The sequence below is a fragment of the Tachyglossus aculeatus genome, chromosome 26 (genome assembly GCF_015852505.1).
Source record: "Tachyglossus aculeatus isolate mTacAcu1 chromosome 26, mTacAcu1.pri, whole genome shotgun sequence".
Taxonomy (NCBI): domain Eukaryota; kingdom Metazoa; phylum Chordata; class Mammalia; order Monotremata; family Tachyglossidae; genus Tachyglossus; species Tachyglossus aculeatus.
This window is the reverse complement of record NC_052091.1, coordinates 11,035,155-11,179,333: the sequence shown is the minus strand read 5'-3', so window position 1 is coordinate 11,179,333 and position 144,179 is coordinate 11,035,155. Positions and strand designations below refer to the sequence as shown.

Here is a 144,179-nt window from a genome sequence, read left to right as displayed (position 1 = left end):
CTGGCTTCTTCCTTGATCATGTTGCTTTTTTTTTCTTTTAGTTACTTGTTAAGCCCTTACTTTGTGCCAAGCACTGTTCTAAGCACTGGGGCAAATATAAGATAATCAAGTTGGACTGGGGCTGATAGCCTCAGTAGGAGGGAGCAGGATTTAATCCCCATTTTACAGACAAAGAAACTGAGGCTCAGAGAAGTGAAGTGACTTGTCCAAGGTCATACAGCAGGCAAGTGGTAGAGCCAGGATTAGAACCTAGGTCCTTCGACTCCCCAGCCTGGGCTCTTTCCATTAGGCCATGCTGTTTCCCTGATTTGCAGCACTTGAAGCAGACTTGAGGAGTATCATTGATTTGTGAATTCCCCGCTTTCAGCAGCTAGCTGTCCATCTGGTCTCCGTAGGCAGGGAGACCAAGAAGCGGCTCTCTCAGCAAGAGGTCCTGAAGTCCCCATCTGTCCTCTGTTTCTGGATGAAGCCGGAGAGGTAGGATGCTCTTTGTCCCGGTGATGCCACTGACCTTTCCCAGACAACATGGCTAAGTTCTGGATGCCAGGGCTTGCTCGCTCTCCTTTAAGACAAGAATTAGAAACATTCATCATCCCAACCAGTCGTTTATCATGGTCCAGGGACATTAATTTGACAGTATGTCATTTTCTATTTGGTTTGTGTGATGTGGAGATTGTGCTTGAAGCACCTTCAATTAAATATAACTAATAACATGGAACTATTTGGGGCGATGGATGAGATTCAGCATATCACAGACGTGCATTCCCAATGCCACCAGGTGATGGGATTGTTTTGAAGCCATCTGCATCCTTGGCCTAGGACACGCTTTCTACCTGAGGGAGGATGACTGGGGGTGTTGGGTGTGGGTGGCATGGGGTGAGGTCTCTGTCCCTCATCTGGGGGGAATGTCCTGCAGCCACTGGGCTGTTTCGCTTTTGATTCTCCACTCTAATAACTGTGGTATTGGTTAAGTACTTACTATGTGCCAGACACTATACTAAGTGCTGGGGTGGATACAAGCTAATCAAATTGAACACAGTCCATGTCCCATATGGGGCTCACGGTATTAATCCCCATTTTACAGATGAGGGAACTGAGGCACAGAGAAGTGAAGTGACTTATTCAAGGTCACATAGCTGACAAGTGGCAGAGCAGGGATTAGAATCCAGGTCCTTCTGATTCCCAGGCCTGGGCTCTAGCCACTAAGCCACGGTGCTTCCCATCACTAGTACGTGGGAGTGCCACAAACTCTGTCTTGTCCCTAAATAGGAAATTAAATGCAGAAAAGAACATGAGACGCATAAAAAAAAATAAACACTGCCTGATATTTAGATAGTGACAGCCTCTGAAGGGAGAATAGTAATAGTAAATATGGTATTCGTTAAGCGCTTACTATGTTCCAAGCACTGTTCTAAGTGCTGGGAGAGATACCAGGTAAACAGGTTGTCCCATGTGGGGCTCACACTCTTAACCCCCATTTGCAGCAGAGAATGACTTTACAATGTCAACACAATTTTGTCTTTTCAATTTGCCGTATAACGGACGTACATCGGAGTCACGGAAATGAGGTTGCCTCTCCCCTGCTCCCCTCCCCCCTCTCAATTATCTGTTTAATATAGTTAGACTAGTATAAACAGATCAGATCTATCCCCTCTGCCCTGTGAATAACCCCTTAGAAGATAGGACCTATTCCCAGAGAAGCAGTGTGGCCTAGTGGAAAGAGCATGGGCCTGGAAGTCAGAGGACCTGGGCTCTGCTGCTTTTCTGCTGTGTGACCTTGGGCAAGTCACTTTGCAAAATGGAGATGCAGTACCCGCAATCCCCCCTGCTTAGGCTGTAAGCCCCATGTGAGACCTGATGATCTTATATCTACCCCAGTGCTTACTACAGTGCTTGGAACACAGTAAGCGCTTAACAAATACCACTATTATTAAGGTTAGGGTCCATTCTCTGTAGTCACTTCAGCCGCTTTCTGCACCTCCAACTTGGAGCCTGGCTATCTCAGAGGGGATTGTCCACTTTTCTGAAAGTTTAGGGTAGAGTTACCCTGCAGTTCATAGTTGGCCTTGCTAATGGTGAAGTTGGGTCCTGGAGGGCAAGTGTCTCTGAGAGATGTTGTCCAGCATGTTTAATCTCCTCCACTCAGTTGGAAGCTCCTTGAGGGCAGGGATCACATCTGCTAAGAAGCAGCATGACCTAGTGGATAGAGCACGGACATGGGAGTCAGAAGGACCTAGGCTGTAATCTCTGCTTCACCTACTTGTCTGTTGTGTGACCTTGGGTAAGCGATTCCACTTCTCTGGACCTAGGTTCTCTCATCTGTAAAATGGTGATAAAGACTGTGAGCCCCATGTGGGACAGGGATTGGGTCCAACTTGAGTGACTTGTATCTGCCCCAGCACTTAGTGCAGTGCCCGCCCCCCTGGACTGTAAACTCATTCAGGCATGGGACCTTTCTGCTAATTCTCTTTTATTGTTCTCTCTCCAGCCCTCAGAACAATGATCTGCACAGAGTAAGGGCTCAATAAATGCCATTGATTGATAGTAAGTACTTAAAAAATCATTAAAAAAAAAAAAAAACCCTTTATTATATTGTCCTCTCCCAGGAGCTTTTTACCATGCTCTGCACAAAGTAAATGTTCAAAAGATACTACTGATTTATGGGCAGACTCAAACACTGTGGAAATTCAGAAGTGCCAACTTTGAATTGGCAGTATCGGGGCAAAGGGAGGCGAGGCTTGTGGAGGGGGAAATCAGGATTGGGAGAGACAAGGGCTCAAAGCGTGGTCTAGAGGATAAAGCACAAGCTGGGAGTCTGATCCCAGCTCCGCTTAATTGTCTGCCATGTGAACCGGGGTAAAGTGTCTTCACTTCTCTGTTCCTCAGTTACCTCATCTGTAAAATGGGGATTAAGACTGAGCGCCCCATGAAGGACAGGGACTGTGTCCAACCTGATTAACTTGTATCTACCCCAGCGCTTAGTATAGTATGTGGCACATAGTAAGTACTTAACAAATATGAATTTTTTAAAAAAACTCTAAGAGGCTAAAAAGCCACCATCTGGGGTATTTTCAGCCCTGGGTGGAGATGGGCAGGTGTTGTCAGAGGCCTGGGATGGGCAAGTCTGGGAATTCAGCTCGGGACCCTTGTCATTCTGCTGTATTATCTTCTCCGAGTGCCCAATAAGTAAGCCCACGGTAAGCACTCAATAAATACCACTGATGGATTGAGGGATTCAGAGTGAAGATCACTCAGTCACTAATGGATAAGGGAAAAGCGTGTCCACAGGTCAGCGGATCATGTGTTTGAGTTTATTTTTGCAGTCATGATGATCATTTAAACTGTACCATACACACTCTCTGGCCCAGTCCCTCCATCCATCAGCACGATTCTGAGCTTGCTGAAAGCTCACCTCCTCCAGGAGGCCTTTCCGGACTAAGCCCCCCTTTTCTCTGCTCTTTCTCCCCTCCCCATCACCCCAAATCCCTCCCTCTGCTCCACCCCCTCCCCACCCCACAACACTTGTGTATATATGTACATATTCACTATTCTATTTATTTTTTAATGATGTGTATAAATCTATAATTCTATTAATTTATATTGATGCTATCGATGCCTCTTTACTTGCTTTGTTTTGGTTTGTTGTCCGTCTCCCCACTTCTAGACTGTGAGCCCGTTGTTGGGTAGGGATTGTCTTAGTTCATTCAATCATATTTATTGAGCGCTTATTGTGTGCAGAGCACTGTTTATACTTTCCAAGAGCTTAGTACAGTGCTTTGCGCACAGTAAGCGCTCAATAAATATGATTGAATGAATGAATGATAGGTTCCACGGGTGCAGTTTGGGGTCACAGAACAGAATATTTCTGACTATGGAGAGAATCCTGTCTACGTTAGCTTTTTTTTTCCCAATTGTCTTAATGGATTTATGAGCAAGGGTGTAAGAGAGTAGAATGCCCAACAACCAGTAACAGACAGTAGAGACTAGGCAAGTTCCAGGCTCACAGGGTAACTGGCAGAGCTGGATTCCTTCTTCTTCCACAATGCCACTTTCACACCATTCCACCTCCCCGCCCTCTCTGTCCCTTCCTTTGAAGCCCAGATCATCCACCTTAGAGAAGCAGTGTGGCTCCTTGGAAAGAGCCCGAGCTTGGGATTCAGAGGTCGTGGGTTCTAATTCCAACTCCACCCCATGTCTGCTGTGTGACCTTGGGCAAGTCACTTCTCTGGGCCTCAGTGACCTCATCTGTAAAATGGGGATGAAGACTGTGAGCCCCAAGTGGGACAACCTGATCATCTTGTACCCCCCCAGCGCTTAGAACAGTGCTTTACCCATAGTAAGCACTTAACAAAAACCATCATTATTATTATTATTACCACCACCCCCAGATTCTAGTAACAGTCATCTACCGCCCCCCAGGTGCCACTTCAAACTTCTTTAACCATTTTGATCCCTTTCTCACATTTCTTCTCTCTTTCTCCATCCCTTCATTGATTCTTGGGGGATTCAATATCCACACAGCTGTCCCTGATGATACTTCCGCTACCCGCCTTCTATCTCTCTTTAACTCCTCTGATCTCTTGCTCCATATCAGCTCTCTGACTCAGCAACTTGGACACGCACTCGATCTCATTATCTCTAGTCACTGTATGATCTCTATGCTCACTAACTCTGAAATTGCTCTATCTGACCACAATCTCTTCACCTGCCTTCTCTCCCACACGCCTCTGCCTTGCAAATCTATCCCGTTCTCCCACAGAGACCTCCGATCTTTTGACCCCATCTAATTTTCTCAACTCATCATGCCCCATTTAGCCTCCATACCCAAACTACCGTCCCTTGATGATCAAATTGACACTCTCAATGCTACCCTCTTTCCTGAATTCAAATCTCTCCCTCCCCTATCCCTTCATCAATCTTGTACCACTAACCCACAAGATCACCTCCACAGTCCTCTTCCTTCACTCCTGTGCATGAGCCACAGAGCGCTACTGGCAGAAATCTAGATGTCAGGCCGACGCCATCCACCTCAAGTTCATCCTGGGTGCTTTAACTCTGTCCTTTCCTCTATCTGGAAGATTTATTTCTCCATCTTTATTGACATCTATGCCCATTGTCCTCACCAGTTGTTTCAGACCTTTAACTCCCTTCTCAAACTTCCTGCCCTGGCATCTCCCTCATTTCTTGCCTCTAATGATCTGGCCACCTACTTTAATGAGAAATTCAAATGATCAGGTGTGATCTCCCTAAAATCTCTCCTGCCCCTCCTCAGTCCCTCCCCAACCTAGCCCCTTCTTCAACTATACCATCCTTCCTAGCAGTATCTCAATATCTATGCCCTCTCTCAAAATGCCCCCTCCCAATTCCAGCTACAGCGTCTCCACTAAGTAGCTTGTACTGGGGTGGAGTGGGATATATGGATTCCCTAGTCAGTGTCACATCTATGGAAGAAAAACAATCCATTATCAATCAATCGGACAGTGGTATTTATTGACTGTGCCAACCTGCTTGGCTTGTATCCACCCTGGTACTTAGTACAGTGCCTGGCACATAGTAACTGCTTAACAAATACTATTATTATTATTATTATTATTATGCACACTGAAGTACTGCTCCACTTCCTTTTAGCCTTCAGCCAGCCTGGGACAAAGCTGGGTCCCAGCTTCATTCTTTGGGCCAATCTAGCTGGTCAGATTCCAGTATAAGGGTCCTATCATGACACAGATCTTCTCTTGTTAGAACCCAGCTCTTCCCGAAGGAAATCCCTCCACTTTCACCGGGCTTCTCAAAAGACTACAGATTCCCTGGGCCCAGCACCTATTACCAGGTTTTCTAAGGAGCCCAATAGCCCTTCTGGTTTCTGGATCAGAATCCTCTCTAAACTGAAGGAAGGCCTCATGACAATCATAAACGCCAGCAGTCATATTTCACTGGGCATCCAGTGGCTGACTTATTCCCTGCAATGTATTATATTGATTCTTAAAATGTTGCAGTTAGCTTGTAAAGCTTTGGGCACAGAGTAATGGGCCCGGATATCTCCCGACCGTTATTCTCTACCCAGGCTCCTTCCTTTGTTCTTGGCCTCTGGACTCCTCTGAAGGCTATGCCCATTTGTCATTCACAGACCCAGGGCAAAGCTGAGAAGTCAAAGATCTGTTACCAAAAATCACACCATGGTTGTACTCCATTCTCTCACCAGTGAGTGTCAAATGGAAAACTTGATTCATTTTTTTGAAAACAAGGCAGGTAAAGTCCCCATCTCGGACTGAGATGTATTTATTCGTCCATTCAATCGTATTTATTGAGCACTTACTGTGTGCAGAGCACTTGGGAAAGTACAATACAACAATAAATAGACACAGTCCCTGCCCACAATGAGCTTACAGTCCAGAGGTGAGGAGACAGACATTAATATAAACACGTTATTTATATGTACATAATTGCTGAGGGTCTGGGAGGGGGGAAGAACAGAGGGAGCAAGTCAGGGCAATGCACAAGAGAATGGGAGAAGAGGAAAGCGGGGAGCTTAGTCAGGGAAGACCTCCTGGAGGAGATGTGCCTTCAATAAATCTTTGAAAGGGGGGAAGGGTAACTGTCTGTCAGATTTGAGTAGGGAGGGCATCACAGGCCAGAGGCAGGATGTGGGCGAGTGGTCAGCGGCAAGATAGGCAAGATTAAGAGCTCAATCACAGGTTCCTCCTCTACCTCCCACCTCCTAACTGTGGAGGTCCCTCAGGGTTCACTTCTGGATCCCCTTATAATCTCCATCTACACCCACTCCCTTGAAGAACTCATTTGCTCCCAAGGCTTCGATAACCACCTCTATGTGGATGATACCCTAATCTACGTCACCAGCTCTGATCTCTCTCCGTCTCTTGCAGTCTTACATTTCTTCTTGTCTTCAAGACATCTCCACTTGGATGTCTTGGATGGGAGGACATCCTCCATCACCTCAAACTTAACATGTCTAAAACAGAACTCCATATCTTCCCTCCCAAACCCTGCCCTCCCCCCGATTTTCCCATCACTATAGATGGCACCACCATCCTTCCTGTCTCACAAGCCTGTAACGTTGGCATTATACTTGACTCCTTTCTCTCATTCAACCCACACATTCAATCCATCACTGAATCCTGTCGGTTCTACCTTCACAACATCGCTAAAATTTGCCTTTTTCTCTCAACCAAACTGTTATTATGTTAATCCATTCACTTATCCTATCCCACCTTGATTACTGTATCAGGCTCCTTGCTGACCTCCCTGTTTCCTGTCTCTCCCCACTCCAGTCCACATTAGTTTGCTATCCAGATCATTTTTCTACAGAAATGTTCAGGTCCTGTTTCCCCACTCCTCAAGAATCTCCAGTGGTTGCCCAACCAACTCCACATCAAACAGAAACTCCTCACCATTGGCTTTAAAACACTCAATCGCCTTACCTTCTTGTACCTTACCTCGCTACTCTCCTACTACAACCCAGCCCAGGAACTTCACTCCTCTAAATGCTAACCTTCTCACTGTACCTCGATCTCTTCTATCTCACTGCCAGCTTCTTGTACACGTCCTGCCTCAGGCCTGAAATGCCCTCCTTCCTCATAATTAACAGAAAATTACTCTCCCCACCATCAAAGCCTTCATTAAATGGCACGTCTCCTCCAAGAGGCCTTTCCTGACTAAGCCCTCTTTTATTTTTCAACTCCCTTCTGTGTCATCCTGACTTACTTCCTTTATTCATCCCCCCTCCCAGCCCCACAGCACTTATGTACATAGCTGTAATTTATTTATATAAATGTCTGTCTCCCCCACTAGACTGTAAACCCACTGTGGGCAGGGAATGTGTCTGTTATAGTGCTATATTGTACTATCCCAAGTGCTTAGTTTAGTGCATTTCACACAGTAAGCTCTCAATAAATGCAACTGAAAGACTCCTCCTCCTCTTCCATTAGGCTCTCATAGCACTGTGTAGAACACCAAAGAAGGCAAATTAAACTGTCCCAAATTCTTCCCTCTAAGAGATTGTAATCAAATCCATTTTAGCATCTGCTTCCCCCACTAGATTATAAAATCCCTGAGGGCAGAGATCATGTATATATCTACTCTACTGTCCTCTCCCAAGGCCATAGGACACTGCTTGGGACAGAATGGGCACCCAATAAATTCTACTGAGTGATTCATTGACTGATAAATCAGAATCAAGGCTCAGGGAGTAGAACTTCTCTGTCAATTCCTGAAGTTTGTCAGTGTGAAGACAAACTATTGCATCTCTTTAGGATTGTCTAATGGAGTTAAAACAATGATGATGTATGACCTAAGACCCTTAGACTCTTAGCTGGTCAAAAACCATAGCCTCAAATTAAAGAAGACTGTCAAAAGGAAAGCTACCCAATGATTCATTTTATTTCCCTCCTCTTTCTAGTGAGAATATTGCATAATAATAACTGCGGTATTTGTTTAGTGCTGACAGTGTAAGTGCTGGGGTAGATGCAAGATCATCAGATCAAATACAGTCCCCATCCTTCATGGCTCTCACTGTCTCACAGAAGGGAGACAGGGCATTAAATCCCTATTTTACAGATAAGAAAACTGAAGCTCAGAGAAGTGAAGTGACTTGCTTAAAATCACTCAGCATACAAGTGGCAGAGCTGGGATTAGGACCCAGTTCAGGGCCCGGCACACAGTAAGCACTTAACGAATACCAGAATTAATATTACTATTCTGACTCCCAGGTCTGGGTTCTTTCTGATAGACTACACTGCCCTAACTCCACTGATTCTTACCTGGACATAGGCCAAGACCATAAAGACTCCTGCCGGTCCCCAATATCACCTTACCTTGCTTCCATATCTATCATGGTTTGTTTACAGCAAACAAACACTGGAAATTGAGGGTAGAGATGTGTGTGTTTGTGTGTTTTATAAAAAATCCTTTAGAAGAATGAAGTGTTTGTATCAGCCAAAGTTTGACCGTTTGAGAAGCAGTGTGGTTTAGTGGATTGGGCACAGATCTGGGAGCCAGGAGACCTGGGTTCTAATCCTGGCTCTGCCACTTACCTGCTGGGTGACTTTGGACAGGTCACTTCACTCCTCTGTTTCCTCAGTTTCGTCATCTGTAAAATGGGGATTCAATCCCTGTCCTCCTTCCCCCTTAGACTGTGAGCTCTATGCAGACAGGGACTGTTTCTGATTATCTAATATCTACCACAGTGCTTGGCACATAGAAAGTGTTTAACAAATGCCACAAACATTATTACAATTGTCAAGCAATTATGAACAGCTTGCCCTTCCTGGATTTCCAGGTGTAGGGATGTGCCAAAGAGAAAGTACAACTATGGGAAACATTTCACGATCCCCTGGCGGCTGGATCGAACAGCTTGAGTTGGGATTACGCCTGAGATAAGTGATGGCTTTGGGGGTCAGATTCTATGTCCCAACACTCTTTAAGCACCGAAGGGTATATTTTTCCAGTCTTTCCTGTTAGGGTTGGAAATAGTCACTGTGGTAGGTGTAGAACTCCCAGGCTTGTGCTTGCCAGAAAAAAAAAGATGCATTTGGCCGTCGACAAAAGGTTATTGAGGGAAAAGGGCCAGCAGCAAAACAGATTCCCCGCCAAGTCACTTAAGAAAGATGCTAAGTAACAGCTAAGACAGCAAGAGGGAATTCTACAGTTGCCCCTTTTCAGCTGCTGGGACTGAATTTTTGGTTATTTACTTACAAGCTAAGAGTTAGCCAGTAGGTAAACAAAACGAATATAGAAACAAGCTTCATTTCAACAGCAAAATGAGATCTAGCACCTCCTCCTCCGTTGGACTGCAAGCTGGACGTTAAGGCTGGAAGCTCCTTGAAGGCAGGGATCGGGTCTACCAACTGTATTGGACTCTCCCAAGCACTGAGTAGAGTGTGCGGCACAAAGTTAGCCTTCAATACATAGCACTGACTGATTGACTGATTGATTGGTCTCTTTCAGGAACACAGTTTCCCATGTTAAGGGGCAACCATAGGCTTCTTTTCCTTTTTTGAGCTGTTTGATAAGCTGTCCAATGTTCAACAATAGAACAAGACAATGGATACAGTTTCTCACCCCTCCTTCACTCCTCATCTACATAGATAAAGGATTTTTTTTTAGACTTGGTCGTGAAAAATAAGGGGCAAATAGTGAACAGAACACAGGCCTGGCAGTTAGGATCTAATCCCAGCTCCACCACTTGTCTGTTGTGTGACCTTGGGCATGTCACTCACCTTCTCTGTGCCTCAGTTACCTCATCTGTAAAATGGGAATTAAGATGGTAAGCCCCTATGTGGGACTTGGACTTTTTCAACCTGCTTATCTTGTATCTATCCCAGTGCTTAATACAGTGCCTGACACATAGTAAGAGCTTAACAAATACCATTAAAAAATAAAATCTCCAATGCAAAGAAAATAGGTTGGTTTTTCTAAAGGGAGTCTTTGCATAAAAATATTTCCAAATGCAGTCCAAGGCTCCCTAGGGTTGGAAATATCCCAAGACCCAGAGCTCTGTGAAATAATGAATTTCAGGAGGCGACATGGAAAGAGTATGAGGTTGAAGTCTGGAGACCCAGGTTCTAATCCCTATTTTGCCACTGGCCTGCTGTGTGACCTTGGTCTAGTCACTTTACCTCTCTAAGCCTCATTTTTCTCATTTGTAAAATGGGGATGAAATAACTGTCAGTCAGTCAGTCGATAGTATTTGTTGAGCACTTACTGTGTGCAGAACACTGAACTAAATGCTTGGGAGAGTACAATATAAAAATAAACAGACACATTCCCTGCCCACAATGAGCCTGCAGTCTAGAGAGGGAGACAGATATTAATAAAAGTAAACACATTACAGATATGTACATAAGTGCTGTGGGGCTGGAGAGGGGGATGAATAAAGGGAGCAAGTCAGGGTGATGCAAAAATAAGTGGGAGAAGAGGAAAGGAGGGCTAGATCAGGGAAGGCCTCTTGAAGGAGGTGTGTCTTCAATAAGCCTTTGAAGTGGGGAGAATAATTGTCGGTCAGATATGAGGAGGGAGGGCATGCCAGGCCAGAGGCAGGATGTGAGCGAGAGGTCGGTGGCTAGATAGATGAAATCGAGGTACAGTGAGAAGGTTAGCATTAGAGGAGCAAAGTATGTGGGCTGGGTTGTAGAGGAGAGGTTGTTTTCTCTCTCTCTTAGATTGTGAGCCCACGTGGAATAGGGACCATATCCACTCTGCTAAAGGCAATGGTATTTATTGAGCATCTTCTGGGTGCAGTGTTGCACTGCACTAAGCCCTGGGGAAATGACAAGAGAAACACGTGACCTGTTCCCTACCCAGAAGGACCTTAACACTTTAACAGGAAAGGCAGACCCAAGAATGCTAACTAGATCATCTTGGATCTACCCCAGAGCTTAGCACATAGTAATAATAATAATAATGGCATTTATTAAGTGCTTACTATGTGCAAAGCACTGTTCTAAGCACTGGGGAGGTTACAAGGTGATCAGATTGTCCCATGTGGGGCTCACAGTCTTCATCCCCATTTTACAGCTGAGGTAACTGAGGCACAGGGAAGTTAAGTGACTTGCCCAAAGTCACACAGCTGACAATTGGCAGAGTCAGGATTTGAACCCATGACCTCTGACTCTAAAGCCCATGTTCTTTTCCACTGAGCCATGCTGCTTCTCTAGTACCACAACCGGAACCAACTTTGGGAAGCAGTGTGGCTTAGTGGGAAGAGAACAGGCCTAGGAGTTAGAAAACGTGGGTTCTAATCCCAGCTCTGCCACTTTTCTGCTGTGTCACCTTAGGCAAGTCACTTTACTCCTCTGGGCCTCAGTCCCCTCATCTGCAAAATGGGGGTTCAATATTTGCTGCCTCTCCTTTGACTATGAGTCTCATGTGGCCCCTTATTATCTTGTATCTACCCCAGAACCTGGTTCAGTGCTTAGCACATAGTAAGCACTTAACAAATACCATTATTACTATTATTATTATTATCATTATTATTATTGTTGTTACCTCAGAAACCCGCCACGAGCAAAGGAATCCAGAGGAGCTATTCATTCCTTCTGACTCAGGAATGCAACCACAGCCCAGCTGTTCCTCAATACATACCATTTTGCAAATGCAACCAATACTGCAATTATTCTTGAAATAATTCCTCAGTTATCCAACCCAAACAGACGGGAACAGTTCTGGTAGAGCCACAGTAAATGTCTTCCTCATTCAAAGCACTCCAAATCACAGGGGTAGGTTGTTTTGACATTTGATTAGCCACAGAGAACTTGCAAGCGCTTGAATAAGCGAGTGAACAAACTTAGAGAGAATCACTGGGGCTGAGCACTTTAGTCTGTTAAAGATATGGCTGTATCAGGGAAAGTAATTGTGGGCAGAGCTCCAGGGAGGAAGGTAAGTAGGCTGTTGGGAGAAATGAATATGAAGAAAGGAAGTGGTGAGTGAAGTCAACTGAAAACAGTTTCTTATGAGATCCATGACTCATAAATTTCATTAATACTCCACGCCGGATGTGTGTGTTTTCGACTGGAGTTAGTAGGACTCGATTTGCTCGTGTCAACTCATAACATGGGTTCAAGAGAAAAATCCCCCCCCCCCCCCCCCCGGCTAATTTCTATTCTGATACATTAGAAAAGGCTGACCAGCTGTGGTTCCTGCAGAATTAAGTTGGGGGAAGGGAGGTGCCATCGAGGGGCTGAGGAGAAATATTCACCTCCCTTGAGAGGTGGTCTGGTCTGGGAGGTCAGCGCATTGAAGAAATCCTTCGGAGGGAGACTGGTGCATTGTGACCTGCCTGGTCAGAGAAGAGGGCCTGAGCAGGAGAGGAAGTCCCAGAAGCTTCTGGATTGTGTCGGTGACTTATCTCGGGACTCGTGGGAATTTCACCCCTGTGGCCATGTTACCGCTGCCTGGAAACTCGTGGAGCCCCTCCTGTGTGCAAAGGACTCTATTGAGCACCTGGGAGAGAATGACAGAATTAGATGTCATCACTGTACTTCAGGATTTTGCAGTCCAGAAATGAATAGTTTCCATTCTCCAGCATCAATAGAGGGGGCTCATGTTTTACTAAGGAGACTCCAGTTCTACCCTGGGCCTTTCCTCAAACCGAAACTCCTGTCATTTGGCTTCTAAGCTCTTTTCCAGCTCTCCCTATTTGACATTTCAGCTCTCTTCATCTAAATCTCTCCAGGCTCACCTTCTAATTGTACCTTTCTGGTGAATTTCCCATGTCCCTTGCCTCATCTTGTCTCCAGGTCTGGAACTGCTTTTCAAGCAAGTCCAACACATCTCTCTCTTGTCTTTAAAACCCTCCTAAATTCCCAATTCCTCCAGGAAGCCTTCTCGGATTAATTCACTAAACCCTGGTGCGTTAACTCAGCCATCCTTACTGAACACTTAGGGATTTTATTCCTAGCCTCAAAGCTTACATCTGATTGTTAGTTGATTCATATATATTCAATTTTCTATTCAGTCATCTCATCCAGACATTTACTAGCCTTTAAACCCTTGTTCTCCCTTTGACTTTAGCTGTTTATAAATAATTTTTGTCTTGCAGTTCCCTCCATTAGACTGTAATCTCCTTGTGGACAGAGATCATGTCTACATACTCTATTGTCCTCTCCTGAGTACTTAGCACAGCACCCTACACAGAGTTGGCGCTCAACGAATCCCATTGATTGACTGACCGATTGAAGGAACATGCATCTCACATTAATTTCTTTCTCCCATTCGCTTAATACAGTGCTTTGAATTTAGAAGGTGTTCAATAAATGTCATTGATTGATGCCCTCATTCTCCCTCGGGTCTGAACTCTACCCCTTCACATCTGACAGACCACCACTCTCCCCACCATCAAAACCCTCCTAAAATCACATCACCTCCAAGAGGTCTTCCCAGACTAAGCCCTTTATTTCTATTATCTACCCTCTCCTCTGCATGGACTATGCACTTGGCTGTGTACACCCTAAGCACTTTGATTCTCACCCCAGATCCACAGCAGCGTGGAAGCAGCATGGTTTAGTGGCAAGAGCCTGGGCTTGGGAGTCAGAGGTCATGAGTTCTAATCCCGCCTCCGCCACTTGTCAGCTGAGTGACTTTGGACAAATCACTTAACTTCTCTGAGCCTCAGTTACCTCATATTTAAAATGGGGATTAAGACTGTGAGCCCCACGTGGGACAACCTGATCACCTTGTAGCTACCCCAGCACTTAGAACATAAGCGCTTAATAAATGCCATCATCATCATCATCACAGCATTTACGTCCACATGCTCATATTCTACTATTTCCCTTTTCTGAAATGTATTTTAATGTCTGTCTCCCCCTGTAGACTTCATGCTCCCTGCAGGCAGGGGTTGTCTCTACCAACTCTATCATACTGTATGTTCCCAGGTGCTTAGTACAGAGCTCTGCCTATAGTAACCATTCAAAAAATACCACCGACTGATATTAGGCTGGGGACTGATGCTTTCTCCCAAGAGGATCGATGAAAGTTATAGAGCAAAAATATGGAGCCAACCCAGGCCTGTGTCAGGTAAGATGTGGACTTCCTCTACCTGTGTAAAATGGTCATCATCTGTAATAATAATGATGGTATTTGTTAAGCGCTTGCTATGTGCCAAGCACTGTTCTAAGCACTGAGATAGATACAAGCTAGTCAGGTTGGACACAGTCCATGTCCCTCATGGGGTTCACAGGTTTAATCCCCGTTTTACAAAGGAGGGAACTGAAGCACAGAAGAGTGAAGTGACTTGTCCAAAGTCACACAGCAGACAAGTGGCAGAGCTAGGATTTGAACCCAGGTGCTTCTGACTCCCAGGCCCGTGTTCTATCTACTCGGCCATGCTGCTTCTCAGAGATGCCTTTATCTTAGTTATGTTAGGTCCTTGCCAACCCTGTTAAATTGTTGGCTTCTGGAGGTCTGGGTTGACTTCTGGTATGCACTGAGACCTCCTGTTGATTATTATTATGACTATTATTTCCAATAATAGTCATAATAATAATAATAATAATAATAATAATGAATAAGTGTTAAGCATTTACTATGTGCCAAACACAGCACTATGCACTGGGGTAGATACAAGATTATCAGGTTCCACATGAGGCTTAAACTCTAAGTAGAAAGGAGAATAGTAATTAAATCCCCATTTTAGAGATGAGGAAACTGAGGCCCAGAGAAGTGAAGTGACTTGCTCAAGATCACACAGCAGACAAGTGGCAGAGCTTGGATTAGAACCCATGATCTGCTGACTCCCAGGCCCGGGGCTCTATCCACTAGACCACACTGCCCCTCATCTATTGAAGACATCTTGTCAGGTTGCAAGGTCAACCTCAACTGCTTGTGGCATCCCAGAAAGTGGAAAATGACTCCAGGGGGTTCCAGCCTCACTAAACTGCTTGTGTAATAAAAACTTTCCATCCATTTCTCTATCTCTTCTCCTTAGACCATGATCTATGGGTGGGATAGAGACTCTCTCTGGTCTGATTGAACTGTATCCACCCCTCTAGAGTCTAAGCTCACTGTGGGAAGGGAATGTGTCTGTTATTATATTGTACTCTCCCAAGTGCTTAGTACAGCGCTTAGCACGCAGTAAGCACTGAATAAATACGATTGACTGACTGACAAGCTAGGTATTTACTAGGCACCCCCCTCTTCCTTGTAAATATACTCTAATATGTGCATTGGGCCACTTGAATAGCTGCTGCCAGTGGAATTCTAGGTTTGGAAGTCCTTTCTTCTTGCTTGTATTAGGAATTCTCTGCATCTCTATTTCATCTGACAGCTTTGCCTTTTTTTGTGTGTGGTATTTGTTAAGCAGTTTGTGCCAGGCACTGTACAAAGCACTGGGGTAGATAGAAGCTAATCAGGTTGGACCCAGTCCCTGTCCCACATGGGGCTCCCAGGCTTATTCCCCCTTTTACAGATGAGATTAACTGAGGCACAGAGAAGTTAAGTGCCTTGCTCCTGGTTCTACAGCTGAAAATTGGTGGAGCCAGGATTAAAACCCAGGTCCTCTGCCTCCCAGGCCCATGCTCTTTCCACTAAGCCATGCTACTTCTCTAAAGGGTCCAGGATTTTAGCAGTGGGCAGGTGACTCCATCATCATCATCATCATCAATCGTATTTATTGAGAGCTTACTGTGTGCAGAGCACTGTACTAAGCGCTTGGGAAGTACAAATTGGCAACATATAGAGACAGTCCCTACCCAACTGTGGGCTCACAGTCTACAGTCACAGTTGGCTCACTGCTCCATCATGAGAAGCAGTGTGACTCAGTGGAAAGAGCACAGGCTTGGGAGTCAGAGGTCATGGGTTCAAATTCTGGCTCCGCCAATTGTCAGCTGTGTGACCTTGGGCAAGTCACTTAACTTCTCTGTGCCTCAGTTACCTCATCTGTAAAATGGGGATGAAGACTGTGAGCCCCATGTGGGACAACCTGATCACCTTGTATCCTCCCCAGTGCTTAGAACTGTGCTTTGCACATAGTAAATGCTTAACAAATGCCATTATTATTATTATTATTATTATCCTGGGATTTTTACCTTTGCATTACCATGATCTTTATGGATTTTCCAATTTAATTCTTCCGTAGCCCCCACAAAGGCGAATTATGAGAGGAGCCCATGGTTACAAAATGATAACTCTTCCTGTGTTTATTAGGTTAGGTGGTTCCTGGACCAAAACCAAAGGGATAGAAGGAAAGTGTCATTTGCGTTATATTAAGGGATGAGTAAGGTCTTCAGAAGACTCAAAAATAGAAATATTAAGAGACCAGCCGAAGGCTACACCATCTATCAAGGCCTAGACTTTGCCTTATCAGATCAAGTACATCACGTTTCTATGAAGCCCAGCTGAATTCATCTTCTCTCACATCAATCCTGACATGAATCCTGACGTGGCATAGATAACACAGCTTCACACATCTTGCATATCACACCGCTTCCAATGGGTATATTAAAAGTGATTCATTTAGCAAATGAAAAAAGATAAAGGCTATGTCTCATCTGTTTTTATTAGAATATTTTACTGGGAGGGAGGAAAAAAGATCTATTGAGATGTAGATCTCGTTTCTTCAAGTGATATATGTCTTGGATACACACAGACTGAAAGCCCCAAATTTCAACATTCATGTGAGTGAGTCATTTAAAAAAAAAAAAGAACTTGAATAAGGGACACCTTTGCTTGAAGGCTTTAAAGACTGCATAGCAAGTTTAACAGCGTAGACTTGGGCCTGATTTCCAATGGAAAGAGGCACAAAAGGAGCATATCGAACTAGTGGGAAAAAAAATTCTTACCAATGGAAGTCCTTCACTGAATAAAGTGTGCAAAACCCTAGTTGGGGATGCAGTGAGATCATGCAAATAACCATTTGCTCATGCAAAGGTGATTCTTTGAGTGTGTGGCCTTGGTGTTTCAAACCCACGAGTCTTTCCCTTTGCCTTCAGAGTTTGGTGCCCTCAGTCAAACTCCACTAATTATTATGTTGGGTTTAGAAGACCTGAACTGTTACCACAAAACCTCTTTAGGGCTGAAAGTAAAACCAGTAGAGGAGTGCAACACACTTGTACTCTGCTCTTCATTTGCCTAACAGGGAGAGAGCCCAGTGGAAAGCATGATGTTACCCACTTCAGCAAATTAACGGTTAATAGTTGAGAAGCAGCATGGCCTAGTGGTTAGAGCACTGGCTTGGGAGTCAGAGGACCTGGGTTCTAATCCCAGCTCCACCACTTGTCAGCTGCGTGACTTTGGGCAAGTCACTTAACTTCTCTGGGCCTCAGTTACCCATCTGTAAAATGGGGATTAAGACTGTGAGCCCCACATTGGACAACCTGATCACCTTGTATCTACCCCAGCATTTAGAACAGTGCTTTGCACATAGTAAGCGCTTAACAAATACCATTATTATTATTATTATTATAATCCCGGCTCTGCCACTTGACTGCTGTGTGACCTTCGTCTAATGGTTAGAGCATTGACCAGGGAATCAGAAGAACCTGGGTTCTAAGCCCAGCTCCTCCACTTTGCTGTGTGACCTTGGGCAAGTCACTTCACTTCTCTAGGCCTCAGTTCCCTCATCTGTAAAATGAGGATTAAGGTTGTTAGCCTCATGGGGGACAGAGACTGTGTCCAACCTGATTACTTTGTATCTACCCAGTGCTTAGTACAGTGCCTTATTCAGAGTAAGTGCTTAACAAATACCATAAAACCCCCCCAAAAAAACAATGTTCTCAGCTGTTTGAATGCCAACTTCCCTCACTTTGTTTTTTTCCAGGGGCAGGATCCATTAGCATGCAGGCTCCTTGAGGTCAGGGAAAGAATGACTTTTCTTCTCCTATACTCTCCCAAGTGCTTAGTACAGTGTTTTATCCTTAGTAGGAGCTCAATAAATACCACTGATTAAAGCATAGATGGCCATTGCCATGTAAGCTCCTCAAGGGCAGGGAGCCTGTGTTTTTTTTTTACTTCTGCTGTGATTTCTCAAGCACTAAATACAGTGCTATGCACTCAGTAAATGCTCAGTAATTGTTACTGTTTGACTGATTAATTGACTGATCTCCATCTGGTGAGAGAAAAAGGGACTGATAGAATTCTGTCCATTGCAAAGTCTCATGCTGGGATAGTCTTCCTTTTTTCAGGTGGAAGTCAAACCCTAAATTTTTTTTCTGGTTTTAGAAGATGAAACTCAAGCTCTTCAACTGGTCCTGAGTCTGAATCACTGCTGTAATTAATTGTTTATTATTAAATTGCTTTATTGGGTCTCACTAGTGATATATCACTCTATTTTTTGCAAATTCCTCGTTTAAGAAAATAATTTCCCAATTCCAACTTTTTTTCTTAAATTGGGTAATTCCTTCTGAGATCTTCAGAGACATTAAGACTTGGCTCTAGTGCTACATGCAATTCTGTAATATGTAAATAAAATAATTCAGTGATTACCAATAAAACACTGACTGGTGACAATTTTTTACTCTGTGCCAGTTGTTTTTTAAATGCCATCATTTGTTTTTTTAAGGATCTTTTAGCCCTGCTTAGTTTGCCTTCTGTCCTTGCTGTTTTATGCCCATTGATAAAGGGAATTGGGATGGAAAGACCTCAGTTGGGAGAATAGAGGCTGTTCCTGCTAGTCATTGGACATCTGCTTATTGCCCCACTGGAGGACCAACCCTGCTGGTGGTTACTGGGGAGGGCTTGGAGAAGCAGTGTGGCCTGGTGGAATGAGCAGTCTGAGAGGCTGAGGACTTTCATTCATTCATTCAATCATATTTACTGAGGGCTTACTGCATGCAGAGCTCTGTACTAAGTGCTCGGGAGAGTATAATATAGCAATAAACAGACACATTCCCTGCCCATAACAAGCTTACAGTCGAGAGGGTTCTAATCCTGGGCCTACCGCTTACCTGCTGTGTGACCTTGGGCAAGTCACTTTGCTTCTCTGTGCCTCAGTTTCCATGGGGAATCTAATACCTGTTCTCCCTCCTACTTGGACTATGAACCCCATGAGGTACCCGATGTTGTGACTTTTTTTATGGCATTTGTTAAACACTTACTATGTGACAGGCAATGTACTAAGCTCTGGAGTAGAGACAAGATAATCAGTTTGGACACTGTCCCTGTCCCACATGGGAAACACAAGTTTTAACCCTATTTTACAAATGAGGTCACTGAGGCCCAGAGAAGTTAAGTGACTTTCCCAAGATTATGCAGCAGACAAGTGGCAGAGCTGGGGTTAGAACCCAGATCCTTCTGACTCCCAGGCCCATGCTTTATCACTAGGCCATACTGCTTCTCTTCTGCAATTTGTTTAACTTGCATCTACTACAGCGCTTGATGCATAATAGTAAGGATGGCATTTGTTAAGTGCTTACTATATGCAAAGCACTGTTCTAAGTGCTGGGGTGGATACAAGGTGATCAGGTTGTCCCATATGGGGCTCACAGTCTTAATCCCCATTATACAGATGAGGGAACTGAGGATCAGAGAAGTTAAGTGACTTGCCCAAGGTCACAGTAGTGCTTAATAATAGCTATTGTTGTTCTGCATTGGTTTATTCGTTTTCAATGTGCTGGATTTGGATAGGGTGAGGATAGGGAAGTAGGAAGCTTTCCTCTGACAATGTGGGCCTCGAGGATCTGGTGAAGTTGGATACTCCCATAATGCTGCATCAATTTACAGGAAATTCTTCCAGCAAAGGCCCCGAGAGTGAGAATCAATGGTATTTACTGAGGGCTTACTATGTGCCAAGCTCTGTACTAAGCGCTTGGGAGAATACAAGTATGACAGAGTTGGTCAACATGTTCCCTCCCCTCAAGGAATTTACAGTCTAGAGGAGGAGACAGACATTAATAGAAATCAATAAATTGCAGATATAACCATAAGGGCTGTAGGTCTGAAGGTGGGGTGAAAAAGGCTACAAATTCAAGTTCAAGGGTAACTGTAGAAAGACTGTGGTGGCTTTAGGGAAGGTAAGTAACTCCAACTGCCCTCTTTTCCCACCCCAGACCCCCGGCCTCTGATTCCCCAGACCCGACTCGAGGATCTGTGGAAAGAGAAAGGAGGATCGGAAACCAGTTGGCTCTGCTTGGGACAAGTCCCTTGTCCTCTCTGGGGCTTGGTTTGCTGATGGATTTGGATTCCACACAGCTTAGGTAATAAGAATTATTATTATGATTACCGTAATAATGATGCCTGTTAGGTGTTTACTATATGCCAAGCACTGTTCTAAGCCCAGGGGTCACTATAAGTTAATCAGGTTGAACACAGTCCTCGTCCCGCATTGGGCTCCTCACAGTCTTAGTAGGAGAGAGTAGGATTTAATCCCCATGTTACAGATGAGGTAACTGAGGCACAGAGAAGTGAAGTGACTTGCCCAAGGTCACCCAGCAGTCAAGTGGCAGAGCTGGGATTAGAACCCAGGTCTCAGCTCTATCCATTAGGCCAAACTGCTTCTCAATCACACTTCTGGGTGGGATTGCTGACCCAACTGGGGCAAGGAAATCCACCTTTCAACCTTCAGACTTCGCATCCAGGAAGTCTACCAACTGCTTAGGACAATGCTTGGTGCAGAGTAAGTGCTCAGTTGATTAATTGAAAGTCAATTCAAATGTCAGGAGAAAATCTTTAAGTAATCTGGGCTCTTCCCCCTACCCTTCTCTCACTCCTCTGGGAAAAAGCATGGCCTAAAGGGACAGTAGAGGCCTGGGAGTCCGAGGACCTGTGTTCTAATTCCCACTCTTCTGCTTGCCTGCTATGCAATCTTGGGCAAGTCACAACTTCTTTGCATCACAATTTCCTCATCTTTAAAATGGGGGTGCAATGGGAATTAAATCCTACTCCCTCCTACTTAGACTGTGAGCTCCATGTGAGATCTGATCATCTTGAATCTACCCCAGCGCTTGGTATAGTGCTTGACACATATTATGCACTTTACAAATACCACAGTTATTTTATTATTACCTGTTTTTCCTCCTACTTAAACTATGAGACCCATATGGGACAGGAACTGTGACTGACCTAGTTATCCTGTACCTTCCACAGTGCTTGGCACAAAGTAAGCACTTAAATATTATTATTATTATCATTATTATTACAATTGTGAGGAAGAGGGAAGGAAAAAAGGAAACTATCCTTTGAAATCTTAGCCCGGGAGTTTGCTGTTAGACTCAACTCTGGAATGATTTACTCTTTTGCCAAAGCTCCATTTTGTGCAGGCAAACAACACTCTGTGCCCAAATTTGTTTCTCTGATAAGGCTTCCTTTTATTTGCTTTGGTTGCAGCTCCAAGCTCCACTGATGCTTTGGATCACATCCAGCTCCCTCCTCTCACACTAGCTGAATTGTTCTGTGGCAATGCATCCCTTTTGAACTCTGAACCTTCTTGGAGATGCAGTTTTAATAAGCCTAACACCGCACTCCTTAGCTCCTCTGCAATTTGGTCATTGGAAAATGGAAGCCCAGGATACATAATCCTCTTTTAGAGAAGTTAATGCAATCAGTGATTAAGTTCCCATTTAATACCCAACAGAAACAGCCTGGCACCTGGTTTATTAAATGCCCTTTTTGGTTCAGTAGGGTAACTTGGGTTCTGTCCCACAATACCTTCCGGCCTCTAATTCAATTCCCTTTCAGCCAAAGATCTCGCCCACATCCTGCATCTGGCCTGGAACGCCCTCTCTCCTCCTATCTGTCAGACAATTACACTCCCCCACTTCAAAGCCTTATTGAAGGCACATCTCCTTCAAGAGGCCATCCCTGACTAAGCCTCCCCCTTTCCTCTTCTCCCACACCCTTCCACCTTGCCCTGACTTGCTGCTTTTATTTATCCCCATCCCAGTTCCACAGAACTTATGTCCATATCTGTCATTTATTTGTTTACATTAATGTCTGTTTCCCTCTAGACTGTAAGCTCATTGTGGGCAGGGAATGTATCTGCTTAATGTTATAGTGTACTCTCCGAAGTGCTTAGTACAGTGCTCTGCACACAGTAATCACTCAAAAAATATGACCGATTGACTGACCAACCGTGGTAGGGGTAGGGAGGCTGAGTTCATTCATTCAATCATATTTATTGAGTGCTTACTATGTGCAGAGCACTGTAGTACATTAACCTGTATATATGTATATTACTCTATTTATTTATTTATTTTACTTGTACATATCTATTCTATTTATTTTATTTTGTTAGTATGTTTGGTTTTGTTCTCTGTCTCCCCCTTTTAGACTGTGAGCCCACTGTTGGGTAGGGACTGTCTCTATATGTTGCCAATTTGTACTTCCCAAGCGCTTAGTACAGTGCTCTGCACATAGTAAGCGCTCAATAAATTCAATTGATGATGATGATGATATGTATATATGTTTGTATTTATTACTCTATTTATTTATTTATACATATTTATTCTATTTATTTTATTTTGTTAATATGTTTTGTTTTGTTCTCTGTCTCCCCCTTCTAGACTGTGAGCCCACTGTTGGGTAGGGACCATCTCTATATGTTGCCAACTTGTACTTCCCAAGAGCTTAGTACAGTGCTCTGCACACAGTAAGTGCTCAATAAATACGATTGAATGAATGAATTAATAAGGATCAAAACAAGGAACTTACCATGGTGAAGAATTAGAACAAATAATGGAATACACTCCTTGTGGGAGTCTTTATTCTGTCCTTTCAAAGTGTGCACTCGATAAATGCTATTTTCATTCATTCAGTCAGTTGTATTTATTAAGCGCTTACTGTGTGCAGAGCACTGTACTAACAGCTTGGGAGAGTACGATGTAACAAACGATGTAACAATACGACAGCATGGCTCAGTGGAAAGAGCACGGGCTGGGGAGCCAGAGGTCGTGGGTTCCAATCCCAGCTCCACCACTTGTCAGCTGTGTGACCTTGGGCAAGTCACTTAACTTCTCTGGACCTCAGTTCCCTCATCTGTAAAATGGGGATGAAGACTGTGAGCCCCAAGTGGGATTACCTTGTATCTACCCCAGCACTTAGAACAGTGCTTGGCACATAGTAAGCGCCTAACAAATACCAACATTATCATTATTATTATTATTATTATTCCTTCCCCACAATGAGCTTATGCTACTCCAACAACAGGGTCATCATCAACAATTGTTTATCAAGAATCTCCAGCCCTGTGCAATCAGTCTATCAGTGGTATTTATTGAACACCCCCAGGGTCAGAGCACTGTACTGAGTGTTTGGGAGAGCATATCCGTAAACAGTGGTTTTCTCAACAGGAGACTTCAAGATAACAGATTTCACAGAGGGGTTTGAGAAGCAGAGTTTTGCTTCCAGCCCAGAGTCAGTTCACCTCTGAGAGGCTTGGGGGAGCAGTGGGGTGATTCTGACCAGATGGTGGTCATTCATTCATTCATTCATTCATTCAATCAATCAATCAATCGTATTTATTGAGTACTTACTGTGTGCAGAGCTTGTAAGAGTACAATACAACAACAGACATGTTCCCAGCCCACAAGGAGCTTACAATCTAATAATAATAATAATGATTGTATTTGTTAAGTGCTTACTATGTGCCAGGCACTGTACTAAGCACTGGGGTGGATACAAGCAACATGGCTCAGTGGAAAGAGCACAGGCTTGGGAGTCAGAGGTCATGGGTTCAAATCCTGGCTCCGCCAATTGTCAGCTGTGTGACTCTGAGCAAGTCACTTAACTTCTCTGTGCCTCAGTTACCTCATCTGTAAAATGGGGATTAAGACTGTGAGCCCCACATGGGACAACCTGATCACCTTATATCCTCCCCAGTGCTTAGAACAGAGCTTTGCACATAGTAAGCGCTTAACAAATGCCATCATTATAATTATTATTATTATACAAGCAAATCAGTTTTGGACACAGTCCTTGTCCCACATGGGACTCACGGTTTCAATTCCCATTTTACAGATGAGGTAACTGAGGCCCAGAGAAGTGAAGGGGCTTACCCAAGGTCACAGAGCAGGCAAGTGGTGGCATTGGGATTAGAACCATGGACCTTTTGACTCCCAGCCTGTGCTTGATCCATGACACCATACTGCTTCTCTTCTCTGCAGTCTAGTGGAGAGAAGACAAACATTAATAAAAATAAATAAATTACAGATATGTACATAAGTGGTGTGGAGCAAGTCAAGGTGATGCAGAGGGAGTAGGAGAAGAGGAAAGGGACACTTAGGAAAGGCCTTTTGGAGGAGATGTGTCTTCTTTGGACAAGCCACTGGGCAGGGGTTTAGTCTTGGCTGGGCTCTTCATGGTAATTAATGCCCTGGGGCACATCTTCCTCATCTGGAAAGTGATTGCCACCACTCTTGCCATGGATTTCTATCTATCAGACAGGGGATCCCCACTAAACCCTCTTTAAAATGGCTCCAGGACCTTGGGGAAGGAGAAGAGTTTCCACTTTCTGCCCAGGAAGTAGTTTTGTTTAACTCCACTGAAAGATCTGGGTAAGATCTGGAGAGCTTGCAGGGCAAAGGTTATCCAAACACTGTAATTGCAGCTCTTTGGGGCCTTTCAAAAAGGGCCAAAAGGAGTGGAAGACTTTAGCTCCTTCTGAACTCTGAAAGTGCCCATCTGTTGGCCTTACAGGCCTACCTGAGTCCCTACATTTTGCACAGGGGATTAATTTTTTTGTCTATTATTTGAATACAAGGGTTTTTTTTGTTGTTGTCGTGTTTCTCCAGTCACACTGTGACTTCTTTGAGAGTGTGCAGGGAGGGGAATTCACTATCAAGGCTTCGAAATGCTTCTCTAGGTATAGGAGCTGTTAAAAGAAGCAGAAGAGCAGGGTTGACAGAGCATTATGGGAATAATCTTTCCCTAGCCTTGCTTTTTGTTTTCTCAAGCTCCTCATTGTCAGTGCTGAAGACAGCCTTTCACTGCCTCCCCTGTTCTCAAGTCCTTGTTTAGATAAACTCCAAATCTAAAGGAAATGTAGCAAGCAGGGTCTTGCCCTCTAAGAAGGGCAGATAGTGACACCTTTAGTGTAAACACGCAATATTGACCAGGGCTGAGAGTGACTTGTCAGCAGATAAAAACCTCCTTTGCTTATTCAACATGGGACTAATTCTAGACTCGGAGAGGGGAGGTAGTATTGGGGGCACAAGGGGGAGGGGAGGTGAGTAGGTGTTGTGTGTGTGTGTGTGTGTGTGTGTGTGTGTGTGTGTGTGTGTGTATGAGAGAGAGAGAGAGAGATAATTCCCCTGCCTCCCAATGTTTTTTTTTTTCTGAATTGTTAACTCACTCAAGATTGTAAAGTCGCTTAGACCAGAGAACATGGCCTAGCAGATAGAGCTCAGACCTAGAAGTCAGAAGGGGCTGGGTTCTAAACCTGACTCTGCCACTTGTCTGCTGTGTGACCTTGGGCAAGCCACTTCACGTCTCTGGGCCTCAGTTCCCTCATCTGTAAAGTGGGGATTGAGACTGTGAGCCCCATGTGGGACAGGGACTGTCCAACCCTATTTGTTTGTATCCACCCCAGCACTTAGTACAGTACCTGACACAGTGTAAGTGCTTAACAAATATCACAATTATCATTACCAACTCTGTTATATTGTACTTTCCCCAGCACCTAGTACAGTGCTCTGCAAACACTAAGTGCTCAAAAAAACCCAATTAATTGATTTTTCTATTTGGCTGCTCCCTCTAGACTGTAAGCTTGCTATGGGCAGGGAACAGGTCTACCAATTCCATTGTAGTGTACTCACCCAAGTGCTTAGTACAGTGCCCTGCACACAGTAAAAGTTCAATAAATCCAATTGATGTATTGATTGCCCGTCTTTCCTGCAGAGGAAGAGAGTTTGACCTGAAGCTGCCGTATTACTCTAGTAGTTGTATAAGAATGGAGAGAACATGGGCTTTTAGACTGTGAGCCCACTCTTTTAGACTGTGAGCTCACTGTTGGGTAGGGACTGTCTCTATGTGTTGCCAATTTGTACTTCCCAAGCGCTTAGTACAGTGCTCTGCACATAGTAAGCGCTCAATAAATACGATTGATTGATTGATTGATTGGAAGTCAGAAGACCTGGGTTCTAATATCAGCTCTGCCAATTGCTTTCTGTGTGGTCTTGGGCAAGCCACTTAACTTCTTCATGCTTCAGTTTCCTCAACTGTAAAATGGGGATTCAGTGCCTGTTCTCCCTCCTACTCAGACTATTAGCCCCAGGCGGATCAGGGACTGTGTCCAACCTAATTCACTTGTAACCACCCCAGCACTTAGAATGGTGTTTGACACATGGTAAGTGCTTAACACATACCATTTTTTTAAAATGGTAGTCTGATGCAGGGGGGGAATGGTCTGCTCAGGTCCTAATTTTGGTTTTTCAATTACTTTGCCACCAACTGGAGAAGAACAGGATAAAATAGGATAAAAGGAATGCTCCCAAAGACAGGAAAACTGCACTCTCTGTTGGCTGGAAACTCATAGGCTCCAGGAAGAGGTTGGGTTTTTATGGAATCATGATCACTCTGTTTTCCTCTCTTTGTTCACTGCCTTCTGTCTCCTCCTTAACTAGCCTAGGGTAAAAAGCTTTGTCAGAGGCCATATTTGTTCTTTCAAAGGAGAGAAACTCTTGAGGTTCTCCACGTGTTTCCAAACAGCTCTGGTCTGCTCAGGAGATGGGGTGAAATTGCCGGTCTCAGCTGCCAGTTTAGCTCTGCCGCTTTAGGAAAGTCACTTCAACCACAAAGCCTGGGTTTCTCCGTCCATAAAACAGAAATAATAATGCTCCCCTACATCACAGGGGTGTTAGAGGATTAATTAATGTTTGCAAAGTGCTTTGAAGATGAAAAGCAGTGTTCAAGTGGTAGGTTATTATCTCTAGACTTCAGAGTAAAAACAAAATAGCAGATTCCAAATGAAGAATGAAAAACACTTATCAACCTGATAAAGAGCAGACTCGATCACTTCAACTTTTCCTTTTTCGCTTTGGCCACAAGAGGCCTTCAGCATCAATGGGCCTAGATTTCCAGAGCAATGGTAGTAGCCCCCAGGAGCCACCTGAAGCCCACTGATTGGTGGATGAGGGGGCCAGAGAGTCTTTTCAAACACAGCCCCAACCTTTTCTAGGTCACCAGCTGAAAGAGACCCTCACTGGCATTTGCATTTCTGGACAACTTGTTTGGAAAATCTGGAAAAGGTAAAGTTTATCCCAGGAGAACGGTGAGAGTTCAATGGTTGGGTATTTTATTCCTATCGTTATATGTAGTTTCTGCAATATATATTTTTCTGTTATTTGCTTTTTTAAGAAAAATTGGCAAAGTGCTTACTGTGTACCAGGCACTATACTAAGTCCCAGACTGAGCCCCTTCCTTCCTCTCCCCCTCGTCCCCCTCTCCATCCCCCCCATCTTACCTCCTTCCCTTCCCCACAGCACCTGTATATATGTATATATGTTTGTACATATTTATTACTCTATTTATTTATTTATTTTACTTGTACATATCTATTCTATTTATTTTATTTTGTTAGTATGTTTGGTTTTGTTCTCTGTCTCCCCCTTTTAGACTGTGAGCCCACTGTTGGGTAGGGACTGTCTCTATATGTTGCCAATTTGTACTTCCCAAGCGCTTAGTACAGTGCTCTGCACATAGTAAGCGCTCAATAAGTACGATTGATGATGATGATGATGATGATGCTGGCATAGATTTAAGCTAATAATAATGACTATGATATTTGTTAAGCACTTACTATGTGCCAAGCACTGTTCTAAGCACTGATAATCAGGTTGAACACAGTCCCTGTTCCACATGGGGTTCACCATTTTAATCTCCATTTTACAGATGATATAACTGAGGCACAAAGAGGTGAAGTGACTTGCCCACAGTCACATGGCAGACAAGAAGACCATTAGATTGTAAGCTTCTTGAGGGCAGAGAACTTCTGTCTTGCTTCTGTTGAGAAGCAATGTAACTTAGTCGAAAGATCAAGGACCTGGAAGTCAGAGGACCTGTTTTTTTTTAATCTCGATTCCATTATTTTCCTGCTGGGTGACCTTGGACAACCCACTTCCCTTCTCTGTGACTTGGTTTCCTGACCTGTAGAATGGAGATTCCATTCCAATATAGACCCTGAACCCCACATAGGACAGGGACCCTACCAGACTCAACAATCTAGTTTCTACCCCAGCACTTAGCAAAGAACTCAGAACAGGGTACACAGTAAGCATGTAACAAAGACCATAAATAAATAAATGATAAAAAATAACAGAGTAACAAAGTGTATAGCAAATATCACGATTATTATTAAAGTTGCATTCTCCCAAGTATCAAAGAGTGGTTGTTTAAGGGGTACAAGAAGTCAAATATTCACCATGTTTTGGTTTTTTTTTCCTTTTAGGAAAAGGAGGGGTTCCCTGGCAGGTACTTTCCCTCCCCTCAAGGAGCTTACAGTCTAGAGTGGGAGACAGACATTACTAGAAATAAATCAGATAAAAGCAATGCTCTCAAAGACAGAAAAACTGCACTCTCCATTGGCTGGAAACGCACAGGCTCCAGGAGGTTGGATTTTTATGGAATCGTGATCACTTGATTTTCCTCTCTTTGTTCACTGCCTTCTGTCTCCTCCTTAACTAGCCTAAGGTAATAAGCATTGTCAGAGGTCATGTTTGTTCTTTCAAAGGAGAGAAACTTTCGAGGCTCTCCAGGTGTTTCCAAACAGCTCTGGTCTGCTTAGTGTTTAGAACAGTGCTTGACATATAGTAAGTGCATAACAAATATTATTATTATTATTGTTACCATCATTAATTAAGAAAGTCAGAGCCTACTGGGACAAGTTGGGAAGAGCCACTCCTGAGCAATGCTACTGAATAAGCGCAAGACCATGATGCCCATTTCAGAGGAATCAATTAGTCAATCAATTAGTGGTATTTACTGAGCACTTTCTGTGTGCAGAGTGCTGTACTAAGCACTTGGGAGAGTATGATATAACAGAATTGGTAGATATGTTGCCTGCCCACAAGGAGCTTACACAGTACAAGAAAGCTAACAAGCATAGAAAGATGAGATGATTTGAGGAGAGTTTATTCATGAAAGAAGAACAGGAGAATTACAACCCTCTAGCCTGTAAACTCATTCTGAAGAGGGAATGTGTCTGCCAACTCTGGTGTACTGAACTCTCCAAGTGCTATGTACAGTGTTCTGCACTCATTAAATACCATTGATTGGTTGATTGACTTACTCCAGGGGCCCACGTAAAGTTATTTTGAACCCTGTCTCTGATGATGCTGATGATGTTAATAATAGCTGTGGTATTCGTATTTACTATGTATCAGCCAAGAATTGAACTAAGCTCTGGGACAGATAGGAGGTAATCAGGTTAGACACAGTCCCTGTCCCTAGTGATATACACAGTCTAAGTAGGAAGGAGAGCTGGTGAGAAGCAGCAAGGCCTAATGGGTAGAGTACAGGCCCAGAAGTCAGAAGGACCTGGGTTCCAATTCCAGCTTTGCCACTTGTCAGTTGTGTGTCGTTGGGCAAGTCACTTAATTTCTCTGTGTCTCAGTTACCTCATCTGTAAAATGGGGATTGAGAATGGGAGATCTCTGGGGGACAGGGACTGTGTCCAACACGGTTATCTTCTATCTACCCCTGTGCTTAATATAGTGCCTGGCATATAGTAGGTGCTTAACAAATACCACAATTATTATTATTGAATCCCCATTTTACAGATGAGGAAACCGAGGCAGAGATCAGATCATACCGCGGGCAAGTGGCAGAACTGGGATTAGATCTCAGGTCCCCTTGAAGCCGAGGACCATCCTCTATCCACTAGGCTGCACTGCTTCTCTGCTGCTACTGCAGTCAGGATTGGTTCAGCTTTATTGCTTTTCTGTGTCTAGGACTTCTGTCAGGGTGGGGCAGTGGGGCAGGGGCAGGGTGGGATGAGGACAGGTCGGGATGGGATGGGGGTAAGCAGCTCCTCGGCTCCCCCCAGCTGGCCGGGCCCAGCAGAGATGGGCCCCGATCTCGCCGACCACAATAATCTTCTTGTTGCCGTTCTCCTTTGTTCTGGCAATGGCATGGACATTCACATTCACAGATGGAAACTATTGTGTATTTTAAATTCATTTCTTGCCAGCTGGTTGTCAAACTTCAAAGTTTGCAGTTAATTGTCTTGGCCTATTTTTGACTGCATCCCATCCAGCTCCATTCCAGCTCCATTCATTCATCTAAGCTTTTCCTGCATGGCTGGAAATTCCTTCCGGTTCATAAGCCACAACCCTAGCAGAGGATTTTTGCTTCTCCAACATCTGTCAATCCTATTTATTAATAATTGTTGCATTTGTTAAGCACTTACACTATCCCAGGCACCATACTAAGTGCTGGCCAAGATAATTGGGTTGGACACATAGGGCTGTTCCACATAGGGCTTATAGTCTCTAACCCCATTTTACAGGAAACTGAGGCATAGAAAGGAAAGTGACTTGCCAATGGTCACACAGCAGACAAATGGCAGAGGCAGCATTAGAACCCAGGTCCTTCTGGCTCCCAGGCCCGTGCTTTATCCACCAGGCCATGCTGCTTCTCTGACCAGGACCTTCCTATCCAGATTTAAACTGCCCATTTCCTATCAGTGAACTCTCCCTCACCTAGCTTTGCCTGAGCATCTGGGTGGTGAGGGAGGAGAGAGAGAGAGAGAGAGAGAGAGAGAGAGAGAGAGAGAGAGAGAGTGTGTGTGTGTGTGTGTGTGTGTGTGTTTTGTCGGGGTTGGTAAGACAAAGTAGGAAAGAGTAAATAATAATAATAATATAATAATAATGGCATTTGTTAAGTGCTTACTATGTGCCAAGCACTATTCTAAGCGCTGGAAGAGTGGTCCCTGGAAGGTTATGGGAATTATGAAAGGTAAAGCGACATAGTGTAGTGGATAAAACATGGGCCTGGGAGTCAGAAGGTCATGGGTTCTAATCCAGGCTCCACCACTTGTCTACTGTATGACCTTGGGCAAATCACTTCACTTCCCTCATCTGTCAAATGGGGATTAAGACTGTGAGCCCTATGTGGGATTGGGACTGTGTCCAAACCGATTTACTTGTATCCACCCCAGCGCTTAGTACAGTTCTTGGCACATACTAAGTGCTTAACAAATACTATAATTATTATTATTATTACTACAGGAGAAATCACAATCTACCCTCAATCACAGTCCAAATTAGGCTAAATTAAAGCTGTCCAAGCTTTACTGACTCAATTTACCCCAAATTAAACTTGGGTGGGAGTGTCCCTCTGGCCCTGCTTCTCTGGGACCAGCTCTCTGGGGTCCAATAAGGGTCTTGTCCCTCCAGCTATGAATAATAAGAATAATTATGGTACTTGTTAAGCGCTTACTATATGCCAAGCATTGTTCTAAGTGCCAGGGTAGATACAAGTTAATCAGGTTGGTCACGGTCCCTGTCCCACATGGGGCTCACACTCTTAATCCCCATTTTACAGACAAGGGAACCAAGGCCCAAAGAAGTCAAGTGATTTGCCCAAGTTCACAAGCAAAATTGTGGCAGAGTCGGAATTAGAACTCAGGTCCTTCTGACTCCCAGGCCAGAGCTCCGAATGAATGGACCCATCCTAGCTGGAATACTTCAGTCACAGTCACCATCCCTATCTTTGGCAGGCCTGATTGGCCGGTGGAGAAGAGAGTCCCTAGATGCGTCCCCTTATACTCTGCCATTTCCCCTAGCTATAATGCAGTTCATCCATTCATTCACTCAGTTGTATTTTTTGAGTGCTTACTGTGGTGCAGAGCACTGAACTAAGCTCTTGGGAGAGTACAACGCCACAATAAACAGCCATATTTCCTACCCACAAGAAGCTTACTGTCTAGACGGTGGGAGACAGACATGAATATAAATAAATAAATGACAGATATGGACGTAAGTGCTGTGGGATTAGACTGTGAGCCCACTGTTGGGTAGGGACTGTCTCTATATGTTGCCAACTTGTACTTCCCAAGCGCTTAGTACAGTGCTCTGCATACAGTAAGCGCTCAATAAATACGATTGATTGATTGATTGATTGCTCCATAATAATAACAATAATGATGGCATTTGTTAAACACTTACTATGTGCAAAGCACTGTTCTAAGTGCCGGGGGGATACAAGGTGATCAGGTTGTCCCGCGTGGGGCTCACAGTCTTAATCCTCATTTTACAGATGAGGTAACTGAGGCTCAGAGAAGTTAAGTGACTTGCCCAAGGTCACACAGCAGACATGTGGCGGAGCCGGGATTCAAACCCATGCTCTCTGACTCCAAAGCCCGTGCTCTTTCCACTGAGCCACGCTGCTTCTCTTACTGTAAGCACTCAATAAATATGATTGAATGCATTGAATGAATGAGGTAGGGGGAGGACAAAGGGAGCTAGTCAGGGCGATGCAAAAGGGAGGGGGAGAAGAGGAAAGGGGGGTTTAGTCGGGGAAGGGCTCTTGAAGGAGAAGTGCCCTCCATAAGGCTTTGAAGAGGCCGAGAGTGATTGTCTGTCGGATCTGAGGAGGGAGGGCGTTCCAGGTCAGAAGCAGGATGTGGGAGAGGGGTTGGCGACCAAATAGACGAGATAGAGCAGGTTTACATAATGCATTATAATGTCTGTCTCCCCCTCTAGATTGTAAGCTCCCCGTGGGCAGGGATCGTGTCTGTCAACTCTACAGCAATGTACTCTCTTACGGGCTCAGTACAGTGCTCTGCACAGAGTAAGTGCTCAAGAAATACCATTGATTGACTAACACCCACTCCAGGCCTGTATTTTAGAAGAGTACCACCGTGCCATCCCACTGTCGATTCCTGGCCCACATCCTACCTCTGGCCTGGAACGCCCTCTCTCCTCAAATCCACCAATCAATCAATCATATTTATTGAGCGCTTACTGTGTGCAGAGCACTGTACTAAGCGCTTACTTACCACATTGCCCCCTTTCAAAGCCCTACTGAAGGCTAACCTCCTCCAGGAGGCCTTCCCAGACGAAGCCTCCCCCTCCCCACCCACCTCGCCCCGACTTGCTCCCTTTGCTCTACCCCCCCGCCTCACAGCACTTGTGTATTTATGTACGTATCTATAATTCTATTTATTTACATTAATGCCTGCTTGTTTTGATGTGTACATATCTATAATTCTATTTATTTATTTTAATGCCTGTTTTACTTGTTCTGATCTGTGCATATATATGTATACATCTTTAATACTATTTATTTTTATTGATGCCATTGATGCCTGTTTAGTAGTTTTGATGTCTGTCTCCCCCACTCTAGATAATAAATATATAAATAAATTAAAGCTATATACTTAATAATAATAATTGTGGTATTAAGTGCTTACTTGGTGCCAGGCACTGTACTAAGAACTGGGGTGGATATAGGCAAATACATAAGTTCCATGGGGTCCCTGCCCTCAAGAGGCTTATGGTCTAACTGTGGAGATGGGCCCCCAAATTATTTATAGTTCATGGAGGCAGGAGGAAAAATGAAGATGAAGCTGGAAGAGGGCTCAGGATATCAGGCTAGTCTTGACATCTACATCTACTGCATCCTTCCCTTTGACTCCAGTTATCCCACCAAACTATGTGCCTCCAGACTTCCCCATCTAGTTTTCTGGGCACCCAACCCCCCTTCCTGCCGCCTCCCGGCAGGATGACCAAATGCCCCCGTCTTAGGGGAAGTGGTGGATTTCGGGTCTCTGGTCTCTCCCTTACGGGATCAGTGCAAACCTCAGAAGGGGAAGATGCTGAAAGGCTAGCCTGTGATCCGCTTACACTGCACATTACTGTCTAAGGCATAATCACATTCATTTCCTATTACACTCATCAGAAACTGACCTCACCATAACCCTGCAGTTTTCAGGCGAAAGGGGAAGAGACGGTAATGATTCACGTGGAATAGGGTAGGCGGCAGTCTTTTCAGGAGAAGATCAAGATGACTGACTAAAATCTTCCTCGGCCCCAGTCTGTTCCGCCCCTCCCCAAGTTGGGAGAGCGGGGAAATCACAGGAGGAAGCTTCTCTCTCTCTCTCTCTCTCTCTCTCTCTCTCTCTCTCTCTCTCTCTCTCTCTGTCTCTCTCTATCTATATCTCTCTCTCACCTTCGAGCTGCAGAGGCTGATTTACCTGATGTCCTTTTGAGGGGTTTTAGTGTAGAATTGGAAAATCCACTTCTCTTTTGAAATGAAAAACAAAAGTACTCATTTGTCTAAAAAAACACATGTTCTCTCAGGACCTGGCATTTTTCCCTTTCCAGATTTGAAGTTTTGAAAAAATGGACTTGACACAAAGCAAAGAAGAACACTTTTAACAGGAAAGCCAGCCATCCTAGAGGTCGGAATCTCCTTTTAGCCCAAATGTTTCAACTTGGTCTAGTGGAAAGGATACAGAACCGAGACGCAGGAGACCTGGGTTTGGGTCCTAGCTCTGCCACTGGCCTGCTGTGTGAATTCATCGATTGTATTTACTGAGTGCTTATTGTATGTGCTGTAGTAACAATAATAATAATCCACTGTACTAAGCCCTTGGGAGAGTACAATATAACAGAGTTGGTAGTTACGTTCCCTGCCTACAATGAGCTTGCAGTTTAGAGGGAGAGCCAGGCATTAATATATCACTTAACTGCCCTGGGACTAAGTTTCCTCACCTATAAAATGGGATAAAATGTACTGTGAGCCCCAGGAGGAACTGGGTCTGATCTGATCACCTCATATTTAACCCAGCACTTAGCACAGAGAAATCGCTTATTGTAGGCATGGAATGTGTCTACCAACTCTGTTATAGGGTATGCCTAAGTGCTTAGTATAGTGCTCTGCACACAGTAAGTGCTCAATAAATACCACTGATTGATTGATTAAAGGCTACGGTAATTACTATTCTTTCCATCCTCGTTTTCTGTGCCTTGAGAAGAGGGTGAAGAAGAAGAGTTTATTTAAAATGAGAATAGAAGTCTTAGCCAAGAACATCAAATGTCTTCCAGGATGACATTCCCCGGTAGTTAGGTGAATCATAACAAAAGCAAAATAGAAAGGGGTTGAAAAAGTAAGGACAGGGATGACTTTGGTAAGAATAATAAAGTTGGTGCGATGATCACCTTAATAATAATTTACTTTTATAGAGCACCTTTCATCTAAGGATATGAACTCTATTTCCAAACATCAATTAACTAAGCTCCATAACACCTCTGAGAGGAGAAATCATGTTATTATATAGGCGGAAGAGGGATGAAGTGACTTGGCACATGGAATCTACAACAAGTAGAGGCTTCAACTGAACATAGCATCACTGTTGTCCTGAAACAAAGAATCAGCAGTTGGCAGGGTATTTATGGGCTCCTGCCATGGGTATGCGCTGTAATAATTATGGAATTGGTTAAGCGCTTACTATGTGCCAAGCCCTGTTCTAAGCACTGTACTAAACGCTGGAGACCATACAACAGGACAGAACAGAAAGTACAGCTAAAGTACAACAAGAACATAAGACATGGTCCCTGTCCACAAGAGGCTTACACTCTTGTTTTACCTACCCAGTTAGAATTGGCTTTTCCCTCATCTTCTAGTTCTTTGCTCTTCCTCTTTTAATCCTCCGTCTTCCCATCCCAGCAAGACTAAGAGAAACAAAAGAAACCTGCCAACACCTTGTAAGCCAGGCTCCCCCTTCTGACCCAATTATTTGTAAAAATTAATCCCAAAAGGGATAGAAAGGAGAAAGAGTATTTTGTAGCTTTTCTATCCATTGCCTAATTTTCATCAGGCCCATCCCAATTTGTTTTCTGGGCTCGGACGTGCAATCTAGTTGCTACTTTGATGGTTCTCTATATATGTAATCATCATCATAATAATAATTTTGGTATTTGTTAAGCACTTACTAAGTGCCAAGCACTGTACTAAGCACTGGGATGGATACAAGCAAATCGGGTTGGATACAGTCCCTGTCCCGCATGGGACTTACAGTCTCAATCCCCATTTTACAGATGAGGGAACTGAGGCACAGAGAACTGAAGTGACTTGCCCAGTCACACAGCAGACAAGTGGCAGAGCTGAGATGAGAGAGAGAGAGAGAGAGAGAGAGAGAGAGAGAGAGAGAGAGAGAGAGAGAGAGAGAGAGAGAGAGAGAGAGAGAGAAAGAGACTATAAACTATGTGTGGGTCAGGGCCTGTGTCTGACTTTTTTTCTTTTTTTAATGGTATTTGTTAAGTGCTTACTGTGTGTCAGGCACTGTACTAAGAGCTGAGGTAGTAAGAACTAATCAGGTTGGACACATTCCATGTCCCACATGGCGCTCATAGTTTTAATCCCCATTTTACAGATGAGGTAACTGAGGCACAGAAAAGCAAATTGATTTGCCCAAGGTCACACAGCAGACAAGTAGCACAGCCAGATGAGAGCCCAGGTCCTTCTGACTCCCAGGCCTGTGCTCTAACCATTAGGCAAAGCTGCTTCTCAACTTATTTTTATTTATTAATCTTATTTACTGAGCACTGTGTGCAAAGTACTTAGTATATAACATCAACTTGAATTAACTCAGCTGATTAACTTGTATCTACCCCAGCACTTAGAAAAGGGCTTGACACATACTAAGTGCTTAACAAATACCAAAGTACAACAACAACGATGATAATAACAGTAATAATAATACCATTGAATGGTAATAAATTTATTTCCCTCTAGGAAAATGCATCTGAGCTTTCTATTTATACCATTAAATTTAAGGTTATTGGTTTAAGATATTAAACTAAGAACTAGTTTCAACATAAAAATCAAAAGCAACCACACAATTCCTCCCCAAACAATTTCTGAGTGAGCCCCAGTCTCCCTGAGCGTAATAACAGAAGGAATTCAGGGAAAAACAGGATGAGTTTCTTGTGGAAAATATTAATAACTCTACTGGTTTAATAGTTATGCAGCAATTTCTATTTTGACTGCTCAAGCTCATCACTAAAACATTTTCTAATCTCATAAACCTCAGATTTTAATCCTAAAACAAAACCTCATAAATCTCTTTATTAAGAAGCAAAATTGCTTCAATATATTTTTTTTTATCCCATTTAAACATTAGGATTTGAATGGCTCTGGTCGACTAGTCGGTAGAGGTCAGTGAAACATCCTTCCTGAAGTTGCTGAAGATATTAAAGCGTCCTTTGTCAGAGTCAATTAGCTCTGGTGCTTTTTTTTCTTTAGTGACGAATTAACAAATACATTGGATGCCCCTCCCTCTCTCTAAGGCAGGGTTCAGTTGTCATAACCCCATTACTGGAGGTGTGCTGGGGATGGGGGTGGATGGATAGAAGGAGGTTAGAGGCCCATAAATCAATATCTCTTCTTCAGCTGTTCACATTTTCAGCTCCCCTGGCCTTTCTAGCTTTCTAACAGTTTCATTGTCTCTTCCTCTGAAGTTCTCTAGGGGTGGGAGAAAACCTGCAGGCTCAAATACAGGTTCATAAGGAGATTGGAGTTATGTTTCATTGGCATGGAAGGAGGAGAAGTTGCAACTTGGAAAAGGTAATATTGGAGCCCCATCTTTTTAATGGCACGCGTTAAGCACTTTGTGTATAACCGGTCCGTCAGGTAGTCAATATTTATTGAGCGCTTCCTGCGTGCAGGGCACAGTACTCAGTACTTGGGACAGTATTCCCAGACTGAGCCCCCTTTTTCCTCTCCTCCTCCCCATCCCCCCTGCCCCCCCCCGCTACCTCCTTCCCCTTCCCACAGCACCTGTATATATATTTGTACAGATTTATTACTCTATTTATTTTACTTGTACATATTTACTATTTATTTTGTTAATGATGTGCATATAGATTTAATTCTATTTGTTCTGACGATTTTGACACCTGTCTACATGTTTTGTTTGGTTGTCTGTCTCCCCCTTCTAGACTGTGAGCCCGTTGTTAGGAAGGGACCATCTCTACATGTTGCCTACTTGTACTTCCCAAGCACTTAGTACAGTGCTCTGCACACAGTAAGCGCTCAAGAAATACAATTGAATGAATGAATGAATGAATGAATAATCAGACACATTCCCTGCCCACAACAAGCTTACAATCTAGAGGGGTAGACAGAAATATAAATATACACCAATAAATTATGGATATAAGTGCTGATACAAGTTAATCAGGTGGAATATAGTCCCTGTCCCACCACAGGGCTTACAGTCTACGTAGGAGGATATTGAATTCACATTTTGCAGTTGAGGTAAGGGAGGCCCAGAGGAGAGAAGTGACTTGCCCCAGGTCACACAGCAGACAAGTGGCGGAGCTGGTGTTAGAACCAGGTCCTCTGGCTCCCAGGCCTGTGCTTTATCCACTTGGCCATACGGTTTCCTTTCTGCCAGTTCAGTGTAATAATCTCGTAACAGGCAGAGAGAAAATGACCCCAACCAATGATTCTGCTTTATGGCACATCATCTTTAGGCTCAAGTAACATGTTTGAGTACTTAGGTCTCTGCTTCTTAATGATAATAATAATAATAACAATAGTAATAATAATAATTGTGGTATTTGTTAAGTGCTTCGTAGGTGCCAGGCACTGTACTAAGCGCTGGGATGGATACAGGCAAATCGGGTTGGATGCAGTCCCTGTCCCACATGGGGCTCACAGTCTTGATCCCCATTTTACAGATGGGGTAATTGCGACCCAGAGAAGTGAAGTGACTTGTCCATAGTCACACAGCAGATAAGTGGCGGAGCTGAGATTAGAACCCAGGTCCTCTGACTATCAAGCCCATGCTCTTTCTACAAAGCCACTAGGGTGGAGTGAATATCAAGTGCTCAAAGGGGACAGTCTCACAATGTAAACTTGGGGGGCAAGAGGTAGGATTGCTGAAGGAAATCTATGTTTGATTGATTCCACAACTGTCTTCTATTATCATTTCCATAGCTATCAACTTATTTCTTCCTCTGTGCTATTGTGGCTCAGTGGAAAGAGCCCGGCTTGGGAGTAAGAGGTCATGGGTTCAAATCCTGACTCCACCATTTATCAGCTGCGTGACTTTGGGCAAGTCACTTAACTTCTCTTTGCCTCAGTTCCCTCATCTGGAAAATGGGGATGAAGACCGTGAGCCCCACGTGGGACAACCTGATCACCTTGTAACCTCCTCAGTGCTTAGAACAGTGTTCTACACATAGTAAGCACTTAACAAATGCCATTATTATTATTATTATGAGAGAAAGGGGAGAGAAAAATTGGGGGAGTAGGGGAGCAGAGAAAACAGAGAAGAGGAGGGAAGGAGAACAGAGAATAGGAAAACAAAAAGAGGTTAGAAGGGAGGGGAGAAGAGTAGAGAGAGGAATAAATCCATCAATGGTATTTGAGTGCTTACTGTATGCAGAGCACTGTACTAAGCACTGGGGAGAGTACAATATAACAATAAACAGACCTACTCCCTGCCCACAACGAGCTTACCATCTAGAGGGGGAAACCGGCATTAAAAGGAGAGAAAAGAGAGAAGGAAGGGAAGGAGAAGAGAGGCCAATCACTGGCTGTCAACAATGTGAACCCTAACAGATATTTTTGAAGAAGCAATCTGTTCTCCGTAACATTTTTGTGTTGGTCTGAAAGAACCTAAGTGACACTCATTTACCACCCTTCAACTCATCCATCATGACTGACCAGTATCAGGAGGGGATGGTCGCTGGCGGTTCTAAATAACAAGGGCAAATGAGTATATAAAGGCCAACCCCCAAAGGGGGAAAAAAAGGAATCAAAAGTATTCTCCCACCCTAGCCAGTTCTCCCCCTCTAGACTGTGAGCCTACTGTGGGCAGGGAATATGTCTGATGTTATATTGTACTCTTCCAAGCGCTTAGTGCAGTGTCTTGCACAGAGTAAGTGCTCGATAAATACGATTATTATTATTATTATTATTATTTTAAACAAAGGTCAGAGGAACTGCTGATCCCTAGACTGAGCTCGTTGTTGAACTGCACCCTCCCAAGCACAGAGCCCAGTGTTCTGCACAGGGTCAGCGCTCGATAAATACGGATTGATTGAACGACCACTCCTTCCCTCCAAGCCCTGAGAATTCCACGAAGCTGGCAACAGCAGCTCCCGTAGAGAGGAAGCCTTAAAAAGAAGTCGCTGATCCATCTTAGCCAGTCTGGAAATCCAGGCCTGGATTTCTTTCCTGTCTTGGTGACTACAGGGTTTGTGTGTATATGTGTGTGTGTGTGTGTGTGTGTGTTTTTGTTGTTGTTGTTGAGCCAGGAACTCAGTTCCCACGTGGGGCCGACTCCAAGGTACTCAATTAAGCGGCCAATGAAAAGTCAGCTCTCCAGTAGCAAATGACCCTGACACTTCTTGTAACATAAACAGTTTGAAACGCTTCCAATTAGAACTGGAGACAGAGACGTTTGAACTTTTTTTGGGGGGGGAAGTAATTGTCAGGCGCTCTGGGTGTGTGTGTGTGTGTGTGTGTGTGTGTGTGTGAGTGTGTGTTTTCTTTTCCCATTTTCAAATACCAAGGTTAAAAATGTATTTCGCCCTACTGCTCCTGGGGTGAAACCCGGGGGGCGGATTGGCTCCCCATCGGAGGGTCGATTGGAAAACTCAACCGGGAAGCCGAGACCCTTAGGCTCCCCTGGAAGCATTTTCATTCAATCATATTTCACACGGAGGGTATTTAAGTGCTTACTAGGTGCCAAACACTGTTCTAAGCGCTGGGGGAGATACAAGGTAATCAGGTTGTCCCACGTGGGGCTCACAGTCTTAATCCCCATTTTACAGATGAGGGAACTGAGGCGCAGAGAAGTGAAGTGACTTGCCCAAGGTCACACAGCAGACAAGTGGTGGAATCGGAATTAGAACCCACGTCCTCTGACTCCCAAGCCCGTGCTCTTTCCACTAAGCCACGCTGCTTCTCAAATTTAATTTAATAATTAAGTTATTTATTAATAATAATAATTGTATATGTTAAATACCTCCTATGTGCCAAGCACTGTTCTAAGCCCTGAGGTAGATGGAAGGTAATAACAATAATGATGGCATTTGTTAAGTGCTTACTGTGTGCCAAGCACTGTTCTCAGGTTGTCCCATGTGGGGCTCACAGTCTTAATCTCCATTTTACAGATGAGGTAACTGAGGTACAGAAAAGTTAAGTGACTTGCCCAAAATATTTATTGAGTGTTTACTGTGTGCGGAGCACTGGACTAAGCGCTTGGAAAGTACAGTGCAGCAAACAGAGACAATCCCTGCCCACAAAGGGCTGACAGTCATTTTGAGTGGGGAGAGGGAAGGAAGGGTGAGGGTCTGGTTGTAATACCGAGGATAATAATAATAATACTGGTATTTGTTGAGCGCTTACTAGGTGCCAAACACTGTTCTAAGCGCTGGGGTAGATACAAGGTAATCAGGTTGTCCCACATGGGGCTCACAGTCTTAATCCCCATTTTGCAGTTGCGGTAACTGAGGCCCAGAGAAATGAAGTGACTTGTCCAAGGTCACCCAGCAGACAAATGACGGAGCCGGGATCAGAACCCACATCCCCTGACTCCCAAATCCGTGTTCTTGCCACCAGGCCGGGCCGCTTCTGGTGCTGTCTGGATGGTTAGGGGTGACCCCGGAAAAATCATGAAAGCAATAAAAATAGCACCCCACAAATTCTATTTATTCTGACGATTTTGACACCCGTCTACATGCTTTGTTTTGTTGTCTGTCTCCCCCTTCTAGACTGTGAGTCTCACCCTTCTAGACTGTGAGCCCGTTGTTGGGTAGGGACCGTCTCTATATGTTGCCGACTTGTACTTCCCAAGCGCTTAGTACAGTGCCCTGCACACAGTAATAGCTCAGTAAATACGATTGAATGAATGAATGGATGAAATTGTGAGCTCGTTGTGGGCGGGGAATGCCGCTGTTTATCGTTGTCGTGCTATTCCAAGCGCTTAGTACAGTGCTCTGCACACAGTAAGCGCCCAATAAATACGATTGAAAGAATGTGGGTTATTACAACAGGATAATCCGGAACAAAGAGGGTGGTTGAGGAGGGTTTTTTTGGGGGGGAGGCCTTGCATAATCCGGATTCGGTTCTACACAGTTTGTACAGTGCAGTTTCGGGCCTCCGGTGCCGAATCCCTTCTGCCGTACTAAGGGCGGGCCAAAGCCTCCCTAATCCGCCTTCATCTTGGAGGCATTATTTTTAATAAATCCAAGTGGGACTCGGACTCAGTCTCTGACCGCCCCCGCCCGGCTCCCCAAACTGGGACCTGATGTGGAATCCCTGTTTATAGGCCCTTAAAAACCTCCACTTTGATTAACATCTTCAAAGAGCGTCCTTTAAAGTTGCCTTCCCGCAAAATTCCCCTCCCCACCTTCCCTTCCCTCTCCGTCCCCCCTCCCCCATCTCTAGGGAGCCGCCCCATCTCCAGGACTCAGGATAAAAATCAGAAATAACAAAATATATATATTTTTTTCATCTCCAGGTTCCCATCCCGTGGGCCCCGCAAAAATGACCTGTTTCGCGTGTACGAGACGGAGAGGAGGTTGTGTGTGAGTGAGTGTGTGTGTGTGTTTTTACCTTTTATTATTTAAATTGATACGTTTCATTACTAGGGAGAAAAATAAAATATTCCTTTGATACACAAAATCAAATTGATATTTAGCCTCTGCTTACTTTTTTATGCATGGCTCCTTTTTACCACATGGTAGTGACAGATTGTTTGAGCTGGAAGGAAAAGCCATTCAGAGCTAATTAAGCAGCCATTCCAAGCACTATTTGCAAGCGGGAGGCTCAGAAGCTGAGGCATTTGTCAGCGCTCTCCGCCCCGCGTGGGTTTGATTGACAAGCTCGGTCGGGGACTGACAGCCGCGGCCGGTTCCGCCAATCGGCTGCGGGAATCCACCGAGCTCCTCTCGGATTGGCCGGCTGGGGGAGGGTCTCGGCCCGGGCGGGGCCGCAGAGCCCCACGTGGGGAAGAGAGGCGAGGAAGGGGCGGGGCCCGGGTGAGCCCACCCGTGACGTCAGAGGGAGGGGGGGCAAAAAAAAAGAAGAACAAGGAGCCATTTTGTGTCTAATAGATGCTGGAACCAGATGTTTGCGTCTGTGCAACCAGGTTTTGGGGTTTTTTTCTTCTTCTTCTTCCCCTCCCCTTTCCAATTATATATACATTATAACCGAGGATGTAATCTGGGTCCGGCATTTCCAAAGACCTTGTTTGTTTCGGGAAAGGGGAAGGAAAAGTGTTAACTCTTTCAAAAACCGAGGTCTCTCACGGGTGACTCCGCCTCCCCCCCCCCCCCCCCCGCTTCCCCTGAGCCTCTTCCTGCGAAGATCGCATCCTTCTCATTAAGATGCACAAGCGATTCTCTGCTCTTAATGAGAGGAAAATATAGATCCAGGACGAGGAAATAAACGACGAGAAGGAGGAAAAGAGGGAGAGGGAGGAGAGTCCTGGGCTTCGGTTCTCCTTCCGAAGACGTTTTAACTCCAGGCAAACAGGCTGGGGAGATGTTCGCTCTCCTTTTTGATCTTCCTCCCTCCCTGGGAGCTAACACGGCTTATTGATGATTTACAGAACCGATAACACGGTGGGGTGTTGGGGAAGGCCTGAGATGCTCAACTGTGAGCCGGGTAAACCTGGCCTCCTGGTCGTTTCTCACCCTGATTTTATTATTATTATTATTATTTTTATCTGAGCATCCAAGTTTCGCTTCCTTAGAGCCCAGAGGGGAGGGAGCAAGCCCTGGAGGAAGACAGGTTAGAGGGGTAGGACCGCACAAGTAACAGCAACGGCACCAGCACCACCAACAAAAGCCAGTCCTTGCTTGCTCGCCGGTCCCAGCCTGGGAGGAGCAGGGGGAAAATACGATAAAGGCTCAAAGAGAGTCACCGAAGTCACCTTTCTTCTTCAGACTCCAAACCGTCACGCTCTCGGAATCCCAGGAAACTGTTGGGAATTGTTATATTGGGATAGGCTGTCCTCTCCCCCCTCCTGTTTAGCAGGAAGGTTAGGGACAGAATGACCACTTTGGTGCTGGTATATTGTTGGGGAGGTGTGAGTAGAGGGGGTTGGGTGTGCGTATGTGTCCCCTTTAAACCTAATAGGCTTAAGAAGATATAGAAGCTGCGAGGCAGATCTAAAAATGCCGTGTAAACGAAGTGGAAAATAAGACCTCTGCTATGAGAGTTATTTAGTGTCAGCCTGGATTCGTTTTCCTCCCTCCCTTTCTTCCCTTCCCCCCCCCCCCCCCGGCCCCGTAGGCGCTACGATAAACAACACTTTGTGTGGAGTGAGAATCCAGTGATATTCAAATCATTTCTGGCTAGTGTGTAACTCTAATGAAATGACTCAAGTTTTTCATTAGGGCTGCTCAGACTTGAAAGGCTTCGTGGATACGAGAAGGAAACAGGTAGTCAGCGTGGATCAGGGCTGTTTCCATTTTATGTTCGCAGCCGAGCAAGAGTTTCTCAGCCTCCACACTACGGGGCACACACATCAAAGAGGATGTTTATTTTGCTCGGTGAAAAGGAGGGGGAATGAAAGAGAAACAAAGCATGAAAAGGAGGGAGAGAGAAAGAAAAGGCCGCTTAGCTATTCCGAGCCAACCTTTAAAAAGGGGTTGGGGGGCGGGGGGTGGGGGGGGAAGGAGCAGCTTTGGGAGCGTCCATTTTATCGCTACTAAATCTTGGGAAGTGAAAACATTAAAGTGACAAAGCGATCCTGTTTGTTTTATTGTATCTAATTGGGGCCGCTTTCGCAGACCAAATGAGAATAGAGGGAGAATCGGTTCTCCGCCGTTTTAGAAACGCTAATACATCATTACCATCCACAGGTTTTTTTTTTTGGTTTTTTTAAGATTGCAGAGCGGTACTCCTCTCCCTCCTCAAATAATTTGCCAGTGGATCGTGGGAAAAGAAAGGGAGAGAGGGGGGGAAAGCAGCAGCCCAAGACTATAATATATATATCTATTTATTATACGTCTCTCGGTTAATTCCTGATCTGAGGAGCGCTGTTTTTCACTCCCATGCGAAAGTCACCAGCGGGCAGGGGCTGATTGCTACTTTTCATGCATAGTTTTAGACACAAGAGGGCATTGTGACGTCACGACCGGCGGCTGCCAATGGCGGTCCGCGCTGCGCCGCCCCACGTGGGGATCCCACCTTCCCATTGGCCGGGCCCGGGCGAAGCCGCCACATTATTTTGTTACTTTTCAGTCCCTATTTGGAGCGGCTCTCGCGGCAGTTGAGACCTCGTGCTCGTCCCCTAAGCTTCAGTCTGTGTGTGGTAGCCGCACAGGCCGGGGACTCTTTCGGGGGATTTGGCGTGGGGAGAAGAGCGCGGAGCAAAAGCCACCTCGGCCCGCGTCTCGGTGCTTTTGTGTTGTTGTTGGATTGTGTTTGTGTGTGTGTGTTCTCCCCCACCCCCCTTCCCGTTTCGGAGCGGCAGCGCCAGGGCTCCGGGATCGGACGCTCCCCGGCTGCCGGAGAAGGGATTTCTCCGGGCGCCCCGCTCGGGAGAGGGCGGGGCAAGTTGGGAATCGCCGGAGGCCGAACTGCATCTTGCTCGGAGGATTCGGGAATTGCACGCGGCGGCAGCCGGAGCGTTTGCCAGCGGATGGCGCGGGCCTCCTTCCCCGTCCCTGGGCCCTAGGCCCGCCGGCCCCGCCTTTGGCCTCGAGGATCTTGCCGTTCTCCGGACAGAGGGTCGGAGGGTCTCCGAGAGGCGGATGGTGGAGTCGTCCGGCCGCCCGCTCAGCCCTCCGGCCATGCCCGGCCCGGCCTGGGGGGCTTCGTGAAGCCGCCGAGAGGTGGAAGATGTCGGCGACCCCCTCGGCTTCGACCCCCGGGAAGTCCCCTCGACGGCTGGTGGCGGAGCCTTAGCCACACAAAGACCAGACCCCCCCAACCCCCCTTCCCGCCCCCTCCTCTCCCGCAGAAGACTCCCCCCCCCCCCCCCTTGGCTCTTTGTCTCCTGTTGGGGCTGTTTCTCCAGCCCGGGATATTGTTTCGAGAGTTGGGGGCAGGCCCCTCGTTTTCTCCTGCCTCTCAGTTCTCCGTCTCCCCCCCAAGACTCCCTCCCTCACGATCTACCGCCCGCCCCGGCTCCGGATCCCCGCGTTTCTGCCCTCCCAGAATCGGGATCGCTCCCTGCGATGTATCCGCAGGGCAGGCATCCGGTGAGTAATCGTAACTTCATTTATTTAATCGTCTATCATTGGAGGGTAAATGAAGCTGTTTATCTTGCACCTCCATTTTGCTTGTTATCTTTATGGGGTGTGTGTGTGTGTGTGTGTGTACTCTGACACAAAGGGGAGGAGGAGGGAGAAAGGGAGGAGGAGGTGGGAGGTTAAATCCGTCCGGAGGTCTGTGATGCTGCTTGTTTCCTCGAGATTCAAGTGCCCCCATCCCCCTCCCCAGACACACATTTCTCACACTTTTCTCCCCTCCCCCTTGGGTCACTTTCATGTCAGGGAGCGCCCCCCCCGCCTCTGAGATACGGGGTTGGGGGCAATCCCTCTCATAATAATACTAATAATAATGATGATGATGGTATCCGTTAAGCGCTATGTGCCAGGCACTGTGCTAAGCCCCGGGGTGGCTACAGACAAATCGGGTTGGACCCAGTTTCCTTGTCCCCCCATGGGCTTCTAGTCTCAATCCCCATTTTACGGATGAGGGTGAGGGAACTGAGGCCTAGAGAAGTGAAGGTCACACAGCAGACAAGTTGGAGGGCGTGGGGTGAGAGAAATGGGGTAGCTTCCTGGGGGAGGGGGATTGGGGTACCCCCTCTGTCGGTGGACCCCCCCCCTTTCTCTCCCTGACCCCCTTGCCGGTGTTGCTCGGTTCGCAGGCTCCGCACCAACCCGGACAGCCGGGCTTTAAATTTACGGTGGCCGAGTCCTGCGACAGGATCAAAGACGAGTTCCAGTTCCTCCAGGCTCAATACCACAGGTAAGTCCCCCCCAAATCCCGGAGGGCGCCCCGGTGGAGGTGACGCACCGCCCCCTTCCCCGTGGGGGTTAACGCTGGGCCTCCAGGGACTCCTCCCTCCTTCCGGACACCCCCTCTCTTCCGCCTCCCCCCACCCCCCAGCTTCCCGGAGAGGTTTGGGGCCTGGGTGATGGGGTTTGTGGTTTCCCTTTTATCGTGCTTTCCCCTTGCGAGGTGGGAGAAGGACCCGGCTCCTCTCCCCGCTGACCAGTTGGGACCCCCTCCCCTCCCTCCTACTCTCTGCCCCTTTGCAGAGAAAGTTTAGGGCTTGGCACTTGGCAGCGGCCACCCGGGGGAGACTTGTTCCTGGAGGGTAGGGGGGTGGGGAGGGGGAGCACGGGGTAGGGAAGGGGCTCAGTAGTAGCCGGGCGCCCCCACCCATCCTCCGGACTGAGCGGTGTCCCCCCGGCTTTGGTCCCCACAGCCTGAAAGTGGAGTACGACAAGCTAGCCAACGAGAAGACCGAGATGCAGCGCCATTATGTTATGGTAAGAGCCTCCCAGCCGCCCTGCAGATGGCATCGAGGGGGTCGGCCGGGCTTCCTCACCAAGGGGCACAACTTCCTAGGAAGCCCCCCCTGACCAACACTTCCTTTCCATCCGCCGGGGAGAGGGGAGGGGTCTTCCCCTTCCTCTCTCTGCGCCCCCCCCCGCACCCCTTTTTTCTCTACCCTGTTTTCCTCACTCCCTCTCTCTGCTCCCTTTTTTTCCCATCCCCTCTCTCTGTTCCCCCTTCCATCCCCCCTTTCCTCTTCCCCTCCTCCCCCCCAGGCAGTGTATCAAGGACTGTGAGGGGAAAAATTTAAAATACAGGCGGTGTGTGGGGGGTTGTGGGGAGGGCTCATTGGTCGACCCACAGATCACAGATCTCAGATGACAAGGCTGGCCTGGGGCATTAGAAAGGCCCAGCTTTAGTGCCGGATCCTGCAGGGTCTGATCAGACTTTCTGATCCCCGAGGTGGGGATGGGTGGGGGTTGGTGTTAGAAGCCGGGTTCAAACCATACCTCATTTGGTCTGAGGTCACCGCAGCCCCACTTGTAAGGGGAAGCAGTGTGGCCTGGGTTCTAATCATGATTCCACCACTTGCCTTCTGGGTGCCCTTGGGCGAGTCACTTCACTTCGCTGTGCTTCAGTTCCTGCAACTGCAAATTGGAAAGTCAATTCATTTTCCCTCCTACTTAGATGAGCCCCGTGTGGGACCCGATTAGCTTATATCTACCCCAGCACTTAGAACAGTGCTTGACACACAGTAAGCCCTTAACAAATATCATTAAGACAAAAAAGAAAAAGGTGCCCCCCTCCCTCCCTCCCCATGTCCCTCAGTCTGTCCCCACCCGCTCCTCCCCAGATGCTTTGAGGAACCAGTGTGGAGAAGCTTTTGTTGAGAGAGCCTTTCACCAGATCTGTGGCTCAGGGCCAGTAGGTGGAATTCCTCCTCTTTGTATGTCTCTGACTATTCCAGTGGGTTTGGTCTTCAGCTTTCTGAGTGTGCATAGAGGACACTTAAACACTTCTCCCCACACTGTTTTCCACATAAGAGGCCTTTGACACACAGCGCTAAATAACTCTTAAAGGGAAAGAGGTAACGAGGTCCCAGTCTACAGAGTATTCCCTGTTGAACCCAAACTTGTACAAACAGGATATGTGGCCCATGCATTGCTCAAACAGAGGACGATGTGATTCTTGTTCCTATATGTGCCGTTTTGTAGCAGAAACATTTGTTCATTATTTACCAGTCTGGCCCTCTGTAGGGCTGGTTATTGGTTTTGATTTAAAACTTCCTTGGCAAACATGTCCTAAGAGCAGTGTGGCAAGAAACCTTCCACTAACAAGCGCAATATTGCAGCGTGAATAGATTTCTGTGTAGTTTGTTTTTGCCTCCAATGTCCACACACCATTAACAGAAAAACCTCTTTCTGGCTTGTTTCAGTACTATGAAATGTCGTATGGTTTGAACATTGAGATGCACAAACAGGTAGGTCACTTTTCCTTTTTTTTTCTTTTTTAAATCAGCTCAAGAAACAAAATAGAACTTGGGAGAGGATCGTTTAGCTGAGAAAGTGTTATTTTCACCCCGGAGTTGGGAACTATTCCTTGAAATGGGGGCTCTGGATCAATCAGTGGTATTTATTGAGCGCCGACTGGGTGCAGAGCTGGTGCCCGTAAGGCGCTAGAGGGGAAGACAGACGCCTGGATGCAGTCCTCATTTTGATTTTAATAAAACCATCACCATTAAAGTCATCGAATGAGTCACCCTCATAGGCGGCTAAAGCAGACTAACGTGGCAGTTTGATTTAATGGGATTCTGAAGTTCTCCACCTCCCAACTGTGGTACCGAGCCCCGTGGTTGGTGTAACACCCAGATCTGTTTTACATCTTGAAAGCTGAAGAGCTGGCTTGCAACTTTGTCTGCTTTTATGTAAAAAAATTCCCTGAAGGAAACAGGGGAGGGATTGTTGCAAAATGTGGTGCTGATAAGATTAAAGCTAAAGAGCCTAAAGGGGAGGGCAAAACTCAAGGAATAAAGTTATTATTGAGATTAGACCTGATTATTTGTGCTGTTGCTATTTACTGCTTTCAGAAGTAGTTCTAATTAAGAATTAAATGAGATGACTGAAAGTTGAGTTCAACCTTGGAATTTGCGAGTCAAACCAGTTTTGCTGGTAGGGGTGTTGTTTTTAATGGAGGTGAAAAACTACAGCATATAGTCACCAGCCTTATAATAAAGTACCTCAAACAGAACAAATACAAATGTCCTTTATCTAAATGCATATCAGAAGCCAGGCCCTATCCTTGGGAGGGGTAAAGGGAGGGGTGTATTTGTGTATGCATGTTTGATTGAGGCGCTGTGTATAATTTGGCATTCTCTGTTTATTTACATTGACTCAGAACACATATATAGAAAGCTGGCTGTTCTCTTACCAACTGTTGAGAAGTCTTCAAAGCACCCAGTATACTGAAATTATCTGTGGAGTAGTCTCAGAAATGCTTGTGCCTGGTGGATTTAAAGGGGCCTGCATATCAATATTTATTTTTAAAAATAACCACTCTTATGGAGTACTTTGGTTGTTCAAGGCCCCCTACCCCGGGTGGGCTAATGGAGAAGAGATGAAAAATCCCCAAACCAGAGGCAGGTTGGCAATAAGAAGTCTCTATCTCCCCAGCAAATGTGTGACCCTTAGTGGAATACTTTGGCGACTTCCTTTTGGCTGAGATGCCGCCTTCATTATTCCCAGCGAGAGCCATGAGATTAGGTGAGGTTGGACAGTGAGCTTTTTAACAAACGTCCTTAAGCGGCCTTGCCTCTCCGTGGAAGGCCTTTGGTCTTGGGGGAAAATGGTAGAGGTCTCCGGGAAAAATCTCCCTGACAGAGCTCTGTCGCGCTAATTCGCTTAATATCCAGGCCGATTTTCCTCTCACCCGAATGTACCCGTGCAAGACTCGCCACTAGGGTGGCCTGTCTGCCTTGGAAAAGGTGATTCTTTCTCCTGGGGTCTGACCACGGTACCTAGCAGATGCCAGCAAGGAAGATTGTTCATCTCCACGATTTCTGGGCCAATGGGGCATCGTTAACCCAGGCCCCACAAAATAGCCATGATGGTGAAACTTAGATGTGTTATGTAATGCTACTTCTTCCACTTTTTTTTTTTTTTAAAGAGCTGAGTATCTTGGGTGTATTTTAAAGAGGGTAATTGCACCAAAGTTTAAAATTTATAGCAGCAGTTATCCTAAGAGCCTTGTAATTAAGGTGTAGTGTGGTACTGCCTCATGTCAAGTTCTGCAGCTCAGGGCTCTGGGTATTTGTTGTCTTTCTTGAGCACTTGAGCCTCGTGCTGTGGAGCAGGCGAAGCTTCATCAGGGCAGAGGTATTGAGAAGAGCGTGGCCTAACAGATAGAGCCTGGGCTCTAATCCCGGCCGGGCAACTTGCCTGCTGTGTGACTGGGCAAGTTGGCTCACTTCTCCATGCCTCAGTTAGCTCATCTGTATAATAGGATTGATTGAGATGATGAGCCCCATAGGGGTTGTGAACTGTGTCCAAGGTGACTTGTTTGGTTCTTCCTCAGCGCTCAGTACAGTGCCTGGGATGTAGTAAGCACTTAATACCATTTAAAAAAAAAACAGCCTGGTGCACAGAGGGCTGGGGGTGTGTACCGTCTTTGTTGCCGGGAGTGTTGGTCTGAACATCTCAACACATTTGGCATTTGCTCTCTTGGGAAACGGGCCCCTCTTTCTGCAGTGAGATATTCTTCAGATGTGTAGGCCCCGGGTGTGAGGAGGTTCGGTGGAGGTGAGCCTGTTTCTGAGAACTTCTTGCAGCTTTTTCTTGCAAATCTTCCACCCAGCCGCCCCAGAGGGAGAAACAAAGGGGTTGAGGTGAGGGTAAATGCAACCCTAAGCTAATGGGGTTTGTCACTCCTCTGGCTTGCAGGAGCTGTGCAAAATAAATCCTGCCACTAATTGCAGTGTGGGTCCAGGGTGCATTGGGCTGACTGTGGTTAGAGGCCTGAGCAAACAAGTTTATCAGCTGACCTGTTTAGTGGTTGACTGGTGTTTTATCTGCACACACAATCAAGTAGACTGGAGTGCTTGAATTATTCATGCCGTGTCCTGCCCTCCAGACTTGACTGTTTGTGATTACATCTGCCTGGAACAAACAGCCAGGGTACTTCATCTTTAAAAGCAAAGGGGGGGATTGTCTGTGTGTTGGTTTATATAAGAGATTATCTACATAGCACCTTGAAAACCCTGGAAGTCCCTTTTCCTCTCTTCTGACTCCCCCCCACCCCCCCACCTCCACCCTGCAACCTCTCCCACATTAAGAACAAAACAAAAACCCCCAAACCAGGGGGCACATAAAAATGGATTTTCTTTTTTTAAGTCATTATGGGAAAGGCCAATTAGCTGGGTACCACAGATTTGGCCGCATGGTCAGCAGTATTGATATAAAGTAATGTGGTAATGTGGTCCTCCACCATTTTGGTTTTTCACACAAGCTTAGATGTCACTTTGTGGCTCTCTATCTCTCACACACTCTCTCTCTGTTTTGGGGGCTCAGTGTCTCAGTGGTGCGGGATTGGTCAGAGGTCATAATAATAATAATAGTAACGGAACTTGTTACATGCTTATTATATGCCAAACACTGTTCTAAGTGCTGGGGCGGATACAAGTTAATCATGTTGGACACAGTCCCTGTCCCACATGGGGCTCACGCTCTTAATCCCCACTTTGCAGGTGAGGTAACTGAGGCCCAGAGAAGTGAAATGACTTGCCCAAGGTCACACAGCAGACAAGTGGTGGAGCCAAGATTAGAACTCAGGTCCTTCTGACTCCCAGGCCAGGGCTCTATCCACTAAATCACACTGTCTCCACCCCCTCGCCTAATTAAGGCAAAGGCTGAATCAGTCCTTTAGAGTTTAGCTCCACCCTCCTGCTCCAGGCAGGTCAGCTCATCCAACCCCCTGCCTCCGGGCAGAATTAGAAAGCATTCACAAAGCTAAAGATCTTGCCAATGAAGGGGATCATCTGCTAGGACTGACTTCCTTGCCCCCGTGGCTTTCTCACCCAGAAAAAAACTGAAGCCCAGTTTTAAAAAGTGTAAACAAGCTGATAATAATAAAAATGATGATGGTATTTCTTAAGCTCTTACTATGTACAAAGCACTGTTCTAAGCGCTGGGGAGATTCCAAGGTGATCAGGTTGTCCCACAGTGGGCTCACAGTTTTTAATCCCCATTTTACAGATGAGGGAACAGGCCCAGAGAAGTGAAGTGACTTGCCCAAAGTCACACAGCTGACAATTGGCGGAGCCGGGATTTGAACCCTTGACCTCTGACTCCAAAGCCCGGGCTCTTTCCACTGAGCCACGCTGCTTCTCTGATGAAGAACCCTTTTCATCTTGCAGTTTATATTAATAGATGGGTTTGTAGGCCTTAACTCTTGAAGAATGTTGGGTTCAGCCTGTCATTACACCATTCATTTGTAAGCATGATTATGTTTTTTATGGTTGTACTGTAGGCATGTTGGATTTGGAACAGATTTTCACCTCTGAGAAAATGCTTTCATCGAAATATGATTGAATGAATGAGAGAGCTCGGGCCTGGGAGTCAGTGGCTCTCTCACTTGCCTGTTGCGATCTCATCTGTAAATTGGGGATGCAGTACCTGTTTTCCTTCCTACTTACACTGCGAGCCCCATGTGGGTCGGGGACTGTGTCCGAAACTGATTATCTTGAATATTGTCTAGTGTGTCAAGCACTGAATATACAGTGCTTGGCACATAGTAAGTGCTTAACAAGTATCATAATTATAATCAGGTGTTCTGAAAATAGAGTGAACTTAGAACTACAGAGCTCTTTTGCAAGACAAGAGGAATGATGAGAGCGAGGCACATTTGAGGACAGGTAGTGAAGCCAAGCATTTTACCGTGTTAAATCATTTTTACATTTATTTCTGGGAACGGAGAGATGGCAAACTTGATATACACAGGCCCCAAAGTACCTAATATCGGGTCGTATAACCGCCATCTTGCCCTCATTGCACATGTCATGTTTTAGATTACCGGTTAGAGCGGAATACATACACAACTAACGATGCAGAGTGGGTATTAATCCACACGCATCTAACTGGTAATCCAAAATGTCAGACTGAGGGCAGCGAAAGCAAGCTGATATCACCTTCCAACTTTTTAGTTAAGTGGGGTGGATTGGTGCAGCCTGTGGAGGAAAAGCCAAAGCTGAAGGCCGTGTGCATCTAAACCTACAAGTTGAAGGCAGGAAAGAATTGCTGAGGGCAGGCAGGGATGTTTACAAACCCCTGGGGCTCCTGTGCCTTGTGATGGGGCGTGTACCCTCACTCGAACAAGGAGCGGGCCTTGAAACCTTGCAACCTTGCTCTTGAGACCTCAGGGTGGTGAATCTGCGAGGGAGGACGTGACTGGCAGGTTCTTAAATCCCCCCCCCCCCCAGCACTCACTACCCACCTCTTGTCAGCCATCTCTCAAGATTCCCGTGGATCCGTCTGCCTCACGGGGCCAAGTCTAGTCAATCGGTCCAGTCAATCGTATTTATTGAGCACTTACTGTGTGCAGACCACTGTACTGAGTGCTTGAGAGAGGACAGTACAATAATAAACAGGCACAGTGCCTGCCCATAATGAGCTTCCAATCTCCAGCATTGTGCCCTACCCATTGGTTCAACATTCATTGTCAGAGAATTGCTGACCACTGACTCTCAGGGAGTGAGGTTTTGGGTTCAGGGTGCCTCAAACCTCTTCTTCTGTTTGGAATCAGGTTGAACTTTGGGGAACCCAGATATTCTTTAGCCATAATCCCCCCTCAAAGGCCTTTCCTCCCTGCCCTCTCAATCTGGGTTCCATCCTCCACCAACTGGACATGTTTCCCCGCAGAGTAGAACCCACTTGTGGGCAGGGAAAGTGTCACTTTGTTATTCTCTTCTTCCCCAAGCGCCCAGTACAGCCGCACCACGTGGGTGCTTAATAAATGCCACGGCGACTCCTAGGGAAGAGTTGGAAGTTACCGTGTTAGTTGCCCCATTTTTTTGGCCCAGTTTTTTGTTCCATTGTAACACAGGTGGGGTGATTATGTAAGTAAATCCAGCAGCTTTCTACCCTTCCCTTTCACCCAAGAGCCCATTAGTCACTCAGACAATTGTATCTATTGAGCACTTACTGTGTGCAGAGCACTGAACTAAGCGCTTGGGAGAGTACAATATAACAATAAAAACAGATACTTTCCCTGCTCACAACGAAGGGGCATTGATATGAATAATATTAGTAGCATTTTCTGACCCCAGGAACCGCCTCTGAATTCTCAAAGGCTCTTTGGGAAACTGAGTTTGGTTCCAGTTTATCCCATCAGGCATGTATCCTGCATAGCAGTCATCCTTTCAGCTGCTGGGATCGGTTCCTGTCCCTCTCTCTCTCTTCTCTTTGGTGCCCAAAATCTGGGGCAATTTTTGACGTTTAGAGCCAAGCCATCAGCTGACTGGGTTGGCAGTGTCTTCTCTCCCCCAACCTCCTTCACATACGTGGATCATCTTCCTTCAGCCTGACTTCAAATGTAATTTATTTGGATTTTGAGAAATGTACTACACAGCACAAATCCACCTCCGCCCCAGATTAAAATAAATCATTGGTGTTTATTGACCACTTTTTCCTACAGATTCAAATCAGTCAGTGGTATTTGTTGAGCACTCGTGGTGTGCAGGGCACTGTACTAAGTGCTTGGGAGAGTCCATTACAGTTGGTAGACACGATCTCTGCTCTCAAAGAGCATCTAATGTACAGAGAACAGGAAGCAGTAAGGGAAGGAGTTAAATCGACCCCCTATTTGAAACTTTAATTTTAAGACTGTGTCTATATACAGACAAAGAAATTCATGTGGGAAACAATTATCCAGATAATTTAAACCAAACATTCTCCCCCTTGTTGTCCTCAAGGAATGGGACTGGGGAGAGTGGGAGAGTTCACTGAGAAACAGCATGGCCTAGTGGCAAGAACATGGGTTTAGATTTTAGAGGATGTGAACTCTAATCCTGGATCTGGCGCTTGTCTGCTGTGTGACCTTGGGTAAGTCACTTAACATCTCTGTGCCTGTTACTCCATATGTAAAATGGGGATTAAGACTGTGAGCCCCACGTGGGACAACCTAATTACCTTGTATCTACCCCAGTGCTTAGAACAATGCTTGGCACATAGTAAGTGCTTAATACATACCGTAATTATTATTACTTGTGGTATTAAGCACTTAACACACACCAAACTCTGTGCTAGAAGCTAAGGTGACTCAATCAGTGGTATCTATTGAGCACTAACTTTGTGCAGAGCACTGTATTAAACTGTTGGGGAGAATACAATGAAATGCATTTCTTGCCCAACAGTGAGCTTCCAGTCTAGAGATGAATACGAGGAAAACTCTTCAGATGCAGGATTCACATCTAGGTGGGGAGAGGACAGGCATGTTGAAAAGGCAGACCACCGGAAGATTTATGAATCCAAGAATAAGAAAATAAAGGGTGCAGAAGTACCCATGTCTCTCACTTTGCTTGCACAAAGCTTTCTAACAGGGCTTTGTGTATCCAGGACTGGAGCCCGTGATCTCCATGCTGGGAGTCATGTTCCATGTTCCCAGCTCTGCTCCCGGTCTGCAGGATGACCTAACTTCTCTGGGCCTCAGTCTTCCTGTCTGTGCCACGTGGATGATTGGACCCGCTCCCATCTCCCACCCCGGGGATTTCGGCGAGGCTAGAATGAGGCTGGCTGGAGGTGAAGCCCCCTCGGAGAGAGCAGAGGGCCTTATCGAACTCGAGGTTTTATTCTGGTCATTAAAGTCCTTGCCTCGGGGTGGGCGGATTCGGTTGCCCTTGGCTTCCCTTCGTCCGGCTGGGCTGGACGGCCAGGGAGATCCCAGCCCCGTGGCCTCCAACTCGATCTGCTTGTTTGAAATTCATTCCCCAAAGCGACTGCTTTGCCTTCCCCATATTGGTAATTCCGTAATGACTGGTTGTGGGCCATCCCCCCCTCCCCCGCCCCTCCCTTCCCCCAAATTTAATTCTCATCTGTGCAGCTTTCCACTTTGCTATTAATGATAGCAGCCGCAAATAGCTTTCAACATGCCATTGACAGGCTGCTTGAAGAGAGCACTTCAAACAGTGCTAGACAGCTGAAAGTGCCCCTAATTGTGTATCCCAGTCAGAGCTGCTCTGCTCAAGGGCCTTGTTTTCATATGCTTAAAGAGACAACATCTTGTTTTCAACAAATGTTTCTAGTGACTTACATCCAGGATTCTTCCTACCCTCCCCTTCTTGGCTTCCCCCTTTTGTATCTGGGGAAGTTTGGGGAAAGAGCACAGGGCAGGTTTTTCCCATTAGGCGTAACTCATCTCGGTTTCCGAAAGAACATCTTCGGTGTGAGGGTTTATAATGGAGGCAGAGCTAAATGACGGGTGGCTCAAAGACAGTCCCCCTGGGAACTGAGCTTGGCTTGAGCAATATATTTTTCAAGAGCGGCATGGCTTAGTGGATAGAGCACGGGCTTGGGAGTCAGAAGGACCTGGGTTCTAATCCTCGCTCTGCCATACGTCTGCGGTGTGACCTTGAGTAAGTCACTTCTCTGAGCCTCAGTTACCTCATCTATAAAGTGGCAATTAAGAGTGTGAGCCCCATGTGGGATACGGACTGTGTCAACCCGATTAACTTGTGTCTACCCCAGTGCTTAGAACAGTGCTTGGCACATAATAAGCACTTAAAAGTACCATAATAATAATTTTTATTATTATTAATAAAGGCCTCAGGATGGTGAAGGTCTTGAGTCACTGGAGATGATGATGATGGCATTTATTAAGCACTTACTATGTGCAAAGCAAAGCAGGTCTTCCCCCCCCCCCCCCCCAAAAAAATTTTTACAGGTGAGAAGACTGAGGCCCAGAGAGGTTAAGCAGCTTGCTCGAGGTCACACAGCAGGCACGGGGTGGAACTGGGACTCACACCTGGGTCTGCCACTTCCCCATCCCTGGCTCTTCCTGTTCTGCCATCTGATGTCAGAGTGTGTGTTGGAGGAGCTAACTTTGGCAAACAAGAGTTTCTGAAGTGAAATACATGTTTGCTTTGGTGGTATCTGGGGAAGGGCCACGGCTGGCTTTTCAAGGTAGACTCTATCCTGCTGATTCACAGGGCCAACAGGCCGGAAGTGCTCTCCATCAGACTTGTGGATCATCATGTTTTCTCTCCCAGATTTTAAGGATGCTGCAAGTTCCGGTTTCCCGTGAACTGCTCTCCCTGGCCCATTGTCCTCTGGGCCGCACACGGAAGTGTTTTTATGCAACTTTAATTCTGTCTTTTTGGGGTCCTGGCACTTAAACCAGCTAAGGCAAGCAACGTGGACTGAGCACGGGCCTGGGAGTCAGAAGGACATGGCTTCACTTCTCAGGGCTTCAGTTTCCTCATCTGCAAAATGGGTATTTGATACCTGTTCTCCCTCCTACTTAGACTGTGAGTCCCATGTGGGACCTGATTATTTTGTATCTGGCTTAGTACAGTGCAAATACCACAGTTAACAAATACCACAATTATCATTGTTATTCAGTGGTGAGACAGTTCAACGTGGGTGACTAACAGTTGAGAAGGAGTCAGACTTCATGGGTAGAGTCCATGCCTGGAAGTCAGAAAGACCTGGCTTCTAATCCCGGCTCCGCCACATTCATTCATTCATTCATTCAATCGTATTTATTGAGCGCTTACTGTGTGCAGAGCACTGTATTAAGCGCTTGGGAAGTACAAGTTGGCAACATGTTTGTTGTGTCACCTTGCGCAAGTCATGTCACTTCTCTGGGCCTCAGTTGCCTCATCTGTAAAATGGGTATTGAGTGTGAACCCCATGTGGGACAGGGACTGTGTCCAACCTGATTAACTTGTATCTACCCCGGCGCTTTGAACAATGCTTGACATAGTAAAAGCTTAACGAGTACCATTATTATTATCATATTATTATTATTATTTGTATTGTGGTAATCCACACACACAGTGGGGGTCTTGGGGTGTGAGCTTAATTGGCCCTTTCACCTTGCCCGCAGCCTACTAGAGAGATTTTCTCCACCCCTCCCCTTCAGGCTGTGGGCACTGGGTAAGGGCAACAGAGACATTTATTAAGCACTTACTATTGTGTGAAGCACTATTCTAAGCACTTGCTGCACTTCTGCTTCTGCTGCCTGGGGAGGCCAATGGGATCTGAGGCAATCCCGACTCTGCCACTCATCTGCTATGTGACCTTAGGCCAGTCATTTTTCTGGGCCTCAGCTCCCTCGTCAGTAAAATGGGGATGAAGACTGCGAGGCCCTTGTGGAACCTGGACTCTGTCCAACCTGGTAAACTTGGAGCTATCCCAGCACTTAGTACAGAGCCTGGACATAATCAGCACTTAACAAGTACCATAAAAAAAAAGATACAAAATGGTCTAGCAAGCTATTACGGTCCCGAGAGAGCTGTTGTATAAACAGAGATGGGTAGTCACATTCAAGGAGGCCGCGAGGGGGAAGGTTTTCTGGGTGGGGCGGAGTGCAGCAAAGACAATATGAACCTATGGACACCTGGCACCTCTCCACTGCTCTGCAGCATGGAAAAAAATAATAATTGTGGTACTTGCTAATAATAATCATTCTGGTATTTGTTAAGCTCTTACTGTAGAACCCAGGTCCTCTGACTCCCAGGCTCGGCCTCTTCCCACTAGGCCATGCTGCTTCCCGCTGGATCGTTTGGCTTCCTGAGTAAGCGCTCGATAAATCCCTTTGTTTGGATTCATCAATGGCTCTTTCACCCAGGCCCCTGCTCCCACCAAATGGGGTTTTCCCACAGCGTCTTCCCCAGTTGAGAAAGCTGGCAGGGGTGAACTCTAAGACCTTAGTACAGAGCTTCGTACGCAGTAAGTGCTCAAAAAATAGCATCGATGAGGAACTCTCTACTAGTTAGTGTGGCTTAGAGGCAAAAACATGGGCTTGGGAGTCAGGACGTGGGTTCTACTCCCGGCTCCGCCACATGTCTACTGTGTGACCTTGGACAAGTCACTTCTCTGTGCCTCAGTTCCCTCATTTGTAAAATGGGGATTAAGACTGTGAGCCCCACGTGGGACAACATGCTTAGAACAGTGCTTGGCACATAGTAAGCACTTAACAAATACTATTATTATTATGCACATGCTCCAAAGAGCAGGCGCCCCCTAGTGGCGTCCCAGAAGCCAGTGGACTGTCATTCAGTAATTCATTGAGCGCTCACTGTATGCTAGGCACTGTCGAGCTCCTCCTAAGGGAGGATCGTTCAGGAGAGTCCGGTAGGAGTTGGTGGGCATGAGCCCTACCCTCGGGAAGCTTCCAGTTTAGCCGGAGGAGGACTGACTTAAAGAGTGGACAGAGAAGAGGAAGGAGAGTGGATACATTGCTGAGCGGAGCGTGGGCTCCAGAGATAGGGCCATGAACACACGAGTGTCAAGTCGGCTCAGTGCCGGGTGGGACTGATCAAGCAGGGAAGGCCTCCCGGAGATGGAAGGCCCTTTCAAAAGGTGGCATTTAGAACTTAAGCAGGGCTCCAATCTATCAATTAATCAGTGGTATTTATTGAGTGCTTACTAAAGCATTGTTCTAAGCACTGGGGAAGTACAATCCAAGAAAATAAACAGTCAGGGTCCCGGCCCATAATGATTTTACAGTCTAGAGGGGCAGACAGTATACTGAATAAATAATTTATAATTTAAAGATATGTACATAGGTGCTGCGGGGTTGGGTGGGATGAATATCAGACATCCAAAGGTCACAAATCCAAGTGTACACCCCTCTTCTTTGGCAGTTGTGCTCCACCCAAATTTAGGGAAGAGCCCCAGCTTTTGAGGAGCAGGCTGACTTCAGTCAATCAGTAGTATTATCTTCTAGACTGTAAGCTCACTGTGGGCAGGGAATGCATCTGCCAACTCTGTTGTACTCTCCCAAGTGCTTAGTACAGTGCTTTTCACAGGTGCTCAATAAGTATCCCTGAAGGAATGGTTTGTATTCATCATCCATTACTGATGGTATTGAGTTCCTACTGTGAGTGGAGCACTGTTCTTAGCACTTGGGAGCGTACAGTACAACAGAATTGGAAGGCACGTTCCCATTTATTGAGCTCTTAGCAAGGTCAGAGCACTGTACCGAGCACTTGGAAGAGCGCAGTTCAACAGAGGGGGTAGACATTCCCATTTGAGTGTTTACCATGGGCAGACCACTGTACTAAGCGCTTGGGAAAGTATAGTCCAACAGAGATGGTAGATGCGATCCCTGCCCACTAGGAACTTAGAGTTTTCAGAGGGAGATAGGCATTACAGTGGATGCAGAACGTGTCTCGAAGACCCCCACCAGAGGCCAGGCCTCTTCCCTTCCAACGACTCCAGCACATTAGAGCCTTGCGTAGTGGATAGAGCAGGGGCTTGGGAGTCAGGAGGTCATGAATTCTATTCCTGGTTCCACCACTTGTCTGCTGCGTGGTCTTGGGCAAGTCGCTTCACTTCTCTTTGCCACAGTTACCTCATATGTAAAATGGGGATTAAGATTGTGAGCCCCATGCGGGACAGGGACTGTGTCCAGCCCGATTAGCTTGTATCCACCCCAGTGCTTAGTGCAGTGCCTGGTGCATAGTAAGGACTAAACAAATACCATCATTGTGGCTTAGTGGAATGAGCACGGGCTTGGGAGTCAGAGGCTGTGGGTTCCAATCCTGGCTCTGCCACTTTTCAGCTATGTGACTTCGGGCGAGTCACTTAATTTATCTGTGCTTTAGTTACCTCATTTGTAGAAGGGGATTAATACTGTGAACCCCACATGGGACAACCCGATTAGCTTGTATCTATCCCAATGCTTAGAACAGTACTTGGTACATAGTAAGTACTTAACAAATACCAATTATTATTATTATTTTCTCCACTCCAACCTGCCCACTGGCACCTGGGGCTTTTGAGTCACGGAGGCCGTGGAAGAAGGGACCGGTTTGCATTTTCTGAGAGGAGGCTGTGTGGGGAGGAAGGAAACTGTTGAAACGCTCCTGAGCTGGGCTCTGGAAGCTGGAGCTGATTTGGAGCTCTTGGGTTTGATGTTGTCAAGGACCTGAAGCCCTTTGAGCGCTCACCACCCCAGGCCCTGGTCTTCTGCAAAAAGCCTCCCCAGGCGGCTTTCAGCGGGTTCCCTCCATCCTGAGGGATGCCAGAAGCTCAAATTAAGGCCCTTCACGAGCGATGTGGAGGGGCTTGGCTTATTAGCAGTGCTTTGTGTCTCTGTGTCTAGCTGCGTGTCACTCTTTGTGTGTGGCTGTACATGTGTGGCTGTGTGTGTGTCTATGTGTGCCTTGGTGGGAGAGGGAAGAGCAGCCCCACTGGGTAAAGCTGTCCAGAACTTTCTCGGGGAGACCAGCGATGAGAGAGGCAGCATCCGGACACCCCCCCCCACTGCCCCCCCCCCCCCCGCCCCACCTGGCAGTCAGTGGCTCTGAAGGAAGCAGCGATGCTGAGCAGTTGGGATGTGCTGCCTTGCCTTCACCTCCCTCCCTCTTCCCTCCCCCCATCCTCCTGCTCCCTCCGAGCTTCTGTCAGAGTGGGCCTCAGTAGCCCTCATGGCTCCCTCTGCCCAGGGTCCGTCACGCTCCCCTCCTCCCTGGCCCCAAGAGCGAGAGTGCCCCTGTCCCCCTACCCCATGTTAATTTGTGGAGCCCATCTGATTGGCAGACCCCAAATTCAATTTAATGACCTGCCTCCGTACGGGTAATATGATTTTACAGCCTGTTGCGGTCAAGCCACGGCACGAATTTGCATACCGTTTGGAGGGGATTAGGGGGCCGGGTTGTCATGGCAACCCCACAGCAATGAATTGAGATTTTTCTTGGCAGGAATTGCCCAGTGGAGCTTGGGGAGGGGGTGGGGAGGACTTGAGCGCTTTGGAGGGAGCGGGATGAATGGGCAGTGTTAGTTGGGAAGGTGTGATATGTGAAAGCCTTCCTTCATCTCCCCCCCCACCCCGCCTTCCCCCATTTCTACAGGCAAGACCTGTAAACCGTAGCCGGGGCCACAGTGCGTTTAAGATGCTTGGGAATGGAGGAATGAAAGTGAACCAATATTTAGAGACGACCAAGTCTTGAGTGAACAGGAAACCCATTAGTCATAAATACTGTTTTGGATATGACACTTCTCCCCTGACCAAAAGACATTTCTCTCGACTAAAAAAAAAAACAAAAAACAGTTTTTTCCTCCAGATCCTAGTCGAGATGGAGAATGGGAAATGGGAGTTCAGAGCACTCCTAAAAGTAGCCAAGTGCCCCCAAAGTCACTGTCTAAGTCCCTCCTCACTACAGCTCCGTGGGATGAAGCATTTTGTTGGCCTTGGGATATCGGGTTCCAACCCGTACCCCCAGAGTCCCAAGTAAAAAGCCCCCATCTCTTCAATTTTATAAGGAGCTTTCTCCCACCTAGGAATCGCAAATGTCCTGTGTTTTCCCTTCGGATCACCTAGTGTCCAATAGGAAAGAGGAGTAGGGAGATCTTGACGAGTTTTGGGTCTTTCCAACCTCCTCCCTCCACCCTTCCACTCTCCGGGAGCGATCCCGTGCTGACCTGACAATCATGCGACAGAGTCACTGACCACAGGGATCGTTCCTTGGTTACAGTGCACAATGGTTGCCATGACCCCTGGAGGATGCGATGTCATTGGATCCCTCAGGGAGATTGAAAATTCCCACTGGAAATTAATCACCCGGAGGGAAAGGCGAACCATTTAGCCCCGGTTTCATCAAGAATTCAGTACGGTTCCTTCGGAGGCATAAATATTTAATAGTCGTAGTTATATATAATTTGATCAATATGTCAATGCTAAAAGGGTCCTTAAAGCGGCTCACCTATCGTTTAACAATCTGTGAAGTAAGACTTGAACCGTGACAAGTAGTAAGCAGGGATCATCTCCAGCACTGAAGACTGGCTTTGGAAGCATAATTGTCTTTTTCAAACTTCCCTATGGTTGCTCACGGAACAAAATGGGAAGGAGGGAATTCAAATGGATGCACTGAGCTCCAGGTGACGTGGGGCATAAAGTCGATTAATTAATCAGTGATATTGATTGAGCACTTACTATGTGTGGAGCACAGTACTAAGTGCTTGGGAGAGTACAGTGCCATAGCAGACGCGTTCCCTGTCCGCCCATAATGAGCTTGATTTCCCATCGCCCTCTTCCACTGTGCCTAAAGTCCCACGTCCCCGATTTTAATGCAACATAACTTTCGTCCAGGGAGAATCCACCTGACGGCGGTGATCTTTTTATGGTATTTATTTTCTTTTATGGTATTAACCTCTTACCATGTGTCCAACACTATTCTAGTTGCTGGGGTAGATATGGTTTAAATCGTAAATCTGGTTTCATCCATTCATTCAATCGTATTTATTGAGTGCTTACTGTGTACAGAGAACTGTACTAAGCGCTTGGGAAGTACAAGTCAGCAACATATAGAGACGGTCCCTACCCAACAATGGGCTCACAGTCTAGAAGGGGGAGACAGACAACAAAACAAAACGTATATTATATATATATAAATAAGCTCTTATGTCTTGCCCAATAACTGAAAGCAAATCCCTAGCTCAGCAGGAAATTTAAGCCAAGATGGCACAGCGTGCCTTGTACCTGCATCGGCAAATATTTGACTCCTGGCTCCACCGGTGTGCTGTGTGACCTCGGACAAGTGACCTCACTTCTCTGTGCCTCAGTTCCCTCATCTGTAAAATGGAGATTGATATCGTGAGCCCCACATGGGACAGGGTCTGTTTTCAACCTGATTTGCTTGTTCACTCCAGCACTTAGTAGGGTGCCTGGCACATAGAAAGTGCTTAACAAATACCATTATTATTATTTTAATTATTATTAATTGGCTGTGGGGAAGGGGGAGGGAGGCCAAGGCTGGTAATGTCCGGAGCTCAAGGTACTGTGGTTTGTCCCTCACCTCCCATGGTATTAAATTCAGATGTTGGGGCAGGGAGAGGCGGAAGTGTCAGTTTGCACAGAACCTTGCTGAGAATGAATAAGAATTTGGTGGAGCCTGATTGACCCTTCAAAGGGGAAATTGTTTTATTCAATCGTATTTATTGAGCGCTTACTATATGCAAAGCATTGTACTAAGCACTTAGGAGAGTGCAATATAACAACAAACAGACACATTCCCTGCCCACAAAGAGCTAACAGTTTAGAGGGGGAGGCAGACATTAATATAAACAAATAAATAATTTTAGAAATGGAACTGGGCAGAATAAAGCCACTCTGCCCGGCTTGGCTCCAGGAGTGAGCACAAGTGTTGCAGAGTTGCGCCGTGGCCTAGTGGAAAGAGCACAGGCCTGGAAGTCCGAAGACCTGGGTTCTAATTCCAGTTCTGCCATATACTTGTGGTGTGACCTCAGGCAAGTCTCTAAACTTCTCTGGGTCTCAATGTCATCATCTGCCAAATGGGGATTCATACCTCTTCTTTCTTCCCCACTAAACTGAGAGCCCCAAGTGGGACAGGGACTGAGTCTGGCCTGATTATCTTGTACTTACTTTAGTATTAATCCAGTGCTTGGCACATGGTAAACGCATGATGTGTTTCACAGTTATTCTAAAGATGATCCTCTAGGCTGTAAGCTTGTTAGGGGCAGGAAATGCGTCTGTTACATTGTTGTGTTGTACTCTCCCAAGTGCTTAGTACAGGACTCTGAACACAATAAACTCAATAAATGTGAATGATTGATTGGGAACAGTTGAATGTACAAGAAAAGCATTTGCTGATTGGGCATGTGGGTTTGTTGGCTTGCTCCAGATTACAGAGTTAAGACACCGGCAGATCTGAGTTGAGAATCCAGCAGGACTGAGGCTTGGAATCCCGCCAAATCCCCTTCCAGGATGGAGTTCACATCCTGGCAAAATCCCATGTTGAGAAAAACACTATGTACCAAGCACTCTCCTAAGCACTGCAGTAGATACAAGTTCCTGTCCCACATGGGGCTCACACTCTTAATCATCATTTTATTCATTCATTCATTTAATCATTTTTATTGAGCGCTTACTGTGTGCAGAGCACTGTACTAAGCGCTTGGGACGTACAAGTTGGCAACACATAGAGACGGTACCTACCCAACAGTGTGCTCACAGTCTAGAAGGGGGAGACAGAGAACAAAACAAAACACATTAACAAAATAAAATAAATGGAATAAATATGTACAAATAAGAGTAATAAATACATACAAACATATATACAGGTGCTGTGGGGAGGGGGAGGAAGGGGAGAGGAAGGAGGGGGCTCAGTCTGGGAAGGCCTCCTGGAGGAGGTGAGCTCTCAGTAAGGCTTTGAAGGGAGGAAGAGAGCTAGCTTGGTGGATATGCAGAGGGAGGGCATTCCAGGCCAGGGGGATGATGGTGGGACAAGCAAGAACGAGGCACGGTGAGGAGATTAGCGGCAGAAGAGGGGAGGGTGCGGGCTGGGCTGTAGAAGGAGAGAAGGGAGCTGAGGTAGGAGGGGGCGAGGTGATGGAGAGCCTTGAAGCTGAAGGTGAGGAGTTTTTGCCTGATTTTACAGATGAGGTAACTGAGGCCCAGAGAAGTGAAATGACTTGCCAAGGTCACACAGCAGACATGTGACAGACTCGGAGTGAGAACCCAGGTCCTCTGACTCCCAGACCTGTGTTCTTTTCAGTAGGCCACACTGCTTCTGTCTTCTATTTAGATGGAGAGCCTCATGTGGGACAGGGACTGTATCTGACCTGATTATCGGATCTCTACCCCAGTGCTTAAGACACTGCGCCTAACTAATGCCAGTCAATCCATCCATCCAAAACCAGGGTGGGCCAAACCTCAACGGGTCCCTGTGGCTGGAAGAAAGTTTCGTAATTCCCCATCAATGTGTGGCAAAAAAGGGTGGGGGGGCATTTTTTTTTTTTCCTCAGTAGCTCAGCTAACTATTTAGAAACACGTTTTTAAAAGCTGAGGCAGAGTCTCCAGATCCCAGGGCTTGCAGTTCCAGATTTTCTCCCCACTCATTGCCGGGTTCATTAGGTTGAGCGGCCGGAACTGGCAGTCCCAGGATGGTGGAGAGTTCAGGTCGGCCTGATTAATCACATGCCGACTAGATTGATAACATTTTATCGAGTGAACAAAAGGAATTTTTTCACTGTTTGATCGAGTTCTACTTTGTGCTCTTATAATAATAATAATAATGATGATGATGATGATGATGGTAGTATTTAAGCACTTATTACATGTCAAGCACTGTTCTAAGCACCGGGGAAAATACAAGGGAATCAGGTTGGGTACAGTCCCTGCATGGGCTTTGCCGTCTTAATCCCCATTTTACAGAGGAGGGAACTGAGAGACAGCAAGTTAAGTGATTTACCCAAGGTCACACAGCAGACATGTGGCATAGCTGGGATTAGAACCCAGGTCCTTCTGACTCCTAGGCTTGTGTTCTATCCACTAGGCCATGCTGCTTCTTTGACTTCTCACTCATCCTGGCCCCTCCACCCACCTTGTGAAGGAAAAAGAGGAGTCCACTTGGTTCTGAGGCTGAGGCCTGGGGGGGCCAGGTGATGATAAGCCAACCCCATCCCAAATGAAATGCTGATTGTGGTACATAGGACCTGACTCCCATTCAAATCTGGTGTGGGCGTAAGAGAGTCAGTTCAGACACAGCCCCTAGCCCACACTGAGTTCACAGTCTAGGAGGTGAGGAAGGTGTTCTGTTCTCCCCATTTTTATAGATGAGGCCCAGCATTTCAGTGACTTGCCCAAGGTCACACGGCAGGCCAGTGGATTAGACTCCCAGTCCAAAACTCCTTCCACTAAACCCACACAAACTGACATCCCACCCAGTAGCCCCTATTGTTGGGGTAGCAGAAGGGTCTTAGGAGGAACCCAAGCAACGCTGCCTTATTCAGAGTGGGGATTGAAAGAAGTTGTAGAATCTGCTTCCATTAAGGACTTTGAAAAATAACCTTCCCCAATCCCATCAATTGTAAGTCCCTTGAGAATGGAGACCATTTTACTGTCCTCTCCCAAGTGTTCACTAAAGTGCTCTGCCCAGTGAGCCCTCCCCAAATCCTCCTGATTGATTGGTTGTAGTGAAATATCTGGGGAGTGTGAAGTTTGCCCGTAGGCAGGGGGATGGCCAAGTTGACTTTCAGCAGTGAGATTCTAAGAGGGAGAAGCACTGGGAAGTACAGGGATTTCCCTACGAAAACCACCCCAAGGGTTAATCACTGATGGCACCGCAGGATTAAAACAGCTGTGAAAACAACCTTTGATCCCATGCAGACCCACTTGGAACCTAGGTAAGGTAAGAGGTCCAGCAGGTCTGGCCTCAACAGTCATTCCCTGCTTCCCCCAGCCTAATGTGAGAAAACTTTGTCCTAAGTCTCATCCATCTACTGGACATCTTTGAGTTTAATTGAGAGCAGGAGAATGTGTCAGGTAGCAATTCTCTTCTGGGAGAAGGCAGAACCATTTCCCTGTGCTAGCTTCAGGCAGATGGAAAAGATGCTTAGGCCTGGTGAAAATAATGGTAATGATGATGGTGTTCATTAAGTGCTTACTATGTGTCAAGCACTGTTCAGAGCTCTGGGGTAGGTACAAGCACTTAGAACATTGCTTTACACATAGTAAGTGCTTAACAAATGCTATCATTATTATTACAAGCTAATAAGGTTGGACATAGTCTTTGTCCCAGGTGGGTCTTGTAGTCTTAATCCCCATTTTACAGGTGAGGTCAGTGAGGCACAGAGAAGTGAAGTGATTTACCCAAGGTCACACAACAGACAAGTGGTGGAGCCAGGATTAGAATCCAAGTCCTTCTGATTCACAGGCCTGTGCTCTAGCCATTAGGCTATGCAGCTTCCCTAAGAATGAGGTAGTCCAATCTTTGCTGCCTTAAAGCTCCATCTTCTACATTTGTCAGTGAGACTTCCACTCTGTCTGGGTGGACTCGTATTCTTAACTTGGGTTGGAATTTGGGGAACCTTGGAATGGGAGTGGTTGTCTGGGGAGTTTAATCTTTTCCGATGATAGCTTTGAGGGAAGGTTAGGCTCAACTAGAGGCAGAGGGTGGCCTTGTGAAGTGAGAACGGGCCCAGGTGATCTGTCTCTGTCTTTCACCTGTTGGGTGATCTTGGACAAGTCCTTGAACCTCTGGGCCTCAATTTCCCCATCTGTCCAATGGGGATATAACTGCTGCCCTCCCTATTGTCTAGATTAAGTAGGCGCTCAATCAATATGATTTATTGATTGATAGATTGAGAGCCCCAGATGGGACTGGGTCTGATCTGAGGATCTTGAGTCAGTCAGTCGTATTTATTGAGCTCTCTTACTGTGTGCAAGTGCTTAGGAGAGTACAATATGCTTAGATTATGCTATGTTATATTGTTACATGTTATACTGTTCTATGACTAAGTCCCCCTTTTCCTCAGTTCCCCCTTCCCTCCCCATCAACCCAACTTGCTCCCTTGGTTGTACCCTCCCTCCCCGCCCTACCCTCTCTCCCCGCCCCACAGTGTTTGTGTATATATGTACATATCTATAATCCTATTTATTTATAGCAGTGCTTGTTTACTTGTTTTGATATGTATATATCTCTAACTCTATATCTGTTGATGCTATTGCTGCCTGTTTACTTGTTTTGATGTCTTGTCTCCCCCCTTATAGACTTTGAGCCTGTTGTGGGCAGGGATTGTCTCTCTTTGTTGCTGAATTGTACTTTCCAGTCACTTAGTACAGTGCTCTGCACCCAGTAAGCACTCAATAAACATGATTGAATGAATGAATGAAGTATGACAGACACATTCCCTGCCCACGGTGAACTTACACCAGCCTGGTATCTTCCCACCCCAGCCTCTCCCAGCGCTTAGCTTAAAATGATCGAGCTTCAGTGACTGATTCACCCAAGTTAATCCATGAAATTTAATGTTGTGTCTTTTCTTTTCAGACAGAGATTGCTAAAAGACTGAACACAATTCTCGCTCAGATCATGCCATTTCTGTCACAAGAGGTATGAACCATCTTCTGATTTTTTTTTACCCCCCTTTACACAGCCCCCTCCCAGTGTGACAGCCCCGAACCCCGGCGAGGCGGCTGTGACTTTACCTCAGAATGGCAGCCGCCTCAGTTCCAGAGGAGGATTGGCTTCAGTGGGGATGCCCAGGTGCCTGGGCACTTGGGACAGAGTGTTTCCCGCCCGCCCAGCTCGTCATCAGAGATTCTGGGCTAAACCCAACCACCCACTTGTGCATCTAGACTTCCGTCAGGAAGCTGAATGGCTGAGAGAGTAGTTCGCTCCAATCTTTCTTTGGGTGGGGCGGGGAGATAATGGCCCATTCCAGAATGAATCAGTGGTCTTTATCGGGAGCTTACTGCCTGCAGAGCACTGTACCAAACGCTTGGGCAAGTTCTAATGGAGTCGGTAGACACAACCCCATACACAAAGGACGTTTGAGGCTCTCTACCAAAGCAGGCCGTTGGCCCCAGATCCCGGCATCTCAGCCGGCTTCTGAGGTTGGGCCTCAGCCTCGTCGGGGAAAGGTAGTGAATCCGAGGATGCCTTAACCCCGGCTCGAAATTGTCTCCTTAGCACCAACAGCAGGTCGCTCAAGCCGTTGAGCGGGCCAAGCAAGTGACCATGACCGAGTTGAATGCCATCATCGGGGTACGTGGACTTCCCAATCTGCCTCTCACCGTGTGTATATCCCTTTTATTCCTATCATTTACCATCACCAGAGACAGCCCTGCCCTTCGGCTCCAAAGAATGGCGGCTCGCCCACCCTCCTTGCCTAGATGCAGCCGATCCCGGCCACCGCGCTGCCCATTGACCAGTCCATCGATCGGCGGTGTTTATTGACCAAACGGTTACTTCCTGATTTCTCATGGGAAGTCCAAAACCGTAGAGTGGCTTGGGGGCCTGATTCCTCTCCCAGCTTTAGGGTTCTTAATTTGAGGGGAGAAGGTGAGGGTAAGGAGGATGGCTTATCCTTCTTAGTTTTCCCTTTCCTCTTCCTCAAAGCAGCAGTCACGGGCACGGGACCCTCTCTCCAAGCCCTCCACGGCCCAGGGGTACCAATTTCCATTCTGGTAGGAAGTGGCCAGCCCTTCTTTTGGCTTCCTGGGGTCAGCTCTGTCTCTGTTGGAATGTCAATGTGAAATGTGCTGTTGGAGTTTGGTTGCTTTGGTGTCTCTTACATTGGGTTTGCCACTTTCACGTTGGCCCACACGCCACTCCGAAGGATGAAGGGGTTTTTGGGGCCCTGTACAGGAGCAGTTAGAAAACGGGATCTCTGCAGGGGGTGAGCCCAGCCCCACCCCCTTCTTGGAGCATACTTTGACTCGACAACTGCTTAGTGAAAGAAAAACCCATTAGGGCCAAGGAGCGCCATTCCCTGCTCTTCCTTGGATGGGCCACGACCTCAGTTGTCGCTGAGCCACTCGGTATCTTTAGGATCACCGCTCAAGGTCAAAATCTTAGTCTCCTGCCTTCTCTGTTACACTATCCTGCCCTCCCTTCTGCTGTGAAGTCAGCAGTTAGGAAATGGGATCCCATTATGTTCCTTGCTTATCCAGACTTTTCCCCAAGGTCACTTTTGGGCCCATGGAAAATTCAGAATTCCTCCTGGGAACAATTGTATTGTTGTCCCAGTGTTTATGGAAACTTTACTTACCTGGGGTGCCTCGGGGAATGGCAGCTTTTAAATGACAAGGAAGAGCTATTATTATGAGGATTATTTTACAGTTTGGGTCATCTCAAGAGTGGGCTCATCACATATATGTATGTATATATATATTTTAATGGTATTTGTGAAGCGTTTACTATGTGCCAAGCACTGTACAAAGCACTGAGGTAATCAGGTTGGGCACAGTCCCTGTCCCACATGGGGCTCGTGGTCTTAATCCCCATTTTACAGAAGAGAATTGAGGCACTGAGAAGTGAAGTGACTTGGCAGAGGTCACACAGTGGCCAGTGGCAGAGCTGGGATTAGAACCCAGGTCCCTTTGACCCCCAGGCCCATGCTCTAACCACTAGGACACACTGGAGGTTGAAATCCATATCAAAGGGACCCTAGAGGGCCCAGAACGTCTAATTCTCACCCTCTTATTCCTTCCCTGCCCTTAGTGCAGTGCTGGGCACACAGTAGGCGCTTAATAATAATGATGGCATTTATTAAGCGCTTACTATGTGCAAAGCACTGTTCTAAGCGCTGGAGAGGTTACAGAGTGATCAGATTGTCCCATGTGGGGCTCACAGTCTATCCCCATTTTATAGATGAGGTAACTGAGGCACAGAGATGTTAAGTGACTTGCCCAAAGTCACACACCTGACATTTGGTGGAGCTGGGATTTGAACCCGTGACCTCTGACTCCCAAGCCCGGGCTCTTTCCACTGAGCCACGCTGCTTCTCTGCTGCTTAATAAATCTATTGCTACTCTACTAATAATAATGGTGGTCTCTGTTAAGTGTTTATTATGAGCCAAGCCCTCTGCTGTGGAAGATTAATCAAATCCATCACAGTCCCCGTCTCTCTCACAGAAGGGAGAATAAGAATTTAGCTCCCATTTTACAGATGAGGAGACAGAGGCACCAAGAAACTAAGCGACTTGCCCTAAGTTATATCGAAGCCAGAAGTCAGGTTGTGGGGCCGGGATTAGAACTTGGCCTGGGCTCTTTCCACTAGGCTTCTCTGGAAAAATGGCCCTTCGAAAACAAGATGAAATTCAATCAGGACAAATGGGAGGAAGTCCACAAAAGGCCCTAAAACAAGCAGTGTGGCCCAGTGGAAAGAGCCCCGGACCTGAGAGACGGAGGACCTGGGTTCTGATCTCGGCTCTGCCACTTGTCTGCTGTGTGACCTTCGGCAAGTCACTTCACTTCTGTGCCTCAGTCACCTCATCTGTAATATGGGGATTGACTGTGAGCCCCGCATGGATCGTGTCCAATCTGATTATCTTGCATCTACCCCAGTGCTTAGTACAGTGCCTCACACATATCAAGGCCTTAACAAATACCATTTTAAAGAAAAAGTGACAGAGATTGTGGAAAACCTAGCTGAGCATAAGAACACAAAAAGATCATTGAATGGAAGGTTTATCAGGTCAACCCAAAAGCCCAATCAGGCGGGGATTGTCTTCCAACTCTGTTGCATCATACTTTCCCAAGGACTCAGTTCAGTGCTCCGTGCTTCGTAAATAGGAAGAAAGGAATGGGGATAGCCTAGCTGGGGAAGGGGTATCCAGGTTAGGGGGCAGGGGATGAGGGAAAGAGTGAGACTCTCTCTCACTCTGCCTCCATGCTGGAATGAATCAGGTGTATATATGTGTTTAAGGATAACGTGGGCGTGTGGATGTCATGATAGTGAGTGATGGAAGAGGGGAAGTTGCAGCAGACTCCCCTCCCTCCCCCTTCCCTCTCTTCCTCCTCCTCCCCTCTCTCCCTCACTTGCCCATCACTGTCAACAGCTGCATCACCTTGACGCATCAGTGCTCCAGTATCCTGCTCCCTCCTGCCTTCCTGGGGCCTCAGAGCAGCCTTGTGAATTTAGCGATTTCTCCTTCCGGGGAGGAAGATGGAGGGAGAAGCCCCTCCACAATTTGTCCAGCTCCCTTTACTTAGTATTTAGAAGGCGACGATGGCGGGCCAGAGCAGCAGCAGGCAGCTATTGGGAGTTCAATTAGCGCTGGTGAGCGGGGCGCGTGACCCCCATTTTTGAGGTAATTGGTTCCTCCGGTCGGCGGGAGCGTAGCTGTGGCCCCGTCATTAGCAGGCAGCACTTCGATCGCTACGCCTGACTAAGCTTCCCGAGGCGGGAGCGGCCCGCTCGGGCTGACGGGGCTGGTTAGGCGGAGGCTGACTGAAGTGAAAGCTGAGATCCAGTCAAGCGTAGGTTTCTTGTCAAGGAGAAGGAACCCCCGGGGAGCGAGCGAAAGACAAGCCCTGCTAGGCCTGGGGGGCTTAGGGAGCCTGGGGGCGTCTTCTGGAGAGCTCCGTTTGGCGCAGCATCATGACAGGAAGAACCCAGAGACATTTCAGTAGCCATTCAGGAGGCACAGTTGGCTCATCCCTTAGTGAGTACTGTTTCTCTCTGCCCTTGCATTGTTCTTTTGTAGTGCTTACTTTGTGCCAAGTACTGTATTGAGCACTGGGGTAGATTCAAGTTGGACACGGTCCCTGTCTCACATGAGGCTCAGAATCCTAGTAGGATTTAATCCCCATTTTACAGGCGAGGTGGCTGAGGCACAGAGACTTGAAGTGACTTGCCCAGGACCACACGGAAGACAAGTGGCAGAGCCTGGATAAGAACCCAGGTCCTCTGACTACCAAGCCCAGACTCTTTCCCCTATGGCATGCTGCTTCCCTCTCGTGGGTTTGGATGCCCCGATCTGGTGGGTGAGTTCCGGAAATAGCAAGATGTAGACAGACAGCTCTGCCCTTTGTCATCTGCTCCTCTGCCCCCTTCTTCCCTGCTTTCTCCTCCTCCAGCAAACCCATCCCCCCTATATTTTACCAGCTGTTGGTGCTGTCGCTCCCATCTTGGAGCAATGTGCCCCCAGAATATCTGTGCTGAGGAGATCAAGGCTGATGGAGTAATTAAATTTACCCGTCCCTGGGGGGCTCAAGCTTCAGCCAGGAATCTATGTTTTTTTCCCAAACTGGGAGGCAGATAGAAGAAGGGAGGGAGCCAACGAGAGGTAGGCAAGGGTGGGGTGGGGTGGGGTGGGGGGAGGTGGGGGGTGGAGGGAGTCAGGCTTGGCACTGCCCCTAGAACATGCAAAGCTGAACTTTGCATTTTGTCCTTAGTCCCTGTGGTCATTCCCGTTCCTTTTTCTGGGAAGCTGGTGGGTTGGGGGCCTTAACTCGGGTGCCATTGTGCTGATGTTTTTGAGGAACAGAATGGGGGTGTCTAGCCGGGAGCCCTCCAGCCTCGAGAGGGGCCCGGTAGCGCCAGTGTGGGGAGGACCGGGCCACGCCTTCGGATTCAGCCGGATTTTAATGACACGTGCTCCCATGCCACCCGTCTGGCTCTATTTCCCAAGAAAGCCGTCGGAGGTGAAGACGTGGGCATCGGAAGAGTTCCGGAAGCTCTCTGGGAATGAGACCAAGGGGCCCAGCCCGTCTTTCTGAAGTCAAGAGCCGTTCACATACTCCACATCCAGAACGCGATCCTGGCCCCTCCGGCTCGGGGCTCTGGGGAAATCGAGCCCTCGATGTGGTCCCAGCTCTGGAAACGATTAGACTCCTCGACTAAATTTAACGCAAGTGGTGAACTTAAGTGGTCAACCATTAAATCGGTTAACAAAGGCATGAAGGAAGATGTACATAATCCAATTAAAGATCACTCTCCAAGCAAGACCGGGTCTCCTCTGCCAGCCTTGTGCATTTGCTGCTTTTTCCTGTCTCCTGGAAGATTTGCTCAGCCCACGCCGTCACTAGAGACACCAGGAGGGAGACGTCTCTGGTGTCAGGCTTGACTCCCGCACTCTTCCTGGGGCTGGGGTTTGGAGTGGACTGGGAGGAGAGGGGTGGAGAGAAGAGAGCGAAGAGCTCAGATTGCAAATCTTCAGGTTGCCCAGGAGGGCAATGGGAACCAACAGGCCCCATTGTGGCCTGGGTTTCCACCACACCTCACCCCCGTCTGTCGGCTATGGAGCCAGTGGGGAGAAAACGGAGCTTTCCAACAGCCAGATGGTTAATTTGGGGCCTTCTGCTTCACCCTCAACTTTTGTTTTAAAGACACTGGACCCTTTCTTTTTCAAAACATAAAAGCTCTCCATTTCACTGTTGGGGGGTCTGCCCCTCCCAGTGGCTCAACCAAATCGGACGGCAAAACGCTTTTGTAGGTTCATGCCCCCTGCCCGACCCTTGCCCTCAAGTCCAGCATTCGTCATGGGTGAAATCTGTCCCGTGTTTAAGAGGGGCCAGAGCCACCCCAGTAAAGCAGCGGCCCGTGGACGAGGACAGGAGCCCCAGAAGGAAGCCAGAGCATCGCCAAGACCCATGATCTGGAGAGGAAGAAGCCAAGTCCAGGGGCCATTTGGCCTCCTTTCACTGGGATCCCAGGCGGTTCTGGGCTGCTGTTGGCATCGGCTCCTTCCTTTCATCTGCCCAAGGCCAGCCGCCCCCCGGGGTGGGCGTGCTCAGCCCAAGGCAGAAAAGATCCCGAGGGACCTCGGCACCCGAGTGCCGACATTTTATGGAGGAGCTATCCACTCTGTGGGTCTTCCTCTTCCCTGCACCCCTGGGGTGTGAACATCCTGATAGGGATGGGGGGCAAAACTGGCCCCACTCAGAAGTGAGGGAAGTGTCCTTGGGCGAGCCAACATGGAGCTATCCGGCAGCGGGGGTGCCAACCTCCTTCAGCCCCCACCTCTCATCCTGACAGACACCTCATCCCTTGGCACCTACTTGGATTCTACTTTTGGATTTTCAGATGGGTCATAGGTCATCACGAGGGCTGTCGCCAAGGAACACCTGGCTCGTCATGTGTCTTGCATTTGGATAAAATCTCAAACACTTCACTTTGACCTGACGATTGGTTGATGATAATTTGGTATTAAGTGCTTCACAAGGAGTCAAAACATTCTGCTATGCTTTGTGGAAGATAAACAGAATCAGATCAAATGCAGTCTTTGTCCCACCCGTGTTCCTGTTCTGAGGTGGTATTTGTGGTATTTGTTAAGCACTTACTATGTGCCAAGCATGGGGTAGATACAAGCAAATAGGGTTGAGCGAAGTCTCTCTCCCACATGGAACTCACAATCTTCATTCCCATTTTACAGATGAAGTAACTGAGGCATAGAGAGAACTAAAGTGACTTGCCAAGGTCAGGCAGCAGGGTGGAGGTGGAATCCATATCCTTTGGACTCCCAGACCCATGCTGTATCCACTGGGCCACACTGCTCTGTCATTCAAGTGGCTACTCTGAACCCAAGCTGTCCTTTTTTTTTAATGGTATTTGTTAAACACTTACTAAGTGTCAGGTACTGTACTAAGTGCTGGGGATTATACAGACTCATTCGTTCATTTATTTGTATTTATTGAGCGCTTACTGTGTGCAGAGCACTCAAGTTGGACACAGTCCATGTCCCACATGGGGCTCAGTCTTAATCCCCATTTTACAGATGAGGGAACTGTGGCCCAGAGAAGTGTAGTGACTTGCCCAAGGTCATCCAGCAGATAGGTGGTGGAGCCGGGATTAGAACCCAGGTGCTTCTGACTCCCAGGCCTATGCTCTGTCTAGTAGGTCATGCTGCTTCTCAACAGGCTGTCTACCCATTAGAACAGTTGTCCATGGAAGCTTGTTTCATATACTCTGAATCGCTGTCGGTCAAGCGGGAAAGCATCTGTTAGAAGGGTTGTGATTCAGACAATCAAGAGAAGAGTGTACAGGAGGAGGAAGCATGGTAGTCCCTAGAAGACCTCTTAATAATGACAATAATAATGTGTCAAGCAATAACAATGTGTCAAGCACTATGCTAAACACCGGGGAAGATACAATCCCTGTCTCATGGGGGCTCACAGCCTAGAAGGTGGGAGAAGGATTTAATCCCCATTTTACAAATGAGGAAATTGAGGCTCAGGGAAGTGTGGTGACTTGCCCATGATCCCACAGCAGACAGGCAGCAGAGCCAGGATTAGAACTCAGGTCCTCTGACTCCCAGGCCCGGGCTCTTTCCACTAAGCAATGCCATTTCCTGCTGCCATGCTGTCTCCTGACCCTCCCTCCCCCAGCCCAGCATTCGTGCTTCATCTGCAGGCAAAAAGCTGCCTGAACTCAGGGAACGACAAGTCGGATTGATTTCCTGGCCTCTCCCAGCCATGTCTCTTGCCAGGTTAGGGATGAGGTGTTTGGGAACTGAAGGATTTGTGTCTCTGTTTCTTGCCTTGGGGCTGGTTCCACGCCTTCTCCCTGATCTCTGGAAGCAGCAGTCCCCTTACAGAGGGACTGGATTTTCCAGGCATCCAGGAGAGCAGATATCCAACTGAGGTTTGGAAACAAAGGTGGCTTTTGTCGGACTTGCACCTATCTCAGTGAAGCCCCTCCACAGCCCCCACCGGGAGAAGACGTGGACGTGGGGTCATGTCACAGAATGGCCTAGTGGATATAGCCCGGGCCTGGTATTCAGGAGGACCTGGGTTCCAGTCAGGGCTCTGCCACTTGTCTGCAGTTTGACCTTGGGGAAGTCACTTCACTTCTCGGTGCCCCAGTTACCTCCTCTGGAAACCAGAGATTGACTGTGAGCCCCCATGGGGCACAGACTGTGTCCCACCTAATTACTTTGTATCTACACTGGCGCTTAGAACAGTGCCTGGCACATAATAAGCCCTTAGCAAATACCATTAAAAAAAAAAAGTATCCATGGGAACGCATGAAGGGCTGGCTCTCTCTTTTCCCAACTAGCCCCAAGGCCCTGCTGGCCTGGGCTGGGGATGGGGTCTAGCAGAGAATGAGGGCCTGCTTAGGCAAAGGTAACCACCCCCTGACTGCCCACCAGGACCACCCACAGAGGAATGGGTTTGGGACCCTGCCAGCCTCTGACTGGGTTTGTATTGGGGCTGTGGCTTTGGAGATCAGCGAGGCTGTTGTGGGTTTGGGTTAAGAGGCTGGTGAAGGAGCTCCCAAAGAGTCTTTTGGTGTATGTGGAGTGGGTGGGGGAGTGGAGAGAGAGAATGAAAGGCCCAAACCCAACCTCAGGCAGCCCTTGCCTCTACCTCAGACTTCTTCCATAGACCTTGCTCCTTGCCTAGGGTTGTGATTTGTACGGCTGAGCTTACCTTCTGCCTCAGCAGGGAGTTAGCCTATCAGAAGCCGGTATTGCAGCTCAAACCAAATCCAGTCCATAAATTAGTTATGTATCACAAGCTCCTTGAACCCTTTGCTTGTGGGAGTTGGGAAGGAGCCTTCTCAGACCAGCTTAAGAAGCTCTTGAGGTAGAAGAGTTCCTCAGCAGCCTGGTCCCTGGGTTGCCCTTTCTTTCCTCCTCTCCTCCTCTGGTCCTCCACTCCCTTCCTGGCATCTGTCTTTTTTCCTTTTCTTGTGAAAAGCAAGACTCTGTGTTTCGGCCATCCCGCAAAAGCTGATTGGCTGTTGTCATCTGAATGAGGTTGACTGAGGGATGAGTGGCGTTCTGAGGGAATTCTGGGAAATAATAATAATAATGTTGGCATTTGTTAAGCGCTTACTATGTGCAAAGCACTGTTCTAGGCGATTGGGGGGATAAAAAGTGATCAGGCTGTCTCATGTGAGGCTCACAGTCTTAATCCCCATTTTACAGATGAGGTAACTGAGGCTCAGAGATGACTTGCCCAAGGTCACACAGCAGACGTGGCGGAGCCAGGATTCGAACCCCTGACCTCTGACTCCAAATCCCATGCTCTTTCCACTGAGCCACACTGCTTCTCTAAGTAATGGCCGGCAGATTGGTTGGGGCTGATAAAGGGAAGAGGGTGGAGCCCATGGACTAAATTTAGGGCAGTTTTGGGGTGAGGTGGGGAGTGACATCGAGACAGAGAAGGAGAAGGAGTAAGAGATTAAAACAAGAATGAACCATGGGCTGGTCCCTGACAAGATCTGGGATAGTATGAGGAAATAGCAGCATTCTTGATGTTTACTAGCCAAACCCAAATCCGAAGGCAGCTGTTTTGGGGATATGTGATCCATGTTTTGCCAAAAAATGCCACTCCATCCTTCAACAAGATAATATTTTTGCAGCTTCTCACACCCAGACTGTAGGATTTTCACCTTGGAGGAGGTCCTGGAGTTTCTAGATCCTAGGAAAAAAAATCCTCCACTCTCCCCCCACCTCCCCTCCCCCACAACTGCCGAGGCTGGAGGTCCTATAGGACTGTAAAACGGGGCCTCCCTCCATCTAAAGGCCTGGGATATCTTGAGGGAATAAGAAATGGCTTCGCTTGAGTTGAATTGTTCTCCATCTCCGTGTGCATTATTTATCACGGGCTTGGAGACTCACATGAGAAATACCGTCTGAAATCTCCGCCGTGAGTGCCGGAAGACAGGTCTGGTCTAAATTGAAGCCCATTAATGCAGACCGGGGCCTTCACAGAGAGGGAGAGGACCATGGTGTCTCAGCCCATGCTGATGGACCTCCTTCCCAGCCCCCAGCTCCCTGCCGCTGCTCGACTCAATGCCCCACCCCCATTTTCCCCACTTCCCAGCTGCCCAACAGAAGGGTTCATGGCTGATTTTATTACAGCAGCAGCAGCTCCAGGCCCAGCACCTCTCCCACGCTACCCACGGGCCTCCGGTCCAGCTGCCTCCTCACCCGTCGGGACTGCAACCGCCCGGGATCCCGCCAGTCACGGGAAGCAGCTCGGGGCTGCTCGCCCTCGGGGCCCTGGGCAGCCAGCCCCACCTGACCGTGAAAGATGAAAAAAACCACCATGATCTGGACCACAGAGGTGAGGACCCTGCAGGGGTGGGGTGTGGCGGAAGTGGTGGGAAGAGGGGAGTGGAGGAAAGGAGGGAAGACACACCTCTGGACCCTGGACACACTAGAAGCCTAAGGGGATCTTTCCCTGTAAGGTGGGAAGACCGACTCCAGTGTGAAACCCTGGCCCTAGAGGTCCTGGGTGGGTAATAATAATGGTGGTATTTGTTAAGCGCTTACTATGGACCAGGCACCGGGATCGATACAAGCAAATTGGGTCAGACACAGTCCATATCCCACATGGGGCTCACAGTTTTAATCCCCATTTTACAGATGAGGTAACTGAGGCCCAGAGAAGTGAAGTGACTTGACCAGGGACACACAGCAGACAAGTGGCAGAATCGAGTTTAGAACCCAGGTCGTTCCGACTCCCAGGTCCCAAGCCGGTACTCTATTCACTAGGCCATGCTGTTTCTGCTGGGTAGACCTACAGGAAGTCTTTTAGACTGTAAACCTTCTGTGGGCAGGGATTGCATGAAGCAACTCTGTTGTATTTGAACTTTCCCAGGCGCTTAGTGCTCTGCATCTCAGTAAGCACTCAGTAAATGCCATTGATTGAGAATGTCAAAGCCCAGGAAAAGCTTGGGAGGAGAGCCAGTTCCCTCTGAGGAACCGGCAGGCGGCCAGAATGCCAGGGAAGAAGGGGCTGCCATCCTTTGACGGGCAGTAGCAAGTAAGGAGGAGTGAAGTTTGGGCGGCTCTGCGAGTTGGCAGGCGTGGGAATGATTCAACCATCAGCCTAAAAGCCAGTGTTTTCCTTTGGGCTCTTGGTCTCATTCTGGTCAGCTCTCCTCAGCCAGCCCACCCCAACCAAGAAAATCAAACACTCAGTGGTGATTTTTTTGTTTAAATCTCCCCTGCCCAGAGAGGCTGACTTGAACAGGCCAAACCCCCTGTTGATTTAGCGTTAAGTCTAAGGTTGGGACAGAGCTATGGCAGGTGGAAAGGAACACACCACTCCAGGGTTGGGGGTCGGAGTTAGTCAGTGATGGCATTTACTAGCCCTGTGCTAAGTGCTGGAGTTAGGCCGGGTGAGGCTATGAAGACTTGGGCAGGGAGCTGGTTACCCCTCATCCCATCGCCATCTCGATGTGGGATGAGCCTGCACCCTTTCCTCTCATGATCATTTGTCTGTACTTACACCAGTCTGGTTTCTAGCCTTTTAATTATAATAATCACCATGGTATCTGTTAGGCGCTTACTCTGTGCCAAGCATTGGGATAGATGCCAGACAGTCACATCTGACCCAGGGAATTCTTGGTTTTAGGGGGAAGGAGGGCAGTAGTTAAAACACAACACCAGCTGGGTGAAGCCACCCCGGGAATCCGGTGGTCCAGCCACCTCCGCTTACTGGCCGCTCGAGGCCAGCAGTAGTAGCTGAGTCTGGAGCAGGTCAAGGAGGTCACCCACCCATGCTGGTAATCTCATTGTGGGCAGCGACTGTGTCTGCTTATTGTTCTATTGTTCTCTTCCAAGCGCTTAGTACAGTAAGTGCTCAATAAATATGATTGAGGTAATGAATGAATTCCACCCTGGATTTAACTTGTTTTTCTTTTTCACCTTTCTCTCTTCTCCGGGGACGCCTATCTGCTTCGTGCCGACTAGAGAGAGATTCGAGCGCAGTAAGTATCCCGTGGCCCGGTCCAAGCGGGGTTGGTTTGGGACGGTGATTTTTCTTCCATCAGGATCCTTGTTTGAGAAACTTCCTGCTCAGTGCTCGCTCCGGGCGAGTCCAGGGGCAGGTTCTCCAATTGGGTTTCTTGGCTGAAAATGTCCGAGGCATTCTGCTGCAAACAACAGTGACAGTAATTATAGTAATAATAATTGAACCATTGATATTTATTGAGCACTTACTGTGTGCAGAGCACTGCACTAAGCAGCTAGGAGAGTACAATGTAACAGAGTTGATAGACACCTTCCTTGCCCACAATGAGCTGATGATAATATCATCATCTCATATTTCCAGTCAGGTGTATTTATTGCGTGTGCAGGGCACTGTACTAAGCAATTGGGAGAGTACAACACAACAATATAGCAGACACATTCCCTGCCCACAGTGAGCTTAAAGTCTAGTGAGAAGCAGCATGGCTCAGTGGAAATGGAAAGAGCATGGGCTTTGGAGTCAGAGGTCATAGGTTCAAATTCCGACTGCTGCTTGTCAGCTGTGAGATTTTTGGGCAAGTCACTTCACTTCTCTGTGCATCAGTTCCCTCATCTATACAAGGGGGATGAAGACTGTGAGCCCCCTGTGGGACAACCTGATCGCCTTGAAACCTCCCCTGCACTTAGAACAGTGCTTGGCACATAGTAAGTGCTTAATAAATGCCGTCATTATTATTATTATAGTGGGAGCTTATTCCCAAAGTGGTTTCTCACCAGTCATCTCATTTCATCCTCTCTGGGAGGGCAGGCAGAGGCAGGTGATATCTCCGTTATATGGATGAGGAAACTGAGGCCCAGAAAGATTGAGTGACTTGCCTGATGTCACACAGCAGGCCCAGGCAGAGCCGGAATGTGCACCTGGGGCCTCCTGACTCCCAGCCAGCCCTGGGCTCCTTCGGGGAGGCCACCAATCAGAAAGGAGAGTCAGTCAATCATATTTATTGGACGCTTACTGTGTGAGAGCACTGTACTAAGCGGCTGGAAGAGTATAATAGAAAAATATGAGAGACACATTCCCTGCCCACAAGGAGCTTACAGTCTAGAGTAGTGGAAGTCAAGTGCGGTCATCGAGCGATCCCAGAATGAAGCCAGTGGTTGCCTCAGCCTCCTGCCCTTTAAGTAATCGGGAGGGGCTGCTTGTCATTTTTCTTTAAACCTCCATAATAGGTCGATTATGATATCCTGGGAAAATGCCCATATTGTGGGAAGGATCAGATGAAATCCGAAATAGGGCCAAGGTGGAAAAAAAAACATGAAAACGTCAACGGAGGTGGAGACACGAAAGAACAGCCCCCAAGAGGGAGGAAATGAAAGGAAACAGTAACACCCCACAGGCTTCGGAAAGGGTCTGAGCCCTGCTCCATACAGTTGGTGGGACCAAGCGTAAGCAAGCACAAACCGTCTTGCCAGGGCGCTGTCTCCGTGCCAGCTTTGAGATTTGGGTTAAACCTCTTTGATTGCACTGTGCTGCTAAGATTCTGTTTCAATTGAATGAGCTTTGTGAATGAGTGCAGTCAACTCAGGGTGGATGGAAATTCTTCAGTGATTAGCGAAGCTATTTCATTCCCGATCACCGTTCTATTATCTCGGGCCATCTGAGCTGTTGGGATGACTCTGGTTATTACATTGTGTTAAGTAGGACTTGGAAGGTCAAGCAGTTAACTAACCATCTAGTTAAATGCGGTGGTCGGAAGCAATTGTAGCCCCGGGCGGCCCCTTCCCCATCTCGCCTACCCCTCTTAATTTCTCCCCCCACCCGGCCTTTATGACCTTCCAACTCTCAGTGTTAGGTGGCCCTGAGAGCACAGTTGTTTGGGGTTCATTCATTCATTCATTCATTCATTCAGTCGTATTTATTGAGCACTTACTGTGTGCAGAGCACTGTACTAAGCGCTTGGGAAGTACAATTCGGCAACAGATAGAGACGGTCCCTACCCAGCAATGGGCTCACAGTCTAGAAGGGGGAGACAGACAACAAAACAAAACATGTGGACAGGTGTCAAGTCATCAGAATAAATAGAAATAAAGCTAGATGCACATCATTAACAAAATAAATAGAATAGTAAATATGTACAAGTAAAATAGAGCAGTAAATCTGTACAAACATATATACAAGTGCTGTGGGGAGGGGAAGGAGGTAGGGAGGGGGGGATGTGGAGGAGGAGAGGAAAAAGGGGGCTCAGTCTGGGAAGGCCTCCTGGAGGAGGTGAGCTCTCAGTAGGGCTTTGAAGGGAGGAAGAGAGCTAGCTTGGCGGATGTGTGGAGGGAGGGCATTCTGGGCCATGGGGAGGACGTGGGCCGGTGGTTGATGGCTGACAGACAAGAACGAGGTACAGTGAGGAGGTTAGCGGCAGAGGACCAGTGGGTTCCATTTTGGGGGGAATTAAATCACCAGTGGTATTTATTGAACGCTTAATATGTGCAGAGTACATAGTAAGCAGTGTGGCCCAGTGGATAGTGCACAGATCTGGGAGTCAGAAGGACCTGGGTTCTAATCCTGGTTCTGCCACTTATCTACTGGCTGACCTTGGGCAAGTCATTTCACTTCTCTGTGCCTCAGTTACCTCATCTGTAAAATGGGGATTAAGACTGTGAACCTGATGTGGGACAGGGACCGTGTCCATCCTGACAACCTTGTATCTACCCCTTAGCACAGTGCCTGGCACATAGTAAGCGCTTAAGAAATGCCATTTAAAAAAATGAAGAGTACTAAGCACTTGGGAGAGTACAGTAAGAAAGAGTTGGAAGTCACCTGTGGTATTTAGCCCGAGAGAGGTCTGCTGAGGTTGAGAAACCATTTACTTCCCCATCACTCCTCCCCACTGCCAAAAAAGTCAACTTTGTGATTTTTCATCACCAGGCCCACCCTCCCTCGGTCTACCTCCCATCGCTTTTTCCTCCCTCTCAGCTTCATGCCCAGACACTTGAACGGTTTCTGTTAGAGGGAATTCAGATGAGGTGACAAAGAGCCAGTCTCTTGTCTTCTGGGCATTTTAGTCTTTCCCAGCAGAGCGAGACCACAGGCTAGTCCTTGAAGAGTCAAATGGAGATGAATCAAAGGGCCATCACTTTAGGGGGGCGGGGGAGGGGAGGGTCGCAGCCCCTGGTGGGGGTAGGACAGTGCCGGAGGGGGACGGAAGATGGGAGAGATGGTCTGGAAGTGTCCCCGGTGGGGGTTAATACGACCATAATCGGAGGTAGATTCATTGATATTTCCGGGCCTAGCCCAGGCAATAAAAAATACTTAGTTTCTTGGCTGCGTGCCGACCAAAGGCGGACTGGATCGATGCCTCTAAATGCCTGACATGATTCTTTGGTAGCGGTGAGCTTTTTCTGCATGACTGCATGAGAAGAAAGGCGACGGTGTTATCCAAAGCTGCTTATTGGGTTCCGAGGGGAAACTTGAACTGCTTTCCCGCTCCCTTTCTTTCCCGTCTGAAAAGGAAAGCCTGGGAGCCGAAGACCGTCTCCACTTAGTGTGGGGTGGGGGGCCCCCTTCTCCGAAGAGACGGAAGGATGGTGACTTGGGCCACGGATGCTAATTAAAACCGCCCCAGCCAGGCGGGAGTTTGGGGCGAATTGGGGCTTTCATTAGAGCCTCCTGCGTTTCTGAGGCTTTAGAACTCAGCTGTCTTCATGTGGTCTGGGCAGAATCTTGGCACCAAAGGGTCCCCGGGCAGGGGCAGATTAGCCCACGAGACCCTCATTCATTCATTCAATCATATTTATCGAGCGCTTACTGTGTGCAGACTGTACTAAGCGCTTGGGAAGTACAATTGGCAACACGTAGAGACGGTCCCTACCCAACAGCGGACTCACCCTCCCCAGTGGCTGTCACTTCCCGCGTCCACCCGACCAAATAATTAATTAGCCATCAGCCAGTGTGGTATCGAGCACTTAATAATAACAGTAATGATAATAATTGTGGTATTTGTTAGTGCTTAGTGTGTGTCAACCCCTGTTCTAAACGCTGGGGTAGGTACGAAATAATCAGGTTTGAAACAGTCTCTGTCCCCTGTGAGGCTCACAGTCTTAATCCTCAGGTTAAGGTAACTGAGGCCCAGAGAAGTGAAGTTATTTGCCCCAGGTCACACAGCAGACAAGTGGAGGATTCAGGATTAGAACCCAGTTCCTTCTGGCTCCCAGGCCTGTGCTCTGTCCACTAGACGTGCTGCTTCTCAGAGGAGTGGGTGGGTAGAGGAAATGAAGGCTTAGTTGGGGAAGGCCTCTTGGAAGAAATGTGAATTTAGATGAGTTTTCAAGGTGGGGAGAGCAGTGGTCTGCCATATAGAACAGTAATAAAAATAACCTTGGTATTTGTTAAATGTTTATTGTTTGCCAGGCACTGTGCTAAGTGCTGGGGTGAGTACAAGCAAATCGGGTTAGACACAGTCCCTGTCCCAGATGGGGCTCATAGTCTTAATACCCATTTTCCAGTTGAGGTAACTGAGGCCCAGAGAAGTGAAGTGACTTGTCTGAGGCCATACAGCAGACAAGTGGCCGAGCCACTTAGAACCCCATGCCCTTCTGACTCCCACACCCATGCTCTATCCACTATGCCATGCCGCTTCCTGGGGGAGGAGTTCCGGGTCTGAGGGAGAAATGGGGCAAGGGATCGGTGGCAGGGCAAATGAGGTTGAGGTCCAGGAAGCACTCTTCTTACGCCTCTGGCTGCCTACGCCAGACGGGCTGGAGGGGAGAAATCACGGGGTGATGCTCCTGGAATGTGGCTTAGCAACAAGGGGACGATCCAGCCACCAGTCGGTACAGGGCGGTTGCAAGTCATTCATTCAGTCAGTCGTATTTATTAAGTACTTACTGTGTGCGGAGCACTGTACTAAGCCCTTGAGAGAGTACAATACAAGAATAAATAGGTACATCCCCTGCCCACAACAAGCTTACAGTCTAGAGGAGACAGACGTTAATATAAATAAATACAATTACAGATATGGGCATAAATGCTAGGCTGGGAGGGGGAATGAATGAAGGGAGCAAGTCAAGCTGACACAGGAGGGACTGGGTGAAGAGGAAAGGAGGGCTTAGTTAGGGAAGGCCTTTTGGAGGAGACGGGGAAGCAGCGTGGCTCAGTGGGAAGAGCCCGGGCTTTGGAGTCAGAGGTCATCGGTTCAAATCCCGGCTCTGCCACTTGTCAGCTGTGTGACTTTGGGCAAGTCACTTCACTTCTCTGGGCCTCAGTTCCCTCATCTGTAAAATGGGGATTAAGACTGTGAGCCCCCCGTGGGACAACCTGATCACCTTGTAAACTCCCCAGTGCTTAGAACAGTGCTTCGCACATAGTAAGTGCTTAATAAATGCCATCATTATTATTATTATTATTATGTGCCTCCAATAAGACTTTGAATTACATTTGGGAGAGTAATCGTCTGTTGGATATGAGGAGGGAGGGCATTCCAGGCCAGAGGCAGGATAAAGGCGAGAGGTTGATGGTGAGATAGACAAGGGGGAAGTACAGGGAGAAGGTTGGCATTAAACAAGCAAAGTGTGTGGGCTGGATCCTGGCACAGCAGTCTTTGAGGGTCATTGGTGCTGTTTTTCTTCTCACCATAGATCAGTCCCTGCGCCATTGGGGTGAGAGGACACAGTAGATGCACGGACTTTCCCCTCCTCCCTCCCCCAAATACTCTACTGGCACCCACTGGCCTACATCTAGTGCTCAGATCTAGAAAAATAACAAAATGATTGGGGTTTTTAAATAGACACTTACTTTGTGCTAAGCACTAGGGTAAGCTCTGGAGTAGATTTAATACAATCAGATCAGGCACAGTCCTTGTCCAGTACAGTGCTCACCATCTAAGGGGGAGGGAGACAAGGGATTGAACCCCCATTTTATAGAGAAGGAAAGTGAAGCATGGAGAAGTGAATTGACCTGCCCAAGGTCTCCGGCAACAGGCTAGTGGTAGAGGCGGGATTAGAACCCAGGTCGCTTGACCCCCAGGACTGTATTCTCATTACCGAGCCCCGCTGTGCTGACCCGGTATTGAAACAATTGGTGGTATTTTGATTAGGTCACCCCCTTTCCAGGTGAATCCCGGAAACTGAGAGCTGGAGGGGGAGGTAATTCAGCTACTCCAAAAAGCTTTTCACATGGGACCTTGTCGAAGTCTTTTGGCTCATAGTAAGCGCTTAACAAATACCATCATTATTATGATTAAATCAAAATCTATTCTGTCTCTTGGTTTGCCTCTAATCATGGGCAGGTTAGCAAAGTATCAATCGTTAGTGTAGTACTGTACTGAGCGCTTGGGAGAGAACGTTCCCTGCATGCAATGAGTTATGGTCTAGAGGTATGATTTCTATACACAGATGCCCAATCGCGTATCTATGCAGCCAGTTATGTCCAATGATCTGAAGCTTCATTTTCTAGACTACTGATTTGCCAGAAGTAGATGTCAGACTCAACTGGTCTAAATTTCCCAGGATGGCCTCTGGAACTATTAATGATAGCAGTAAAGTTGACAGTTTACTGGACCTCAGGCCCAGAGGCCATTTGTAACAATAGGGTACACGTTCTCACAGAGCATTCAGCAGCTTTCTCTCTCTTCTGAGGTGGCCCCAGCAAATGCGTCCTCTGACTTGTCTCCTCTAAAAACCAGTTGGGCTGCAGGAATTTTTCTCACTTCTTCCCCGCCCAGGAGAGATCAGACTAAAGGAATTGTTGACTTTTTCTGCTCTCTCCTTATCACCCTTAAGTGGGCTGTTTAATGACCAACTATGGTATTTACTGAACATTCACTGTGTTCAGAGCACTGTACTAAGCGTTTAGGAGAGGACACTTGAGTCAGTAGACACGCTCCCTACCCTCAAGGATATTACAGTCTACTGTGCGCTGAACCCTGCACTGAGTGCGTGGGAAAATACAGTGGAGTTAGTAGTCACAATCACTACCTTTGGCCATCCGTTAGCCAACATCTGCTTATGACTCCTGTTGCTTTTGGCTTTGATGTCCCGTACAAGGAGCTGGGTTAGACCTTAAAGATTCTATGGAGGTTGCTTTCTTCCACTGCTACCAGGGGGAGGAGGGGACGCGTGAACCATGCCTCATGTGGGATGTCAGTCGGATTTACTGAGTGCTTACTGGGTGCAGAGTGCTGCACTAAGTGCTTGGGAGAGTACAATATAACAATAGACAGACACATTCCCTGTCCACAAAGAGCTTGCAGTCTAGAAGGAGAGCTACTGCCTAGCCCAAATGTCTTGTAATGGGGCGGGCCTGAACTTTTTGTTGCAGAATAACTCCGTGTCTCCAGCTGAGAGCTTGCGGGCCAGCGAGAAGCACAGGAGTTCCACCGACTACAGCATCGACTCCAAAAAGCGGAAAGCAGAAGAGAAAGACAGCATGAGTCGATATGTAAGCCTCGTCATCTGGGGCCTGGTGGTGGGAGGTGGCCAGACCAGTAGGAAAAAAGGCCACCCTCCACTGCCGTCTCTCTTCCCTGTCCCCCTTGGGCAGGCGGGGTGGGGATTATGGGGGAAATGGATGGACTTGGGGGGTAATTGGGGGGCTTCATTTAGATTCGATAATTTGCTGGCCAAGATATTCTCACACCAAAAGCTTTTCAGAGCCTGTCCTGCTGAGCTCTCCCCAATTCCTGTAAACCAACCAATCAGTGGCATTTATTGCACGCTTGCCTAGTTCTAAGCATTGTGTGAAGCACTTGGGAGAGTACAGCCAGTCAGTCAGTCATATTTATTGAGCACTTAAGGTGTGGAGGGCACTGTACTAAGTGCTTGGCAGAGTACAATATAACAGACACATTCCCTGCCCATAACGGGCTTACAGTCTAGAGGGGGAGACAGACATTAATAGAAATAAATTACAGATACGGACATACTGCTGTCTGTTCTTAAGGGGCTTGCAATAGAATGGGGCTTTTCATGGGCAACGCTGAGCCAGGAGAACTGATTGGTGCCTGTTTTTTGCGCTCTGATGTCCGCCCCCCACCCCGTGACATGAACACACATACACACACACACACCTATACACACGAGAATGACACCTTCTCTCTTGCAGGACAGCGATGGGGACAAGAGCGATGACCTGGTGGTGGATGTGTCTAATGAGGTGAGGGTGAGGGCCGAGGGGGAATTGGTGCTGGGGGGTAGATTTAGTCGATTAAATGAATTTGGCTTTTTCCAAACTCTGTCTTCCGGGGGTGCCGGCTGTCCAGCCTTACCCCTGGAATTCTGAGCCGAAATAAAACAGTGTGGCCTAGTGGGAAGAGCCCGGCCCTGGGAGTCAGAGGACCTGGATTCTAATGCTGGCTCCACCACTTGAATGCTCTCTAGCCATGGGCAAAAAATCACTTCACTTCTGTGCCTCAGCTTCCTTCATGTGCAAAATAGGAATTCAATACCTGCATTCCCTCCTACTTTAACTGTGAGGCCCATGTGGGACCTGTTGAACTTGTATCTTCCCCAGCGTGTGTGGCATGTAGTAAGCACTTAACATATACCACAATTATTATTATTGTTATTACCGATAATATTAACCATGACACAGAGAAATCTGCCACGTGGCCCCTGATTAGGATTTGGGGGAGGGGGCACGTGGTCCCTGGCTCCCCCTCATGTGCCTTTTGTCAGCGAGCCTGAGTAGAGACATTGAGGAGACCCCACCCCTTTTATTCCATTGACATAGATTGTTTCTAAGCCTCACCTTCTCTCCTCCTCCATAAAGCCTAGTTAGCCCCCATTAAGCCCCTAAACCTGAGCCCCCATTTTTTTTTTCCTTTTCCTTAAAGACACATCTCCCTGTTTGGGGAAGGGAGCCAATTTTCCTTGGAGAGGTAGCCAAGGGGGCTCTTATCACCGTCTTATCACCTTAAGCAGACCCTTCCAGGCAAGAAGTCCCGAGATCGGGGGGGTCTGCCCCCCCCCCCCGCCCCCCAAACCCCCCATGCCCCATTCCCTGCCATCGAAGAGTGTCTGCTTGGTTGTTGCTCATTGATTTCTTTTGTTTTTAGGATCCAGCCACGCCCCGGGTCAGTCCAGCCCACTCCCCTCCTGAAAACGGGCTAGATAAGGCCCGAGGACTGAAAAAGGATTCTCCAAATAGCCCCGCCTCAGTCGCCTCCTCCAGTAGTACGCCTTCTTCTAAGACAAAAGACATTGGTCACGTAGGTGGTTCGCTGCTGCTGCTGCTGCTGCCGCTGCCCCTCCTCCTCCGCTCCAGCCTCCAGGGGGAGGGGTCCCTCCCGATGGGAGCCTGGTTCTGTCGGGGGCAGGGAGAGGGGTGTCCGAGATGCCCAGAGACAGTTCAGGAATCCCCTCCCTGCCCTTCCTTGGGTCTTAAGCCCCTTCCCCACCCCACGCCCCACTAATGCCCAGCCAGGTGGAACGTGAGCGCGTGCATGGAATAGCCAGGACTGTGGCCAAGCCCACGAAAGGGGCTTGTCCCATCTCTTTTTTCCCACCTCTCTCTCTTTGCAGAATGACAAATCGTCCACCCCCGGGCTCAAGTCCAACACCCCGACCCCAAGGAACGAGGCCCCCACCCCGGGCACGAGCACAACCCCGGGGCTCCGGCCCATGCCTGGGAAACCACCGGGCATGGACCCGATAGGTAGGCGGGGTGGCGGGTGAGAGGGGCGCTGGTCGGGTGACACCCCCTCCCACCCTGGGTCTATGGACGGTCCCGAATGGAGAGGGTGGATCTGGCCCTGGCGGGCTCCGAGCTTTGCTAGCCTGGGTGGTGGGATGAGGGGGAGGGGTTCCCAAACCAAAGAGCACCCATACCTGTAGTCCTTTATGTGCCAGGGCCATTTTAGACTGGAGCTCTGGTGAACGTTGATGGGAGTAGGAGGGATGGACAGGTAGACGTTGGCAGAGGCGTGGGGCTGTGGGGGGAAGCTCCCTCCCTAGATGCCAACTTTTCATTCTGTAGGCAGGGATTTTCTGGGAGATGGGGCTCAGGAAGGGATGAAGAATGAACGGGCCAGAGAGCCGCCATTTTGGATCTTTTGAGCCCCGGTTAGAAAGTTTCAGGTCCCGTCCAAGGACTGGGATGAGCGAGGCTGTGGGGGGCCTGCCCAGACAGCTGTGGGGGCCTTCACCCCCTTGGGTCCCGCTGAGAGCTATGGGGTCCCCTGGGAGGAATTGGGCCTCGGTCTGTTGCCCCATGGCTCAGGTGGCCCGGTAGAGTCGACCTTCCCCTCCACCCAATGAGGGAGCAGTTGGGGGCTCAGAAGGGGTCGGCCGGGGCCTGCGGCAAGCCTGCCTTCTCCTGTTCCCCCTCAGCCTCTGCCCTGAGGACCCCAATCTCGATTGCCGGTTCCTACGCGACCCCATTCGGCATGATGGGCCATCACGAGATGAACGGCTCCCTGACCAGCCCCGGGGCTTACGCCGGCCTCCACAACATCCCACCCCAGATGAGCGCGGCCGCTGCCGCCGCCGCTGCCTATGGTCGGTCACCAATGGTGAGCTTTGGAGCTGTACGTAACACTTTTGGCTCCTTTCTCGGGGGGTGGAAGGGTGGCGGTGGGAGGAGGGGGTTATCGACAGGTGGGCCTGGGCTGCCGGCCACCATTTGGGACCATGCTTGGCTTCCCGGAGCTCAGAGCATGCCCAACCCTGCTCTGTAATAATAATAATAGTGGTGGTATCTGTTACTGAATGTCGAGCACTGTTCTAAGTGCAAGGGTAGATACAAGCTAATCAGGTTGGACACAGTCCCTGTGCCACATGCGGCTCACAGTCTAAATCACCATTTTACAGTTGAGGGAACTGAGGCACAGAGAAATTGAGTGACTTGCCCAACGTCACACAGCAGACAAACGGTGGAGCTGGGATTAGAACCCAGGTCCTTTTGACTCCCAGACCCAGGCTCTGTACACTAGGCCATGCTGCTTCCCATGATGCTCTGTCAGAGGGAGGTCAGTTCCCACAGCACTTGTGTCCATAGCTGTAATTCATTTATTTCTATTAACGTCTGTCTCCCCCTCTAGACTGTAAACTTGTTGTGGGCAGGGAATGTTTCTGTTAAATTGTTGTATTGTACTCTCCCAAGCGCTTAGTACGGTACTCTGCACACAGTAAGCGCTCAGTAAATACAATTGACTGGCTAAGGCTGGGGCAGGAAGATAACAACCTATTGCTGGCTTAAACTCATTGTGTCTGTTATACTGTACTAAGTGCTTAGTACAGTGCTCTACACACAGTAAGGGCTCAGTAAATACAATTGATTGACTGACAAGGAATAGTGGTAGGAGTAGCAATTATTGAGTGCCCACTGGGTGAAGTTCACTCTACTAGGCACTTGGGCAGTGCAGAATAAAGAAGCGATACACTCCCTGCCCACGAATAGATTTCCCACCTATCTGGTGTTGGGTGATGATGGGGGCTGGATCAGATGACCTCTAGATCTCACCAAGCCCAAGGGCGCTTCAAATTGGCCAATCGGGGACTGCCATCTTGGGGTTGGTGGGAGAAGAAGCCTTGGAAAGGTCCCTGGGAGCTATGAGGAGAAGAGATGGGGTGAGGGTGCGGGGGAGGCCTAGATGAATTTGAGTGAAGCAGAGGGGGAGACAGTGCTGTTGGGCCGGGCTGATCTGCTCCGGTCTAGGGAAAGCTCACGCCTCGCGGGTCCATTTCCCAGGTTGGTTTTGACCCTCACCCGCCAATGCGCGCCACTGGACTGCCGTCGGGTCTTGCCTCCATCCCTGGAGGGAAACCGTAAGTGTCTGCGACTCTACACCATCCCTTCTGTCGAATCCGGTAGGAGGGGAGGTGCGGGGGATGCTCATCCTGTCCTGGGAACACTGGTAGACACTACTCCCCTCAGGAGGGGGATGGGACAGAGCCATGGCCCTTTTCTTTCCCAACTGAGCCTTAATGGCGTCTGGGGAAATCCATCAGCCAATGCAGCTTAGTGGACAAGGCCCAGGAGCAGTATTTATTAAGTGCTTACTGTGTGCTGAGCACTGTTCTAGGCATGGCGCAGAAATCCACAGCTCGAAGTGAAATGCAGTCTCTGAACCTTCAGAGTTGCCCGATCCAAAAATAGGTGGACTCTGGTTATCCATTTTTTAATAGAAGCAGGGCATGAGGAGGAGGTGGAGGAGGAGGAGGATGAAAAGGAGAGAGTGTCCTAGAGTGCGTGATGTGTGTGATGGTTGGCCGGAAATCCCGCCTCCCCCTCACCTGGTAGGGGACCAGGCATGACTTCTGGAGACGGAGTGGACCAGCGTTTAGTGCCCTGTTTATTAAGCGCCGAAGAGGCACCGGGGTTGATACGTGATAATGAGATTGCACCCAGGCCCCGTCCCACACGGGTTCCGAGGCCATCCTGTTTCCCAGGGCGAGGACCCCAGGATCCAGAGGATCCGAGGCGGTTGCCCGAGGACACCCAGCCGGCTGAGCGGGGATCAGAACCAGGATCTTCAGGCTCCCAGCCCGGGGCCGGTGGCGGTGTCCGTGGGGCCAGGGCCGGGCATTGATGGGGCCCCGCCCTCTCCTCCCCACCCGTTTCAGGGCGTACTCGTTTCACGTGAGCGCGGACGGGCAGATGCAGCCAGTGCCGTTTCCGCACGATGCCCTGGCTGGGCCAGGCATTCCCCGCCATGCCCGACAGATCAACACACTGAGCCACGGCGAGGTGGTCTGCGCTGTGACCATCAGCAACCCCACCCGCCACGTCTACACTGGCGGCAAGGGCTGCGTCAAGATCTGGGACATCAGCCAGCCCGGCAGCAAGAGCCCCATATCCCAGCTGGACTGTTTGGTGAGTGCCCCCTGGGTTCTGGGGTGACCGCATCACCTGTCACGAGAATGATGATGATGGGAATAATACCAATAACAATTATAATGATTGGGGTAAGAATGATGATGAAAATAATAACAATAATAATAATTGGGGTATCTGTTTAGTGCTTACTATTACTCTACCTTTTATTTTTTTGTGGCAGTTGTTAAGCGCTTACTATATACCAGGCTCTGTTCTAAGCCCTGGGGTAGACTCAAATTGATCAGGGTCGATGGAGTCTGGAGTCCCTGTCCCATGTAGACTAGACTGTGAGCCTGTTGTTGGGTAGGGACCGTCTCTATATGCTGCCGACTTGTACTTCCCAAGTGCTTAGGACAGTGCTGTGCACACAGTAAGCGTGCAATAAATTCATTCATTCAGTCAGTCAGTCATATTTATTGAGCACTTACTGTGTGCAGAGCCCTGTACTAAGCGCTTGGGAGCACGATTGAATGAGTGGATGAATGAATATAGGGCTCACATTCTTAATCCTCATTTTACAGATGAGGGAACTGAGGCAAAGAGAGGCGAAGTGACTTGCCCAAAATCCCTCAGCAGACAAGCGGTGGAGCCAGGATTTAGAACCCAGGTCCTTCTGACTCCCAGGCTCATGCTGACCCACTAGACCACGCTGCTTCTCTAATTTACCATTTGCTCTACCATTACACTATTACTCTACCATTTCTCCTCTCTGTACTCTATTTTAACATCTGTCTTCCAGAAGAAGCGTGGCGTAGTGGAAAGAGCACAGGCTTGGGAGTCAGAGATCATGGGTTCTAATCCTGTCTCTGTCACTGTCAACTATGTGACTTTGGGCAAGTCACTTAACTTCTCTGTGCCTCAGTTACCTCATCTGGAAAATGGGTATTATGATTGCGAGCCCCACCTGGGACAACCTGATAACCTTGTATCTCCCCCAGCGCTTAGAGCAGTGCTTGGCACATAGTAAGCACTTAACAAATACCATCATTACTATTATTATTATAATAAGCACCTTGTGGGAAGGGATCATGTCTACTGATTCTAATAATAATGATGATGATGGTGTTCGTTAAGCACTTATTATGTGCCAGGCACTGTACGAAGCCCAGGGGTAGATACAAGAAAATTGAGTTGAACACAGTCCCTGTCCCATGTGGGGCTCACATTCTCAATCCCCATTTTACAAATGAGGTAACTGGGGATCAGAGAAGTGAAGTGGCTTGCCAAAGGTCAGACAGCAGACAAGTGGCAGAGCTGGGATTAGAACCCATGATCTCTGACTCCCGGGCCCATTCTCTTTCCACTAGGCCATGCTGCTTCTCTATTTTGTTGTACAATTCTATTGGATTGTCCTGGCCCAGGTGCTTAGTACAATGAATAGCGTTGAATGATGCCTCAAAGATGAACTTGTCTAATTGAATAGACGAAGGAGAGGCTGGGTCCTCAGCGAGTTCTTCTTGGGTATCCTGTCCCACACAGGAGGCTCTTAGACTTGAAGAAGTGTCAGGACCACACTGCAAATAATAATATTTGTGGTATTTGTTAAGCACTTACTATATGCCAGCCACTGTACCAAATGCTGGGGTGGATACAGGTAAATCGTGTTGGACACAGTCCCTGTCCCATGTGGGGCTCACAGTCTTAATCCCCATTTTCCAGATGAGGGAACTGAGGCAGAGAGGAGTGAAGTGACTTGCCCAAGGTCACACAGCAGGCAAGGGGCAGAGCCGGGATTAGAACCCAGGTCCTTCTGACTCCCAGACTTGTTCTCTGTCCACTAGGTCACGCTGCTTTATGGCTTCCACTGGGGAGTGGGGATCTTTCTAAGCAGTCATGTATCAGGCACTTTACTCACTGCTGAGGTAGATAAAAGATCAGCAGGTCCCACATGGGGCTCACAATTTAAGTAGCCCATTTTGCTAAATGAGGGAACTGAGAGGGAAGGGAAGTGACTTAGCCAAGGTCGCATAGTGGGCAAACCAGCTGAACTCAGGTCTCCTGACTCCCAGTGGTGCCACAGTGGCACCCCACCCTGGCATGAGGAGGGCAGCGAAATGAGAAAGAGGAGGACAGGGCGATACTGGGGGCAGAGGTTCCCTGGTTGGAGGTGGGAGACAGAGGCTGTCGGGGAGGAAGGGAGGGAGGGCCAGGGGAGCAACTAATTCTGGGAGCCCACCGTGGACGCTCTTTCCCCTTCCCCAGAACCGGGACAACTACATCCGCTCCTGCAAACTCCTGCCGGACGGCCGCACACTGATCGTGGGCGGGGAGGCCAGCACACTGACCATCTGGGACCTGGCCTCCCCGACGCCCCGGATCAAGGCGGAGCTGACCTCATCGGCCCCCGCGTGCTACGCCCTGGCCATCAGCCCCGATGCCAAAGTCTGCTTCTCCTGTTGCAGCGACGGCAACATCGCCGTGTGGGACCTGCACAACCAGACACTGGTCAGGTCAGCCCAGGGGACCCCCCCCCAACCCACCCACCAAGCCTGGACGTGCGGCCCCTGGGCTGGGGAGGCTGGGGGACGGAGGTGACCGCCGAGGCCAGCTTTGGTACCGTCCCATCCACTAACTATGCCCAAAGCGCCACTGTCTACACTTAAAACCAATAGTAGTAATTATAATTATGGTATTAAGCACTTACTCTGTGCCAAACTCTGTTCCAAGCACTGGGATAGATCCAAGGTAATCAGCGTGGATGCAATCCCTGTCTCCCACGGGGCTCACAGTTTTAGTCCCCATTTGATGGATGAGGTAACTGAGGCCCAATGAAGCGACTTGCCCGAGGTCACCCAGCAGGCACGTAGTGAAGCCGGGATTAGAAGCCACATCGTCTGACTCCTAGGCCCGTGCTCTTTCTGCTAGGCCACACGAGTGTCCTCCACCCCTTGGGCAGGTAGCATCCAGTCAGGGCAGTGGAACCCCCTCCTCCCCATCCCCCCATTCTGTGGCTGTTGGGCCCTGGGAGCAGCCTCAGGACCACCAGGAACAGCAGCGCTTTCCCCACCACGCCCCCCACTGGTCCCCCATGCCTGGGAGTGGCCCTGGGGCTCGAACCGAGGTCTCACGGGGGGTCAGGCCCTGGCCTTGGGGCGCCTCCTCAGGATATCGGGCAGGGATGGTCCTCCTGGCCCCATGGGGGTCAAGGCCTCCGTGGCCGGGGCAGTGGGACAGGGACCCCAAGGAGCTCGGGGAGGTGGCCCTCCCGCTGCCGGACTGAGTGGGTCTTGTGGTCGGTGGGCCTCCGCAGGCAGTTTCAAGGCCACACGGACGGGGCCAGCTGCATCGACATCTCCCACGACGGCGCCAAGTTGTGGACCGGTGGCCTGGACAACACCGTGCGCTCCTGGGACTTGCGCGAGGGCCGCCAGCTGCAGCAGCACGACTTCACCTCCCAGGTGAGCGTGCCCCCCCCCCCCCCCCCCCCCCCCCCGAGCCATATATATATCTAGGAAACTTGGTGGCCCACAGAGCGTTCAAGGAATTGGCGAGCTAAACCATCTCCTTTCCTTCTTTCGACTAGGCAGGGTTGGAGGGCAGCCAGTCCCACTGCCTGTGACTCTTTTATCCGGTTCCCCCCTCTCCCTGCATATCAATCAAATGTATTTATTGAGCGCTTACTATGTGTAGAGCACTGTACTAGGTGCTTGGGAGAGCACAGTATAACAGAATTAGCAGACACATTCCCTGCCCACAGCGAGCTTATGGTCTAGATCATTTTTCAAGATGGCTCTCCATTGTGGGATTCAGTACCGTTGCCAGTTACGGTATCAGTGAGGGTGGGAGAGCCTAGTCTCTCCCCCCTTTCAACTCCAATTTGAGCCCCATTTTACAGGTGAGGAAACAGGTGCAGAGAGGGGCAGTGACTTGCCCTTGGTCACGCAGCAGGCCAGTGACAGAGCTGGGACTACGACCCCCACCGCCTTGCCCCCAGTCCGGAGCTCTTCCTTTTAGACCAGGCTGGCTCCCCTGGGGGAAGGAGAGGGCCTGGGTCATGGTGACCCCAGGGGTCTAAGGCTGAGGTTCTAACGGAACAAGTAGTCAGCAAAGAGGGCTGCTAAGATCAGCTTTGTTTAGATCAGAGTATTGATCAACTGCTTACTATGTGCTCATTTGGAGTAGAAACAGCACAATCAGATCAGATGTAGTCCCTTGTTCCATTTGGGGGTCAAAAGCGCACATGCGTGCGCGCGCGTGCACACACACACACACATACACACACACACACACACACGTGCATGCGCAGAGGAACTCATGTACAGGCTGGTACACACGCAAGCAAAGAAATGCATGTATAGGCACATGTGCATGCACACACACACACAAACACATAGGCAAATACACACACCAGTAAAGGAACACGTGCCTAGGAACACATGTCCAAGTGCGCACACATGCACAGGCCTGGGCCCTGGGGGCAGGCCTGCCCACGACGTGACGTGCTGTGGCTTGGGGTGAGCGTGGCCTCTTTAGGCATCTGAAGGAGCACGGGGAAGGGAGAGCAGGAGGCTGTGCAGGAGAACAAGGATCCCTTTTGGGCTTTTCCGTGGGCACTGTTAGCAGGTGCCATGTGGACATGGGGTGAACACTTACCATGTGTCAAGCACTATGCTAAGTGCCGGAGTAGATACAAATCATTTAGGTCCCCATCCCACATGGGACTCACAGTCTGAGAAGGAGGGAGGGCAGGTATTGAATCTCCATTTTACGGTTGAGGAAACTGAGGCTCAGAGCACAGAAATGGCAGAGCCGGGATTAGAACCCAGGTCCTCCGACTCCCAGGCCCATGCTCTTTGCACTAGGCTACCACTGCCTTGGCTGAATCACTATTATTGTTGATGGGTATTTTGAGTAATTTAAGGTGGTGGTAGATGATTATCAAAATGGTAATACCGATGATGATGCTATACTCACCTTGAATTTGTGCCAGGCTTCTATTTTCCCAGTCACTGTCCCAGTGATTATTTCACTTAACTCTCCTAAATCCTCCTAAAATCATACCTCCTCCAAGAGGACCTCCCTGACTAAGCCCTTTATTTCTCCTATTCCCCATTCCCCCCGTCTCACATGGGATTCAGTATCAGTCCCCATTTTACAGGTGAGGTAACTGCGGCACAGAGAAATGAATGACTTGTCCGAAGTCACACAGCAGACAAGTGGCAGAGCCGGGGTTAGAACCCACGACCTTCTGACTCGCAGGCCCGTTCTCTATCCTCTGTGCCATGCTGCTTCCCCGTGAGAGCCCCCAGTCTTAAGGGGGGCAGGGGAGTCCCCCCAAACTGACCTCATTATGGCTGCCTGCCCCTGGGGGAGATCCCAGCCGGGGTCAGCTGGACCTGACCCACTGTCTTTCTCTGCAGATCTTCTCCCTGGGATACTGCCCGACCGGTGAGTGGCTGGCAGTGGGCATGGAGAGCAGCAATGTAGAAGTCCTGCACCACACCAAGCCCGATAAATATCAGCTGCACCTGCATGAGAGCTGTGTGCTCTCCCTGAAGTTTGCCTATTGCGGTAAGGGTCGGGGGTACCCCAGCATCCTCTCTGCCCCTCAGCCACACCACCCTCCCAGCCCCTCTTGGGTCAGGGAGCATTGGCACGAGAGGGGCGTGGATGACCACCGCTCCGACCCCCTCCCCCAACTTCCGCATACTCAGCATCCATCCTGCTGGGCATGGCCCCAGGGAAAACGGGTGGCTGGGCGGGTCCGGGTCCTCAGTGAGCCATCAGCCCCGCCTGATGGAGGGCAGGGTGGGCCAAATCAAGTTATTGTCCAGATCTGAAGCCTGGCCATAAGCCCTGTGCCGTCTGTGCCAGCCGGCACTTGAAGGTTGCTCTCCTGGACCCCCGTCCTTTAGGGGAGTGGGATTCCACCATCCCATCATCATCATCAGCCATCCAATTTTACCAGAGCCATGCCCCAGCCCTCTCTCCTCCTCCTCTGCTCAAATGGGGGCAAGGAGCCTTGGAGCGCTCCATGGGAAAATGTCTCCTCTGTCCTTCAAAAATCCTTGGAAGTGGGAGTTTCCACTGAGGAAGGATCTCTGGACGACATTTCCACAAGGCCCCAGGACCTCTTTGATATGTGATTGAGGGCGGGGACCGGGTGGGCGGGTCTTTGGCTTTTTTGGTCCATAATGCATGAGGTGTGCTGCTGTGTTCCTTCAGGAAAGTGGTTCGTCAGCACCGGGAAAGATAACCTTCTCAACGCCTGGCGAACACCGTATGGAGCCAGCATCTTCCAGGTGAGGGCACAGGCGAGTGGGTGGGCAAGTTCTCTCCTTATTCTTCCTTGGGGTGGGGCAGACGCAGATTTTGTCTCCTCCCCGCCTTCTCCCACCCACAGGGGTCGAAGAGACAGGACTGTGCCCACAGGCTCAGGCCGGTCGTGTCTAGAGAAAGCAGCGTGGCCCAGGCCTGGGAGTCAGAGGATTTGGGTTTTAGTGCTGGCTTTGCCAATTGCTTGCTGTGTGACCTTGGGTGAGTCACTTCACTTCTCTGGGGCTCAGTTCCTCAACTGTAAAATGGGGATTCAATACCCATTCTCCCTCCTACTTAGACCTTGAGCCCCATGCAGGACAGAGACTATGTCCGATCAAATTAACTTGAATCTACCCCAGTGCTTAGAATAGTGTTTGACAGATGGTAAGCACTTAAAGAAGTACCATGAAAAAGAATAGGGTGGGGGGATCCGAGCCTGTAGAAGCATTGAGTAGCTCGAGAAGCAGCGTGGCTCAGTGGAAAGAGCCCGGGCTTTGGAGTCAGAGGTCATGGGTTCAAATCCTGGCTCTGCCAACTGTCAGCTGTGTGATTTTGGGCAAGTCACTTCTCTGTGCCTGTAAAATCTCCAAAATGGAGATTAAAACTATGAGCTCCCCGTGGAACAACCTGATCACCTTGTAACCTCAGTGCTTAGAACAGTGCTTTTGCACATAGTAAGTGCTTAACAAATACTATTATTATTGTTATTATTACCAGGCTGAACGCTGGGATGGAGCAGTGACTCAGACCCCCTTGGGATGGGACGAGTGTTAGCTTTTTTTTCTTGGCAGTTGGGCGAGGTTGGGAGGGTCTCAATTGATCGATCGCCGGACAGGATTCCTGGAGCGCCTGCAGAGAGTTCGGCTCTGTACTAAGCACCTGGGAAAGAACAGCAGTAAAGCCACCCTCAAGGAGCTGACAATCTAATGGGGCGTAGATGTAAATGATGACCAGAGAGTGAAAGCTGGAGGAACATGAAAAAAGCAGGGAGCAGAATACACATATGGGGAAAAAATAATAATCATAATGCTGCTATTAAGCACTTTCTATATGCTAACTGTTAAGCACTGTCTATACGCTAACCATCAGGTTAGATGTAATATTGTCAACTCAGTGCCTGTCCCACGTGGGGCTCGTAGACTTGGGGCAGCAGGGTGTTGAAGAGGGATTTCCTCCCCATTTTACAGAGGAGGATCCTGAGGCCTGGAGAAGTCAAGTGACTCTCCCTAGGTCACCCAGCAGACAAGCGGCAGAGTAGAGACTAGAACCCAGGTCTCCTGACTCCCAGTCCTGTGCTCTTTCTTTTTAGAGTGATATATGTTAAGTGTTTACTGTGTGCCAGGCACTGTTTTAAGCACTGGGGGAGATACAAGGTAATCTGGTTGGACACAGTCCCTGTCCCACCTGGGGCTCACAGTCTTAAAATCCCCAGCGTACAGTTGAGTTAATTGAGGCACAGAGAAGTGAAGTGACTTGCCTGAGGTCACACAACAGACAAGTGGCAGAGCCTGGATGAGAACCCAGGACCTCCTGGCTCCCAGGCCCATGCTCTTTCCACTAGGGCCATGCTGCTTCTTTCCACCAGGCCGCACTGCTCAAATAATGGAATGCACAGTATATAAATAAGGTATAAAAATACGGAAAAACCTTCTCAAGTCCCGAGTGCTTGACGACAAGGCTAAAGTGCCTAAGTAATGAGGGTGATTGTTGGGATGTTAGAAATCAATCAGTCAATTTTTCGTATTTATTGAACACTCACTGTGCGCAGAGCACTGTACTAAGCACGTGGGAGAGTACAGTATAACAGAGTTAGTAGACACATTCCCGCCCACAGCAAGCTTACCGTGGGATCCAGAAAAGGGACTAACTGCCTCCTCTTTTTCTCTTCCTCCAGTCGAAAGAATCCTCATCTGTCTTAAGTTGCGACATTTCTGCGGATGACAAATACATCGTAACAGGCTCTGGTGACAAGAAAGCCACAGTTTACGAGGTCATCTATTAAACGGCAAGCTCCGAAACCCGGGCTGTGGTCCGATAGCGTAACTACCAGGCTCCGAAGGATGGCGGGAAGAGGAACCGAGCGCAGCCAGGCGTTTTAAGGATGGTTTCTGGCCAGCCGGGCTAGAGATGGGACCCTTCACAGTCTCAGACTAACGTGCATGGATTAATGCGCTTGGATGATTCTGATCTCTCTCTCTGTCTCCCCACGGCCCACAAAACTCCTGGCCGATAATGTAAGACGGATTTATTTGGAGGTGTGTGAGCAAAGGTACCAGACAAAAGAAGGCCTCTTACTCCAAATTTTTCTCTTTTTTTTTTTTGCCTCCTGTCTATATTTCACAGGCACTATAATGGCTCACTCTCACATTGGGTTTTTCTTTTTTTTTTTTTTTTCTGATTTTATTTTCCCATCGCATCCTGCACAGGACTTGTGAAAAATGTAAATATTGGACTAAGCTCAGATCGAACGAGGTGGGAAAAGACCGCTCTCTCTTCCCGTCGGGTACACTTAGCCGTGGATTTTGTCTGCTGTAATTGTAACCCACTGATGGTGGTGGCAATTTTTTTCCCTTCCTTTTTTAAAGTTCCCACCCGAAGTGGGGGGAAAAGAATCCTCTTTTTTTAAAAAAAATTTTTAATTTTTTTTTTGACCTGCAGCTCGTAACCAGGTAGAGCAGAAGGCCTAGCCACTGGTGATAGCTGCTCTTCTGTTGTACATGTGAATTGTTTGGTGTGTGAGTCAAAATTTTCGAACACTGTATGGACCCGAAGTGCTGTTGGATTGGATCGGCGGCTACTGATGGACAGGCAGCAGAACCAATCAAATTTGACGTGGATTTTTTGGGGGGGGGGTTCAGGGGGGTGGGGGGAGGGAAACGGGGAGGGGGCCCAGATGTTTGAAGAACATGGAAGATTTACGTTCAAGCCAACTTCCCCCCAGACCTTGTCTGCTCTTTGGACACGAACCATCCAAGGAATAACTTCAAGGAAAGCATCGCAAAAACCAGCTCAGGGAGCTTCCAGAGAAAACAGCAACTGATGTGTCTTTTTGTATTCAAATAAACGTCAAGGATTAGAATGGATAATCTTTAAGATACGTTTTTCTCCCCTTCACCCCCTCCCCCCAAAAAAACATTAGATTACTGTGAAAATGGCTGGGGAGGGAGAAGAAATGGGGAGGGGAGGCAGGGTGAGGGTAGGTGAGAAAGTCGGTTTTCTATTACGTTACACCTTCTTGGCCCATGGTTCAACACATGGAAACGCGAAATGCTCTGACTTTGAATCCAGGCCTCTGCGTGTTTTATTGCCGGTTTTTGAAGAGGAGGAAGTGAAGGGCAAAGATGGGGGATAAAAGCTGGGGGACCCGGTGCACAGCGGAAGCAATTTTTTTATATGACGTTTTTATGGATGATTTTTAGATCTATGATTTCATCGGGACAAGCCCCACCAGGTGTTAAGGTGGGCGATGGCTGCTGTAAACGTTCTGTGGAGAAAAGCAAGGTGGGCCAGTCCCCCATCTTGAGCAGACCGGAAGTTCATTTGGCGTCTGCCAGGAAACGTGGAATGCTGCCCACCCCAGAATGTACCCCTCCTGGGGGCAGAGCTGCCAGGGAGAAAGGTGAAAAGGTCGAATCCGGGGAAAGAAAAATGTAATTATAATGAGCTGTCTTTATATTTTTAAAAGTCTAATATTTAAAGGGTTGGTTTTATCGTGTTGTAACTGTGTTTCTCCCCAAGGCATCTGTCAGCAGAACACACCACAACCACTCTGTCATGTAAATTCAGGAAAAGCTGCCCTTGTTCTGGATGCGCGCACGGCTGAGAAACATTCCTTGGTGTAAGAGATTCAGAATTGGGATGCTGCTCACCAAGTCTCATGGAAAGTGTTTCCTGCACTTCCCGATCTTCGTCGTGGCTCAGAGCATGCTGGGAGATCTGAGGTTTTAAAGTTCCCAAACTGTTACACAAATCTGGAGCTTTGATTTCCTTTGTCAAGACAAACTGCTGAGAGCAAAGAAGGCAGGGGCCGGGGAGAGTTTAACCAAGTCCATCAACTCTACACCAAAGTATGTAGCAGAATCTGTACAGCTGTTAATAACTGTTTTTGTAAAAAAGAAAAACAAAAAAACAAAGGAAAAGAAAAGAAAATAAAAAATGAAATGTAATGAATTTCTAACGTAACTCGACGTGTCTAGAAACCGTTCCACTGCAGAAAATTTGCTTGGAGATGTTAATTAAGAAAATGAGAAACCCTCCAGCCCCTAGTATTGCCGTTGACTTGGTTGTTCAATCAATTGGTTGATGATATTTAGTGAACACTTACTGGGTTCAGAGAACTGTACTCAACTCTTGGGAGGATACGATCCCTCCCCTCAAAGAGAAGTAGCGTGGCCTAGGGGGAATATGAAGGGCCTGGGAATCGGAGGACCTGGGTTCTTATACCGGTTCTGCCACTTACCTGCTGTGTGACCCTGGACAAGTCACTTCACTCCCCTGTGCCTCAGTTACTGCTTCTGTAAAATGGGGATTAAGACTGAGCACCGTGTGGGACATGGATTGTATCCAATCTGATTATCCTGTATCTAAGCCCCGTGCTTAGAAAAGTGCCTGGCACATAGCAAGCACTTAACAAATACCGTTTTTTTTTAAAAAAAACCTTGCTGCCCAGTGAGGTGTTGGAGGGAGGGATTTGGGGGTTGAAGGGGTTGTAGTCTGGTCTCTTTGGGGACCGTCCAATTGGCTTCTCACGCCCATGTGAGTGGGCGGTGGCCTGGGGAGAGGGAACTCACGAGAGAGTGGGCCAGCCCTACCCCTCTCTGTCCCCGTCCTTCTGCCCCCCAACCCCCTCACCCAGCAGGATGGCTTTTCCTCCTCGTGGCACTGAGGCATTGTAGCTGCCTTTGGCCTAGAGGGCAGACAATGGCCCTGGAAGAGGTGGGGGTGGGGCCAGAGAGCCAGTCTGCTTTAACTAGAGGAAGCTCAGTCAGCCAGTCAATCGTATTTATTGAGCGCTTCCTGTGTGCAGAGCACTGTACTAAGCGCTTGGGAGAGTACAATATAACGGACACATCTCCTGTCCACAATGAGCTGACAGTTTAGAGTGGGAGACAAACAATGTAAATGGATGAAATTACTGATATGTACGTAAATGCTGTGGGGCCGGAAATGGGGTTGAGTTAAGGGAGTAAGTCGGCAACACAGAAGGGAATGGGAGAAGAGGAAAGAGGACTTAGCAGGGAAGGCCTCTAGGAGGAGTTGTGCCTTCAATAAGGCTTTGAAGAGGTGGAGAGGAATTGTCAGTTGGATTTGAGGAGGGAGGGAGTTCCAGGCCAGAGACAGGATGTTGGCGAGGGGTCGGTGGCGAGAAGCGGAGTTAGCAGGCTGTGTGTAGTTGGAGAGTGGTGAGGTAAGGAAGGAGGGGGCAAGGGATTGAGTGCTTTGAAGTGGATGATAAAGGGTTTCTGTAGATATGGATGGGCAAGTCCTGGAGGTTCTCGAGAGGGGAAGCATGGCTTGAGGCAGGGGTGGAGGCTGAGGGGTCGCCTTCAATCTGAAGTGTTGGGGGAACCCTGGCCAAACCCCAGATTTCTAGTCTGCAGGTGAGTAGGCCAAAGGAGTGGGAGGGCAATCTCTTCCCCCCAATTGGGGCACATGACTAGGCAGAAGGTCCAGTTTGGGGTACCAATCCTGGGAGGAGGTGAGGGATCTGCATTTAGCTACATCGATTTACCCCCCAACCACTACAGCACCTTTCCTCTCCCATTAGTCCTGATCGAGATTCCTGGTGCTCCTTTCCAGGCTTCAGGCCCCGATCATGCTCCGAAGCATCCAGGATGATCATAGAGGCGGGCAGGACCAGAAGATTTGGAAAAGAAGGAAAATGTAGCTGAAACAGTGGCGAGCTAAGGTCAGGTGCCAGCCCGACACAGAGTGTCAGACACAGCCTGACCTAGCTACCTGCCTTTGCTTTGCACCAGGTGGGACAGAGCTCAGAGCTGGAAGTTCTGTCAGAGATGGGCCACGAGCAGGATTCAAGTCTCCCTGTTGGCAAATCCAGACGTTCCCTTTGCCCATTCCCTCATCCAGCCCCCTCCACGTGCACCCAACTGGAAAGGAATAATGATAATGATGGTATTTGTTAAGTGCTTACTATGTGCCAGACACAGTGCTAAACACTGGGGCGGATGCAAGCAAATCAGGTTGGACACAGTCCTTGTCCCTAGTAGGGCTCACAATCTCAATCCCCATTTTACAGATGAAGTAACTGAGGCATAGAGAAGTGAAGTGACTTGCCCAGGGTCACACAGCAGACAGTGGTAGAGCTGGGATTGAAACCCATGACCCACTACCCCATAGTACTTCTCTAATGCAAGCAAAATCACCCAGCAGCCAGGCAGAACCCCAACTGAGCCCTTCTGGGACTTTGGTGGAGTTCAGATTAGCTCCCCCAGGGGAGGCGGAGAAATGGGGGCTGCCAAGCAGCATGGCTTAGTGGATAGAGCACGGGCCTGGAAGTCAGAAGGACTTGAGTTCTGATCCCGGCTCTGTAATTTATCTGCTGTGTGACCTTGGGCAAGCCACTTCTCCAGGCCTCGGTTCTCTCATCTGTAAAATGGGGAAGACCGCGAGCTCCTTGTGGGACAGGGACTGTATCCAACCTGATTCTCCTGCATCTACCTCAGCACTCAGAACAGTGCTTGACACATAATAAGCGCTTAACAAATACCATCACCATTCACCCCTACCCTCCTGGGCGGGGGTCAGCAGACCCATGACCATTCCTGGATTAGAAGCAGCGTGACTTAGTGGATAGAGCACAGGCTTGGGAGTCAGAAGGACCTGACTTCTAATCTTGACTGTACCACATGTCTTTGGTTTGACCTTGGGCAAATCACTTAACTTCTCTGAACCACAGTTACCTCATTAGTAAAATGAGGGTTAAGAATGTGAGCCCCATGTGGGACAGGGACTGTGTCCATCCTGAATATCTACCCAGTACTTGAAACAGTGCTTGGCACACACTAAACGCTTAACAAGTTACCATAATTACAATATGGTAATATTACAATTATTATTATTATTAGAAGCTGAGTCCTCACAGCCAGGGCCTGACTGTACTGTTCCATGGACAGATGTCTGTCAACTGGTTCTGATTCTGAACTGAAGGTTGGCGAGAAACCCCGCCGGCCTGTGAGCTGTCTGGGGCAGGGCCTGATTCGACGATGCGGACTCAGCAGACTCCCTGCCCGGCGTCTTGAAGCGGCTTTACGAGCTGGGTCCTGCCCAGGCGTTAACCCTTCCCAAAGATGAGCAGGAACTCTGCCTCGGGCAGTTCCCGCTCTCCCATTCCCGCTCCTCGCCCCATCCCGCCGCCTCCACTGCCACCTCAGGGAAGACTCCTCCCGAGAGAAGAAGGGAGTAGGATGCTTTTTCCAGAGCCCAGATCCCAGTTTGGAAAGGAAAGGGTCAGCGGAGAACAGGCCACCTCACTCTCCCACTCACCTCACTTCCCGTCCTAATAATTCCCTCTAGTCCTCATTGGAATCAATTGTAGGAAATTGAGGAGGGCGTTGGGTGGTGGCGTTCTGACCCGATAGTGCCAGCCCTCCTGCCTGCCAGGCCCTCCCTGGGCTGCCCATCATCACAGTGGCTTGTGGGAAGAGTTGCAGCCTGCTGCTTTCAGCAAACCAGGTGGCCCAGTGGCAAGCATCCTCTCCCCTCCCCTCGAAGTACAACTTGGGAAGCAGTGTGGCCTAATGGATGGACCACGGGCCTGAGCATCAGAAGTACCTGGGTTCTAGTCCCAGCTCCACCATTCGTCTGCTGTGTGACTTTGGGCAAGTCACTTCATTTCTCTGGGCCTCAGTTACCTCATCTGTAAAATGGGGATTAATAATAATAATAATAATAATGGCATTTGCTAGGTGCTTACTATGTGCCAAGCACTGTTCTAAGCGCTGGGGTAGATACAAGGTAATCAGGTTGTCCCACATGGGGCTCACAGTCTTAATCCCCATTTTATAGATGAAGGAACTGAGGCACAGAGAAGTTGTGACTTGCCCAAGGTCACATAGCAGACAAGTGGCGGAGTCAGGATTAGAACCCATGACCTCTGACTCCCAAGCCTGTGCCCTTTCGACTGTGATCCCCATGAGGGACATTGACTGTCCATCCTGATTACCTTGTATCTACCTCAACACTTAGTACAGTGCCTGGCACATACTAAGTTCCTAACAAATACCTTTAAAAAAACAAAAGGAAACAAAAAGCAATTGGAGCTTGGTCTTGGCTTCTTGGCTCCTGTTTTATTGTACTCTCCCAAGTGCTCCATACAGTGCTCTGCACACAGGAAGCACTCAATAAATATCATCGATTGGTTGATTGAAGGATTCATTCACTCCCATGGCTTCAAACTCCCATCCTTTACCCAGATGACTCCCAGATCTATTCTCTCCAGCTCCGATCTCTATTTCTTTCCAGTCTCCCATTTCATCTTGCCTTCAGGACATCTCTACTTGGAAGTTCCACCAACCTTTCAAACTTTACATATCCAAAACGGAACTCCTCATCTTCCCACCCAAAACCTGTCCTCCCCCGTCTTTGCCCTCATCTTCCATGTCTCACAAGCCCATAAACTTGGTGTTAGCTTTGACTCATCTCTTTCATTCAACCCACATAGTCAGTCTGTCACCAGTTCCTGTCCATTCTTCCTTCACAACATCTCTAGTATCTGCCCTTTCCTCTCCATCCAAACAGCTACCCCACTGATCCAAGCAGTAATCCTCTCCTGCCTCCACTGCTAAATTAGCCTCCTCACTGACCTCCCAGAGGTGATGCGATTTCAGAATTGAAGATTGAAGGTGGAGAGGGCAGTGACTGTGAGTGTTAATATTAACAATAACAATAAAATTAACCAGGGTGTCTTCTTCCTCACAAGTCACCAGTCCATCCAGAGTTTAGGGCAGTAGTGACACACTGCCCTGTAAAGACGAGCTCTAAGGGTCAACTGCCCAGTGATTATTCACTCAATTGTATTTCATTCCATCTATTTGTTGAATGCTTACTGTGTGCAGAGCACTGTACTAAGCGCTTGTGAGAGTACGATATAACCAGATTATTGAACTGGAACCAGGGTTTAACTTTTTTGAGTGGTCTCAGAGGAGAGGCGGGTAACAGGGCGTGAAGGAGGGGTCAGGTGGTGGATAGAGAAGTGAGGGAGAAGGGTTTCCAACTGGCCATCTTCCCTGCCCTTCTTGCCCCTGAACCTTGTCAAGGAGAGGCACAGGATGGAATGGAAAGAGAACAGGGCTGGGAATCCTGGAGACCTGGGTTCTAATTCTGACTCCACCACTTGTCTGTTGGGAGACCATGAGCATGTCACTTACCTTCCTTGTGCCCAAATTTCCTTATCTGTGAAATGGGGATTCAATACCTGTTTTTGTCTCCTTTAGACTGCAAGCATTATGTAGGATATGGACTGTCTGATCTGATTGTATTGTATGTTCCCCAGTGCTTAGCATATACTAAGTACTTAATAGATTCATGATGATGATTATTATTATTGCGTGGGTGTGTATTTTGAGCTTCTGGCTCTCGCTGATATCGCTGGGAGCATATGTGCCAACCGATGGTGACTGCATCCAATAATGATCGATTAATCAATCAATCAGTGGCGTTTACTGAGCTGTTACAGTGGTCAGTCAGTCAACTGTATTTTTTCAGTACTTACTGTGTGCACAGCACTGTACTAAGCACTTGGGAGAGTACAGTATAACAATATAACAGACACAATCCCTGCCCACAATGAGTTTACAGTGTGGTGGGGGTCTTGTCTTGCCTTATTCTGTAGCGTCGTCTCCGACCCATAGGGACTCCACGGACTCAACTCTCCCAGAACGCCCCACCTCCATCTGCAGTTGTTCTGGTTGTTCTGTTCTGGATCCTTAGAGTTTTCTTGGTAAAAATCTGGAAGGGGTTTACCATTGCCTTCTTCTGCACAGTAAATGAGTCCTGGAGGGGGAGACAGACATTAATATAAATAAATAAATTATGTATGTGGACATAAGTGCTGTGGGGCTGGGAGGTGGGGATGAATAAAGGGAGCAAGTCAGGGTGATGAAGAAGGGTGTTAAAGAAAAGGAAAAGAGGGCTTAGTCAGGGAAGGCCTCTTGAAGGAGAGGTACCTCTGATAAGGCTCTGAAGGTGGTGGAGGAAACTCATTGTCTGTCAGAGATGAGGAGGGAGGGTTTTCCAGGTCAGAAGCCTGGAACAGACACATTATCTGCCCACAGCGAACTTACATTCTAGAGGGAGAGTACAATCTCGTATAGTCTGAGAACTAGACTATGTATTTGGGAAAGTACAATGCAGCAGAGTTGGTAGATGAAATTTCTGCCTACAAGAAGCTTTCAGTCTACAGAGGGAGATGGACATTAAAGTAGAATAGGGATAGGGGAAGCAGTAATGATGGCATTTATGAAGTGCTTACTAAATGACAAATACTGTGCTAAGCTACTGGTCAAGGCAAGATAACCGGATCAGTCCCACATCCCTGGTCCCTCACGGAGCTCACCATTTCAGAGGCAGGAAGAGCAGGCATCTTCTCCCCATTTTACTGATGAAGTGGATCGGGCAGTCAGCGGAGGTTCTTGAGGAGTGGGGAGATGTGTACTGAATGGTTTTGTTGATAAAAATTGTGTAAGACAAGCTGAATGTTCAGCAGCAACTTGGGTTGGACAGGCAAGAGTCACACTCTTGGGATCCTTGTCACCATTCCAGGTCTACCTGAGGGACAGACTTTGGGAATTTTCTCACCATCCAACCTTCTTCCACGTGGTGCCACCCATCCCTTCCCAACCCTGCCATGGGGCACTTCTTTTTTTTTTGAGGCATTTGTTAAGCTTTTTACTAAGTGCCAGGCACTGTACTAAGAGCTGAGGTAGATACAAGCTAATCAGCTTGGACACAGTCCCTGTACCCAGTGGGGCTCACAGCCCCCATTTTACAGGTGAGGTAATTGAGGCCCAGAGAAGAGTTGTGACTTGGCCAAGGTCACACAGTTGACAAGTGGCGGAGGTGGGTTTAGAACCCAGCTCCTCTGACTCCCCGGCCCATGCTCTTTCCACTAGCCATGCTGTTTCTCCTGAGAAGCCCATGGGAGTGACAATTCAGACTCTCCTGGCAAACTCCAGGCAGCAGATATCAATCAGGCTGCCTCCCTAGCCAATCAGGAGGCCCGTTCACAGCTGCCACATAACGGTAAAACTCCTTGCCTCCAGCTTAAGCTAACGGTTTTAAGTTCTACCACGATGAATGGTAACAACTACACCAGCGGTAGCCAGCTAGTTGGAGAGATATCATTAGGACTATGAAGAAACTTGCCGATTCTGCAAAAGTTTTTCACTCTCCCATCATGCTGGCTCCGGGGAAGAGAGACCACAACCAACTCGGCCTGCCTGATCCAAAGCAGAGGGAGATTTTCCAGTTATCCAGTTAACTGGCTTGGTGTAGACAGCCAAACTGGATATCGTGAGCCAAAAAGTCCTCCCTGGGAATGGAACGATCTGGTTTGGCTGCTGCATTGGGCCCACGAATCAGGTGACTGGCAACCTTCACTTGGCTTTGGGCCAAGCACGCTCAGTCCCTGGCTGGCCTTCCTTCCAAAGTGATTTTCCAGCTCTAATGCCTTTCAGGGTGCATGTGCACCGGGCATATCTAACCCTCTGCACCAACCTGACACTTACATTGGTTTGTTTTATTTTGCATTTATTGAGCACTTACTTTGTGCCAAGCCCTGCCCTAAGTACTGGAGTTGATCCAAGGTATTTAGATTGGATGCAGGTTTTTTAAATGGAATTTGTTAAGCGCTTTCTGTGTGTCCAGCACTGTACTAAGGGTTGGAGTAGATACAAGATAATCAGGTTGGAGATAGTTCACGTTCAACGTGGGGCTCAAAGCCTTAATCCTCATTTCATAGATGAGGTAACAGAGACAAAGAGAAATGAAGTGAATTGCCCAAGGCCACACAGCAGATAAATGGCAGGGCCGGCATTAGAATCCAGGTCCTTCTGACTCCCAGGCCCAGGCTCTTTCCACGAGGCCACACTGCTTCTTGGATTAAGCACTGATTGCAGGTATTCAGTTTGGCCTCAGTTCCTTGATCCACCCAGTGCTTAAAGTCAAAGAGGGAGAGATCTTATCCCCATTTTGTAAATGAGGGCACTGAGGCCCAGAGAGGTTAAGGGACTTGCCCAAGATCACACAGTAGGGAAGTGGCAGAAGTGGGATTAGGATCCGGGTCTCCTGATTCTCAGCCTTGGCTGGACAAGCAGTGGTGATACCTAGGGGTCCAGAATGACCAGCCATGCCCTAGAGGCTGCCCTGGTACCCAGGACATGTATGTTCGCTGACTGACACCATGTTGGGCTTTTCCAAATCCAAGTTCTGTCTTCCATGGCTCCACTTCTGTCAGAATGCAGGGTGGAAGGAGCAGCACAGAACCTGTAGCACTCTCTGGCAGCTGCTGTCAATCAAGGAGGCTCTTAGTCCAATCAGAAAGCACCCAGGATTCCTGTTCTGACCCATATAAGGAGAAGCAGCATGGTTCAGTGGAAAGAACACGGGCTTGGGAGTCAGAGGTCGTGGATTCTAATTCTGGCTCTGTCATTTGTCAAATGTGTGACTTTGGGCAAGTCACTTAATTTCTCTGTGCCTCAGTTACCTCATCTGTAAAATGGGAATTAAGACTGTGAGCCCCATGTGGGACAACCTGATTACCTAGTATCTTCCCCAGCACTTAGAACAGTGCTTGGCACATAGTATGTGCACAACAAATACCATCATTATTATTATTATATATCTTTCATAATAGTAATTATAGTATTTGTTCAGTGCTTACTATGTGCCAAGCACTGTACTAATCACTGGGGTGGATACAAGCAAATTGGGTTAGGCACAGTCTCTGTCCCTCATGGGACTCACAATCTCAATCTCCATTTTATAGATGAGGCTCGCCCCCTCCTACTTCACCTCCCTTCTTTCCTTCTACAGCCCAGCCCGCACCCTCTGCTCCTCTGCCGCTAACCTCCTCACTGTGCCTCGTTCTTGCCTGTCCCACCGTCGACCCCTGGCCCACGTCCTCCCCCTGGCCTGGAATGCCCTCCCTCCACACATCCACCAAGCTAGCTCTCTTCCTCCCTTCAAAGCCCTACTGAGAGTTCACCTCCTCCTGGAGGCCTTCCCAGACTGAGCCCCCTCCTTCCTCTTCCCCTCATCCCCCTCCCCCCATCCCCCCGCCTTACCTCCTTCCCCTCCCCACAGCACCTGCATATATGTACATATGTTTGTACATATTTATTACTCTATTTATTTTACTTGTACATATTTATTCTATTTATTTTATTTTGTTATGTTTTGTTTTGTTGTCTGTCTCCTCCTTCTAGACTGTGAACCCGCTGTTGGGTAGGGACCATCTCTATATGTTGCCAACTTGTACTTCCCAAGCACTTCCCAACACAGTAAGCGCTCAATAAATACGATTGAATGAATGAATGAATAATAATAATAATAATAATAATAATAGCATTTATTAAGTGCTTACTATATGCAAAGAACTGTTCTAAGCACTGGGAAAGTGAAATGACTTGTCCAGGGTCACACAGCAGACAAGCAACACAGTACTACTACTACTACTACTAGTATTGCTACTGCTGCTACTACTATTACTACTACTACTACCCCCCCTCGAGACTGTCTCCTCCTCTTGACTGTAAGCTCTTTGTGGGTGGGAAATGTGCTTATTGTTCTATTGTACCCTCCCAAGTGCTTAGTACAATGCTCTGCAGAGGTAAGTGCTTAATAAATACGATTGAATGAGTGAATGAATGCTACTGCTGCTACTACTACTACTGCCACTACTGCTACAACTGCTACTGCTACTATTACTTCTGTGATTTTGGCGAGAGAAAGTTTGGCCCGTAAACACTTCCCACAGTTGAGAAATGTATTAGTGGCCTCAGTCTCTGCCCAAGGCTGCCAGCTCTGTCCACTGCCCTGCCCACCCCAGAGAAGGTAACGGGCTGAGAAAAATGGGCTGAGGAAAACGGGCCGAGAAAAGCAGGCCGAGAAAACCACCTAGTGTTGTCCTGTTGCAGACCACCCGGCTGCCTCGGGCTCTGAAAAGTTCTGAAAGGCCTTTAATACCCCCTTTTCATCCACCATACGGGCCCCCCAAACCCACCGCGCCCCCTCCCCTCAGTCTCTGACTATCCAAACAGATGGCAAGAGGAGGCTTGTGCCGCCATCAGCTGTTGTTATCTCTAGCTGATGATACGGAGTGTAAATTTTGTTGGCACGACTCCCTTCATCTGTTCTGCCTCTGCATCCCACCAGCTTTAATTACTGTAATTGAGTTATAATGAATGATTGTGCGTTCCCATTGTCTGGAATGTGGCAGGAAGGGTTTTCCCGGCTCCTGGGCTCCTGGCTCCTGGCTCCATCTAGCCAGTGGCTCTCCTCCTTGCTTTGTTTATTCGGTTGAGGGCCATCATCGCTTGAAATGGTGGAGATAAAACACAGCTCCAGAGTTTGTGTTCTTCACTCATCATCCTCCCTTTCCATCTTTTCCCAAGCCCAGAGGCTTCAGACCCTCCCAGCAGAGAACGGGAATGATAGATAAAACCCCAATTTGTCTTATTTTTTTCTGGATTACTTTGCCCCCAGAGAAGAATTGAAGTCCATGGATATGGTCTAGGGAGGTTTATTACTAGATGAAATGATACTAGAAGCAGCGTGGCCTTTTGGATAGAGAGTGGACATGGGAGAGAGAGGACCTGCGTTCTAATCCTGGCACCATCACTTGTCTGCTGTGTAACCTTGAGCCAGTCACTTAACTTCTCTGTCTCTGTTTCCTCATCTGTAAAATGGTGATTAAGTCCTCCTCCCTCTGACTCAGACTGGAAGGCCCATGTGGACTGTGTCCAAACTGATTATCTTGTATCTACCCCAGTGCTTACTATAGTGCTTGGCACACAGTAAGTGCCAAGCACTTACTATGCTTCTCAGAGAAGCAGTGTGGCTCAGTGGAAAGAGCCCGGGCTTAGGAGTCAGAGGTCATGGGTTCTAATCCCGGCTCTGCTACTTGTCAGCTGTGTGACTTTAGGCAAGTCACTTCACTACTCTGTGTCTCAGTTCCCTCATCTGTAAAATGGGGATTAAGTCTGTGAGCCCCACGTGGGACAACCTGATCACCTTGTATCCTCCTCAGCGCTTAGGACAGTGCTTTGTATATAGTAAGCGCTTAACAAATGCCATTATTATTATTATTATTAAGTGCTGGGCAAGTACCAAAATAGAAAAAAAAGGATTATGGCAGAGTACAACAGAGCTGAACTGTACAGTACCAGCTCTCAAATAATTTGCAATATAATGGGGAAGATAGACAAATGGACACAGATGATCGACAGAAGCAGGAGGAAGAGGAAGGGGAAGAGGAGGATGAAAAGCAGAAGGAAGTGAAGGAGAGGAAGAAGAAAGGTTAAAAAGGAGTGGGGGAAGAGGACAGGGGAAAGGAGAGGGAGGAGAAGGAGAGGAAGAAGGGGGAAGAGGAAAGGGAGGAAAAGAAGGAGGAGAGGAAGAAGGGGGAAGGGAGAGGAGAAGAAAGGGAGGAAAGAGGAGAAGGGGAGGATGAGATGGGAATGAAGTGAAGGGGAAAAGCATGAAAGAGGAGAAGAGAGAGAAAAAAGGAAGAGAAGGGGAGGAGGAGAAGGATCAGGAGGGGGAGGAGGAGGAGGAAGAGGAAGAGGAGGAAGAGGAGAAAGAGGAGGAGGAGGGGAAGGAGCAGTGAGTGCTAAGTGGGGCGGGCCCTTTTCCAATCCTCTCAGCTCCCCCTACCTCGATATGAATATTGAAATCAGGGTAACGTCTGATGCTAAGTAGGAAATTCAGAGGAGCAATCAGATGTACTGTGGGGCAGTCGGTTGGTACGATCAGTGAAAGAAACCCTCAACCAGTGGTAACAAATCATCATCATCATCATCATCATCAATCGTATTTATTGAGCACTTACTATGTGCAGAGCACTGTACTAAGCGCTTGGGAAGTACAAATTGGCAACACATAGAGACAGTCCCTACCCAACAGTGGGCTCACAGTCTAAAAGGGGGAGACAGAGAACAAAACCAAACATACTAACAAAATAAAATAAATAGGATAGATATGTACAAGTTAAATAAATAAATAAATAAATAGAGTAATAAATATGAACAAATGACCCCGTGAACCCCTTGAAGATCAGGGACGGGGTCTAATTCCTACCTGGATTTTTTTTTTCCAGTGCTCAGTACAGTGTTGTATATACAGTGGACAGGGATTGTGTCCACCAACTCCAATGTCTTCTCCCAAACGCTTAGTTCAGTGTTCTGCACTAAGCACTCAATAAATAACCATTAAAATAATGCTGCCATTGGATAAATACTACCGGGAAGCAGTGTGGCCTAGTGCAAATAGCACAGGCCAGAGAGGCAGAGGATCTAGTTTCCAATCTTGGCTTTGCCATATGCCTACTGTGTAACCTTGGGCAAGTTACTTAGCTTCTCTGTGCCTCCATTTCCTCATCTGTAAAATGGGGAGGCAATACCTGCTTTCCCTGTTACTTAGGCTGTGAGCCTCATGTGGGACCTGATAATCTTTTATCTACACCAGTGCTGAGTACAGTGCTTGGCCTATAGTAAGCGTTTAACAAATACCATAATTATTACATCAACCCAACCCCACCCTTTGTCCCTGGTATGTTTAACTCCTATCCTCAGCTTTTCTGAACCTCTACTTATTTTCATTTATCTGTTTATTGGTCTATTAAATTATTTATTCACTGACACATCCCAATACATTTGCACTACTTCTTGTTACAGCCCCACTGTTTGACGATAGTTTCTGCTTGTCTGTCCATCCTTTCTATTATTATCATTATTTTCTTAAGTACTTACTGTATGTCAAGCGCCGTAATAAGCGCTGGGATAGTTACCAGTTAATCATGTTGGACAAAGTCCCTGACCCACGTGGGGTTCACAGTTTAAGGAGAGAGAACAGGTATTTAATCCCCATTTTACAGTTGAGGAAACTGAGGAACAGAGAAGCTAGTAGCAGCATGGCCTAGTGGAACAAGCATGGGCCTGGGAGTCAAAGGATCTGGGTTCTAATTCTGGCTCCACCACTTGTCTGTTGAATGATCTTGGGCAAGTCACTTCACTTCTCTGTCCCTCAGTTCCCGGAAGTTTCTCCGGCAGAGGCATGACCTGGGAATCGGTGGGGAGTGAGCGCTCCAGAGGCTGGCTGATGCTCCTTATAGAAAAGAGTCACAGTGGCTGGGGACCCGAGATGAAATAATTTCTTGGAATCAACTGAGCTCACTTTGACCGGCAAATGCTTTTCTGTGATGGAAGTTTTGATTGTAGCTCGTAAAAGTCCACAGAGGCCTCAGCCGCTCCTGCAGCCAGGGCACCATGGCTCTAGCTAATCAGGCTGAAATTGAAAGCTCTCTGTAAGTTGAATGGGACCAAAAATATCCGGTGAGCAGAAACATAGTAGGTGGCAATAAGCAGAAGCTGTTGATTGTTTAGTTTAACTAACTAAAGCCAAAAACTCACTGAGCCCAGATGATCATACATAGAGATGATCACAGAAAAACAGTATGGAACAGTGGATATAGCATGGACCTGGGAGTCAGAAGCACCTGGGTTCAAATTCTGACTCCACCACGTGTCTGCTGTGTGATCCAGGGCAAGTCACTTCATTTCTCTATACCTCAGTTTCCTCATCTGTAAAATGGGGATTAAGCGTGTGAGTCCCATGCAAGGCTTGTAAGCACCCCAGTGGTTAGTACAATGCGTGACACATAGTAAGCACTTAACAAATACCATCATTATTATTATCATGATTATGATTAGGTGATGGGAAGAATTTCCAGTACTCTACCAGTCATGACTACAGGACAGAGAGTCAAGCAGAGACCTACCCATTCCATTCTTAGCTTGGGTAGTGGCTAGTGAGTGGAAGGCAATTTGCTACAAGTCAAAACTCCCCTGTGCTGGGCAGCAGTGCCATGGGAAAGAGTCGAGAGCAGAAACTCGTTTACAGCACGAAAGGAGACGATGGTCAACCACTTCCGTATTTTTACCAAGAAAACTCTATGGATCCGCTATCAGAACAATTGCAGATGAAAGTGGGGCTTTCTGGGAGAGATGTGTCTATGGCGTCACTATGGGTCAGACACGACTCAACAGCATAGGACAGCAGCACAACAAGAAGTGAACCAGGCAGCGTGGAAGCCCGAGGGTGATGCAGGGGTGACGCCTCTGTGCTCTGTGGCGGCCTTGGCCTGGTGCTCACCTGACACTTGGGAGAGTACAAGTGCTTAATACAGTGTTATTCCCAAAGTAAGTGCTCGGTAAATACCACTGATGAAGATAATCAGCATCATCACCATCATCAACACCATTATCATCACCTTCATCATCATCCCTCCTAATTTGAAATGAATCAGGGAAGGCCTCCTGGAGGAGATGTATTTCCCAAAGGGCTTTTACAGACAGGGAGAGCTGTGGTCTGCCAAGTGGGAAGGGAGAGGGAGTACCAGACATTGTAGGAGGGTGTGAGGAAAGGGTCAGTGACCACAGAGACAAAAGCAAGGCAGCAAAGACTTCCTGGAGAAAGTTCTAGCCCCAAGTCTTCTCCTGGCCAGCTGCACTTCATGTCTCTGGGACTCCATTTCTTCAATGGTAAAATGGGCATCAGTCATCTTTTGGCCCTTACTCTGAGTTCACGAGTCCCTCATGGGCCTGGGGACCGTTCCTATCACCTGATTATCTTCTCCTCAGAGAAGGAGCGTGGCCTAGTGGATAGAGCACGGGCCTGGAAGTCAGAAGGACCTGGGTTCTAATGTCAACTCTGCTACTTGTCTGTTGTGTGACCTTGGGCAAGTCACTTTACTTCTCTGGCCCTCAGTTCCCTCATCTTTAAAATGGGAATTAAGACTGTGAGCCCTACTGCGGGACAGGGACTGTGCCCAACCTGATTATCTTGTATCAACCCCACCCTTAGAACAGTGCCTGGCACATAGTAAGTGTTTGACAGATATTGTAGTTATTATTATTATCATCCTTCTGACTTGCCCTCTCTAAAGAGGCAGAGTACTTCAAGGAACCCTGGGCCTACCCTCTCCAAACTCTGAGGCAGTCCTGGTGCCAAGTAAGGGAAAAGAAAGTTGGACAAATGACTTTTTGCAGGTCCAGTATTCACATGCCTCTGTAACACCTGGAAGAAAATGCTGCCTAAGAAATGCCACATGACTCAAGTGTTGCCGGGTAAAGATTCATGGCAGGAAAGAAGAGACAAAATTTCTGCCATCTTATTTAGAAGAAAGAACTGGATTTAGATTTCTTCCCTACCACACTATGTCCATATCTGTAATGTATTCATTTATATTAATGTCTGTCTCCCCCTCTAGACTTGAAGCTTGTTGTGGTCAGGGAATGTGTCTGTTTCTTGTTATATTGTCCTCTCCTGAGTGCTTAGTATAGTACTCTGCACACCATAAGAGCTCAATGAATATGACTGGCTGACTGACTGACTGGCATGATAAGATCACATCTCCTTATTAAGGTCACATCTCCTCCAAGAGGCCTTCCCCGGATTAAGCCCTCATTTCCCTGGCTCCCTCTCCCTTCTGTGTCATCCTTGCACTTGGATCTGTGACCTTTGGCATTTGTTATTCACCATGCCTTCAGCCCTGCAGCTGTTATGTACATATCTTTAAATTCTGTATTAGAAATTATTTATATTCATGTCTCTCTACCCCTCTAATAATTAAAATAAGTGTGTTATTTGTTAAGTGCTTACTATGTGCCAGGCACTGTACTAAATGCTGAGATGGATACAAGCTAATCGGGTTGGACACAGACCCTGGCCCACGTGGGATTCAGAGTTTCAATCTGCATTTTACAGTTGAGGTGATTGAGGCCCAGAGAAGTGAAGTTACTTGCCCAAGGTCACAGAGTAGACAAGTGGCAGAGGCAGAATTAGAACCCACAACCTTCTGACTCTTAGGACAACCTTCTGACTCAGTGTAAGCTCATTGTGGGCTGGGAATGTGTCTGCCAACTTTGTTGTTTTGTACTCTCCCGAATGCTTAATATGGTGCTCTGCACATAGTAAGTGCTCAATAAATACAACTGATTGATCTAGTAATTGAATAAACTAGATGTCAACTCCTTTTATCCTTGGCCTTGTGAGAGCTGGGGCAATTGAATCCTGAGTGATTGACAATTAAGAACCTAGGCAATCAGTGTAGAACACTCACTGAATAATTATGGCATTTATTAAATGTTGACTCTCGTGCTAAGTGCAAGGGCCCATAGAAGATAATTTGTTCACAGTCCCTGTCCCACATGGGACTCACAAGCTATCTTACTGCCATTTCACAGATGAGGAATTGAGGCTTAGAGAAGCCCAGAGCCAGCCAGTAGGCCGGTGGTGAAACAGGAATTTGAACCTGGGTCTACTGACTCCCAGTCCCCGCTTCTGCGTCCTCTCTCTGCCCCTCATCCTCTCTGAGTTATTTCTCCTTGCAGGAAATCTTCTTTGCCTCAGATCTATTCTATGTTCCAACCTGATTGTCTGGGAGGAAAAGCTTCTACGGATCATTTTGGGAAAAGCAGGAAATCCAGTGTCTTCTGGGTGCCTTTTAAGTTCTGATGGCTTTGTTGTTGGTCTAATGGGAGGAGAATAAGAAGAGCTGGGTTTTAATCCCAGTTCTGCTAGATGCTGGCAAAAAATCTCCTGCCTTCTCTCAAAATCTAACCCTTCCACCTGTGCATCAGACCCCATTCCTTCATACCTTACCAAAACACTTGCCTCCTCTCTTCTTCCCTCCCTAACAACTATCTTCAACTATTTGCCCTCCAATGGCTTCTTCCCCGCTGCTTTCAAACATGTCCATTCTCCCCATCCTAAAAAAACCTTCCTTATACACCATAGCTCCCTCCAGTGCTCAGTAACACCACTGATAGATTGATTATGAGAGCCCATCTTGAGATTCTGTTCCCTAACTCTACCTCTAGACATCTCGAAGTTCTCCTCAACATCTCCACATCTTGCATATTGGCATTCCGCTCCTGCTGTTCCCTAGCTTGCTCTCTTCATTCCTAGGGGCAGTGGGAGAACACTGGGAATCAATCAATCGATTGATCTATCAATCAGTCATATTTATTGAGCACTTACAGTGTGCAGTGCACCATACTAAGAGCTTGGAAGAGTAGGATATAACAGAGTTGGTTATATCAACTCTTCCAATGAGCTTACAGGTTAGAAGGGGAGATGGACATTAATATATACAAATAAATTACAGCTATGTACCTAAGTACATATATGTGCAAATCTACAGCTCCAGCCTTGACTTCTCCCCTTCCCTTCTTTAAAAAAAAATTATGGTATTTGATAAGCACTTTTTATGTGCCAGGCACTGTACTAAGCACTGAGGTAGATCTCCAGCTCTCAGGATATATCTACCTGGATGTCCTGCAGACACCTCAAACTAAATGTGTCCAGAACTGAACTCCTTATCTTCCCATCCAAACCCTTTCTCCACTGTAGACAACACCTCTATCCTCCCTAGCTCAAAAACACTTATCCTTGATGATGTCCTCGACTCATAATAATAATAATAATTATGACATTTGTTAAGTGCTTTCTATGTGCCAGGCACTGTACTAAGTGCTAGGGTGGATACAGGCAAATCGGGTTGGACACAGTCCATGTCCCATGTGGGACTCACAGTCTCAAAACCCATTTTCCAGATGAGGTAACAGAGGCCCAGAGAAGGGAAGTGACTTGCCCAAAATCAAATGGCAGACAAGCGGTGGAGCCGAGATTATGTGATTGGTAGTCATAGAGTTTATTACGCAGTTACATTGCAGTGGAAACTATCGATGGAATTTATTGAGTGCTTACTGTGTTCAGAGTCCTGTAGTAAGCGCACAGGAGAGTACAGTACAGCAGAGTTGGTGGACATATTATCTGCCCATAATGAGCTTAGAGTCTATAAGACAAGCTTATATCTACAGGGTTCTCTACTAAGTGCTTGGGAAGAGTACATAGGTGGGAATTATACAGGAACCCTTCTCTCCAGGGTCTTGGGGCTCAATTCAGGTCACATAGACAAAAGAAAAGAGATGGAGTCACTGCAGGCGAACTTCTGAAAACCCTGTCCACTTCCTCTCCCTTTTTTTTAATGGCATTTGTTAAACACTTCCTATGTCCCAGACACTGTTCTAAGTGCTGGAGTAGAAACAAAGTAACCAGGTTGAACAAAGTCCCTATTCCATATGAGGCTCACACTCTTAATCCCTACTTTACAGATGAGGGAACTGAGGCCCAGAGAAGTGAGTGACTTGCCCAGGGTCACACGGCAGACAAGTGGCAGAGCCGGGACGAGAACCCAGATTGTTTTGACTCCCAGGCCACTAGGCCCCACTGCTTCTCTTATTATTAATACTACTACTATTATTATAATTCTTCAGCGATAACTACACTGTTCTAAGTGCTGGGATAGATATGAGTTAATCAGGTTGGACATAGTCCCTGTCCCACATGGGGCTCACAGTCTTAATCCCCACTGACAGCCAGAACGAGTTTTTAAAGCTCTCCATAGGTGGCTATTTCACAGTCTCTCCTCCTAGCCCGTTCACTGCTCACTCCCAGATTTCAACAATACCTTTGTTATAAACTCACACAGAGAATCTGTGCCACCCCCTCGGTATTATTAGAACTCATTTGCATACCCTCTGTCATCTTCTTTCAGGGATAATTGTCCTTTCGAGGCTGTGGGGAGGGGTGAGAGGGCAGGTGGTGTTCGCTCTTGTTTATCAACTCATTCAGGCTTGTTTGGAATGGCAAACCTTCAGCGGTCTGTGCCCCAGCCTGTAGCAATATTAAGACATGCCTGGCGCTTTGCTTCTGGTACACGAGCCTCCCTAGTCTCCAACTGCCAGCTGCCATGCCAGGGGCACAGTCATTCCTGGAGAGGAGCAAAGCATGCTGGGTGCCCCCTTGGGTTTAGCTGGCTCGTGGCGTCCCGCCCTCCACCACTAGCTCTTGGGGCTATGTGCTCCTGAGAGATGTTCCCTACAAATTCCCTCCATCGGTTTCACTCAGAGGTGGAGAGGCCTACTGGAAAGAGCAGGGGCCTGGGACTCCAATTCCAGCTTTGCCACTTGCCCGCTGTCTGACTTGGGACAAGTCACTTCACTTCTCCGGACCTCAGTTTCCTCATCAGTAAAGTAGGGATTTGGTTTTTTTGACCTTTGTTGAGCACTTACTATGTCAGTCAGTCAGTCATATTTATTGAGCACTTTCTGTGTGCCAAGTACTGTAGTGAGTGCTCGGGAGAGTACGAAGCAGCAATAAACAGGCACATTCCCTGCCCTCTATGTGCCAGACCCTGCATTAAGCGCTGAGGTAGATACAAGCTAATCAGGTTGGACATGGTCCCTGTCCCACATGGGCTCACCGTCTTAATCCCCATTTTACAGATGAGGGAACTGAAGCACAGGGAAGTGAAGTGACCGGCCCAAGGTCCCGCAGCAGACAAGTGGTAGAGCCAGGATTAGAACCCAGGCCCTCCTGACTCCCAGGCCCATGCTCTATCCACTATGCCATGCTGCTTAATAACTTTCCTTCCACCTACTCAGGCTGTGAGCCCCATATGAGACAGGGACAGTGTCCAACCTGAATATCTTGGCTCTACCCCAGTGTCAAGTACAGCGCTTGGCACATAGTGAGAGTTTTAGAAATATCATTAATATTATCATTAACAATAATAATCATCCAGCAGGCAAGTGGCAGAGCTGGGATTAGAACCGAGGTCTCCCCATCTCACCTTCCACTAGGCCACTTTTTCTTTGCTACAATTCTCTTAGTCCTTCAGTAACCTAGGGGGATTGTCCCCTATGGGCAAGAACACCATCCTGAGAATTGAGGGGCTTTCCAAGGAAGAGAAGGAGAAGTCCCAGTTCATGTCTTCAGTCAGTCAATCCAATTTATTGAGTGCTGTGTGCAGAACACTGTACTAAGAGCTGTGGAGGGTATACTACAACAATAAACAGATACAATCCCTGCCTGCAGTGAGCTTACAGTCTAGAGGGGGAAACAGATGTTAATAGAAACAAATGAATTACTTGGACGTAAATTCTATGGGGCTGGGGGTGAAGGTGAATAAAGGTAGCAAGTTAGGGCAGAAGAGGAAAGGAGGGCTTAGTCAGGGAAGGCCTCTTGAGGTAGGATGGGGCAAGTTGACTGAGTGTTTTCAAGCCGATGGTAAGGAGTTTCTGTTTGATGCGGAGGTGGCTGGGCAACCACTGGAGGTTCTTGAGGAGTGGAGAGATACGGACTGAACTTTTTTCTTGATAAATGATCCATGCATCAGAGTGAAATATGGACTGGAGTGGGGAGAGACAGGAGGCAGGGAGGTCAGCAGGCAGGTCAGCAGGGAGGCTGATGGGGTAACAAAGGCAGGATAGGATCAGCGCTTGGATTAATATGGCAACAGTATCGATGGAGAGGAAAGGGCAGATTTTAGCAATGCTGTGAAAGTAGAGCTGACAGGATTTGGTAACAGATTGAATATGAGGATGGGATGAGAGAGATGTGTCAGGAAGCAGCATGGTGTAGTGGATAGAGCATGGGCCTGGGCGTTAGAAGGTCACGAGTTCTAATCTCAGCTCTGCCATTTGTCTGCTGTGTGATTTTGGGCAAGTCACTTCCCTTCTCTGGGCCTCAGTTACCTCATCTGAGGACCAGAGTGGTTAAGCAACTTGCCCAAGGTCACACAGCAGGCCAGTGGTGGAGCCAAAATTAGAACCCAGGACCGGGCTCTTTCCACTAGGCCACGCTGCTTTGAAGATTGTTTGATCTGTTCCACTAAACACTTAGAGGTGATGTCCTGTGATGGCTAGAGGTTCCCCTGGCTGGGCTCTGGGAACAAGCCAACTGGATTGTAACGTCACCGAAGAAAGACTGGAATGGCAGCGACATCAAACGAGGGACCTCCGCATCTCTCTCAGACAAAAAGCTGACTCCTTTCTTGGGCTAAATTGCTAAGAGAACATCGCGGGCTCTTCAATGTGGCAGCAAATTTCATGAGCGAGTTGGAAAATATGAACCACAAGGTAGTCTAGGCCTATACATGCCCAGGATCTGTTAAATCCAGAATGGAACAAAGATGGAGGAAAGAAAAACAAAAAACAAATGTTCCAAAGACAACCTCCCTCATTTTCAACACGTTAAAAAGACTGGGAAAATTCTTCTGTTTCTGTGGGCCCGTCTTCTTTCTCTTTTTTTTTTTTTAAAAGAAACCAAAACCAAACAAGACAAAACAAAACAACAAAACAAGTGCTCTCCAGTCTCGTCATGTGTCCAGGGAAACTGGATGATTGCAGCCTCGAAGATTCAAGAACCCTTCCTTGTCTCTGGGCCGATGCTATTTGTTTGCTGGCAAGACGTATGTATTTAATGAACTGTTTTGTATGCTTAGATGGGCCCTGAGAAAATGAACGGGAAACCATTGTTATCTCCCCATCCTCTGGAGCCTCTCTTCATAAGAATTACCTGCTACCCAGCAATCCCCACTCAGCCAATGGAGGGAGGGTGGTTGAATGGCAGGTCTCAGCCGCTCATTGTTGCTGCAGAAATGTTTAGGAATCAGCCATTTAATGAGAACAAAAGAAATTAATTGGTGGTTTAGGCCTAATGAGACTGCTGTGCAAATTAACAGTCCTCATCAGCAGAAACAAACAGAGTCCTTAAATGAATTGCTGGAGAGCATTACACTGAGTAAGCTTTTGCTGGAATGATAAATAGGAGGTCAGAAGAGACCATCTGGGCTTTTTTTTTTTTCTAGAGGAAGGAGGGAGAAATCAGCTTCGGTGGAAAAAAAAATAGATCTCAATAAAGCATAAATTCTCAGTGTTATTCATCTAAACCCAGCTTGACACCACCATCTTACCACATAGATAAAGAAGAAAACCACTTTCATTTGCATCTGAAAAGACCAAGACTGCGGCCTATACACTCTGGAAGCCAAAGAGTTCTGATTTCAAGGGATATTTAGCTTCTATTCAAGCTCCCACAAAAGCCTAGGCTTCAGTAAGCCAGTGGTCGGTCGGCTTGATTAAGGCTGTAGACAGAAGCCTTGTATGTCTGTCAGAGAGTTCATTTATTTCCTCTGTTTACTTAAGACAGTCTTCAATTCCCAGTACGGATTTGGATTTCTGGTTTGGCTAAGTTACTTATTGCTGAAAAAATCTGTCTGATCTTTAATAATCAAAGTAATTAGAATAATCCTTTCAGAACTGAATGAAGGATTATTTCTTCATGCCATTTGAGTTTCATCCTCATTTGGTCTGGTAAAATGTGGAAAAAGCACTTCAAAAGCATCACTGCCTTTCCCGGGGCCCCTACTGCTTTCAGAAATTCCCACCCACAGGACGACCGCATGCAAGATTCTCAGAGAAAGCTCAGCCCTTCCCCAGGATGGTCCCAGGCAAATTTACTTATTTCAGCCGTAGTCCAATAAATTCACCAGTCCACTGAGACTTGGGGAAACCTTTGTGGTGAGACTGTCTGGGTTAGATAAGAAAACCTTTGACGAAGCTCCGGGGGGGAGAGTTGGTACGTCTAATCTGAGTTGAGCAGCTCCACTAAGCGATTGTAAAATCCGTGGCTTCCCTAGGGAGCGGTAATTACATAGGAGGATTCCAAGGCCTTAAACCCCACCTAAATTTTGCTTTTGTAAACCAGTCGGGGACAGAGCCCACCAGACTCACCAAGGGGAAAGGATCCCAGCCAGAAGTCTGAGCCTGCCGTGATTTTGGAGTAAAGTCAACGAAAGACGATGAACCTCATTGAGATGTTCGGGCCTTGACCGAGGACTTAACTGGAGCCCGAAATGAAATGTAACTTTTGAAAAGGTTTTTGTGCCATGGAAACTCAGATTGGGTGGGAATTCTGGCCTGCTCACTTGGAGTTAATTATTACATCAGTAACGCATCCTTTTGAAATCCTCTCCCCTTCTCCCTCCTCCTGCAAAGCCCCTTCCCAAACCAAACAAGGTGGGGACATCTAGGAATCGCCATCGGGACAAGCATGTCTATTTAGAGTTTTGTAAAACTGTGAAACTGTTCTAGATCAGAAAACATTAGCCATGGCAGGGGAAGGGGAGCAGAGGGGTGGAAACGGATAAAAGAAGCCATTTTGCAAAGAATGGGGCAAAATTGTTGGGAGATGGAAAACCGCTGGGACAACTTATCAATCACAGTCATGTTTATTGAGCACTTACTCTATCCCACATGATGGTCACACTATAAGCAGAAGAGACTAGGATTTTATCCTCATTTAACAGATGAGATAACTGAGACCCAGTAACTTGGCCAAGTTAACACAGCAGAAAAGTAGAGGAACTTGGATTAGAAACCAGATCCTCTGACTCCCAGGCCTGTATTCTTTCCTCTATGTCACATTGCTTCTCTCTTACTCTAGACCATCTTATTGTAGATTGTCACCTCTTTGAGGGCAGGGTTTGTTTGTCCTGATTCTATTATACTCCTCCAGGGGCTTAGTACAGTGCTCTGCAGAGAGTAAGTGCTCAATAACTACTACTGATCGATTAATTTTTGTATTGCCGTCTGGGCTAGAGTCCATTGGAATATCCTGTACCCTCCCCCAATGCCCCACCAAGAGGCAGAAGGAGAAATTGGTTCCCATTAGGGGCCCTGGGTGCCTGGGCTGACTTTAAGAACTCTCCAGCAGCCCTCTCCATCTCACCTATTGGCTTTCTTCATTCATTAGTCTGCATTGTGCACGTTTACTCGTCCCAAGCCCACCTTTGACATGTACCCCAATTCCACTCACCCACCTCTAATCCTTCCCTCACTCTGATCCCCTGCTCTGGAACTTTCTCTTCCTTCAAATCCATCCTAAAAATCACACCTCCTCCAGGAGGCATTCTACGAAAAAAATCCTACACCCCAGTCTTGCCAAACCGCCTATTCTTGGCAGTTGGATATTTTATCGCTATCTTCAGTGCTTACCTAAAAATGAATGTTTATTTGTCTACCCAGTTATTTCTTCAGCTACTTCATCCTGACCAAGTCCTAGCTCTTCCTGTTAAAGCCTTGTTTTCCCTCCTGCTTTCACTACTGGTTAGCAACACTTGCCTGCTTGTCTTCCCACTTAAATTCATTCAGTCATATTTATTGAGCGCTTACTGTGTGCAAAGCACTTTACTAAGAGCTTGACAGTTCCCGGAGAGCAGGAAATGTGCCTTGCTTCTGCCTCTCTAAATTGTAAGCTCCTTGAGGGCAGGAAATATGTCTTCCAGTGCTTTTCTATTGTATCTATCACATTTATTGAATGCTTACTGTGTGCAGAGCACCATACTAAATACTCGGGACAGTACAATTATAACAGAGATAATAGAGATGTTCCCTGCCAACAAAAAGCTTACAGTCTAGAGGGGGAGACTGACATTAATACAAGTAAATAAATGACGCATATGTACTGAAGTGTTATGGGGCTGTGGGAGGGGTGAATAGAGAGAGCAAATCCAAGTGCAAGAGTGACACAGAAGGTGGTGGGAGAAGAAGAAATGAGGGCTTAGTCAAGGAAGGCATCTCGGAGTACTCTCCCAAGTGCTTACTACAGCACTCTGCTCCAGTAAATGCCCGATAAATACAGCTGGCTGTGCTCTTCCAGATGCTTAGTACAGGGTTTCAAACTCAGTAAGAGCTCAGTAAATACTACCGCATAGAGGAGGTTGAAAGGGCATCTTCCTGACTACCAGTTAGCTTCCCCAAATCAGGATCTCTTGTTCTTCTGCCCCCAAGAGTGGGCAATCTAAACAACATCATTGGCTCACTGGGTCTGGGAGGAAAAGAAACAGATGAAGGAGCCTTTTGCTAGGTTGACTTCTGAGTTCAGCTTATGAGAGCAGCTGGGCAAATAAATATCCGAAGACTGAGTATGTCTGAAGCAATCTACTCACAAGAGATTGCTTGTCTTTCCTCTGAACTGTGGGTTAAATTTACCGAAGGCTGCCGCAAGTGATAAACAGAATGGTCAGTGATTAAGCTCACCTCCCTAACTCATAGTGTGCCGAGGGCCACCGGAAACTAAGTCTATATTTGCTCTTCTTGTTAGGCTGGGATTGAGTGTAGCTTGTGAGCAAGTTAAATATCTGACTTCCCTCCACTGGTGCTTAATGAACACCAGAGGATTTCAACACCACTGTTGAAGAGTGGGAACTGAAACGGGGTTTCGTGAGTCTGAAATTAGCACTGAAAGAAAAGAGAAGAATGAGAAAACAGAGTCTGAAAGACGAAGCCCCATGGCCGATGAGCATGCAATCCTATTAGGCAGTCGATGTTAGATGGGGAGTTAAAATCATACCCTTTCCCCATTTCTCATTAGACAAAACCTTAACCTTGACATCATCACCCTGTTTGCGAGTGGGAGAAAGAGAGAGTCAGAAACAGCTCATTTGGCAAATCTATCGGCCCCATGATCCATAAATATTGATTTGTTGTTTGCGGCGTAATTTAAATGTCAGTTCGAAGCCTAGGGCGGATAGAGATGTGTATCAATAATCCAACCAGATGGAGGCTTTGGGGTCCCTTGGGGGCTATGTTTTGGGTTCAGATAGAAATGGCATACACCTGTTTGAGGGAGAAAAACACCGCCATTTCCTGACACTAGAGGGAAAGACCCACTGATGTTTTCACAAATCAAAGAATTGGCTGGTCTAGTGGGTGGCCTTCTGCCCACTATCCTGTTTCTCCTGGGCAGATGAATCCATTCATTAATTCATCCCTTCCTTCCTTCCTTCCTTCCTTCCTTCCTTCCTTCCTTCCTTCCTTCCTTCCTTCCTTCCTTCCGTCCTTCCTTCCTTCCTTCCTTCCTTCCTTCCTTCCTTCCTTCCATGGCCAGTAGCAGACAACGATGGCACCCAGCCCCCCGGACTGACCTGGCAAAGTGATACGGTTGTCATTTAGTGGTAGCCCGCCCTGTGATGAAAGCTGTGGATTTGGTTAATAATGATGGTAACGATGGTCTTTGTAAGTGCTTATTATGCATCAAACATTGTTCTAATCACTGGGGTAGATGCAAGCCAATCAGTTTCAGCACAGTCCATGTCCCACATGGGGCTCACAGTCTTGCAGCATGGCTTGGTGGAAAGAGTAGGGGCTTGGGAGTCAGAGGTTGTGGGTCCTAATCCTGGCTCTGCCACTTATCAGCTGTGTGACTTTGGGCAAGTCACTTAACTTCTCTGGGCCTCAGTTACCTCATCTGGAAAATGGGGATGAAGACTGTCAGCCCTATGTGGGAGAACTTGATTATTTTGAGATGCTGTGTGGCTCAGTGGAAAGAGCATGGGCTTGGGAGCCAGAGGTCATGGTTTCTAATCCCAGCTCCACCACTTGTCAGCTGTGTGACTTTAGGCAAGTCACTTAACTTCTTTGTACCACAGTTACCTCATGTGTAAAATGGTGATTAAGACTGTGAGCCCCAAGTTGGACAACCTGATTACCTGGTATCTACCCTAGCGCTTAGAACATGCCTGGCACATAGTAAGAGCTTAACAAATGCTATCATTATTGCTATTATTATTGTCATTATTATTAATCCCCATTTTATAATAATAATAATAATGGCATTTGTTAAGCATTTACTATGTGCAGAGCACTGTTCTAAGCGCTGGGGGGGATACAAGGTGATCAAGTTGCCCTACGTGGGGCTCACAATCTTAATCCCCATTTTGCAGATGAGGTAACTGAGGCTCAGAGAAGTGAAGTGACTTGCTCAAGGCCACACAACAGACATGTGGATGAGTCGGGATTCAAACCCATGACCTCTAACTCCAAAGCCCATGCTCTTTCCACTGAGCCACGCTGCTTCTCTGCTTCTCATTTTATAGCTGAGGGTACTGAAGCACAGAGATGTGAAGTGCCTTTCCCAAGATCACACAGCTGACAAGTGGTGGAGCTGGATTAGAACCCAGGTCCTTCTGACTCCCAGACCTGGGCTCTAGCCACTAGGCCATGCTGGTCAATTTGAGCCAAGCACTGTGCCAAGCGTGGGGGTTGATCCAAGCATTTATGATGGTATTTGTTAAGTGCTTACTATGTGTCAAGCACTGTTCTAAGCACTGGGGAAGATACAGGGTAATCAGGTTAGACATAGTCCCAGTCCCACACAGGGCTCTATATCTGAGTAGGAAGGAGAACAGGTATTGGATCCCCATTTTACAGATGAAGGAACTGAGGCACAGAGAAGTTAAGTGGTTTGTCTAAGGCAGGTGGCAGAGTGGGGATTAGTACCCAGGTCCTCTGACTGCAAACTTGTCCTCAAGACTATAAGCTCTTTATGGGCAGGGATAGTGTATACCTAGGGTTAGTGCAGTGTCCTGCACAGAGTAAGCACTTAATCAATACAATTGTCTCACTCCCAGGCCTGGGCTCTTTATCCTCTAGGCCTCACTGCATTTTTGCAAAATGAGCAGATCAGACACAATCCCAGTCCCACAGCCCATGTCCAGAATCGACCCCAAACTAGGGAGTTTCTCTGGGGGGCTCTGACACCCCCTGAAAAATCATTCCACACAATCGTGTTCTTCTTCAGGTCTGCATGAACTCGTCCATCATATCTGAGCTGCAGAACTTGGAACAGGGGCCCAGGGAGGGTGCGGGAGGGAAGCCAGGAGACCGGAGATCATCAGTGCATTCGGTTTAAACCAGGACATGTTGCCACCGCACTGGAGGGTCTTAAATGGGAAGCCCCTCTCCCTTACACTGTGAGCCCCACGTGGAACAGGGACTGTGTCCAACCTGATTACTTTGTATTGCATCGACCCCAGTGCTTAGCAGAGTTATTGTTGCATAGGTTGTGCTTCACAGATACCACCACCGTTATTAGCTGTAATTTATTTAAATTCATTCCTTCATTCAATTGTATTTATTGAGCACTTATTGCATGCAAAGCACTGTACTAAGCACTTGGGAGAGTGCAATATAACAATAAACAGACCCATTCCCTGCCTGCCTCCCACTCTAGCAGTAATCAAGTCTACCAACTCTATCTTTTTGTACTCCCCCAGTTCCATATTAAGGTGTTCTGCATGCAGTAAACATTCGATAAATTCTATTGATTGTTTGAGTGAAACACTTCCCCCTGCCCATCCAACTTTCTTCCTGCAGAGCTGGGCAAGCAGACTGAAATAATTCTTGGCCTCCAGGCAGGGTTGAGTTTACCTGTTTGCCAGTCACTCAGTCAATTGTATTTATTGAGCAATTACTGAGTGCAGAGCACTGTACTAAGCACTTGGGAGAGTTCAATACAATAGGACAGATACATTCCCTGCCCACGACAAGCTTACAGTCTAGAGCTTACAGTTGGAAAAGGATGTGTGGGACCCTCCTCCTCGGACAGAGACGGCTGTTTTCCTTCCAGAGAGACTGGTGTTGCATTAGAGACCAATTCCTTTTTTTTTTTAACAGCCATTTAAATGGTTTCCCCGACCTGATATCACAGTCTTACACCCTGTTTTCTGAGATAGATCAGTAACCAGCTGAGAGATCTTCCTTATCAGATTTGCAGCTCAGTGATCTACTTAGTTTGTTTGACAAGTGAGAAGAGCAAACCTGGCAAAAAAAAAAAAAAAAAAAAAAACCTGAACCGGTCTGGAGGGTCTTATCTAGGGATTGAAAAAAAGAAAACAAAGGGAAGCTAAAGACTTCAGCTGGGGTGGGTGGAAAACCAAGAGGGGGTCTGAGAGTCCCCAGGGGGTTATTTTTGTGAACTTTGGTGTTTTATCTCTCCTGCTTTAGCAGCTTAAAGTCTGAACTAACCCCTAAACTTGAAGCCAAAACTACAGGAAACCATTATGCTTTAGATCAGAAGCTATAAATCCACCCTGCTTAGTCAACAGCTCAGGATAGGCTCACGGAAATAGCAGCTCAGCCACAGGATAGGATGCCACTTTTTTGCCAAGGAGACAGCCAAGAGTGTCCCTGAGCAAGGAGGAAATGGATTTGATTCCCACAGCCCAGAGAGAAAAAACATGTCTCAGTGGAAAAGCGCATGGGACAGGGAGTCAGGAGATCGGGGTTCAAGCCCCAGCACCTCCTCTGGCCTGCTGTGTGACCTTGGGCAAGTCATTTACCCTCTCTGAGCCTCATTTTCCACATCTGTGAGATGAGGATAAGGTCCTTGCTCTCTTTCCCTTTGATAATGGGATCCTTGTGTGGGACGGGGGCTGTGTCCTATTTGGTTATCATGTATCTAGTGCGGCACTTAACTTAGTGCTTGACAAAGAGTAGGCACTGCATAGATGCCATCATTAAAAAAACAGAGCCTGGAGAATCCAGCCACATGTCAAATGAATGTCGAGAGTCATCCTCAGAGATTAAGATTTATTGTTCCTGATCCAACTGGCTTTCTTCACTCTGCTCCCACATGACTCCTGAATACAGATCCCCAAGAACTCCCCAATGAGTTTGGGGTTGGTGGCCAGTTTTTTTGTTTTTTTTAAAAAATCATATTTGTTAAGTGCTTACAATGTATCAGGCGAGAGATTTGAAGAAGGGGCAGGAGAAAGGAGGGCCTGGAGAGGATGGGTGAGATTTTCGGGTCATCATGTCTGATGATTTCAATTTTCTCAATAAAGTATATGGCCAGATCATTAGAATCAAGAGATGGGGTAGGTGGAGATACAGGGGGTTGAGAATGGAGTTAAATGTTTGAAATAACTGGTAGGGACAATAGGCCTGGGAGTCAATAAGGATGGAGAAATGTTGTTGCTGGGCAGAGAACAGGACAGTTAAAGCAGGTAAGGATAACCCTGGGGTAATAATAATAATAATGGTATTTGTTAAGTGCTTGCGATGTGCCAAGCCCTGTTCTAAGCATTGGGGTAGATACAAGGTAATCCGGTTGTCCCACGTGGGGCTCACAGTCTTAATCCCCATTTTACAGATGAGGTAATTGAGGCAAAAAGAGAAGCTAACTGATGGTCACACAACAGACAAATGGCAGAGCCAGGATTAGAACCCACATCCTCTGACTCCCAAACCTGTGCTCTTTCCACTAAGCCATGCTGCTTCTCTGCCTGATATCTGGATTTCCTGCAGCTGCACTCTGCAGCTCACACACAGGAGGAAAGGAAGAGGACTGTGGAGGTGATCTAGGGCTGTGTGTTAGTGGTACAAGATCAGCAAAGGGATAGGGAAGCGAGTGAGTTGAGTTCAATAGAGAAGGTGGTGTTGCAGGCATCAATTTGGTTATCAAGGGAAAGTTGTTTGGGTATGAAGACTAAATGGGGTACAATGACTTGTGAAAATTGGATGGAGTCAAATGATCGAGGGTCTCTGTGGAAGAACAGGACAGATTTGTGGGGAGAAGGTGTGTAGGAGAGAAGGTAGGTGAGGAAGTTGTGGTCAGAAAGAAGGATTTCAGGGTTGGAGAGGGTAGAGATTGTACAGTGAAATGATGAGCCTGAGTGCATGTCCAAATTGGTGAGTGGGTGAGGTAGAGTGGAGTAGGAGGTCAATGGAGTTGAGGAGTGATAGAAAGCAGGCAGAGGAAGGGTCATGAGGAACAACCATATCGATATTGAAGTTCCCAAGGATCAATGTAGGAATGGAGAAAGGGAGGAGTGTGAGAAAGGATTCAAAATAGTTAAGAAAGTCGGAGGTGGAGCCTGGGGGATGGTAGATGACTGTGACCAGTAACTGGAGTGGGTGGTAGAGGTGGATGATATGGGCTTCAAAGGAAGGGAAAGAGAGGTGTGGGGGAGGTGGAATGGTGCAAAAGTGGCATTGGAGTGAGAAGGAACCCCACTCCCCCTTCTTTCCCAGTGAGTCTTGGGGAGTGGGAGAAGTTGAGTCCCCTTCTGGAGACAGCAGAAGAAAAAAAGTCCCAGCAAGAATGGTGAAAAAACTTGTTCAATTTAACAAATGTAATTTGGCCTTCAGGGTTTTAATGACAATGTTGGTTTGTACTTTTGGGAGCCAGACCTATTGGATCATTAGAGAAGCAGTTTGGCTTAGTGGATAGAGCACAGGCCTGGGAGTCAGAAGGACCAGGGTTCTAATACTGGCTCTCCCACTAGTCTGTTGTGTGACCTTGGGCAAGTTGCTTACCTTCTCTGTGCCTCAGTTACCTCATCTGTAAAGTGGGTATTAAGACTATGCGCCCCATGTGGGACAGGGATTATATCCAACTTGATTAGCTTGAATCTACACCAGGGCTTGGAACAGTGCTTGACTCATAGTAAGTGCTTAACAAATACCATTATTATTATTATTATTATGGTCTGTTGTGTGATCTTTGGCAAGTCACTTCACTTCTCTGTGCCTCAGTAACATCATCATCTGTAAAATAGGTATTAAGACTGTGAGCACCATGTGGGTCATGGATTGTGTCCCCTTCTAGACTGTGAGCCCATTGTTGGGTAAGAACCATCTCTATATGTTTCCAACTTGTATTTCCCAAGTGCTTAGTACAGTGCTCTGCACACAGTAAATGCTCAATAAATATGATTGAATGAATGAATACAAGTTAATCAGGTTGGACACAGTCCCTGTCCCACATGGGGCTCACAGTCTAAAGGAGAAGGGAGAAGAGGTATTGAATTCCCATTTTGCAGATGAACGAACTGAGGTACAGAGGAGTGAAGTCACTTGCTCAAGGTCACCTAGCAGAAAAGCGGCAGATCCAGGATTAGAACCCAGGTCCTTTGGACTCCCAGGCCCAGGCTGTAACCACTAGGCTATGCTGCTTCTCAATCAGTTCCCCACCTGGGCCTGTATTTCCCAATTCCAGGTGACTTTCTCAGGGAAGATCTCTGGTGATCTGGTTGGGGCAAGAATGGGAATTTACTTTCAGATCTTGAGAGGGGTAAAGAAAGGACCAGTCTGATGTGGGAATATGTTACAAGGAAGGGAGGGAATGGGAAACAATTGTTACACATCCAGTTGGGCTCATTCTTCAAGTGACCAAACCTGGTTTGCTAGCCTCTGGAGTCCGGCGCTGATGGAGTCCGTGGAGAAATCTGACTGAGGGAAGCAGTGGTCCCCGGGGAGATGGCCCTCCAGATGTTGTGATCACTTCCAGCTGTGGCATATGGCTGCCAATCAGAGGCCTGGTTGTTCCCACCTGCAGGACAAGCCAAAGATCAAAGAGAACTCGGCTGGGGCTTAGCTCTGGGCCTGGGGTCACCAGACTGGGTAGGCTTTATAGGAGAAAACCAAACAAACCCAATCTCCTCGGGTCACTGAGAAGTGACCAGAAGGTGGGAGGGGAGAGGGGAGGAGAAGGAGGAGATAGATGGAGGAGGGGAAAGGCAGAGGAAGAAAAAGGGGGAGAAGGATGAGGAGGAATAGGGAGAAGGAGAGAGTAAGAGGGAGGAGGAGAAGGGAGGAGGAGAATGAGGAAGAGGTGGGAGAAGGAGAAAGAGGGAGGAGGAAGAAAAAGGAGGAGGAGGAGGAAGAGGAAGGAGGAGGAGGAAATCGAAGGGACTGGACAATCCAGCAGCTGGATAAGAAGCCCTTAACTCCAGGATGATTTCTCCCTTTTGACCCTTTACTTAGACTCAAAGCACCCAAGCTTATCTAACTTTGAGATTAGAAATGATACGTTTGTTCATTCATTTATTCATTCAATAGTATTTACTGAACACCTACTATTTACAAAACCCTGTACTAAGTGCTTGGGAGAGTGCAATATAATAATAAAGAGACACATTCCCCACCCACGGCAAGCTTATAGTCTAGAGGGGGAGAAAGACATTATTATGAATAAATAAATTGCAAATATGTACATATGTTTGGATAGAGTCAAGTGATTCCAAAACCCCACAGCCGAAGGATCCTCCTGGCAGATATTCATTCATTCATTCAATCGTATTTATTAAGCGCTTACTGTGTGCAGAGCACTGTACTAAGCGCTTGGGAAGTACAAGTTGGCAACATATAGAGATGGTCCCTGCCCAACAATGGGCTCACAGTCTAGAAGGGGGAGATATGCCTCTGCCTCTCTTTTTATAATAAAATAATAATTATTACGGTATTTGTTAAGCACTTACTATGTGCCAAGCACTGTTCTAAGCTCTGTGGTAGATACAAGGTAATCAGGTTGTCCCACTTGGAGCTCACAGTCTTAATTCTTATTTTACAGGTGAGCTAACTGAGGCACAGAGAAATTAAGTGGCTTGTCCAAGGTCATACATCAGACAAGTGGCAGAGCTGGCATTAGAACCCACGTCCTCTAACTCCCGAACCCGTGCTCTTTCCACTAAGCCACCATGAGAGATGCTATCCTCCCCTTTCATCATCATCGGTGGTATTTATGGAGGGTTCACTGTGGGCAGAGCACTGTACTGAATGCTTGAGGGTATCCACTACAACAGAGCTGGAAGATACAGTCCTTTCCCAGAAGGAGCTTTTCTTCTCAAACAGCAGAAGGGCTGCAGATCTTCTGGAAATTTCTTGCTCTCATTTCAAAGGTGAATTCCAGAGAGTAGGCAAGGAAGCCAGACTGGGAGGATAGTAGCCATAGTAATTTATCGATCGATCATTGGTATTTACTGATCTCTTGCTATGGGCAGAACGCTGAGCTAAGTGCTTGACAAGAGTGTAATAGAATAAGTAGACAAGATCCCAATCCTCAAGGAGCTTATATTCTAGCGGGGGTGACAGTCACTAAAATAAATTACAGGTGGGGGAAGAAATCAAGTTTAAAGGTATGTTCACGAGTGCTGTGGTATGTATTGAGCACCTACTGAGAGCAGTGCACTGTACTAAGTGCTCATGAGATACAGTGGAAGCTAGAAGTCCATTTCCTGCCCATGAGGCATAGAGAAGCAGTATGGCCTAGTGGCAAGAACAGTATTTACTAAGTTCTCTTTCTGAGCCCCGCTGTCAGATCATTGAGTTAACTTTCATATGGCGAACTCCCCAAACAGGACAGCTTGGGTGTTGAAGATTCCCTTCCTGTCGAAGTGCTCCTACTCCACCTGAGAAGGAGATAATAATCCTAACTGTGGCACTTGTTTAGTGCTTACTACATGCCAGGAACTGTATTAAGCACTGGGGTAGATACAAGCAAATCAGGTTGGACGCAGTCCCTGTCCCACATGGGGCTTGCGGTCTTAATCCCTGTTTTACAGATGGTCTAACTGAGGCCCAGAGAAGCGAAATGACTTCCCTGGGGTCAGCCAGCAGACAAGTGGCGGAGCAGGGATTAGAACCCGTGATCCTCTGACTCCTATGCCCAGGCTCTATCCTCCAAGCCGTGGTCTCAGCGCCTCTCCCCCACCTCCCCGGGTTGGAGCCCCCATCCCTGATTGATCCCCAGCAGGTCCCGGCGGGTTCATGTGGGGAGAAAGGAAGAGTCTTCCTGGGGTTGAGTCAGGGAAAACTCTCCGCATGAAGCCTCAGGGGATGTCAGCTGGGCGGGGTGGGGGATTCTTGGTGCTCTCCTCCCAAAGAAGATTCTCTCCACCCTCAATCTCTCAGCGTGTCTCTGTTCAATCCGGGATGAGAGATTCATTGAATAATGAGAGGCCTGGAGGCGGGTGAATCGGAGCAGAACATGTCCAGGCAATAATAATCATTGTATTAAAACATGTCAGTCAGTTGTAGTTTTTGAGCATTTAAAGTGTGCAGAGCACTGTAGTAAGCACTTGGGAGGGAACAATACAACAATATAACAGACACATTCCCTGACTACCAACTCTGCTTTAGTGTACTCTCCCAATCATTTAGTACCACGCTCTGCATATGGTAAGTGCTCAATAAATGCCATTGATTGACTGTTAAATACTTACTATGTATCGAGCACTGGGGTGGATGTAATTCAATCAGATTGTACACTGCCCCTGTCCCAGGCACAGTTCACAGTCTACGGGAGAGGAATATAATCCCCATTTTACAGATGAGGAAACTGAGGCCCAGAGATGTTAGGTGACTTGCCCAAGGTCATCCAGCAGGCAAGCATTGGAGCCAGGATTAGATTAGATTAGATGAGAAGCAGCATGGCCTAGTGGATAGAGCACTGGCCTGGGAGTCAGAAGGACCTGGGTTTTAATCCTCGCTCTGCCACTGCTGGGAGGCTTTGGGCAAGTCACTTAACTTCTCTGTGGCTCAGTTCCCTCATCTGTAAAATGGGGATGAAGACCGTAAGCCCTATGTGGGACATGGACTGAGTCCAACCTGATTACCTTGTAAGTACCCCAGCACTTATGACAGTGCCTGGCACATAGTAAGTGCTTAACCAATACCATTAAAAGAAAAAAAAATGGGATTAGCCCGATTCCCATCCCTGTGCTCTTACCATGAGGCCACCCTGCTCCTACATGATAGCACATGTGACATCACGTGTGCTTGTCCGGTATCGGTGAGGGCCTTCAGGGGCCAGCCACACAAATGTCTGCTGCGTAACCTAGGGCAGGTCACTTAGCTTCTCTGTGCCACAGTTCTTCATCTGTTAAATGGGGGGTTAAATACTTGTTCCCCCTCTCCTTTAGACTATGAGCCCCATGTGGGATTGCGTCTGATCTGATTATCTTGTATCCTCCCTCGTGCTTAGTACCGTGTTCGGCACCCAGTAAGCACCACTCGTCTACTATGAGCCCGCCTTCTAGACTGTGAGCCCACTGTTGGGTAGGGACCATCTCTATATGTTGCCAAGTTGTAATTCCAAAGCATTTAGTATGGTGCTCTGCACACAGTAAATGCTCAATAAATATGATTGAATGAATGAATGAATGAATTACCTCGTGCAAGCGATTTACTTCTCTGTGCCTCAGCTACCTCATCTGTAAAATGAGGATTAAGACTGTGAGCCCTGTGTAGGACATGGACTATGTCCCATCTGATTAGTTTGTTATCTACCCCAGCACTTAGTACAGTGCCTGGCACATAGTAAGCATTTAACAATTACCAGAATTATTATTATTGCTAGTACCGAGGGCCACGATGATTATTATTATATTATTATCCCCCGGCCCACGTCATCCCCCAGGCCTGGAATGCCCTCCCTCTGCCCATCCGCCAAGGTAGCTCTCTTCCTCCTTTCAAAGCCCTACTGAGAGCTCACCTTCTCCAGGAGGCCTTTCCATACTGAGCCCCTTCCTTCCTCTCCCCCCTCCCCACCTCCATCCCCCCCGTCTTACCTCCTTCCCTTCCCCACAGCACCTCTATATATGTATATATGTTTGTACATATTTATTACTCTATTTATTTATTTATTTATTTATTTTACTTGTACATATCTATTCTATTTATTTTATTTTGTTAATATGTTTGGTTTTGTTCTCTGTCTCCCACTTCTAGACTGTGAGCCCACTGTTGGGTAGGGACTGTCTCTATATGTTGTCAACTTGTACTTTCCAAGCGCTTAGTACAGTGCTCTGCACACAGTAAGTGCTCAATAAATACGATTGATTGATTATCATGAAATGTCCCCGATCCAGTAGGCCGACAGGACCCAGAAAGCTGGCGGGGGCGGGGTGTATTTTCTCTCACCCCGAGGTTAGCTTCTCCAGAAACGGTCCCTGCAGGCCTGGGGATCAGATGAAATGACCAGACTGGCTAATATCTGGCTTCTCATCTGTCAGAGGATCTGATTGGGGGTGTCATCTGCTTAGCCGGTCTCATGCCTTCCTATAATCGGCGCAATCCTCTTACTGACTCATGACACCATCAGATATCACAAGCGATGCCTCTGCTTAGGGAGAAGTAGAAACTTGTGTCCAGTCCCTGGTCCATCTCCACTGCCCAGCTGCCCCACAAACCACACCCTCTCTATTCTATCCTCCCAAGGAGGCAGGGAGCATTCCCTCCCTTCCCAGTGGGGGTGGGGTGAGGAGGGGAAAACCGAGTCCTGACAGGAAGGAAATGTCCTAGAGAAGCAGCTTGGCTTAGTAGCTAGAGCCTGGGCCTGGGATATGTTCCAATCCCAGTCTGCCACTTGTCTGCTGTGTGCCCCTCTGCAAGTTACTTCACTTCTCTGGCCTTCGGGGCATCATCTGAAAAATGAGAATATGATTTATGTTCTCCCTCCCACTTAGACTCTGAGCCCCTTGTGGGACAGGGACTGTGTCCAACCTGAATATCTTGTATCTGTCCCGCATTCAGTACAGTGCTTTGCACATAGTAAGTACTTGAGAAATACCATTATAATAATGATGACATTGCACTCTCTATCTGTGCTCTAATCATTAGGAAATGCTGTTTTCCTCCACAGACTGTGCCCAGCCTGATTATCTTGTATCTACTCCAGCACTTAGTACAGTGCCTGGTACATAGTAAGCACTTATGAACTACCATAAAAAAAGGGACAACCATTTTATGTGCACAATGTGTTCAAGACATCGGACACACACACACACACACACACACACACACACATGAATTTCACTGTCAGTTCTTCTTTAACCACAAAGGACAACATATATATGTATTGCTCATTGTGGGCAGTGATTGTGTCTACCAACTCTATTTATCTTGTTATATGATACTCTCCCAAGTGCTTAGTACAGTGCCTTGCATACAGAAAGTACTCAATAAATAGGAATGATTGATTGTTTGAGAGGTCCTCAGCACAACCCTTCTCAACTTGTACTTCCCAAGCGCTTAGTACAGTGCTCTGCACACAGTAAGTGCTCAATAAATACGATTGATTGATTGATTGATTACTGGGAAAGCAAGTCAAGGCCAGTCCCGCTGACCAGTGGGACACTGCCCACTCATTGCTAAACAAGCACTCTTATGCAACTAGGCTGCCCAGGATGCAGTTGAAGGTAAGACATAATCATTGCTATTGCCATTATATATACAATACAAATATATGTATGTATATGTGGAATATTTAGAAGTAGTAGAAGTTATTAGTAGAATATTTAGTAGTAGAAGTTAGATGGGTGGGAGTTAATCAGGGAAGGCTTGTTGGAGGAAGTGAAGTTTTAGGAGGGCTTTGAATATGAGTGGGACTAGTGGGTGGCAGCACGGAGATTAGCTTTATGGATACTGTTGGGGGCCCCTGCTGGGTTTGGGCCCCGGTACAGGGTTTTTTGTTGGGGGGTTTTAGTGGTATTTGCTAAACTCTTACTCGGTGTCTCGCACTGTACTAAGCACTGGGGTAGATTCAAGCTAATCAGGTTGGGCACAGACCATGTCCCGCATAGGGCTCACCGTCTAAATCCCCATTTTCCAGATGAGATAACTGATGCCCAGAAAAATAGAAGTGACTTGCCCAAGGTCCCACAGCAGACAAGTGGTGGAGCCGGGATTAGAACCCAGGTCCTTCTGACTTCCGGGCCATACTTTATTCACTTGGCTAAGCTGCTTCTCATCATGACACAGACTTTGCTTCCTGCCGGCTTATTGACCGAGAGCCAGCTCCACTCAAGCTTGGTACCCAGTTGGAGTTTCTCAGAAGCGGTTCAGCATTGACACTTCTCAAGCAAAATCCTGGTCTAGCCCAGGAGAATGGAACTCTGAAACCATTCCATCAAAAACTTTCCTAATAATAATGATTATGGTATTTGCTTAGCACTTTCTATGTGCCAAGCACTGTTCTAAGCACTGGAGTAGATACAAGCTAATCAGGTTGGACACAGTTCCAGTCCCACATGGGGCTCACAGTCTTCAGCCCCATTTTATAGATGAGGTAACTGAGGCCCAGAGAAGTGAAGTGACTTGCCCAAGGTCACACAGCAGACAAGTGGCTGAGTTGGGATTAGAACCCACATCCTCTGTTCTTACCACTAGGCCATGCTGCTTCCCTGACACCCTGGGGGAGAAGAGAGGCCTGCGTGAAGATTTCCGTGGCTTTTTCTACCTCCAAAGAAGGCCGCACAAAGGGATATGAAAGTTAGGGAACACCACACAACTTCACACTCCAACATGCAAACACTCAAGTGCTCACACACCCACACATACATACACCCTTAACACATACACTGGCCCACACCCAGTTATCTCACCCACCTTGAAGTCTTGGAGAAAGGATTTTTGGATTCGTCACTAGAACCATTTGACTT

At 47.6% G+C, this 144,179-nt stretch overlaps 1 protein-coding gene across 8 annotated transcripts; it reads left to right on the top strand.

Moving 5' to 3' along the window:
* Positions 1–46,361: 46,361 nt before the first annotated feature.
* Positions 46,362–103,875, top strand: TLE3 (TLE family member 3, transcriptional corepressor). 8 transcript variants are annotated; one of them, XM_038767097.1, is made up of 20 exons: positions 46,362–46,553; positions 47,228–47,328; positions 47,792–47,855; positions 49,298–49,342; positions 69,866–69,928; positions 70,508–70,582; positions 80,137–80,338; positions 81,973–81,989; positions 89,279–89,398; positions 90,062–90,112; positions 91,014–91,166; positions 91,480–91,612; positions 92,287–92,468; positions 93,647–93,723; positions 94,522–94,771; positions 96,977–97,224; positions 98,025–98,172; positions 100,135–100,285; positions 100,940–101,016; positions 102,927–103,875. In XM_038767097.1, exons 1-20 carry the CDS (start codon positions 46,530–46,532, stop codon positions 103,032–103,034), a joined length of 2,289 nt encoding a protein of 762 aa, XP_038623025.1. In that variant the 5' UTR covers positions 46,362–46,529; the 3' UTR covers positions 103,035–103,875. The 8 variants fall into 8 exon arrangements, with proteins under 8 accessions (XP_038623025.1, XP_038623021.1, XP_038623023.1 ...); XM_038767093.1 differs by having other exon boundaries at positions 92,287–92,483; XM_038767095.1 differs by having other exon boundaries at positions 80,134–80,338.
* Positions 103,876–144,179: the final 40,304 nt, after the last annotated feature.

Excerpts from the sequence above, each read along its gene's own strand:
- TLE3 (XM_038767089.1), top strand. The coding sequence starts at position 46,530 with ATGTATCCGCAGGGCAGGCATCCG. Across the intron at positions 89,399-90,061 it reads AAGACAGCATGAGTCGATAT|GACAGCGATGGGGACAAGAG; the intron begins GTAAGCCTCGTC and ends TCTCTCTTGCAG. Across the intron at positions 101,017-102,926 it reads ATGGAGCCAGCATCTTCCAG|TCGAAAGAATCCTCATCTGT; the intron begins GTGAGGGCACAG and ends CTCTTCCTCCAG.